We start from the raw sequence: 144,179 nt of genomic DNA, 5'->3' as shown, positions 1-144,179 counted from the left end.
GATCACTTTGAACCTCAAGGACATGCCGCTATTAACAGCCCCACATCAGAAATGCATTGCCAAACCTAAAGAGCATTTCTTCCCCCTCTCTGCTCTCCTTCTCGTCTTGTTCCTCTTAAGACGGGGCAACTGCTCAAGTGGGCATTTCCCAGCCTTTACCGTGTAGACAGAAGCACTTGAGGTCAATGCAAACTGAAGAGATGTCTCGTTCACTGGCTATTTTGTTAAATAATTAATCTCAGGGGAAAAGTGAGCTGAATGCTCTCCTATCAAAGCATTGCACTGGGAATGAATTCATATGTTTGATCTCGCCAGTGTCATGATATTCAATTAAAAAGACCTTGTTCATTTTCCAGGTGTTGGAAACAACAGGTCAAGCAACCGTCATGCAACCTGCAGCCTTGTTATTCTTTTCCACTGTCCAACCAGAGAGTGTAGTAAGCCTGACGTAGCAGAGAAGCACCACCCTATTATTGGAATGAGTATGTGCTCCTCTTTGTTGAGGCCTTGAATCAAATTCTGCAGTCACAGAGACATTGTAAAGAGTGATAAAGAATCTTGGTGATTTCCCTGCCATGGAAATTGCTTTTTGCCAAGAAGAGAGAGAGAGAGACAGAGAAACAAAGGAGGTTAATCAGAGACAAGCATCAGAAACATCGCAGAGAACAATGTGGGAACATGACTTGGCTCAGACAGTTTTGTATTTTGTGCAGGCCTGTGTTTCTGAAAGGCCTGAAAAGGCTAAATGGCTTAACCCTGTGCATGCAGGCTCTTGATATGGTAAGCCAGGAACAGAAGCTCTGTGTGTGTAGGGGGGGCGTTTGGAGCTGGGTAGGTGGTCATTTTTGGCCAAATGGTCATTTTTGGTGGTCAAAAGATAACAGGCCTTTCATGAGCTAGTACATCTGAGTGTGGACGATGTACATCATTGTGTCTCGTTTGAATGTTTGTTTCAGTGGTCTTTAAATCCTCTTCTCGCCTTGTTAACTGTCGCCTTAAACTCATTAGCGTGCCGTAACAAGAGAATCACTGAAACCATTGAATGTGCAGCCATCCACCAAGATCTCTCCCTGGCCAGAGCAGCTGTTTGCTCTACCCAGCACCCCTCTCCTGCTTATCTCAGGCGGCAATGAGAAGGAGGTGGAAAAAACAGCAAGGAGGGTACAATCAGTCATAGTCATGACATTGAGCGTTTGACTCTCTCCTCCATAAATAGACACCGCAGCTGACTCATTGTTCTCAGCTCTGGCCCATAATGCATCGTGTTCATTACCCAGAGTTACTGTGTAGGACCTGCTGTAGAAAAGAAAAAAAAAGGTTTTAAAAAAAGAAATTAAGCTATTTCTTCAAACTGATTTCCTGTCATGACATGAGTAATAAGAAAACTCTCTATCACTTAATAAACGAAGCCCCACGAAGCTCCATATTTTTTCTCCCTGAAATGTATTTGGGCTGTTTATTTTATGTGAGCAACATGGGAAAACTGCCGTATATTTGGCCCATAATTTGGGAGAGCTGGCAATCTGCCAAGCAGCAGGGAAATAAATACCATAAAGGTTTTTCTTTTTTTTTGTCCTGGACTGTGGCAGCATGTGTGCGTTCCAAATGGGAACCCATTCCTCTTGTTTATGCAGTGTTTGGCAGGCCTTTGATGATCTCATTAGTATTTACTAAGCGTGTGACAGTTCTGCTGGTCATCTGTGCCATTTTAAAACACATATGGCAGGAGAAAACAAAGCGTGAACTTGCAAGGTGGTGTCAAACTGTAATTGATCCGCAGCTTCTGGCTTGTTTCAACACACTCATACAAATGCACACAAATCCAAGCACACAAACACAGGTATCTGCCAAGGCACTGTTGTTTGCATAGTTGTGATTGCCCCGCACATTGTCCATGTATTCTACTTCTGTGGCAAGGGAAGGCACTGTAGGAAACCCACATTTTGTCTTTATTTTGTCTTTGCCATCTGGCTGGTTTCTGGTCTTCTAAGCTGTTTTTATCCGTAAGCATTTACTGTCCTTTTCACATCAATGCAAGATTGATAGGAGGATTATTCTGGTCTGATCACCAGCATTTAGACAAACAGGAAGAGGGTATTGATTTGATTTAAATTACATTTCCCCTCCCTAACTGCTGTTTGTGGTGACTTTCTCTCTCTCTCTCTGAGCGGTGTCAGCTGACAACAGTGGCTTTTTTTGGGTCTGGTTGAAAAGATTTGTATTGACGCTGGTCGCCTCTGGTGAAACAGGACAAATACAGGAAGGTGGAGGCGTGTGTTTATCCATTCCTCCATTTGGCTGAGGCCAGTATTGACTTTGCCCAGTTTCGATCTGCAGTGTTTGGTGCTAGTGCAGCTTCCCATGTTTGGCAAGAACACGAGATCTTCTCAATACACACACACACACACACATACAGTACATCTCTCTCTCTCTCTCTCACTCTATCTCTCTATCTCTCTATCTCTCAATAACACACATACACACATACACGGATACACACACACACATAGACACACACACACACAGGCAAGTGTTATTGAAGTGGTGAGGGCTGGCAGAAGGGTGCCAACTCTGAGAAATACCCACCCCCCCCACACACACACAAAAAGTATAAACAATACACAAGCCATCATCGTTTCATCGCTCTTCATGTACCGCCGGTGTACCACATCAATGCCATGCCAATGTAATGACAGCAACAAGTCTACTATGTAACCATACTATGCAAAAAGAAACCACTTTCCACAATGATGGAGTCCCCCTCCCTCCTCCTCCTCCTCCTTCTCCTCCTCTTCCTCCCCCCCCTCCCCCCCCCTATGACTGTTATCTCCCAGGGTACCCCGATTACGGGTTCTATTCCTCGCCCAGCGACCAGAGGGGCCCCGCGTTCTCCTTCGCGGACTACGGCTCCCTGGGGCCCCACCCCCCTCAGCTGCTGCACAGTGAGCATGCCACGTCCGCCTGCCACTCCCCCCTGCAGCAGACGCAGCCCCAGCCGCAGCAACAGCAGCAGCACCTGCACAGCCCGGATCAGTTTAAGAGCCCAGGTGTGTACCCCCAAACCCCCCCCTCCTCCTCCCCGCCCCCCACCCCCCTCACTCATCGCCTGCACAGCACTGCAACCCAGCATTCCGTAACACATCGTCTCATCTCGCCTCCTCCTTCCAATGAGTGATCCATTGATTGATTGACACAGATTTTACTCTTTTTCCATCACGAGAGTGGGGGAGGGGAGGCGCCTAGGGGATCTGACGGGGATAAATGTGTGAAAAAAGAGACAAGGAGGATGTGTTAAATTAATGATAATGGTGGTGAAGATGATGATGAGGCGATGAAGACAAAGTGTGCTATGAGAGCAGGAGTGCGATGAATAATGTCTCTTGTTGGCACTTTGTTTGCATACTGGATGCTCTGCATGCTGCACGTCTTTTTATTTACAAATGCAACATCGTGTGTTACTTTGATTTTTTTTGCTCTTTTGTCATTCTCATTATTTTTTCCATTGATTGATTGTTGTTTACATACTGCCATGCATGTGTATTTGTCATGCTATATGCACTGAGCATGGAGTTAAAACTGTGTGTGACACCATCAGAAGACATCAACTCAAAGCACACCCCATTTAAACTCCTGCGGTATGCAGACATGTCAGTAGCAGTTACTTACTCACATGAAGAGTTCATCACAGCAGAGTAGGTCCTCATATTACTTATTTCTATGAAGGGGAACTTGGTCTCATCAGACCTGACCAAATCTATAGTACTAAGTGTCAAAGTGTAACCCTAAAATGTGTATGTAATGGCTTTATTTTTATTGACATAACTGAACTGTGATGAAACACATCAGTGCTGGTTTCACTATTGATGATATTGACAATTTATATAGTAATCTGCATTTTATTAGTTGAAAATGGCTCAACACACCATCTATTGATCCTTTCAAAGCCAATGCTGACGTAGAGTCAACTGTTTGGCAGGAATTAAAAAAAAAACTTCTTGTGTAGTCTTAAAGACCAGCACATGTCGTGCAGTAGGCTAATTGTGGTAAGTTGTTAAATGTTTGAATATGAATAATCGCATGCAAAAAAGAAGCATTTATCATCAGTATTCAAGTGCACAGCCATGCCATCTATAGTAAGACAAGGTTTGCGAGGTCATGCGTTAACCTAGCTATTAACTATCCCAGCTATCTCTAGCTTAGGAAACCATTTCCTTAGCTAGTTAGCTCACATAGCAACCATTGCAACCAGGAAACACACATTTGCTGCATATCCTGAAGTGAATTTTGGCAGCAGCTGGATTGCGTGTATACCGCAAGCATACTTCATTTGGTAGGACAAAAGCAATGAAAAAAAATCTGGATTGGCTTCAGTAATTTAACATGTTAAATATGGGGACAATGGCCATGATGTACGTAACTAACATTTTACACAGGTTAGCAGCCTAATTGGTATACAACCAGTCTGCACAGTATCAAGAACAAGTATGAAACACTCCTTGTTTTATTTAGTAGCAGTAACCTGACATAATATTTGTCGCAAGCAATTTTATTTTTATAGCTAGCTAACAAAGAGGCATTATTTTAATTGAAATATTCAAACAATTCATATGGATGCAAATCTCATTCATGTTTTCTGTTACATTTGATATTGTTTGTCTTATAAATTGGCATAATTTAATAGTCTAGGAGGAACTGGCTTGCTATTACCTCTGAGCTGGTCTAAATTGACTTTATAAGATACACAAGATATTAAGCATGACATCCATTCAGTGTGTCAAGCTGCTTATGTAAACCCTTTTCTCGAGTCCCCAGTCGGGTACTTGCACAGTATTCTACTACTTATGGGCTCCAAATATGTGAATGACAGCTAATTTAATTTTACAATCATTTTTTTCCAATACATGTTGAAGGACTGACAACAAAAGCTAATGAATAATAGGGCCTGAAATGTGTTGGTTGGATTGAACTGATGCTGTGTGCCGCTGAAGCTGCTCACCTATTGAGGCGCTCTCTTGATGCTGTTTAGGCTCAGTACTCCCAGCACCTGACAATGCATTTGGATAAGAACTGTTGACAAAAGAAAGCCTTGCCTGATGTCCTTTTCTCAACCCCAAAGGCTTTTGCTGGTCTGCAGATTTTGCCAATTACCAAGACTATAGTTTGCTGTGAAAACAAGAATGAGCCAGTCAGTAATAGCTTCCCCCTGCAATAATCGAGGGAAAGGGCCCTGATTAGAATACTAAAGAACACCTAGGGAAAAGGGAAAGATTTGGAACAGGACTATGACAAACACTTAACAGCCCAGTGTAGTACACTAAATCACATTCAACATGTCAAATGTATAGTTTATGGTAGTGCTTATAATCATATAGAGCATCCTTTTTTACTTGGTCCAGGCCTGGTAATAGACATTGTTGGGTGTAGTGCTGTTGTTTCACCTCAACCTATTTTTGGTGAGTTGGCATGTTGGGATTAGGAAATCATTTACCACTTCATCACCTGTGATTGGATGTTATCTTTCCATGCCGGCACAGATGAGTTTGTAGTACATTTATTCATAATGCTTTTTTTGGATCAAGGCTTTTAACTCCTGATTTTTGCTCCTCCAAATTGGTTTCCACTTCCTATGGGTTTCTTCCATTTCAATAAAATTTCAATTACATTTTATTTATATAGCACCAATAACAATTGAAATTATCTCAAGGTGTTTTACAGAGCCCAGAGCCTGAGACCTCAGGATTAAGGCGAAAGTGGCAGGGAAAAACTCCCCTTTTACCTGGAAGAAACCTTGAGCAGAACCCAACTCATAAGGGCAGACGCATCTGCTTGGCGATTCATTTATACATAAGGATAAACATATTAGCATACATGTGACAAATATACATGATACACACAAGATTACATGATACATACAAGATGGTATATACGTGATACATACAAGATACAAATGGAGAAAAGCAGCATTCAAAGAAGTGGTTGAAGAACAGCTTAGTGTGTAGACAAAGTGTTTATAATGCCAGTATGCAAATATAATAATCATACAACATATTTAGGGTCATACTCATAGGGTTCCTATTAATAGAATGAATTGATGATTGTGATCATATTAGCATATAAATGGTTTATTAAACTGGCAATCCGAATGCATGTGTGATGCATTGTAGGAAATGTGTAGTAGAACTTTGGACATGATTGTTACCTAGGAATGGGTAGCAGAAGCAGAGGATGGCAACACCTGCAGTGAAGAGTCTAAAGGGACCGTGGAAGAGAGAAGGCTCAATGAGAGAATGGAATTAGGTACTCTAATAGATTTAGTAGTTTGATTTACATAAACTTAAACGTAATCATAATAGTGGAGAACAACGGTCAAGGCAATCAGCATTGGAGGCAACACTGCTATAGGGAGAGAGAAGAGAGACAAGTTAGTACACAAATTAAAAAAGACATGTTCCACTTCTTTTTCTCTGGCTTCTTTCCATACCTTGGACTTTTCATTTCTCGTTTGAATCTCTGTCTCCTGAGTCTTCAAGTCCTGTACATTAATAGACCTCCCTCCCAATGAATATCCAAGTGGACTAAAAGCTTCCGGCCACGGAGGGGTTTGATTTAATATTCCCTGTTAATGGAGACTGTCACAGAGAGCTGGATAGAGAGAAAAATGAGCCTGGCCACCGTACTGGGGCCCTGGAGTTTTTTCAAAGATAAGTTATTTCGTTGAACTGGAGCACCGTAGACTTGTCTAATTTGTGTTTTTTGAAATGTAAATGTTGCTGATGCCTCTCTGTTTGCTAGGTTGAGTTGTATACATACAGTTTTAACGATAAGCGATAAAAGCCTACATCCATTATCTTAACGTTTTTCTCTCTCTCTCTCTTTCTTTCTATTACTCTGCCCTCACATTTGTAACGACCATCATTAATGGTTTGGGATTTTCTGACGGATGTACTATGCCTTCCAAAATTAGCTAGTATTGCCCTCTCCATCTCAGGTCTCAGAATTTTTTCTCTTGCCCACTGTGCCTCTTTATCGCTCTTCTCTTTGAATCTTTTTTAATGTAATCTAATCTTATCTAATTAAATCTCTTTCCCTTCACATACACCGTCTTCTGAAGTCATCCATACATTCGCCAGACTATATAGATCCTCTACAACAGAAGCTGTGAGCCCAAAGCCCTCTTAGTTCTGGCATGCTCCCCTACATCTGTCTCATACCCAATATCTCTCGAGGTCACTTCCTGTTCCCCTAACCAAAAGCAAGAAGCTGCTTAGGTCACTTCCTTATCTGTACCTACGTTTATATATTTCCGCTGGACGAATAAGCTTTCTTTTAATGCTGTGGAAAAGGGACTCTGTGATGGCCTGGTACCCAGGGCACCTGTAGTAATTTTCTTACCGTTGCCAGGTGCCAGTGTGCTGAGATGCCCACGATACCGGCGGGGCCAGTAATCACTCTTGTATATTTAAAGAAGCAGAGGGAGAGTGTGGGGAGAGAGGGAGAGACCTCTCGCCAAAGTGACAGGTGTTGATTAGATAGGGGGTGTTGTGCCAGAATTCCCCGGTGCCATCCCAAAGAAGTACTCACGAAGTGGCAAGTCATATTTTTGATGACAGCTGGAAAAAATACCCCACAGTAGGTGTGAGAAGAGGAGGGGAGGAGTGAGAGAGAGAGAGGAGAGTTAGAGGACATGATTATGATTGAGACCTGTAATACACTTTTTGTCAGTTCATTTTACCAATCCAAAGAATCCCCCAAAGAGGAGTCCCTGTAGTGATCTTTCTCTGTAACACCCCCTCGTTTCATACCCTAGCAGCACAGTTCTAGCTCTGCTCTGCTCTGTCGATTGTTAGTTGTGCATGGCCATTTGTAGGCACAGATTAATAATAAAAACAAGTACCTGTGTGGTTTTGAAGTAGACAGCTGGTCAGCTCGATATGTCATTTCCATGTATTGATCTACACACAGGCTCTAAGCATGGAACCAGTTCATTTCTCAATTGGTCTTTGATCGTAACTTTATGAAACAATTTCAAAATATTCCATCTTTAATTGACTTGAGCCTGGTAGACACATACATACCTCCTTAGTCAGTCCCCCAGGAAATCGTGATTTAGTTTTTTTTATATATATTTTTTTTTTGCGTTCAAAATAACAAATTTGTTTGTCATTTCATGCAACAAGAGCAATCATTTTAGATGTGTTCTATGCTATGTTCTCATAGTTCTACGGTCATTTCATCCATGTTACTGAAATAAGCTTAAATAAAATGTCATGCTTTGAACTGTATTCCCAGTTCTGTAGTCCTGATTCAGAACATTAATCATTAGTAATCCTGTTCTATTGTTTAAAGAAACCTGAACAGAAAACATGATTATTCAAAATGTGTTTACTATTCCTTACTTCACCGATATTCTTCTCACGCTAATTAACCTTCAATAGGCCTATACGTGAAATTTAGAAACAGGATTTTATTTTAATGTGATCTCCGTGCAAGACGATCAGTTGAACGCAACAGTATGGCAAATTTTACGTTCAAACACTCAATCTCACAGCTGTTTGCCAGGCAGAATAACATGCTGTCTAATACCAAGCTAACTTAACCACGGTCGTGGATCCCTAACACACTGAACAACTAAAACTAAGCAGTGGCAGGAGTTGACAGACTGTGCAGAACCTCATACCACCATCAGGAGGCGAGAAGAAGCGGAAATACGTTGAAATTTAACAGTTTTTTTGCAGTTGTATGCAGTATAACTAAAATACATGCAGTGTCATGGAAACAAATGCATTAAATAGCTAATTTTGCGTTCAATTTGCAAATCACAGAATTGCGAAAAACTGAAGGGGATGCCCTGCTTTATTGGTTTGATTTGTGTCAATCTTTGATAATTATTTTATTCATTTATTTACAATTACAATTTCATTTTTTTTCCAGTGTACTAGATAGTGTACCTGTTTTATTTCTTTGTTTTGTGCATGCAAGCTCGTCGCTCAGCACGTGTGATCTCTGCACAGCACCAGTGCTAAATAGCTGCCCTGCTTCCCCTGGCAGGAGGTAACCCAGCACGGCCTGGAGGCTTCCCCGGTGCCAGCAGCCCAGGGCCTGTGGCTGACCTGTACGGCCCCACCAGCCAGGACTCTGGCGTGGGGAACTACATAAATGCTGCTAGCCCCCAGCCTGCCTCTGGCTTTGGCCACAGCCTTGCCGTAAGTATCTCCATACGCCCTGATCCAACCCATGCCCCCGCCCATCCATGCCCCTCTACCCCTAGGTCACCTTAAGCTCAGCCAACACAGGTCACCCCAGTCCAGTCCATCCTCACTCTCCATTAATCTCCACTGTTCCAGCTCTCACCCTCTGGCACTCGCTCTTACACACTTGCTCTCTATTTTACCCTCCCATAAAATGGTGTGATATCCAGCAGCGACAGCCATCTACATTGTAGCCATTTCAACCCAGTCCAATCTACATATCCATCCAGGTGGATCCATGCATCCGCCTCCCTCTCTTTATGTCCTCTTTTCAACTTGATTTCTCACATTTCGCTGGTGCCTATCCATCTGAAGAAAGCTAGTATCAAAACCATGCCTTAATATTAACCCCACCATGACAATTCATTATGGCTTTGAAACACACCCAGTGTAGTCAGAGGCTTGCACTCAGTATGAGGGCATTTTCTCCTTAGCGATGTAGCAGATATTTCCCATTTGCACATTGGGTGTGATTAATGAGCTTTTAGACTTTAAGTTCATTCATTGTAAGTGAGAATCTCTATAATGACTTACAAATGTTGACCAGATTCTGCTGGGGATAACCAGTAAGTAACACTGCTTTAATTAAGAACATAACAGAAGTCTCAAGCCCTCCCAGAGATATTTCAGGATGCCTGGAATTCTGGGTATGAAATTGAATAGAGCTCATTTCTCTCCAAGCCCTCGTATCTAATTATCGCAGCCCTAGACTGCATTCAGAGCGGCTTTCAGAGCAGAGAATGGCCTCAGAATGTGTGTGAAATGTAAGAGATCGCACAAGACCACAAGCGAGCAGGTGCTTGCTCTCCATATAGAGGCAGAGCCGTCGGGCAGTATTTCTCTCCGCGAACATTTCATCATCTTCCAGTTCTCACATTCCTTTTTTTGTCATCAGCCTCAGTATAAGAAACTGTGAACATACAACACCTGTCATCAACACAATAATGTGTCAGAATGCTGTGTTCAAGTGCCAACAAGATATATTAAAGAAAATACTTTTTCCCTAAAAAAAAGAAAAAAAAGTATTTTGCATCCACAGTTGCCTCGTAGTCTCTTTCACTATGTTGTTGTTCCGTAGTTGTTTCAGCCCCCAAACATCCGCCCCACACATACACGCTCACAGACACAGACACACACACACACACACACACACAAACCAGTAAGACAGTGAAACAAGTCCCTGGAAGGAAGGAGAGCCATCATGAGTGTGTGTTCTCCTGCCCTTTCCACACTGGCAGGCGTTCATTACTCTGAATGCCTTTTGTTTTACCCTGCCTGTAGTTGGAGGGAGGGAGCGCAGGGGTGAGGGGGTAGTCAGGCAGGAGCAGACTGTTACCTACGGGGGGCTGATGAGCAGGCGCGGGCAAAATCACTGCCTATTGTGAGAATTACCCCTATTCCCGTTTCTCCTCTGGTCTGCTGTGCGAAAAGGGAGAAAAAAAGGAATAAAGAAACTACTTACAGGCACAAGTGAGGGGAAAAAAAACATTGAGACGCGTTGAGAGAGAGGGTCAAAAAAATGGAGAAGGGCATTTTTATGCCCTCTGTTTGTTATGTCTTTGATCTGTCTGGCATTTGTCCATTGAACGGGCGGTGAATGCTCAGAAGGGACTGAAAGATAACTGTGAATTGTGCAGCTCTCCCCTAAACGGGACCGCACATTTCTCATTAGTAGATTCTCCAAAGGTAAAGCATGCTTTCACATTCAGAATCATCTTATTTTATTAGTATTTTATTATTATGTGCCATTATTATATATAAGATAATTTGTACCCCTTGTAGACACAACGGTTTCTTACAGTTAATGGAGGTGTTATTTCAGAGACAAACAGCAATGCGTCTCAGTATTTGCTGAAAGCTTGAGCCACTGAACAGATTTTGACACATTTTGTGATTTCAGAAGTTCACAGTCAAATTTTAAGAACTGCCCCTTCTATCTGTTTGTTTTGTTTGCCTTTGTGGGCATCCATTTTCCTCCTGACATCAATGCATCATTGCCTGAAACTGTTTTGCTGCATGATTCTGTTTTTGATTTTTATTAATGAAATATAATGTTAGCATGAATGCGATTCACTGCGGGAAGCATCAGATATGCTGAAAAGTTGTTGCCTTTGATGTGTTGGTTCGCCACCTTTCCTTGGAGCACAATCTGTGTATATTATCAACAATTTGTAGCCTCTTTACAGAGAGCAACATCAATTTGCTAAAAGTTGAACTAAATATAGAAAAGTGGTATGCAGTCTTTTGTCCTCAGTGAAATCCCTTTCCTGACAAAAGATCTCCTTCCAATATAAAAATGTCATTATCACTGAATTCCCTCCATTGTGATGGGGAGGTATTATCCAATCTATTCAAGCATAAAGGTGTGAAATATCCGGTGTAATGGGACGCATTTTGTTAACTGCAGTCGTGGGTAGCACAAGAGACTCCATGTAATTCTGTCTCTCAAAATGCGTCCACTGTATTTGTTCCCTGGAAGAGAGAAGGGAACACAGTTCCTCACCTCCAAAACGACTCTAATTCCAAAGGTTATCACACTTTCATTTCCATTCATGCTGACAGCACATTGTATGAATAAAGTATACTTACCTGCAGTAGATTCTTTCTTTTTTCTTTCTTTGAAATAAATGCATACTGACTCAGGAACTAACTGTACACTTTTAGGGTCCCTTGATTGCGACAGCTTTTACAAATGGATACCATTGAAACCCTAACAGGTGGTTGGTTGCCATCTCTATCGAGGTAGCTATAATATGCCATTTAAATCATTCATTTAATACTTAAATGTTTATTATTATTATTATTTGTTGATTCCTGATTTATGACATAGTAGCTGTCTTCCATTCGCCTGCCCAGCCTTTTCTCCCTTGCTTTTATTGCTTTTGAAATAGTACATGTCTAGTTGTCCATCCTCCCACAACTGTTGAAGAAAAATGACAAAAAAGATTGTCTTTTACAGGGTGTCATTGGCAAACACAAAAGACAAGATAGTATTTTGGACTTGAGACACAAATGCATTGTCTCTAGCTCGGGTGAAACCCTTTAAAAGAGAAACACACGTCTTTCTTGTCATTTTTCATTTTGTAAATAAGAATTATGGTGAATGCTCCTCATTAATACCCTATCTGACCTCGCCCTATGCCAGATGTGACTGCATCTGCATTCTCCCATCTGTTTTTGTCATGTTTATTAAATGTGACTTGGTTCACTCAAACTGTTCCGTTGCTTTCTGTTTGTAATCTAGTGATGAGGGAAACTGCACAAAGTCTATACTGAATAAGTTGACAGGATATTTTCTGTTAACTTCTACATTGTCAAGTCTCTATTGGGTTTGTCAGCTGTTGACACTTTGAAAGGCTTTTGTGAAAGCGTGAAGAGTTTTGATTGGGGTCATGAGAGATAGAGTTTCCAGAATGGATTTTTTTTCCACATGTTGAAATATCCATGCTTGTCCGGAGGTTTTCATTTTTGCTGCTTGCTATTTTCTACCATTATTACTATTTCACGGTGAAGCGGGGGTCAGAGTAATAAATTATCTTACCCCATTAATCTGAGCCTGTGTGAATCCCACAAGGCTATTTTGCTAAATACTCAAGAGGACTTGGTCAAATCTCTTTCTTCTAATCCCACACAATTTTTTTTCTCTAATACACAATTTTATACTCTCTTAATTTTGTATTTATCTTCTATACCTCCTTCTCTACCTCTCTCTACTTTTCATATTTGATCTGTTTGTATTTACTGCCCTCTCTCTGTCCTGACACTGTTTCAGCACCACAGTCGTACGCAGATTCTCCTGAATGCATGAGTGAAAGGATGCTATGTTTAACATAGAGCACTAGACTCTATTGTGTGTGTTTGTGCTCTGGGTCTGTAGCCTAGCATGAGTGAAAGGATGCTATGTTTAACACAGAGCCCTAGACTCTACTCCTCTTCAGCTCCGGCCCTTTGCAGTCAGGGACGTGAATACAATGAGGTCAAGGATCCCACTCAGATTCCTCTCTCCCTCTCTCTCTTTCTCTCTCTCTGTCTCTCTCTCTCTCTCTCTCTCCTTTACTCTCTCTCTCCTTCTCTCTCTTTCCCATGCCTGACTAGTGGTTTTGGCATTGAGTCTCCTGTGCTTTGACGTCTGATGTGATAAAGCCCTTTCCTGGCTTATTTACCTTGGGTTGGCCTGGAGTAGCCTCCTGGCAGAGTTTGTAGTGGGAGCAATGTGGTTGATCCATTTCCTGTGGAATGACCATGACATTACCATATTCATTTGAGCTCAAATAAAAAAAATGAATATAGACTGACTAATAAAATGGGTCAGGTAATACAATCCAAATCCACAGTTTGACAGACAGTAGTGTTTGCTGCGTTGCTGTGTTAGTTGGTTGTGCTAGTACCCAGCGGTGGAATGCCGCTACACATTTTCCAAACGCATTTGTTCATCAGAGAAAGCAACAGTATGGTGCAGTTTCGGTCAACCAGTCCAATCCTTTCATTATCTTGGCACAGTAAATACACTTCATATGGAATGGACTGTTTTTATGTACTTACTCATTTATTTTATTGTGTCAGTTGTTGCCCGTGCATGCTGTGAATGACTAACATACAAAAAACAACATTTTCTCTGTAGACCAGTAGAACAGTGCAATATGGTAGTGATGAATGTACTGCATGCATTGTGCTTAGCCCACTGATTCATATGTATAAAATACATTATGGCCATTAATCCCTCTCTGTTGGGTGGATAAATTATGGATTTCTTTGCAGGCAGCAATTGGCATAGCACTGTGTTGATTTGACAGGCCACAGCTAATTTCAATGACAAACACTCGATTTTGGCTGATGCCGTGACACCAAATCAAAGGCTACATTTAGCAGACCCAGAGAAGGAGCGGCACACGTCTATACAAATGTGTCAGTGAGAGCTCGGGCACAATGCTGTTGTGTTACCATGGCAAAACGCACACCTGGGTTAGCATGACCTGCTTTCAAATCCTAGGCTGAATCCCCGTCTGGAGTGCCACATGGACGTGGTTAGAGTAGCCGGTCCATTGGTTCCCATTGGTTCCCATTGGTCTCCATTGGTCTCCATTGGTCTCCATTGGTCTCCATTGGTCTCCATTGGTCTCCATTGGTTTCCATTGGTCTCCATTGGGCTCCATTGGGCTCCATTGGTCCCGTTGCTCTAGGCAAACTCAGTCAAGGGCAGAAAAGTGTGTCTCTAGCCCATGTGTGCAGGGGGAGGGGGAGCGATGTTGCCATGGCTACTGATGGATCTGTGTGTTTGATTCCAGCAGAGTTTGTCAGGAGGCCCGGGGAAGACAGGGCGGAGTTTCTAGTGGGTTCTGTGTACAGGTAATGCAGTGAGAGAAAAAGAAAAAAAAACACAAAAAAAGACAACCACCGCAACATCAAGCACTACATTGTGATACACGACGACGCAGGAAAAGACTGTGGAGATGGCACCACCTGAAGAACAAAAGAAACACACACAAATATATGAGTGAGAAAATTGTTTAGTCATCTCAAGAATGACAAATAATGGTGATGATAGAAAATCTGCTGTACTATATCTAAACCTGGCATTGGAGTCCTTTGTTATCCTTCTTTATATCCCTATCTTAACAACAGTACTTTAAGATTATGGCATTTTTCCTCTTTCTGTGTTTTCCTTTCTGATTAGTTGAGTTGATTTCCTTATTGTCTCCTATGATATAGTCTTTTAAATATTCAATGTCAAATTTAATCTCAATATGTTAGGATTTATTTTCAACATTTCTATGTAATCCGGCTCATTTCTTCGTTTCTTTTTTCGTTTGAGGTTCGAGTTGGTGCAATGGATGTTTATTTTCACTGTTAGTATCAATCCTCAACTGTCAAATCTTCAGGTGTCATTTTGCACATGCAAGAGCTGATTGACATAGAAAGGGTTGAAAGAGGAGGAAAATGTTTTTAATCCAACCTTAAGAAAGTGAGTGTGTAACTAACTAATAAATCTTAGTAGCTATGTTTTTGTTCCTTGTAATGTTTCGTTAACCATAATTACCTATTTTGGGCAATAAGAGGACTATAATATTTTCACAGTCCTTTTTTTATAAGTGTCTCTTTTTGTTGTCAGGACAAAAAAGAAAGGCTTTTTTGCTTTTAATACTTTGTGAATTCAGATTTAAAAAAAGAAATATGTAATATGTAAATATTATTCCAGTCAGTACATTTAACCATTTGAGAAAGAAAGATATTTTTGTGATGGTGTGTCTGTCCTGAAGGCTGTTACTGTGCGAGAGCTCGAAGATTAAGTTAAAAGCAAAGACTTTAAAAGCTCTAAGCAGTACAAGAAAAAAAAGAAACATTTGTAGCACAAATGCCGTTACTACCCCACCGAGGACAAGTTCCTATCAAGAAAAAAGTACTGTTGGCTTGCTCTGTAAATATATTTGGCATTATAACTGTGTTAGTGTCATACCAGCATATTGACTAGATAGTGACTTCAAATGTACACATCTTAAATAGAACTGTAATGAAACGTTGAGAAAGGGTTGTTCCACAACACCTTCCTGAGAATCAGACCTGGTTAATTGTCTTTCACGGTTGATTAATAATAATTTTTGAAAAATCAGCAAAGAAGAAATTATGAGGAAATCCAAAGCACACATTTTACTCTTAACAGTTTCAAAGAAGAGGAGGAAAAAAAATTCAAATATATATATGTGGTTTTAGACATTTCATTATAATTACACAGATTGGTGTTTTTACTTTTTAATTTCCCCTTTGATCTAGTTTGTTTTTAGTTTGATGTGTTCCCCTAGAAGTCTAAATGTCTTTTTTATTCAATGTAACACAAGGCAATATTTCAATAGTTTGAGGTTTGAGAGAAATGGCTTCTGAGTTATTTTGAATGAATACGGAAAAACCAACGTTTTATACCATTACCTCAGTCATGTGAGTTTTATTTTAGAAGAGATGTCAAAGTAATTTATTTTAGGCATAAAGAAAAGAAACATTTGAAAATAATGAATGGATTGTTTTGAGATGAAATCATTGCACTGTGACTTGTAGGAAACAATTTACCATTTTCTATTTGCACATGAAAAGTGACGGCTATTTAAAATGGTCTCCACCCGGGGATTTATATGAAGGTTTGAGGCAGAGGGACGTTAATGTCACTTGTTTTGCATCATTTACAAGCTAGCCCCTACAGTGAGCCCCAATAGGCCTAGGCCGGAGGAGACAGTAGTACTGTTGTAAAATCACTGTCCAGTGGGTTGTAATTAGTAAGTTATTACAAGCCATTGTTTAATGTCACAAACCAATCCATATATATTACAAAAGTTTTGAATGCAGCCTGCAGAAACACTGAAATAATTCTAACCCTAGCTGCTAAACACACGTCTCCTCTACATGTAGGGACTGGATTTGCTCGAGCAAAGAGAAATGGCATTAAAAGATATGCTTTAAGATGAAAAAAAAAAAAAAAGAGTTGAGTGATATTTAAAGGTATGAATCAATTGATGTATATGCTGATGTTTATCTTCTCTGAAAGTATGTTTTATCTTGTTTTATGTTATTTTATGTCTTTGATTTCTGATACAACATTTCACTGAACAACCAGGTGAAGTAGAATGCTGGATTCTTTTTAGACACCATGGAGAAAATTGATAGAGTAACAATGGTAGACACTTCACAAAGCGGTCTGTGCTTATGGTTCACTCTTTAAAAATGTATTTAAAAATGAAAATGATGATATAATCCCTTAAATCATTTTATTTGAATGATACTGAATTTGGGATTTTTTTTAAATCAATTTGTTGTGGTTGTTAATGATACTACTACTAATAATTATGATACAGATAATTATATAATTATGTGCTGTACTCTTTTATCATTTACTCTCTGTCTCCATTCCCTGTCACCACATACACTCTTATGTTGGTCATTGTATCTCAGTAGTGTATTTAAAAAACTAAAAAAAAATGTGACAGTGATGTCTATGATGCCAGTGTAGTGGTCAAAACCCCTTTGTTATTCTCACCTTTCCCCCTCCTTTTCCCCATCCCTTTCTCTCGCATTCATATTTTGTCTCTGCTCTCTCTCTCTCTCTAACGTTTGTCTCCCACTCTCCTAGTGAGTAGACGTAGATGTTATGTAATTAAGACTTAAGATGTAGTTGTAGTAGATTAGATTTAGGACCAGTGAGGATAGAACTTCCTCTTACTGATTATTAGTTCAACAACAGAAAATCAAATGCTAATGGTTATTTTCATAGCATTATTCATTTTTTTGTGTTTATCATTTTTTGTTCTGTCTTTTTCGCTAATCTCACATGGTTTCAACTAACCAAAGCTCTCACGGATTGAAAATCTACAAAATAAGAAATTGCTGTACGAAACGAATTGTAAACAAGACATCAATTGGATTCCCGCCCTTGAATGTTTTTAGAGGGGTGTGCCATACTACCTTAAATGCTAATGCTAGATATGCAAAACTGTTTTATTTTTTATCATTTTTTTTAAGTGGGACACAAGCTATAATTATGAAGTGGAGGATTTTATTACATGAGCAAGAAAGAAAAAAAACATATTTTTCTAGAAAGTTTTAACAGAATAATGATAATAATGATCGCATAATAACTATAAATATCAATGAAAACTCTACTGGGTTTTGATGTTTCTACTCTTAAATTTTTTTTCCCAATTGCCCATGGCGCTACTATTTTCAATACTGGTTTTATTTTCTTCTTTTTTAACAAGTCTGCCTAGACAGATCGGTAGTTTAGTTTCCACTCATCTGAAACATTATTTTTGTACTCCAACAACATGGAAACCAGCTCTTTGTCTTAATCAATGAACTAGCCCATATCCATTTAAATTTAGATGCTTTCAGGTGAGTTGCCATCTCATGATGATTTAGATGTCATACAGGGTTAGACATTTCTGTAGGTGCACACTCCTACACATACTGGCATTCAGTTCCATAGAGGAACCTATACATATATGAGCATGTAGGCAGGCACATTGATTGTGTGAACACTTTGGCTGACTCGTGCCCAGCTTTTCATCCCTCACTCAGAGCTGGGCATATGTAACTTTATGCCTCAGGTGCTGTGGGGTAAACACTTGACTACCACTCCTCTGTAGTTGAGGAAGCCAGATGCAGTGTGTCTTTTTTTGTTGAAAGAAGAGTGGTTGTCCTGAGTGAGTGAATTATTATTATTATTATTATTATTTAGGTGTTTTTTACCCTCATGGGTCTCTACTACTAACCGTTTTGCTGAATTCAGTTAAGCAATGGATGCTAACTGGCTTTACTGTATCCTCTAAACTGTTATAGATAGCGTTGCAGTTAGCAAGATATTTGTTAGAGTTACCAGTTGCACCTTTTGCCATTTACTGTACTGTACTGTATTAAAATAAGATATATAAAGTGAATGTCTTGCTCTAGTCTTTGATTAAAAGAAAGGCTGGTGGCCATTTTAAATAGTCTACACCCTCCCATTAGTTTCATTCTCTTGTTTTGTTTCTGATTTGATCTCGTAGCTTGGACTTTAAGGTAGCATGGCTCTGTTGCTGTACTTTTGTTTCTCATTGACAGCAGTTTACAGCTGATGAATGTTACACATCTTGCTAGACTAGTTAATTCATTGGAGAAAAAAAAAACTGTTGGTTTAAAAAAATATCTGAAAAAGAAAAAAAAATTGACCTGGAAGGTGTTGTGGGTGGGATTTGGAGTGTACTACCGTATCCATTTAAACTTGAATCTTGAGGCAAGTGCTAAGCAATGGTCAACCACTCACCCCGTCATCTTTACAATGCAACTCTACACGCACACACACTGTAATTACACGTGTATATATTTGTATACAAATACAGGATATATATGTATAGTGTATATATATATATCTTTGTTAAAATGTTTAAACTGCCTCATAGACTATGACTCTTCGTTATTGTTTTTCAAGCTTAAAGTGAAGTCCCTGTCACCTACTTCAAACATAGTAGTCAACACTGTTTGCTGTCAGTAGCTGTTCACAACCTTTGCTGCAGAGTTGCTGTGGAGTCAGTTGTAGGAGAGTTGTGTTTGTAACCAGGATATTATTGGAATATCTGTGTCGTATGAACTATAAAGTTGTAGTTTAGACGCTGTACGCATTACACGACGTGAATGTTGGTCACCACCTGATGCTGACTCTTGAGGGTGGTCTTACCATGTTGGGGGTCTCAGCACGGTGGAACAGGCCAAGACTTGTTATTATGAGGGGTTTGAGTGGGGACTATAATATTTCCCAGCCCCATGTCTCCTTAAGTGATGAATTGTTTCCATACGTTCAACTGTCGGTTGTTTCACTTCACTTACTGCCTTGCCCATTCCTTAACACTTGCCCATTTTTTAATGTTAATGGACTTTCTAAAACAGCGAGAAACTGACTGAATGGACAGGCGTCTGAGAGCATCTTTCAGGTCTTCTTGTATGGCTTGCTCAAGCCCTGTTGTAAAATAAAAACTCAAAAAATGGATGGGGCTCTCTCACATCTCAGATGTGGAAAGTATACTTTTATATTTGTATTTTCAAATAATAATAATAATAATGATAATAAAAATGTTTGTGAAAGGTTTCCATCCTCTACTGTGGTCCAGAAATCAATGTGTTTGTCTGGAAAAAATAATAAAAAAAATAAATAAATACTGTTTTCAACCATTTCACTCATGGTTTTAATTTTTCACTTCAATACCTGTTTTAATCTGGTGTGTGATTAATACTCCTTTGAATATACCTTGGAAAAGACTGTATGCCAGAAGATGCACAACATTAAAATGCACAAAGCTGATTATATAGCTGAAGACTTGTGTAAGTTTTTTTTGTGTTTTCCAAAATACTGAGTTGAAGAGCATGTCTTTTCAGCCAGTGATACTTCATCTGTTGAACATTGCCACTGACACTGAGGTAAATAGATAATATTTTAAGATCCATTCCATAAGTCACATTTTATATACTTGAATATTTTAATTAATGTTATCGTAACATGGTTTGGTTCTTTCCAACCGTTTAGTTCAGGCATAAATGGACTGGATTAGCTTGGCGTTGTTAGGCTAATTTTCAGAAGCTCAATTTTCACTGTGGGGTCATGGCATAAGCTGATCAAAACACTTGTAATGTAATTTAAGTGCCACCATCAAAATGATTGAGCAATTATGAACAATTGCTCTGTATATGGTTGTCTTGTTTGCTTGATCATTAAAATAATGAATGTAGGTACTTAGGTGAACAGGTACATCACAATACTGTACTTCAGTGCTTCAGCATTACTCTTGAACATCGCACGTTTGAATCGTCTACTTACCATCACACTCTGTTGAATGTTTTAGGGCTATATCTCACCTTCTCACTTCATGACTGCACACTTAATATTTCTTGGTATGAAAAAGACTAGAAGGAGTTGTGTAGAGCAGTGAGGCTCAACTGACCTGGCCTTGGGACCCAAAGTTTCCCATGACAGTTAAGATGTGACTCAAATGTCATACAATTCAAACTATAAAATAAACAAACAAATATAAACATAAACATTGGGCCTTTTTTAATCACTGTATTCGTAGCCGATAAGTCTGACATCACATAGATTTTAAATAGGTTTTTTTTAACCACACTGTCAAGTTATCTGGGGACTATTTGCTTCACCTCATATTCTTCATCAAACTAGCTCATTATACAAACATTTATGTTGATTTATTTTTCTTAACATTTCATTTTATTAACTATCCCACCAGTGGCATACCCGCCAGTAAGTCGAAGCCGATATCCTGGCACAACCCCACTCCGACTGTTCACCTTTAGTAATCACTCCACATTTGATAAAGTCAATTAGGCCCCGTGCCTACAGCCGAACCACCTCCGTGGAGATGTCCTTTACAAACCCCACCATCACTTGTCATATTGCTTTAATCATTTTGTCCCTGAGTACTATGCGTTCAATAACATGAGCTGCACATCATAATTCAGAGTGTTGGCGCCAGTGCACTTTCTCTCATAGACCACTTTTCAGAATTGGCTTCCTTTATGAATATATTTGAAGCTCCTAAGGGTGTTGATCAGCACATAGGACACCAGTTAGAAACACTTTTACACCTTTGGTTTAAAAATAGACGTCCCAACAACACTCATTTTCATACCTAGCCAATTCCTATCAAACAAAGGCCCAAACTGTCTGATGTACAAATGAAATGTAATTTATGTGTTTAAAAAGCTAAAAATGCTCTGTCCTCAAAGTAATACTATGAAGAAGCAATGGCAACAACATTGATTCCAGAACACAAAGAAAATGGCTGAGGTTTGACACAGCATTCATGTGTGTGTCTGACTATTACATTTATATTAACTCATTTTGCAGAAGCGACAACAATCACGTTCCAGTAAAATAGGAGACCTTGTTGTTAGCACTAAATACTAAATCTACTCAATATGAGTCTTTTACTGTGACATAACATTCACAAACATATAGTGATACATGTCCTGTTTGCATGGGAACATAAGATTTTCTTTGCCATAGATTTGTAAGAATAGAGAGGAAGAGTGCCCTTGTAAAAGGAGTTTGTTCTCAACTCATGTCCAACTGATAACCTTGATGGGCTTGTCAAAACAGCGCCAGTCCTGCTTGGACTTGTTTTTTGCTTTGTGTCTCTGGCTTCCTACTCTTACTTGGATGCTGCAGTCTGCATTTTACAAATGTTAACTACGGGCAGGGGACCCTCAGAAGATATGTGAGAGCACAGCTGAGTCTGTGATACGAGCCACTGCTCTTCTCCAGGAGCAGACTTCTGTCTGATCAGCGCTCAGCTCTACACAGTGCTGCCGTCGGAACTTTGTCAACCCAAAACTCTCACAGCTGGCACTGTTGTAAAGAATAGATTTTTCACTCTAGGTTCATATTAGTTTAGTGTTTGTCTTTGGAAAAAGGGATTTGGCCGTCTGTATTTAGCATCATTTTCCCAACAAAGACCATTCGAAATGAATGTTAATTTTGCTCACTATCACAAGTTTGATTTGAATGCTCATCAGTATCTCATGTTTCAAAGTAGACCTGAGGCCCAATGCTCGTCCGCTGATGACTGATACACCTGGCTCAGAGAAACGCCTGCAGCTGTTCCCCTTTCCAGAGTGACGAGCTTTTTTTCTTTCCCCAGATGAAAAATGCAGCACGAGGTGGCTGGCAAGAAATTAATGTCATATTTAATTTGAGACGCTGTTCCATTTTCAAATTTGAAATTGCACTGGAGGATTTCAGGTGTGACAGCTATTACAAATGTGAGGAAATCCATCACCTCCCTGCTCTCCTTTCTCCTTCACTCTGCTCTCCTTCTCCTCCTCCTCTTTACCCATCTCTCTCGCTCTCTCTCTCTCCCCCCTTCATGCTCGCTGTCTTTCTCCCCAATTCTGTCTTTCATTCATTGATTCCAACCCCTCATCCCCTTCTCTCTCTCTCCCTCTGCATTTTCTCTTCACTTCTTCATCAGTATACATTCTCTCTCTTTCTTTCTCTCTATCTTTTTGTCTCTGTCTTTCTCTCTGTCATCGTTGCTCTTGTCTGGAAGCCAGAGGAGCTTTCCCCCTGGTTGTCAGCATCACAGCTCCTGTCCTCCCACACCTGCTGGGCCAGAGAACTCGGGGAGAGACGGCACACTGCCTGACGTGACTCATCCTGGATGCTGTCAGGAATGGAAGAATTCTCACTCCACAAGACAGAGCGAGAGAGACAGAGAGAGAGAGAGAGAGAGAGCGCGAGAGAGAAGACAGAGCTAGAGAGACAGAGAGAGAGCGCGAGAGAGAGAGCGCGAGAGAGAGAGCGAGGCAGGAGTCAGAACATCACTCCTGCAGACGGAGGCCCTACTGGCCTCTTGTACGGCTTCAGCTACTGATTCTGTTCCACAGATTCAGTCTGAATACTAACAGCTCCCAGACAGAATCGAAAGAATTGTCACCCATGCTTACTGAGGGCTTCATTTACCTCTAATACTGCTATTAGGGAATGAAATGGCCCGTATCACATTGAAAGACTGATGAGTGATGCATATTTACTCTTTAGATTTGAAGGGGCCCAAATAGCAACTCATTTATTTTAACTCTGATGTTATGGTGTTGATGTATGCTGCGATCTTGAAGTGCTCTTTGAAAGTGTTTAAGTAGTTAATCTATTGGTGAAGCATTCTCCCTCTTACATTTGACATTTGACTGAGGGGTGACTTAAGGTGAATGAGCTCACCTACAGTTTTGTACTACCTCAGCAACTCATTCATTCATCAATGTTTATGTTTGAATCCGTACTAGTTCATCCCACAATGAAGTTATTTCACTAAAGTCCTTAACCATTACTACTGTTTCTGCTTACCAGGGGCCTCATGATTAAAGGCCGATCTAGAATGCTACAGTTGCCTATACATATGCTAGAATGCTAAAGTTGCCATACACATGCTAGAATGCTAAAGTTGCCATACACATGCTAGAATGCCATTCAGGAAGGGTTACCCTGAAGTTTTATTCCCTCATTTCCATTGACCTCTAACATGCATTCAACATTGGACATGGATGCTTGTAGCCACTTGTAACCACAGTTTACTTTGTGTCTGTTTCTCTCTCCCTCTTGATGTGTTCTGATTCCTGAGTGGTTGTCTGGCGTCTGCAGACTGCAGACAAGAAGTAATCAGTGCCTTCTCATAGAACATCCGCTAACCTTGTTATTAATGTCATCGTTTTACAAATCATGTCTTGCTGAGAGGGCTGCTTAACTGAAAACCAATACACAAACACACACACACACACACACACACACACACACACAAACACACACACACACACACACTTTAGAGCACAAGTCTGATTGCATCTGGAGACCCCAGTGTCACAGCGCTAAGCAACAGAAGCATCATCGCCGTGTCAGCTGACTACAGAGGACCAATTAAATTGTTTGAAAAATGACTACAGGTGTCGAAAGCCGTCTCCAGAGGACTCATTTGGAGAGCCGCAGTTCTCTGGCGTGTGCTTGAAGAGTGAGTCGCCATACCCTTTAAAACAGACTACATTTTTTTCTGTTTCTCTCGGCCTTCATGGTGAAATATCTCTGTGTGCCCACGTTTATCTTCTATCTTTTCACTCATTTTTCATCCCTCTCTCTATCAAAGTCATATTACATTCAAGCAACCCCCTACCTACTCTCAAAAATACACTTCGGCTATCGCCATTACAGTTTTTTCCTATCATTTTCGGCCATGGTCACTTTTTCCTATCACTTAACACAGTGGGCTTTAGAGACACACACCTCTGCATATCTGTTAACCTTTGGTGCAAAATGCACTACAACAACCACACCACAACCAATGCTGCCATAACTTAACACGTGTTTCCTCTCAGAACACAATGACCTAAAAAACACTAACATCTTGAAGCATTGCCAATTGCATATAAAAAATGTTGCTGTGTCCTCCAGTTTGGCATAGATTTCCTGTAGTGTTGCATTGAAAAAAGAGAAAAAACACACACAAACACTTCTTTGGACTACAGTAATAAAGTTTGTAATATGACAGTAAACAAATCATTCTAAAATGCTGAAATATGTCAATCCAAGCCAAGAATCTGCTGACAGTGTTCATATGTCGGTTTCCCTCTCACAATAGATGTCACAATTGACAAATGTTGTAAATGTACTTTACTGTTATTGCAAATACAGTAAATTAGTGTTTTATCAGAAACCTAAAATACAGTTTTTTCCTATCGTTTTCGGTCACGTACCCATACCATGGTCACTTTTCCCTATCACTTAACACAGTGGGCTTTAGAGACACACACCTCTGCATATCTGTTAACCTTTGGTGCAAAATGCACTACAACAACCACACCACAACCAATGCTGCCATAACTTAACACGTGTTTCCTCTCAGAACACAATGACCTAAAAAACACTAACATCTTGAAGCATTGCCAATTGCATATAAAATGTTGCTGTGTCCTCCAGTTTGGCATATATTTCCTGTGTTGCGTTGAAAAAAAGAGAAAAAACACAGACAAGCACTTCTTTGGACTACAGTAATACAGTTTGTAATATTACAGTATGACAATCCAAGCCAAGTATCTGCTGACAGTGTTCATATGTCGGTTTACCTCCCACAAAAGATGTCACAGTTGAGTGTGGTAAATGTACTGCAATTGTAAATACAGTAAATAAGAGAAACTTTTTGTACAGATCATTGTATATAGTGTTGCTTTTATGTAAAAAAAAGTAATTCCATGCCAATTCACCAAGAACTATGGTGCACAGGGACGGGGGGGGGGATCGAAATAATTACTGTAAAATAAAATAAATAAACTATAAACTAAATAATTTTTCTTATTCAAACATATAACTTCATTTGTCTGTCCAAATGCAGCATCTTTCCATCTACAGTGATCTAAATTACTGATAAGTTAGGTTTTGAACAGAAAGTTAACTGTTTTGAACAGAGTATCTAAACATTGGTAAAATATGCTGTAGTTCCACACCGTTTTGCCGGGAGTGAACATTGACTGGGGCAGGTATCCATGAAATTTGGAAGAAGGCGTCATTGCCAGCATTTGTATCTAAGCATAGGGGCAAGTAACCACAGTTTGGTTCACCTGGTCTACTGGTATGCTCACTGTGTGAAGTGTTTAGGGAATGTGAACATGGTTTTTTGGGGGGGGAAATTACGTAATACTGTATTTGATCAAGAAACAAATCACAAACACAACAGATTTTCGTCAACATCGTAACATATGGTTTCTCTTGCCATTCATCGTGGATAAAATCTTTGTGCATGCCTTATCCAGGCCTGGATGTCTTCAGGGGCTATGTCCATACACCCAGCAGCAATTGCCTCTAAAAGTGACATCTGGTTCTGTGGGCGTTGGTCATAGACTTTCCATCTCCATACAGAAAAAAAATCTCAGTGGGGTTGAGGAAAGGAGAGTACAGCGGCAGGAATAGGGACACCATCCTAGGATGCGCTGCAAACCACCATGTGACTTGGCGGGAGTTGTGAAAGGCCAGAATATCCCATACAATCACTAAAGTTGCTAAATTCTGCCTGTCTAGCTGTATTTCAAAAAAGGAAATCCATGCCAATTCACCAAGAACTATGGTGCACAGGAAAACAAAAATAATAATAATTAAAATAAAATAAATAAACTATCTGCTAAAATAAGAATAATGTTTCTTATTCAAACATATACAGTAACTTCATTTGCCAGTCCAAATGCAGCATCTTTCCATCTACAGGGATTAACGTAATAACTGATAAGTTAGGTTTTGAACTGAAAGTTAACTGATTTGAACAGAGTATCTAAACATTGGTAAAATATGCTGTAGTTGCACAGCGTTTTGCCGGGAGTGAACATTGACTGGGGCAGGTATCCATGAATTTTGGAAGAAGGTGTCATTGCCAGCATTTGTATCTAAGCATAGGGGCAAGTATCCACAGTTTGGTTCACATGGTCTACTGGTATGCTCAATGTGTTAAGTGTTTTGGGAATGTGAACATGGTTTAGGTAAATTGACTAAAACGATAGGAAAAAACTGTAACATGGCATTGTCGGTACAGTTAAATTACTTGAATACGTTAGTTGTTTGAGCTCTCAGTAGGTTTGGGCAACTAATGTTTTGTTCCTTGAAGCTTGCATTTGTAAAGTGAATACAAAAATATAGATTAGGAACTACACTCTCTCCATCCTTCTCCACTGAAGGAATGGCAGCACCCATTGGCAAGCTCATAATAGATCTCAAAACATACTAACCTGCTTCTTTACCAGTTACACAAACATAGCCATCAACGCAAGCACGTAATGCCCACACTTTGCCCCAACACGCAGCACTCAAGCCAGCCCTGACCAAAATAAGGACATGCTTCAGCAGTCCTGCTGGTGTTTACTCGGAGATGTAACAACATGGCCGCTCTGATGTGAGGCCTCTTTGAGTTGTCATGGCTGATGAGCATTTGACTTCTTAGCTGAGAGGCATCCTAATCATTTCCTCTCCTCAACTCTCCAATCATATCGTCATTAGTGCCAGACTCTACCTGCCATTAACAGCACTCTCTAATCAGAGCCCCAATCAGCCAGAAGCATCCATAGCTCTGAAGTGTTCCACACAGGAGTGGATCAGGATCATTCCTAAATTGCAGATGTTCTTTTTTTTTTTTAAGTGCTGAGCCCAGTGCACTTATCTCCTCAACTAAATCAGTGGTGAGAGTTATGGAGTTAAACAGAGTATCTCCAGAACTGTTTCAGCCTAGAGACAAAAGGAGCATTCAAATGAAGCATTCAACTTTAAATGCTAAGGTTGTTCGTTGGACATGTAAGTTATTGAACATTGAGGTTTAATGTTCAGTATACCAAGTATCAACTGGATAACTAGGGTTTCTGTGGAAATTATATTGATGGGCTACTGACTTATCCTTGAAATTGCCTGGATTGATAATTAGGTGGGAATCAAGCCACACCACATCTAGTCCTGCAAGGGTTATAATGGCTTTTAGGCACTAAATGCCCTGATTTGATTGCACCATAAATGTAAAAAGGTCTCTAATTTGAAAGCATATGAAATTTTCACCTAAGCACATTATTCTGAGATTTATTATTCCATTTGTGTCAGTCATTTTGGTCTCCCAGCCATGATTTGGAGAGGTCTGGAGGTCATTTTTCTCACCGGCAAAAGGCCTTCCTTGACAGACCAGTACATGAATATGAATATTGCAAGAGATTTGGGATATTTTTAGCCCAACTGAAACTGAACCAATGGCATTGCAAGGGGGACGGGTTTGCTCAAAGGTGATTTCTTAATTTGTGTGGTTTCATTACGTGCATAAAAAAAAGCAATCTCTCTCCTGTGACTGTGTCAAATTGACTCTGTACGGCAAAATGCACTCATCTGCATAGCTGTCACAGCCCCTCACAAGATCTGGCACCCAATAACTTCACAATGCACAGAATTACCGGTGTCAATTTTCGATGTGACACAGCAATTTACATTGCACACACTGCAGGGACAAGCGCATATTTCCAGAGCTTTGCGTGGTTAATGGGTGGAACGCTATTTGCATTATAATTTGGGGCGAATGTGAAGTGTAATCAAGCTACATTGACTCTTGTGGAAGTGCGGTGACATGGTAGGCGCTGAATTGGAAACATGGTGAGCACTGCATGCCACCCAGGCTATAATGTTAATACTAGTGTTGGCTTGTTTGTGTTGTTTTTTTTAGCCTTGTTCGTTGGCTTGTTGACCAGTATGTACTGGAAAACCCAAAGTTTGCCGCTTCGACATGCTCGGAAATGCCGATGCATAATGGTGAAGTGATCTGATGAGTTAAGATGTCAGTTAAATGTACAGTCCTCCATTATAGTCCTGTGCACTTTTTGTCTTATTCACTACATTTCTGCTTGTTCGGCTAGCTATCCATTCTGTGCGCGCGCTCAAAGAAATGGGGGGAGGGGGGAGTGAAAAAAGAAAGTGGCTCGTCTATGGAGTTTCCCTTGTCTGGGTATTCCCCGCCCCCTTCACTGCATTTCATTTGCTCAGTTGGTCTGGCGAACTACTCAATGGCGGTCCACTTCAGTCACGTAATTGGACACTCCTTTAACCAATCAGACCAACGATACAGATGACATACTTTGCAGTTTCTGTTCTGTTTTCAAAGAAAACTTGCCTTTGAAATCATCCAAGACAGGCACGAGAGCAGTATCAAAGTTTTGCTGTGCTTCCGAGGCCTCCATGTCGAATGTTTTCAAACTCTGTTTGCCGTCGATTTTGTTACGTAGTCGTGGTTAGTTCAAATCCGCCAATGGCGCGCCAGGTCATAGCCAGGTAGCCAATAGCCAGTTTGTGATTGGCTCCATGGATCCTTACAATTCCCCACAAAACTGGCATATACACTTTGCCAGACTGACTCTGGAAGCAAACTCAAATTGGCCAGAAGAAGAGGGGCGGGACTTCCCAGACAAGAGTTTCCCCCCTGTCTTTATTCAAAAGCATGGTCTTTCAATTGATTTATTCATTTCATATTAAAATGTTGCAATGTTGCAAATAACATGTCCTCTCTCTCTCTCCCTCTCTCTCTCTCTCTCTCTGTCTCACTCAAATAACCCCCGCTCGTGTGCAAATTTGCTCTTCTGCTCAAAACAGTCTGCACTCAGATATACAGTTGCTTGCACAAATGTCATGTGCTTCCCTGTGAGTGCAGGCTTTCTCTGAGCGCTCATGAAACTTCATCTTTAAGATTTCTCCTTTTTCTCCCGGATTGTTGTGAAATGACCCTATAAAAATTCACCATTCAATAGAATGCCAGGTATGAGAGTGACCAATGAAATTGTCACCCCTTTTCACCAACATGGAACAGGTTCTGTTCTGGTTTGCGCACCATTCTGAGCATTTCGACCAAAACATAAATTGGTTCAGAACCTGAAAAGTTGGTTTGCAGCTGGTACCTATAGAAAGTATTTTTTTCCAGTGTGAACCGTGACGATGCGACATGCAGGTAATCAATGCGCTCCAGCATCTTGCTACTAGTGTTTACTTCAGTTGTGCATTGTGCAATGCCCTTCATTGATGATGCACTTGATTACTCTGGTTCTGCCCAAAACTGGTTTGTTAGATGGCACCAAGGTAACAAGAATCCTGGACAGAACCAGGTCCCTGTTGGTCGAAAAATGCTAACCGTGTGCCTTACAGGCGGTTACTCATAGATAGCATACAATCATTGAAACTGTTGAATCAACGTTCCGCTGTCAACTTCAATTTCATTGAAGTAACATCAGACTTTAATGTTGATTTATCATCATTTTTGCACCCTTGATTCATTTTGAAAATCATAACTAAACATTAATAGGGCACTATGGTATCTCAGCTGATCTTAAACTACAGCAATAGACAATTAATATTGTGAAAATAAAGGTAAATGTAAAGGTCAGGTATTAAGGTCCTAAGAAATCATAACAAGAGCCACGACAAATGTCATTAAACATTATCATAATCTATATAGTAGCCTATTTTACATTATATAACAGCCTGAATAAAATACAGTGGACTAATGGAGAAAGCTAGTCTAATAATGTTGTATAAGAATTTCTATGCTGAACAGATTATCAAAGCAAACACATTTTAAGCCTCAGTCCACAACCAAAAAGAATGATATTCATCTTTACACCCCACCCCCCTTGCAAATGTGCTCTTTTGTGATGTGTAATATGGAATCATAAATTTCAAACTTCCACATAAGCACATCCGCATCCAGGCTTACCTCTTGTTCTGACCGTGTCTCTCTGCTTTACTGTGTTCTCTATAGACACAGTAACCACACTTCATGGCATCCTCTCGAGCAGGCTTCGATTGACATCAGCTATACACAACTCCACGGCTCTCCCTTGATAAAAATAGGAGTTAAAAATACTGTAGTCCAGAGGAGCTGTCCGCTGTCAGCCAGCTCTAGTGTGCAGTAATTGATGTGACATACTGTTGGGTACTTTATTGAAGGCTCTTAAGGCCGTACACTCCCTCCACCCACCACTGATGACTTATTAAAAATAGGTTAAGAGCCCATCACTGCTAAAATAAGCATTACTGAATCACCTTCAGGCTGTTGTAATTGCCAGATGCAAGTTGGCACGGCTAATGCTCTGTACAACATTTGAATCACCTTAATGCTGTCACCCTCATGAACTGCACTGAACTCTGACAATATTTCTGTTGCAATCATGGGGTACTCTGATCTTGTTGAAGTTAATGTGTTTGCTTGTTTGCTTTGTAGATATTTAGTATAAGCATTGTTACATCCCTATCTAGGCTAGCTTTTCCCCGGAGCACCACAGTAATAAGAGCATGATGAACTGATAGAAGAACAATCATGTGGAATTCTTTTTCATGAGTATTCATTCATCATCAGTCCTGATCTTGTCTGTCTGTCTTTGCTCTCAGGCCTGCCGATAACCAGGGGGATTCGCCCATGGCTTCATACAAGCTACTACTGTACAGGCTTACGTTAGCTACCTAGCTGGGAAGCCACCACAATAAGCTATATGTAATTTTTTGTGCTGGCTGAATATAAAGAACAACTAGCTAATTGAAGTAAGATGTAAGACACTTATGTAAGAACTAAGACACTCATAATCAAACTGTTTGCACTCTGCCATGTCTGTAGTCAGATTAATGGTTTGGCACTGCTTTCAATAGAGAACCAGCTGGCGCAAAGTCTGGACTTTAAGGACTTAAAACATGACTTTGCTACCAAAAAGCGGATGGCGCCATAAGGGCATAAATTCACGGGGATCTGATGTTGAACAGGTGGAGCTGGTTGGCTATGATGTGTTACCTTTTACATTTGCTTACTTTGCCTGCATGTCATTGTCAGCGTATTGTGTTTGACATAATGCTGATTTTGACATTTTGACATTTGCTAACTAAGTTTGGAAATGATTATTATGTTATGAGTTAATAGGCTAGGCTACTAATGTGAAGTGATTTAATACAAGCCTGTATTTTGAACGTTTTTGAATGAGAGTCAAGTTGACGTAACAATAAAGCATAGCGTTGAAGCCTGCTGTCAAACGTAGTTTTACTTTAATTGGTGTGGGGGCGGGGGGCCATTTAAATAATGTTGTCCCTGGGCCCAGACATCATGCAAGACAGCCCTGCTACAGTGTGTTTGAGCAATTAAAGCCAAGTCTCAAATCTCAGAGAGAAGGGGGAAAATGATCTGTCTTATGACAGCCCTCACGCATGCTACATCATCCATTCACTTTCGTACCATACTTATTGCTCATGTCATATCTTTATTAGCTGGTGGTTATCACTTGAACGCGAACCGTTGGAAACACACTTGATGTATTTTATTGCTTTATGACTTTAAGGGAATGACTGAAGCATCATCAATCTGCCAGTGGCACATTTAATTGGCATAGAGAGTGCATGATGTGTTTGGAACATCATCAAAATAAAGGACAATTAGGAATTCTCTTTACATGCAGAAGAACAGGTCCTATAGTATCGCTGTTAATTAGCAGTTTGTAAATATTAGTTTTTTTCATAGATTTGTTGCACACATCAAACTAGATTTTCTCTCCATAACAAAATGAACATAACCAAATCTATTCATCATTTTTAAAGCATTTGGAAAACGTATGATAATCTGTTAATTCATTAAGTACATTTGTGAAATCTTGAAATGAAAAAAAAAAACTACATGTTCATGTTTGTAAATCAGTCAATCGTAGCTCTCCTTGCCCACCACAACTGGACCAGAGATTGAAGTGTGGAAATGGGGAGGAATGCTGAGCTTGTTTCTTTTAAGCTCCATTGCAGGGTCAAGTGGTCAAAGAAAGACATATTAAAAGACTTGACATGAAAGTTAATTGAGTTTCTCAATGGTACTTGGTCTGTAAACAGAAGGTGTGTGCTAACAGAGGAGAAACACAAGGGTAGTGTGTTTGTGGGTGTGTGTTTGTGGGTGTGTGTGTGTGTGTTAGTGTGTGTGTGTGTGTGTGTGTGTGTGTGTGTGTGTGTGTGTGTGTGTGTGTGTGTGTGTGTGTGTGTGTGTGTTAGTGTGTGTGTGTGTGTGTGTGTGGATGAAGGTTAAGACAAGCCTGCCAGAGGAGATTGGCATCTCGATGGACACAAAGAAATAGTGTTTATCCAGGGTGCATCCAGTCTCCCTTCAATGTAGCTCATTATGCTGGCTGGCTATCTGCCCCAGACGTCAGGAACACAATTAAAACACAATCTCAAAGGGGTGAGCAAACTGCTCATTGGTTTTCTGCAGCCAACAGCAGAGAACCGAAAAGTCTTCAGGAGAGCCAACCATTTCCGATCTGTTTGGACAACCGCTTATTTGACATCCTTGACCCAAGTCCTTGGCTTGAGTCTTTGTTTTTTGTCAAACATGTGCCAGCAGCGCTAGAACCGCATGCATTGTGTCCTGTTATTTTGATGAATGTCATTACTGTACTATTAACCTTGCAAAGGCAGCCCCCTCCCCTCCCACTCACCCCCTACATCCAGACAAATGACAGCATAGATATCTTTCCCAGATAAAATGGCCTCTGATGGGGTTTTCTGCCCATGTCTCGGGCCTGAGGTATCAAAATAAATTAACTTTCAGATATTTCCTCCTCTTCGATCCCAGCCATGATATGCTTGCTTGTAGCTCTTGAGACCGTTGCTCTCCCTCTCCCTCTCCCCCTCTCCTCTTTTCCCCAACCTCCCAGTGACCAAATGTAATCTTTCGCATTTCATTTGCACATGTATTATTATTTATGTGGAGGGTTGAGATTTACTGTGGGCGATGGACACAGATTGGATTTTTTTGGTCAGGGGGAGCTTGAGGTTGAGGTTAGGGAATGATGTGTGTTTGCGTACGTGGTGGTTGGGTGGAGGTGGAGGTTGATGGTTGGATGACATGGGATGGGATGGGGAGGAGGGTGGGCTCAGGTAATTATCCTAGAGATGAATGGGGATGGAGATTGGTCTCAGGCTCTGGCAAGCTGCAAGGGCTTTATTATTAAATATGGAGCTGCGTGATCAAATCTGCTGGCCCTGCGGCTATTGACCGCCGCAGGGGGAGAGATAAAGTTAAGGAGGACAGGGAGACGACAGGCTGATGGATGTATTATTTGTGTATGTGGCCCATCGATGCAGCTCTACCGCTGGCAGTTTCGTGTCCTCATTAAAGTTTGATAATCTGGCATACACGCTCTCACTCACACGTGCACACAAACACACACTCACGGGTAAATATCTGCACACATATCTAAGCAGATGAAATGGTCTGTTGGTTTTTCATGAACGGTGTGAGAAATGCAAGATTTGCAAGAGAATTGAAAGATAAAAAACTTTAGATTTTTTGTTCAGCAGTGAGATCTCAACATCCATTTGTCAAACTCACTTATTGATGATAAGGCTGAAGGAATCAATAGTAGCACTAGACAGAAGATTGTAAAAACATATATAAAATATTGAATTCATTCATCTCAATCATCTAAAGCTATGAATGACAGGAATCAGCTATAACTTAACTACACTAACTAAAACATACCTTATGTTTGGTTGCTATTTCAAAGTACTCACATTTTAAGATGTATTTTCCAGTTATTGGACTTTTATAAATCCCATGTTAAGTTTCCTGTTCAAGGAGAACAAGAAACACATCTTTTTACATGCATTTATAACTTAAGGCCAGTGTTTCATTTTAAGACTGGCATTTTGCATCAGTCGTCATGGCAATAGTTCCGAACAATCAGTAAAGAGAGGCTCAGGTTCCTGTAAAGTGCCTATAGATAATAATTCAATGCAAATCAATTCCATTTTATTTATATAGCGCCAAAAAAATACAATTGCTTCAAGGCGCTTTGCAGAGCCCAGTCCCGGAACCCCATTAGAGCAAGCACAATGACGACAGGGGCAAAAGAAATCTCCTTAAGCAGAACCGCGGCACATAAGGGGGGACCCATCTGCTCGAGGTTGGATAATAACTGATCCAAATGTTCTGTCCTCTCTGTTCAGTCCACTCTCCTCAAACCATGGTTTTGCAGGGCAGAAAAAGTTGTGCTGAAATTCAGATCTTGTTAATGTATCATCAAATGTGATCTTGATGCTCAGCTGCATCTGAGCATTGACACTGACCCATGATTTATGATAGAAGACATTTGAAAGACACTCAAGAATACTCAATGAAGGGAAATCCTCAGATTCATTTTAATGGTACGTGGTCCATGTGAAGTTTGCTAGGTAGCTATTCTCAGTACTATTCTATAGTAACATTACCTTGCTTGATGTGTTGTGGTTTGATGCAGTAGCTTGCTTGTTTGGTTGTTATCAGAGGTATTAGCTTGTTGCATGTGTTCATACATGTGTAGTTCAGAGATGTGTACCTGTGACTCAACTGGTTGGTTATTCTGAGAAAGTTGGAGAATATGCACATCTGGAGAAACAGCCTTAACTCTACATTTGTTTAAGTGGTAAAAATTCATAATATCCAAATGTCCTCTAAAACCATTTCAGAGGAAGATGCTTGGTGAAGGTTTTGTGGTCACTATCTGTGCCATGAGACTTTAAAATTCAGAGCTGAGTTTGTCCATCACCTCCCAGAGACCCGAGGCTTTCTTATTTATCAACCTCCCAGTGGCTGTGGGGATGTGACGGGACAGATGTCATTCATCATTTCCATGGAAACTAGCTTTCCGCCGGACAGCCGCCGCAATCTGCAGCCCATCAGACCTCTGCCGCTCCCTGTTTTTGTCCCTCACAGGCTGCCATCGCTGCCCAGATAAGATTGTCACAGACAACCTCAACTCTGCCTGTCAAGTTGGGAAGAAAAGGAGGGTAAATGGGGAGTGGAGAGGTTTTCTTTTATATTTGCTTTTTCATTATTATTATTATTGTGGTTTCTTTCTTCTGCTGTCAGCCTTTGACCTGGATTTCAAAAAGAGGCTGTTTGAAGCACCGTGTGTCAGGGCTGGAATATTATCGGGTGGAGGCAGTGACAGCTCCGTTCAGAGATCAGGTGGCTTTATCTAGTTGTAAACAGATTTAAAGCCGAAGGGAAAGGGTAAGATGTAAAACTCTGAGGTACAGAGCACTATGACATACCAAGTTAACAGTGACTGTGAACGTGCCATCTGTTTGGATAGAAAGGTCACCAGTGAAGCAGTAGAAAGTCACTGGCTGGGAGAAAAAACATTGGATTCAAAGACATTCATTCCATGCTGTGTGTTATAATTTATTATTGGTCATATTTTTATGGTGTTTAAACATTAAACAAAACAATCATTGCACACTGCTTCATATTTGGACCTATTGAGATGTAGACTGATGTCACATATTACATTCCAACAGAGGACAGGAGAAGAAGTTTAAATAGCTTCCATATTTAGCAACCTATTCCGTCCTCTGTTTTTTCAAGAGCTGATATCAAATGGAGAAAAAGTACATTCCCCAGGAAACAAAGTGTGCCTGACTGCCATCATCAGCGGATCTCCTCGTCGTCCTTGAGGGATTGATCAGATGCGGGGGCTATGTATGTATGGAGAGAGAGAAAGAGAGGGACAGAGAAAGCGAGGGAGAGCGAGAAGAGAGAGAGAGGAGAATGGAAAGCTAGATAGATAGTTGGATAGATTGGAGATGAGCAGGCATTATTTATTTAAAGGGATAATTAATAAGAGGCCTGCTCCATCACCGTCTCATCCACTTCTGATGCTTTTCATTTTTAATGTTATTCATGGGAAGGAGAGAAAGAAGAGGGGAACATTTGAAATTCTCCCTTTCCTTATTACTGCGGCAAAGAAAGTGTCACATTACTTTGCCAGATGATTACTTGCCGGGTGCCCTCAAAACTGTACATGAATACTGTATCGACAAACAGGCCAGATGAAGGAGGGGTGACCTGCCAATGCCAACCCTTTAACCAGCAGATGAGCCGCTGGGTCAAATGAAGATGATTCCTTTAAGAGCTTTTTTTTTTTTTTTTAAGGTGAATAATTTGCAAGGGTATAAGACTGTCATGACTGAGACATGAAAATATTTGGGGGAAAACTAAGACAACGAACGCAAAAATCTGTGCGGCAGCCCTGGTGGTGTGTTAGAAAAGAAATTGTGTTTTCTGAGGTTTAGCCTCAATCTCATTGTCAGTCAGGCAAGACAGGTGGTATTAAAGATTCTCATTACATGGCTCTCCAAAATGTCTCCTCTCAATCCCCAGCAGATGGACAGCACGCTGGATCAGAGCTGACAAACATTAATATGAAATGAGCACCACTGACGGGCTCGTCTTCTGCTGCTGGCGCGAGCCGTGCAGACGGGACTGGTTACCGTGAGAGCCAAGTGATTGACAGCTACTCACAAGTGACAAAATGTGGAAGCACCCTTAAGTCACATGGCAAGTTCTTTTGCTCACATCCTTGGTGGGATGAGCAGTGAGATCCCAAAATTCCAGTCCAAAACGATTCACTGCCTTTTAAAGCCAGCTGTGGATACTCAAGAGTATTACTCGACACAATGATATGTAGGGTTATTTCTGATAGTATGTGGTAGTGAGGGTCATTTTTTTCTTTGCTTTTGACAGTTCATGGCAACAAGAAGACCAGGTACAGTGCTGTTTTTTCACTCGGATGCACAGACTAAATTATGGTTTTGCACTGATATTTAGACAGCCACAGAGAAAATGTACATCAACTAAATGAACCACTGAATTGCTATATTCTGAGTTAAGGATGGTTCATGTGCATTCTTTGAATGTGTCTACCTATGTCATTAGGTACGGCTCTGTAGCACACCCTAGCTGGTCCTCTCAAACACTGCCGTTCAATTCAGAGACCGTTGATATATGCAGCACCATTAACAATGAATGTGCTCAAGGTTCTTTACAGAAACCCAAACCCCCGATATTGGTATGGGGGAAAAAATGTCTTTTAAGCAGCAGGACGCCTTGAATAAAACCCAGTCCGCCTGAGTAAGCCTAGCCCAGACTGTGTCCTCTGCTGCTTTTCAAAAGATGATTCACCATCGGAGTACACACTGTATGCGAGAACTCCTCAGAGCAGCCCTTGCACATACTCCTTTTCTGCCTCTTAGCCCTGCCACATTTACCCTTCAGCATGTGGTAATTAGCCTGATGTAAGTTTAGCTTTAAACAGTCCCTTTGTGTTGGGAACTTCACAACCTTCATTCATTCCACACAGTTTGTGGAGTTTATGACAGTTATGTGCCCTGCGGTGGGGTCCAAATAACAGACTGCCTCCTTTATCTCCTTCACATGAACTAGACTGGGAGCGGGACACCAGGCCCTTTTGATTTATTTTTAGCCTGGCTGGTGGCAGCAGGTGCTCTCCTCCTTGGGCTTATGGCATCAATATAAATGGGAGATAATTACTTTTGTGACAATGTGCCAATTAAATTAGACTCGGCAAAACAACATAATGGCGATTTGTTATGCTCTGGTGAGCAATAACACACCAATCATAATTAACCACCCGACGCACGTAGAGGAAAAGGCTCGTGACGTGAAACTGGGAGGGGGGGAAAGAACGAGGGGAAAAAAATAGAGAGATAAGATTTCATTCTCTTTCCTCGACTTTCCATCAGCTGAGTAGATTTAATGCTTGATACTGGTGTCATGCAGCTTTGCTGAAGATTTGACTGAGGGAGGGAGGGAGGGAAGACTGATGAGTCTGCAGGGAGAGAGATGGAGCTGAAATGTGATGGATTATGAAGCAGAGTATGTCAGGGCCGTATCATTCATATTGACTAGTTTCTGGATTATTGTAATGTCTATTGGCAGATTTGATTGAGACACAACTAAGAGTAATTGTTTGTGTTAATGCCTTTCTTTGAAAGTAATGAAAATAAAAATTCTTTGTATATGCCTTTTCCTGCCATGTACCACCATAAATCACAACATTCTCCACAAAGTACTACATTGAGCCATATAACATTTAATGACAACAAGTGAACTGGGATTGATTAAGGATACATTTAGTTGAAGAAGTCAAATACGTAATACTCCTCTCCTATCTCTGATAGTTTGTCTAAGTCGCAGGGCTTTTCTAGATGCATGGCTTAATTTTCTGCGAGTGCATATGCCTCGCTCTAAAACCAATTCCTTCTATTCCGAATGATACATTGCTTCTATGCAGCGATGGGAAAGAACAGTGGAAGAAACAGAATGCCAAATGACAGGCAGAACAAAAGCTCCAGCAGTACATTGTTAAGAATGTCAACACTGAGGCTGGCGGCAACCTGCTTTCCTCTCCGGCGGCAGGGAAACCTCTCCAGCCCTGTGCTGCTTCTCATTCATTCATCTGAGCTGCCCATGAAAAAGAATGTCATCCTCTTCCCCCTTTCTCTTTATCACTTGCTGCCATTCACTCTCACTCTATCCTAACTCTGCTTTGTTGCTCCTCCCTCTCTTTCAACCTATTGACAGCCTTCCTCTCCGTGCCGTGTGGGCTTGAGGGTGTTTTCATGCATGCTAAGTTATTGTTCTGATTCCAAACAGAAGAATCATTTATTACTGTTAGTGCGGATAGTATATGTTTTGTCCATGCTTGTGTCTTAGAGCAAATAGAACCCTGCATCACACAAAAGACACACTTAATAGGTGTGTGTTTGTGTGTGTGTGTGTGTGTGTGTGTGTGTGTGTGTGTGTGTGTGTGTGTGTGTGTGTGTGTGTGTGTGTGTGAGAGAGAGAGAGAGAAAGAGACCCAGGGCCCCCTGCAGGTTATTATTAGTCATTAAGAGGCAGCTCTTTGTCCCAGCTGCGGCCCCCTATTCACCACTGCAGGCCCCCGTGTGGTCTCTGGCCCACTCATACTGCAAAAAGTCCCCTCTCATTTAATATCAATATTTTACATTTGAAAAACCCTCCTTGGTGGGAAGGTTTCTAAACGCTCAAGGGCCCCGCAAATTACACCCCATAATACTCCGGCTGGGTCCAAGGAGCTCTCCAACCCTGCTCTCCTTTCAGGCTTAATTGTGAGTCTTTGATTAGATTGGGGGGAAAAAAGAGAAAAGAAAAAAAAAGCAAGCTTAAGCAAAAGCCTGTTATGTGCAATTTACGCTTCTTAAAGAGCCATTTTCATAGGGATTAATTATCAGGGGCCAATTATTTGGAATTGTATCATGCGCAAAGGTTAGCTGTAGGTGACGCGGGAAGAGGAAACAGACTGGAGGGCGCTGGCGCCGTGAGCCGTGCTGCAGCATGCTAATGCCACTAGAGAATGAAGTCACCCAGCGAGCAAATTACGCTGACCTGGATGACATGCGATTGGTGGTGATGAGAGACACACACACACACACACACACACACACACACACACACACACACACACACATGCCAAGAAGAAAAACCTCACCCTTTTCCAGGAGGAGAATGTCTTCAGCCTCAGATTCAGCACAGGGTTCAATGGCTTCCCAGGATAAATCTTCAAAAATGCACAAACACATGTGGGCACATACATCTTGAGTGTGTCATACCCCTCCACATCCACGCTCACAAACACACACACACACACACACACACACACACGTGCACTCTATTCCACACACTACAATCCTCTCATACGCACATATTTAAACACTTGCAGTATTCACAGGAGGGCTGGGTTCTCTAATGTGTCTCTTAAAGAGAGTAAAAGATCAGGGTGTAAGATCACTGTGAGGAGCAGATGGCCTGGGGCAATAGGATTCTGCTGTGGGGGGCATGAATTAAACACACCCATGTCAGGAGATCGCTGATGATAACTCATGGTACGGGAAAGCCACAGGCACTGTTAAAAGACCAGCATTATGCAGAGTTTCACATGTGGTTGCCCTTCAAGGGGAAAGTGGGAAAGTATTCATTTGTGAGTGCCACAAGAAAGTATTTGTGACTGCCACTAGTTAGTGTTACTGCCTGGAGGGTTGACTTAGCCATATTATATAGCAGTTCCGTAACAGTTATCTTTTGCCAAGCATCTTTTTTCACATTTTGCCAAGCAAGGAATTGTTGTGCATACTGTAATTCAGCCATAATAAAATTAACCAGGAGTGGTCTTGGTCAGATGGTGCGTATTCAAAAATGTGTGCTTTGATCATAATGGTCAAACACAGCCCCCATTCCCATAAAAACCTTACTCATCGACGTATAAGGAACATACACACACGGCGACCTTGGCTGTTCAAAGCAAAAAGAAATGAATAAATAAGTAAAAATAACAACAATGAGCAGGTTCCCGATCGATACCCTTTGACCACTTCTGTCTCATAAGTGGCGTTCCCTCAAAGTGACTGTGAATGTGGGGGGAGGGAAACAAACAGTGAAAAGGTCTTCAAACCCCAGCTGGCTCAACCTGCCATTGATTAGGACCAAGGCCCTGCATGTTCACGCCTCTGCAGAAGCAGGTCCCAGAGTGCCCTCAGTACAGCCAATGAGGTGATGGCCAAGGCCACAAGAGCTCGCATACCTCCGAGGGCAACAGTTACAAGAATGCTGTATGGATTATCTGAACATCTCACCACTTTAACACCATTAGTTTCATGTACATCACTAAGTATTAAGATGATTTAAAGAATCATTGCACTTATATAACTGCGAGTGTATCGGAGCATTCAGTATGGTGATTCATGTGTGTCTTTGAATTTGTCTCACGGCTTAAAATTAGTTACACAAATCAATAAGGGTTCTGCACTGAACCTGAAGTTTAAACAAAGCATCCTATTCCTTGCTTCAATCAAGGTTGTTTAGTTGAAAAGAAGCGGAACTGGCACTATATATCTCTGTTGTGACAGAAAGCACTGTCAAATTAACACTAATTGAAAATGTTACTGAATGAAGCATAATGATATTATTTCAGTGGAAACAGTGGAGTAGTATTGCACTGTTGACTAGAACAACAGCCCTCCAAACACAGCATTGTGACTTTAAGTGCAGTCAGTGATTGCAGAATGGCGGATGTATTGGCACAGAGCTCAATCTATCATGCGCAATTAGAGGCGAGTGGTAGAGATGAGGGCAAATTTGATTGATACAGGAGAGAAATGGAGGACAGGGTGCTTCCTCACAAGTTGGCAGCAGTGCATCTCATCTGCTGGGCTGTTCCAGTCAGTGCACACCTCCTCCTTAGCAAGAAATCAGACGTGGCAGTCCATCCATTCCCTCGCCTTTCTTGCTGCTGGTTTGTTTTGGTTGTGTGTTGTTCACACTGAAATGACACTGGTCCTCAAATGTTGTGGTCTCCCACAGACCACACCGTCCATATTGGAAGAATCTTCACATTGTATAAATAAACAAAAAATCAATAAAAAACATTCCGAATAGTGTCTGAAATAACAAATATATATATAAATAAAACCGAAGTGGTCAGATCTGCGTGAAACTTCTCAGTCTTTCTATTTTTTCCCTCCTCTGCTGCGCTCCTCGGGCCCTGGATGCATAATGTATCCGCTGGCATTTGCCATGGCTTCAGAAGAGAGGATGAGGGGGACGGAACCCTGCCAATCATCTGGAGCACAGCGTGGCAATTGTTCTCTTTCAGTTGTCATGGGGACTCAGTTATGTATTTGTATCCCCCTGTTATTTATTGCTGATAGGAGGCTGTGGTGGTGGGGAGGGGGCAGTCTGTGCAGAGTCTGTGCCCCCCCCCCCCCCCCCCAACACACACACACACACACAAATATATTCACATAGCACCCTTTACTCTGAGAGCGACCGTCATGGTCGCCTAGCTTTTACTACTTTCATGCCTCTTATTCCCTAATTCCTGTCGCACCTGGGCCTCCTCTGCAACAGAGGCCAACAAGAGCACCTCTAGCTTTTCTATCTGTCTCTCTCTGTTTCTCTCACACGCAATCTCGCTCCTGCCTTTCTGTTTTTCTCTCTGCACATTCAGAATACACAGAAAAGAGAATCAGACTTGTTTATCATTTTATTTAAATGGCATTGCAAGAATAACGTCTTTATGAGTCAAGAAAGTTATTTCTCCATAAATATTCAAATACATTGTACATGTATCATTTAGTCTTTCTGTCACTCTTAAATAAAAAGTACTGAATCTCACTCTTCAATGTATACTCTTTTGGTATTAAGTAAGACACTATGAATGACTCAAGGCAGTATCAACTACAACTATACCTAGATGCTGCCAACATCAATCTGTCCATAACCTGTGCAGACACTTTATCCTGACTAACTTACTTATCCCATGGCTAAATGTCACCATAGCAATTATTATGGCGTTACAGTGCCATCTAGTGGAGAAGCTGTGGTATCTTTATGAATGTTGTCCTGTCAAACCGGGCCTTCAATTGACAATAACAATTTCAAGCCAATTAGTATCTCATTTGATGTAGGTGTTCCGAACGGCCATGGGAGACCATGGAAGCAAAGATATCAAGAACAGTTAGAATTTAGTCAAATGTGACTATGCAACCACGATATAACATTCAACCTTTGTTTGTATGAATGATTCATGACCAGAGGTATGCCTATTCTTAACAAATGATATGATAATTAACTCTTGCATGAAACTTTAGCTGATATGAGAATTTCCATGACTTTAATGAGGCTCAGAGAACAAATGCTGCATGCTATACAGGAGAAAACCGCAGCATGAATAGATGACTACCTTGATACATTATAAATGTATGTCAGATTTAAACACACACTCACAATGCCTGTGGCTTTTTTCATTTAACAAACGACTGGATGTCCATCACCGTGACTGACAAGCTGTGTCTTATTGTGTACGATGAGGCAAACTGATTAAGATGCGAGCAGCTACTGTGCCGTACAGAGATGAGATATCTTTATGACAGACTAGCCAGCAAAGAGGAACAAATACAGACCATGTAATGGTGGGAACTGCCAGTTCCATACTTTCATTCATAACAATACCCTGACTTGATGGATGGATTCTGAGAGAAAGAGGGAGAAAGAGATAGACGCTTTGGCAATACTATATTATGTTATGGTTGCGTTGATAAAGCTTCTTTGAGTTGAATTGAATTGAACTGGATTTAGAGGAAGCGAGAAAGAGAGAGAATGAGAGATTACTGGAGCCTAATTTAATTTTTTTATTAGGTGGCATCAACATTGGTGGCAAAAATGAGAACAGACTGTGAATCCTGGAATCTCTGCTACTAAAAAACCTGAAAAGCATAACACAGCCACATACGTACAGAAATGTCATGCTTTGTCACACTTTTAACCCTTAACTATGTTCATTCATACAAAGGAATGTAAGCTGCAAATAATGTATACGGTAATTTTACCTTACGGCCTTAGCTCTTAGAACCTTTATGTCATTTTATATTTGGTAAAAGCGTGAACATACTTGTACAGTACAGCACAAGATTGGTTATTTTGTCAATAGATCAAGACACAAATAGACTAGAATAGAGGTGTTATGATAAAATTACATTAAGATTGATACTTATGATTCATTTGAGTTTGCTGTTAAGATTGAAGTGAGCTCCTTATGCTAATGGGGGTTGTTAGATTATCTAACAATACCACAGGGGGGGAAATCCTCCATTTTCCGCATTTAATAAGACAACTTAAGCCTTGAAAGTGAAACTGATGGAAACGGTTGGTCGAAGACACCTTTACAGCAGATATTTACCATAAATCTCTGCTTACATGAGTCAAGGAAAGAATGGCAGTTGGATCGATTCAGTTTCTGTCCATACTCAATTGGAATCATTTATAATCCAGATATCCCTGGCAGAAGTCTGGCTGGGGAGGGGAAAAGTTAATTACCTGCCTGAGAAGACACTCTGAAAGGAAATACTGAGAAATTGCAGCACTGCTGCCAAGAAGGCGAAAGGCAATGATGTGTGGCTGGCACCAATGGTAGGCATTTTCAGGGCACTTCCAGCTGAACCAAGTCCCACTAATACCACTCCAGTTCAGCATCAATTGCTGGGTAGAACACCAAAGTCGTAAACAGAATGCATTGCATTATATTGTAATGAATGGTGCAAGCAGCAGGCTTCTTTGGTGTTTCTTGAAGACTCAAGGAAACACATCAGACTGCAGGGAAGGCAGAAGGTCTTATACGTGGACATAACACAGCAGGTACTAGTAGACAGAGACACTTATACACAAGGAAACTACACAGGGGCAGTTGGACACGGACTTCAAAACAATAACAGAAATTTCACAGCAAAGGAACAAGACTAACTTAAACAAATCGTCCAGCCAACCCAGGGACTGATAGGGAGAACCACTGCTAAATTCCGTCTGACCAGCTGCACCCGATACACAAAATCAGACAGTATAGCTGGCACAGTTTATAGCCCGACCCCCTGGCTCGTTAAGTTTGGAGAGACACTCTTCTTGCACTCGGGCCAGTAAACCCATACCTCTTCTCCAGGCACAAAGGTCTGTCCTCAGCAGCGGGTATCGCATGTTGCAGTAGTAATCCAGCCCACGCTCACACTCTCCTCCGGCTGAGGAGGACCGAACACTAAGTCCACTGGGATTTGGAGTTCTCGCCCAAACATCAGGGCTGTGGGGTGCAGTCTGTAGACTCCTGGGCTGCTGTTTGTTACGCCCATAGGACCAGGGGCAGTTAGTTACGCCCATAGGACCAGGGGCAGATTGTTATGCCTATAGGACCAGGGGCAGATGCAGGTCCCAGTCACATTGCCGGTGGCTAGTCAGAGTGGCAAGCTGGGTTGCCAGGGTGAGGTTTAACTGTTCTAAAAGTTCATGACTCTGGAGGTGCAATGGGTGGAGTTCCTTGGGCACATCAAAACAGCACACCAAGGGCTCAGCAGAGGCGGCAGCACTGATGGCCCAGGACCTCCACAGCCACACACTCCAAATGTCTGGTAATGCCACCAACAGGCCCGGTTCTGAAGGGGTAGCAACGGGAGCAATTGCACCCGGGCCCGTGTGGAGGGGGGCCCGTTCTCTTTGATCCTTTCTGATATAGCGAGTGTGTCTCTAACAGCACAAGTTGACCCTGTGGCCTGTGCAACGCAATCTCCCTATTGGCTGTTAACGATTTATTTTTAAAAAATGTATCAAAACACATGTATCACGCCCCCCTCCCCCCGTGGGAAAGCGCAGGCTGGTTAGTTAGACTTAGTAGGCTAAAATGTCGGGACACAAATCCGGTTCGCTAAAGAGAAAGGAAAGTAAACGGAGGAGCGAAGGTACAAAAAAGGAGGCAGAAAATGCGAAGAGAATTTATACATCTTGGCTGAGTAGTAGGCCTAGTAGACAAACGGCAGAGGATACGGGCCCTAATGTTAGCGCATCCACTAGCTCCGCTGTGGCTGCATGCTTTCAGTTCAGTTGTGTTGATGTTGTTTAATTGATCGGATTTAGACTAGGTTTTTTTTTTTTTTTTTTGCGGGGGGGGGGGGGGTCGGGGGGCCTGGCTGTGCGATGTTGCACCCAGGCCCAGAATAGCGCCGGACCGGGCCTGGCCACCACAGTCTTTATCTCTGGCTTTGAAGATGTTTGTGAACTGTTCCAGGAGCTCTTCGCAGCTGGCGTCAGTGGCTCACCTACAGCACTGCAGATACCCACTTAGCCAGCAGATCCAGGCCAATGATACACAGATCTTGGATGCTGGTCAGCCAGAATAGATGATGAACTGCTTGACTGGCGACAGTTACCTGCAGTGTGTTCTTCCCTTTCATCTTTCATTTACCCGCTCCCTCGTAGTAACAGTAGTTATTTGGAGCTTGGTGGCACAGCCTGTTGGATTAAACTCTTAACTTCCTGGCTGCATCCTGGAGCAACATAGAGTCCATTAGCTCATTAGTTCCCCAACTCCGTAGCACCCCTCAAACTGCCCTGCTGTCTTCCTAGGGCTACGTTTCAGAAGCCAAGGAGCTGCTTCTTTTGCCTGATGAGACGCTTCTTCTTCCTCGTCCGGCGAGGCACTTCTGCAATCGCAATGGTGGTTCCCGGGTGGCCCTCAGTCGAAGCAGTGGCTGTGTCTCCAGGGTCCTTGAGCGGCAGCATCCTCCATTGGCTGCGGGCTCGCTGGCATGCACGGCCCCCAGTGGGCATGGCTGTAGCGGGCTCGCCAGGTCCTTTCAAGGCACTCCTCACTTGTCGTAAAGGCTGGGGAATGCTGGCTCCATCCACTGCTTCTCCTTGTTGGCTTTGTGTCCGCGGCACCACTAGAATTGCCTCAAGTCTGCCCAGGTCTGCCTGTGCCACCTAAATCTAAAACTGGCAACCCCAACAAGGGGCATCGGGACAGGCCCGAGCTGGAAGGGGGCACCTGAGAACAGCTTATTACGGAATTGCTGTTGCTGTGGACTAACGTAATCACCATGCAGTATGTATTTTTTGTTTATCACAAAAATATTCAGCCAACCAAATTGACAAATGGGCATTTTGATCAGTTTGGTGAGGCACACAAATGATAGAGCTGACATCTCAGATGTTGCTGATCTCACAGTAAACATCTACTCAAAATATAAAGACGGAGGGATTGTCCCATAACATGCATTTCATGATAACACTAATATCCATACATCGAATGATCTTAAAGTTTTATATCAGTAGCGTAAAATATCCCTTTAGCTCAAATGTATTTTTTTTTTTTACAACAAAAAGGGAAAATTCACAGTAGTTTTTGCCTAATCCTGCTGACAAACAAACAGACAGAAAATCGACCCAAAATGAAAGTATAAACTCCTGGGCAGTGTTAATGAAGGCTGTTAGTATTGAAAGGGCGTCTCGTATGACATTTTACAAGTTAAAAATCTTCATTGTTTTCATAGCGTGGCCTTCACCATAAAACACATCTCTCCAAGGCACAGTGGGCCTTCGCTGGAGATACTCTATTGTGGATCCTCTCAGCTAACAATGCTGCCATCCTCTGCTACTGCTGCTGCTGCTGGTTTGACGGCATTCTGCTACCCAGACTGGAACACACACACACACACACACCTATTTACACACTCTTGTGAGAACACAAAGAACTTAAAAAAAGTATCCTTTCTGTTTTCTGCAACTGGCGGCCGGCTCATCTTTCAGAGCTCCAAGTTTAGTGATATCAAATAATTTAATTTAAAGCCTGATCGATGAAGCACACTACTGACCTTGTAAATACATTTTTATTAGTTGGGTCTACCCCTTTTTATGCATATAACATAGCATTCACAGCATAAAGCTGGCAGGACTGGCCACTATGGTCATCCAGTCCTTTCACCATACATTTCTTGCATTCATCGCAGTAACTTATCGGCAATCATGTGTAAATTCAGAAAAGTAGCCAAGGTCATTTATAAATAATTACAGACAAAGCCGTATGAATTGGCAGTTGATAAAACAAAAGCACTTCGATAACTCATGCTCTGTGGTCATGTACAGCACAGGAAGGAGTTGAATGTGCAGGTCTGTATTTAGGACGGTTTGTGATCTATGGTCTGTATTTCTGTCTCTGTCTGCTCCCTCTGTGTTACTGTAGTTTCATCCGCTGCCGAATTGGTTTGCTGTTTCTCGGCCAACATGTCGGTCAGTTTCATGCCCAGTACAGGGTTTCTGTGTTCTGCTGCCACCTGCAGGACATAAGATATTGTACACTTAAGTCCAGATCATATTTACTTCTCTGCTATGATATATTTTATGCATATTAACTGAAAAAAATGTGTGATACAAGAACAAGAGAGAGGTATATTATCTTAAATTACTAATTAAACACTCACACAACAAAATTCAGTTTAGTTAAAAAAAAATTGCAAGGTTTCAGGGAATCCTTCTGAATATACAATTTGACATAATAGTAGGTTTGGCTTACATCACACTTTACGACATGAAGAACATGGCACTGTCACCTACTTTGGTTGGTCAACTGTGTTGGTCAAATGTGTTTGCTGACATCTAGAAGGGCATCACTACTAAAAATACAGTACATCTTTGATTTGCACAGAAATATAACAGACAACAGTATAACTCACTGTGGGACTACCCTTTCTCCTGAGCAAAAGGCCTTCGACGAGAAGTGCCTTACTGGTCTCCTCAAAGAGGGCGTCTTCTTCAAAGTCTCCAGTGCTTTGCAGCTCATTGTACTTCTCCACAAACCTACCCACACAATTAGAAGTGAGCTGTGTTCAGTGCATGCAAAAATTCAAAATGCAAAGGCTCACCTTGGCTTGTATAGGGATTACTATCAGTAGGCCTGACATTCAAAAACATTCACTCACAAAAATCAGCATGGGAAACAATGAAAAATGTACAGTCATAATGAACGCTAGTCAGGAATTTAATGTAACCGGGTCTGCTTTTTGAATGCAGTGCCATGGAATAGAATGGAATAAACGCGTATAGAAAATAAGGTGATGCACTTCATTCGTATTTAAGAACAAAACGTCCTTCGTCGATACCTAATATTGAGACATGGCTGTTATACCTTTGACATGTTGACACGAAGTTGGACCTGGATAGGTCGAACGTTCTGGGACCAGTCCCGTATGTGTTATAGAATTTCCTGCAAGTAAAGTTATAATCTGAATGTATACAGAGACTTTGTACAGAACTGGACTAGCAAGGCAGACAGATCATTGTACATGTCGCCCATCCAGTATCTGAACTCTAATGGAAAGCTTGATACAAATACACTGCTGAAAAATAAACATCGATACTCACGCTCGGATTACATCCTCTCTGTAGAATATTTCTGGCACTTTATCCTCAGTCTTTGGGAGTGTCTTGGAAAATGGTTTCACGTACAGCGGGTTTCTCTTAGGTGGGTATGCAGCGTACACATCGTACCAAATAGGTTTGTCTTTCTCTTTGATCACGCCAGCACGCATTAAATCTCTCACTCTAAACAAAAAAACAAGATATTCGTTAGGATGAGTCAGTTCAAAAATGAACTAGCTTAATGTATATTATTATATATATATTAGCTAATGTCAAACTGCGTCTACATGTAAGAAACGTCTATGCAAAACAACCTCCTCCAGACCACAAAACACAACAAAGCTGGGTAATTTAACGTTAGCTAAGGTTAAATACTGCAAAGGCAACTATAGCTAACGTTACAACACGAATAACCTTGGACGAACCAGCGATCACCCTCTAACCTACCGTGTAAACACGGTGCCGAACTTTTCAAGTCGACTCCCTGCCATGATACAATTGTTTCGTATATTTCTGCAATTGCCACACTGCACACATGAGAATTATATGAAACTCTTTCAAGATGAACTAGCGTACAACTCTATTTACAAGTCTCACTGCCGCGTGCATGTGCTGCACGACATCCGAACTGATGACGTCGTACGGTTACTCTCCTCAGACAAACAGAACGGTTTAAATTTCTCAAAATACTGACTAGCCTACTAACGATAATAAAAGTTGTTGTTTTTTACATGGCAATTGGCCTTGGCAGTTGTTTGCTGCATTGATCATAAAAGCCCTTAATATTATGGTATGTATCGTTGCGTGGTAAGTTCCTATTTTGTTCAGCTTAAACAGCAATACACTTTTCAAATGATTCAATTTAATTAACTATTCAAGTTTCATAACACATGAATGATAACACTGTGTATCTTTTCCTGATCATAACATCAATATGAAATTTAAATAATTAAAACCACTTTATAAAGGTGAGCTTCTCGAATTACATTTTACACTCATTCTTGACTTGACTATGGGTTTGGAAGGTCCATTATAGGACTCCAGAAGATACTTCACTGCATGCACATTTCTTTAGTCAAAGCTTGTAAAGACTGATATTTTCTGATATTCAGAACAGTATTTTAAAGCTATAACACAAAATAGGTTATTTAGTAAAGAATTGAGCCCATTGGGAAAAAGGTGCATAGTGCTTTTAATGAAAAGTCTGCAGGAGTATTTAATGTAAAAACCATTTTGAGTCTATATCTTAATAAGGAACAAAAAGTACAGATTCTTCAGACATGTATTTTGGCACATCTTAACATTTTTAAAGTAGGAGAAAATACCTAGTGGTGTTGAGGAATAATGGACAAATGAATTCAATACCATTTTACAGAGACAGTATTATGTGTATATTGTGAAAAGCATAGTCCCACACCTCAATCAAACCTACAGCAGGAGAGCATCCTAGGAAGGAGGCTAGAACCCTAGTTCCATTATACATGTACCAATTCAAGTGTGTGCAATAAGTCTGCGGAATAAATGCTCATATGAAGTGTGGAAGTGTGCATAAGAAACTGATACATGTCTCGCTTTGAGAGAATTCCTCCTTTCGGAAAATTCTGTTTATCCCTTAGGGGAATAACTAGGGTGTGAGCCACCAGTCCACTTTTATTTCTCTTAGGAAATAAAAGCGTAATATCTCAAATTAGAAGTAGCGATTATTGCAATAAAAGCAAATTTAATGAAGCTGAATGATGTGGTGAGAACAAACTTAAAAATAAGAAAACAAATAAGAAAAATTGAATAATTGCTTGTCCTTGCTGTACATGTTAAAAATAGCAATTTGTTATCAGTATTTTGAAACAGAGTGATGCCCACTCATGGAATGCCTCTTGTCCAATCAGAAATTAATAAATTGTTCCACCGGTCATACCTGTTGTATGCTGTTGTATAATGTGGTTTAAGGTATTCAAATACAAATTTTTATCAAGTAATCGTATTAAAAATGCTGTTCAAAGATTGAAAATATATATTAATATCACATAGGTAGGATACAGGCACACATTAGTATACATTTTCATAAAAAAAAAAAAAAGTATTAAAGTAATGATATAGGTTATATTTATGATATTCAAAGAAGGAATATATTCCCCATTGATTTTCCCAACAGAAGGTCCTCTCACAAATCAACTTTTGCCTGCCGCATTAACCTTTGCTTCATTACGGCAGTGTCTGGCAGTGATTACAGAGATGTTTGCCCACATAGGGCTTGTAACAACAGCATAGTGATTACAGAGATCTTTGCACACATAGGGGTGGTAACAACAGCATAGTGAGTGTTGAATGGGTATAGGGATAAATGTATGGAATGATAGTTATAGCAATAACGATGTGTAGGTGGACACATTGATGTGTAGGGAAGTTATGTGTGGGCTGGTTGTAGAAGTTGTTATGGGTAGGGTAGGATGGTGATAATGGAAATTAAAAAGTCCTAGGAACTGTTGTGTTTATGATGTGGTTAACAAGGCAGATGGTGCATTTGGAGAATGTGATAAGTGGTCTGTGTGTTTGTTGGTTTTGGTTTACATTTTTAAGTATGGCAATAACCACTTATCAATTTCAGGTTCGGTGACACTGCTGGAAAGATGGTGACAATGGAAAGTCAATAGAGTAATTAAAAAGTCCTAGGAACTGTTGTGTGTTATGAAAATGTGAGGTGTTTATGATGTGGTTAACAAGGCAGATGGTGCATTTGGAGAATGTGATAAGTGGTTTGTTTGTTTGTGTGTCTTGGCTCAAATTGTATGTATGTATGCAATGGCAATAACCACACAATTTCAGGTTCAGTGACATTGCTGCTTGGATCAAGATGAGACACCAAGTTCACGTCATTTGCATGTTTTGTCCCCAAAGATGTCCTCATGGTACCGCTTCTCACTCTGCGGATAGACAAAGAACAACTAAAAAACAACTTCACCAAACCTTATCTATCTTTGATACATTTAAAGCTGTCTTTGAAACATCAGTTCATTTTTAGGTAAGATGTACATCTCCTAAGTATCCACAATTTTACAGTATTTCATTCGGATGCTTATTTATTCCAAATAAAATAAAAGTTCATTGTTAAATGTTATCAAATATAAACGGCAGGAGAAAGCTGTTCACCTTGAGTCGGGACAGGTATTGTGAAGCCTGTGGAGCACTGATGCCCAGCCTGTGAGCTAGGATGCCCTCTATGGTTCGAGCAACATCCCCTGCCATGCTCAGGCTCCCACAGACATACAGGTGCCCTGCTCGCTGGTGAAGAACTTGTACCACCTCCTCAGCCAAAGTATCCCTCAGGACATCCTGGACATACATCTAGATGGAACAGATCATAGTTTCAAACATATGCATCTTCAGTGGCTAGAGAGGGTTTAAGGTCGTGTCATGTGCTGAAACAACAAGTTCATAGGTTTGGCACCCAGAGCTCATATTTTTGCTTGACATGCCCACACCATACAACTTTGAAATGGCTAGTAGCGCTCACACCACAACTACATGGCATCTAGTTTTCTGTGACAGGATGATGTAACATTGAATAAACTGATGTTAATACACGGGTGCAGTCAATACAAAGCTTTGTTTTATAAAATTACTTAAAATACTGCAATGAGGTTTATATAGGGTGAGATTTATAGTCGGGGAAATACGGCAATGGGGACTTTCCACTAAATATTTCAATCTCATCAACCTCAACCAGGGAGAGCTCACCTTGGCCTGACTAGGCTGGCGTGAGTAAGCAGTGCTGATGGTTCCAAACACTCCCCAGCGTTTCATCTCAAGCACCTCCTCTTTGTACAGGTGGTCTGAGTCTGCACTGCGGCAGCCAAACACCAACGTCATAGGCACACCTGCCGAGCCTGGGAAGAACACAGACCACATTGAAAATTCCACTTCAAAATTCCACAATCTTATGGGGACATGCCACTTCATATCTCATCATTGGCATTGAACTTTTCTCCGTACCTGACTTTGACAGAATGCAAAGTCGCTGCTGCCAGAAGCTTCGGTATGGGGATATGCCACTCCCTACTCCAACCAAGATGACTGGTACACTATTTTCTGCAAGGTGGAAGCCTTCGGATCTACAAACAAGAGATGATGATTTATTACAGAACATGAATCCACCCAGCTGCAACACTGCATTCAGACTACAAGTGTAAGCTTGCAAAACAAGTACATTAATTTGACGAATTACATTGTTACATTGACGTGTTAATATATGAGGTTCAGTTGTTTGGTCACAAGCGCCTTCATTCCATACCTGTTAAGGAAGCAAGGAACCAAGTCTCCCTCCTTGATTGTGTTTAGCCAGGTGCTACAAACTCCATGATGAAGTGGACCATGTCCATCTTTGAAGAACAAGAAATATGGTTAAAAGCCTTAAAGATGCAAGAAGTTGAATACAATAAAATACGTTGATAATAAGTAGATATGTTTCAAACTAAATGACAGAATTAAGTGAAAGCCTTTGCATATAGTTGCAGTCAATGAGAAACAAGCTATAGGACATAAACAAATGTATACCTCGTTCATTGCCTGGAGCAATGTCTCCAAAAAGTCTTCAATGCAAGATTATGATACTAGGAAAATGTTGTTGATTATATCTGTTTAAGGACAGTTCCAAATGGGCTAGACTTTTGATGTCCATATGATAGATCACAAAGGCAAAATTGCAATGGCAATGGGAACTGTGTCAAAAAAATTCTGGAATTGATCCTACCCTGAGCTGATGGGGTGTGGTGGATTACTTTCTTTTAAAAATAAAACAGCAGCAACATAGTTGAAAGCTGCCAGTGTGTTTTTGTGGGTAAATGTGAAAGCATTTCTCAAACCCAGTGGTGTAAGATGTTGTGCCAAGATACCTTGGGTTTGGTAGTTCACCACTGCCACTGTGAGGTGGACCTCATTAGGGCTGAGGTCAGGGGAGGAGCTGACGGAGTAGATGCGTGGCTTCAGCAGAGGTAGCTGACTTAAGAGGAATGTTGCTGTGAGCTCCACAGATGGGAACTGTTGGAGCACCTCTAGAAGAGAGGGCCTGAAGAAGGTTGTCCATTGCACATACTCCTGGTTGTCCTGTAATGTACCATACAAGCACATTTTGGGAGGCTAGGCTGACACTGACATGTTAATGATTAAACTTGCACTACAACAAGGGAATAGCAAAACAAGGACCAGCTACAACAATATCACCTTTCATGGCAAATATGCAGCTCTGGGTATTTTAAGTCTTTAAGCGTTACCGTCGCTAGCATTAGCAGGCGCCGCCTATGGTCCTCTTGGGTGGCGATCTGGGAGAGTTTATAGAGGAGGCGCTGGGAGGGAGGGCTAGAGATGTCCAGCAGGTAAGTGAGGGCCTGTGCCAGAGAGCATGCTGGGATACGCCTGTCTGTCTGCCAGCATGTGGTCCCTTCAGAAGTATACAACAGGGAAACGGTCACAAGTTATTTTCCATTTGCCATTGTGAAAAATTATTTAATAGGAAGGTAACTCTAAAGTTATTCAACCCCCAGACAACACAGTTGTAAGCTTAAACAGTTTCAGCACTACACGATATCAATGGCTGGATTTGACCATTGGAATAGAAAATCTTGAATGAAAACACTTGGAATTTGCAAGAAAATATACTAGGTCGAAGTAGAAATGTAATTGCTGGAATGGGTAGATTAAATCCCGATTCACATTTGGTATAATGCGACCGAGGTTCATGGAAAAGGGTTAATTCACATCTCATTTATGGTGATTTTATGAGTTTCTAATAAAGTTGCCCTCAGCTCTTCACAACTCCTCAGTTGATTAAGAGATTGACAATTTTTTATTTGCATAACAAAGTGAATAAAAGTTAGAGACTTGCATTTTCTTTTGTCGAATTTTCATGACTGCGCTTAAAATATGCAAATGAGTTTGATGGGACCAAGCTATCTTGATTAGGGCAGTCAAGAGAGGAGCAACCAACCTGAGCCAGAGGTGCAAAGAAACTCCAGTTGCAAGCTCTGGTTGATAGGGGGGGCATCGAGGAGCTGCTTCAGAATACCGGCCACAAGTTCTGCTGGGTTTCCTGGGAAAACTCCCACATGATCACCTGGGGCAAATTGCAAGGGGTCTGATCCACTGTCTTGCTCGAGTTCCACCAGAATTGTACAGTGACTGAAAATAAAATAAATAACATGGGTTTATTAGAAAGGGAACATTTTTCAAATAAATAAGGGCTTGTCAGGACATGAGGTTTAAAGGGTACATTTAGAAGCCATTCATAATTAATGGATTTGACAACACACTTGAATATGAAGTCATTTGAGGTTTCCAAGGACTTAGATTAATGAATGATAACAGTTACGTGAGTATGAGATCACATAAGCTACTAAAATCATGTGCCCACCTGGACCAAGCGCTTTGTAAGTGTACCTTCCTCTTCAGTTTCATGGGGATGACAGCTTTAGAGTGAGTCTCTGACAATGCTGTGGTAGAAATGACAAAAGAGGTAGTGACACACATACAATACCATGCTCATTACTGAGAAGAGAAAGCAAAATACAGTAGCCTAACCACTGATCTGATATATTAACTAGAAGCAGGCATGTACACACAAAATAAAGTTAGGAACCAAATTAGATAAAAAGTTACGTAAATGTGTCTGGGTGATGATTACCTCTAATTCGGTCCAGTCCGCAGTTGTCATTCTGCACTCTGTGTGTACGGGGATCCCAGATGTCAGGTGGTCGCTCAACGACAGGGAGCTTTCCCTGGATTCTGAACTCCTTGCAAGCGTCCTAAAACCATTTTTAAACAGATACAAACAACAGCCATGGGGTATTGTAACGGTGTTCTGATAGGCTATCCCTACAGTAGGCTCATACATTACTGGGCTAAGACAAACACAGTAAACAGGGCGGGGTACAAGCACAACGTTTATTTTCACACAAACACAACCCTCATATTTCACCACGATCAGGACCGCATCTGTAAGACACAAACATAAAACATACCGTGACTAGAGATCATTCATTCCACATGTTGTAATCCTTTTACAAATCTAATCAAAAGATGAGTAGGCTACTTACCGTGCGGTGGCATGTTGACTTCCAGGTGCAGGACCGAGGAAAGTCCCAATTGAAAGTCGGAAAGGACCTTTGAACTTTGTAGTCAGGTAGCTTAATGCACAATGTAGGTTTGATCGTGTCAAGCGTGATAAAACCATGAAATTTGGCACACAATTAATTGATAGCCTACCCCACTAAATTATATCAGAAGGGGATGCCCAAGTGCAACAGCTAATTTTTCAGTTTTAAGGAGATGTTTAGTTTTGAGCAAAATCAAATTCAAAACAGTTATTTTGTCTAGAAATGCTTACCGAATAAGTAATAATGCAGTTATTTATGCATTCCTTTGTTTTCTTGTTTGATTTTGCACTCGTTTAGACAAATGCCCCTTTCAGAAGCAAAATTTAACAAACAGCCAGACTTGTGCCCGTGCACGCTCAATTCGAGATAGCGGCAAATATCTAATTCTGCCATATGTGTGAAACAGTTATTTTTACCACCATTTAAAACATTTCTATATTTAAAATGTATAAGTAGACAACTGTAATATTTAATCAAAGATTTGCATCAACATCATTAAAATAGGATCAGGTGCATTAGTAGGCTAGACTAGGCCTGCAGTAGCCTACCGCAGAAAAGTGATAAATGGGCGCAGATTGAACGTGTCTTTTCGTACATCAAAACTGATCATATGAGGAATGTGCTGTTATAAATTGCTGTACGATTTGCTCTCTGGACAATCACATTTACACAATGGCGTGCATTTCAACTTTTTCACATTTGCAACGTGAGCAGCGCGGTTTGCATGTGCACTTAATTAGCTCTCTGCAAACAGTAGGCCTATATTCATCCAAACCTAACGCTATTGCCGTGAAGCAATGTTATTTTGCAGGCTGGAACGAAAATTGAGGGTGTCAGCTAATTACGTGCCAAATTTCATGATTTTATCACTTTTATCAAGATCGAGATAAGTTCCGGTATTCAATAAGAGGAGTAGCGCACGATGCGAGTCGCCTCACCTGGTGAATGAGACGCGCATTGCATGCGATCTGAGGCGTAGCGCACGAAGCGAGTCGCTCGAGGCGCATAGCCTATTCTATAAGGGCTCAGATACACATACGCGTCTTTTTTCAGGCAGAAACGCTTCAGTAACGCCTTGGCAAAGTGCGGCGGCCAAAACAGAAGCGGTGCGCTTCCCTGCCTTGCGCTGGAAAGTTGAGAATAGTTCAACTTTTAAGCGCACCTAAAAAATGCTTCAATGACGCAACGCGTGGTGGAGAAGGGGCGGGCGCACGCTTTAAACGCGCCGTACCATAGGAATCGATGCATTTGCTCGCGTCCCGTTTTTACAAAAACGCGTATGTGTATCTGAGCCCTAATAAACGTGGTTGAGACGGCGCACATAGCCTACTATAAACGTGGTTGAGACTCTTATTAAACCTCTTACTCATTCTCGTGGTTGAAAGTCGGTAACAAGTCACGATAAACGTTGTTGAGACACTTATTAAAGATCTTACTCATTCTCGTGGTTGAAAGTCGGCTGAGGTGTTCTAGAGTATTCATTTATTAATTTTAATAAAACACTTTTTTACTACATTCCTTTTACTGCCATTGTATTACTGCTGAGTTGTTCTAGTGTATTCATATCTATATCTTCTTATTTAAAATTGTTGTCCCTATTCATTGTATTCATATCATACCTCTCATTGTATATCATATCATGCCTCTTACCTCATATTCATTGTACTTATATCTTATCATGCCTCTTACCTCATATTCATTGTATATATCATATCATGCCTCTTACCTCATATTCATTGCACTTATATCTTATCATGCCTCACCTCATATTCGTTGTATATATCATATCATGCCTCTTACCTCATATTCATTGTATGTATATCATATCATGCCTCTTACCTCATAATCATTGTACTTATATCTTATTATGCCTCTTACCTCATTCATAACTTCTATTGCTACCTTCACATGTACTCCTGCATCAGCACTTTGCATATACCTATATCATATCTGCACGAATGACCAACTATTGCTGCCAATGTTACTACTGCTCATACCCCATATACTGTATGTTGTACTGTCATATCATACTGTATATAGCCCATCTGTTTATTTTTATATTACCACTATAGAATATAGAATAGCCTACTCTGCACTCTTCTGCTATCTGTAGTTCTGGTTAGAATCCGTTGCCTCAATACTTGCAATGACAATAAAGTTGCCATTTGCGTCTTGTTATCATTGTCAACTTGTGGGAGTTGTATTGTTAAACGGTGAGTACTTTGGTAGATTAAAGTGTAAACTTTGAATACAAATGCTATAGTACAACTTCTATGCATTATCTGTAAGGTTGTGAGTGTGCAGTGGTAATGTAAGTTTGATTCGTTTTCGTTTTTTTCGTGGAAATAAATGACATTGCTTGACCGTGTAGCTATTTGTTTTGTTTCTTTAAAGAAATAAATGACATTGCTTGACCGTTTAGCTATTTGTTTTGTCTCTGTGATAATGAGTAGGCTACGAGCTTTAATAAGAGTCAATGCAATGCGCGCAATGCGCCTCGAGCGACTCGCTTCGTGCGCTACGCCTCAGATCGCATGCAATGCGCGTCTTAAGGCAGCTGCATGCTACAGCGTTGGGGGTTAACGGTTGCGCAAAATTTACTCGGTGCAGTTCATGCTCCCAAAGGTTGAGCCTGCCATTTGCCTGGCAGATAGATAGCTGTTTCCCTAACAGAAAGTCTGAAGCTTGAAGTTCTTTTCAAACCTTTGCTTGGGTAGCACTGTTAAACTGAGCAGACATGCAGACTACATTTGAGTAATCTCATCTCGTAACATTCGTTTTCTAAAAACAATCACATAGTATTGCATGTTTTACTGTGGTAGAAAATACGTTAGCTTAATGCTAACGTATATGGAAAATCCTATAGACACCGCGCTAGGTATTAGCATCAAGTAATTCACGTTAATGTTTTTGTATTGAGCCTGACATTTGCTCTGCAGATAGATAACAGGTTCCCTAACAGAAAGTCTGAAGCTTGAAGTTCTTTTCAAACCTTTACTTGGGAAGCACTGTAAAACTGAGTAGACATGCAGAATATTTTAGTAACCTCATCTCGTATCATTCGTTGATAGAATGCAGGTTGCGAGGCTCGCGTAAGGGCTTACGTAAAAAATGACGCAAGTCTAGAAAAAGGGGCCGACGCACGCAAGACGTAAGAAGTCGCGCAAGGGTCGCGCAAGGGGCTTGCGCGGCCTCTTGCGCTTGCGCTTACGCTTACGTAAGGAAGCATGAATCAGCCTTTATTCACCAGGTGAGGCGACTCGCATCGTGCGCTACTCCTCTTATTGAATACTAGTTCTTACCTGCACGATCGCGTCGTTAAGTCACCATTGGGAGCACAGAACGTCAGACGTGAACATGCAAATAAGTTGGTGTGATGAAAGGGGTGTTGTAGTGTCTGATCGGTTGTGATTATTTAGGGTGTAAAGTAAATATAGCCTTTGATATGATTGTCTTTGTGTAAAGCCGTGGGTATTGATATAAGGGAAAGTAGGGATAGTTAGAATATGTATAGTGGTATTGATAATTGATTTTGGGATGTGTGTAGTAATGGTTCAGGCTGGGTGAATAAAGTACCGGCGCAGAGAGATGGGTGTGCCAACACAGCTCCAGACAGGCTACATAGATCAAATGCCAGATTTGAGAGCGTGACGAGTAGTTAAGTTGACTATTGATTATTAAAAGTTACCCTGTCATTTAGAAGCTTAATTAATTATTACAAATTACTGTTTGGTAATTTTGTTCTTTCCTTTTTTCTCCATTCTGACGTGTTTGCCTGCTGCATTAAAACCTTTCCCATTTTTCTCCTTTGCCGAAAAGTCAGTCCGGATTCAGTTATATTTAAATGTTTCTCACTCACCCTCTCTTTCTCTCTTTCTTTCTCTCTCTCTTTCTTGGCTTAATTTTGCATGACAAAAATTACCATCATTCTTTAGCTGAGGTCTTTTGGTCTTTCAGGATTTTAGAACAAATAAAGCTTGGGTCACTTATTTAAAATTGACCTAATTTGGCTTTGGATGCATTGATATGTGTGTTTCTATGCATGGAATTATTATCAAAGAACTATGAATGCAACGTATTTGTCAAATTTGTGGTCATTAACTAGTCCCCAGACTTCACTTCCAAATAACGCAATTGGTTCCACAAAGACTTAAATAACTTGAGCCATTCTAATTGGAATGGCAAATCTGAGATTTGAATGGCATACATAGCCTTCATGGTGTACTTTTTAAATCATTCACACCCATGTTATGTCAAAACAGCTGGTGAATCTTCATGTGAAACCATGCTCCCTCCCTTGATGGGAATCATTGTAAATAAAACATTACCCTTATTCTTCTACCATTGCTCACTACATTCCTGTGGTAGCACTTACCATCACAGAACCCACCCTACTTGTTACTTGTCTCAGATGATTTATATCTCTGGGTGAACACATTAAATAATTTCTTCATTGTTCAACTAACCTGAAAAGCGACTTGTGCCCAGGTGGTGAACGATTCTTCTTGCCCATTCAGTTCATCTCCCTCCCCAACTGGAAGCAAACACCTGGCCCCTAGCTGTGACAGCCTGGCATCCAAAGCATGCGCGTAGGCACAGAACTGTGGGTACATCCTGGAACCAAGGCCAAACACACAGTACCTGTGCGAAAGTCAGAAATTACAGTCCTGTTTACTCAATGTTGTTGAACTGATTAGATTGACATAATGCTTTGTCAACATGTGTGATCATTTTTGAATGTTTGATTCAATAAAAATACCTGAATTTGTTTCTGAGGGATTCTAAGCTGAAGAGTCCCTTTTTGAAACTCTGTGGAGGAGAGTCATACCATGCAGTCAACTATAATATTCAATATGGTAATGTCTTGAGTACTTTCAGAGTAATCAGAGAGTCTCTCTTTACCTCTCCATTCCCTGGGCAGTCTCCATTCCCAAAAGTGCTGGTCACCACAATTAGCAGGCATTCCTTTTCAAGGTCACTGAGGACATAATCTTCCATGCAAAGTAACTGGAAAGAATTGGGAAGATAGTTTTAGCAGAGCAGCCTTGTACGGTAAATCAGAATCAGGTTTTATTGGCCAAGTAAGTTTGCACAAACAAGGAATTTGACTTGGTAAAGTGGCTCTCAGTGTGCATAAATATACATTACAAAACAATACAAAACAAAATAAACAGTGCAACGGTCTAAGACGTTTAAGAAAGGTTATACAAGGTGAAATGGCTACATACAGTAGCAGTGAATTGTTACATAATAGTGCAAAGAAGAAGTGGAGAGTGCAAGAAGTGCAGGTATAAATATATATGCTATATGGGTTAGCTGTTCAGTAGTGAGACGGCGAGGGGGAAGAAACTGTTTTTGTGTCTGGAGGTTTTGGCGAGTTGCATATATAAGTGCAGTTATATGTTGTAGAATTACTACTTGAAATGCTACTTCCTACCCTGGAGTTGAAAGCACAGTTGAGCATGGAGTTTAGCTTCCTGGCCAGAGTGAGTGAGTTTCCTGTTTCTGTGGCATAAAGCACAGTGCAGCGCACACGCAGGGCCATAGCGCCATGCATCAGACGCACAGTGAAGAGCACCGCCCTGCAGGGGAGTAACATCATGGCACACTTGTTATCACTGTTTTTCATAAATAACTAAACATGTTCCAATCATTGCCAACATTGTATCTCAACTGGAGATCAAACAAAACAAAGAAACAAACAAACAAATAAATAAGGTCAGAACCTGGCAACAGCACAGAAATGAATTTCTCTCTTCTTGCGTTTTTTCTTCTCATCTCTCCAGACATGAGTTTCCCAGGCCTCGGGCTTGAACAACAGTAAGAAAAACACGTGAGTACAGTGTCTTCCATGCTGTCTTACACAAGACTGGAAATCAAGGAACAACCAGACATCACTATAAAGACATCAATAGAATGCTTCACCTCTCAATCTGATCCACAATACTTCCCTACCTGGTAGAAGTAGAAGGGAGACAGGAGGTAGTTGGACATTTCCTGGTGGAACACAGGTGTGAGAGAGCCTGACATGGGTGGGACCAACCAGATCCAGTCAGCTGGGCAACCTCCACGGAGACGGACCTCGGTCTGCATGTGCTTCATGAATGATTCGGCAGCTGAGTGGTGATCTATGATGGTCACTTTATTTTTCTATGAAAACAGAGAAGCCGACTCATAAACATGAATGATCCCCAGAGAGCTTTTAAACTGCATTAATGTAATGCAAGGGAATCTAACGACAAAGTGTAACGAAAAGTACTATACATTACAAGGGAAGTGACCAAACCTGGAAACTGTGAAGAACAGCTACGTTGACAACTACAAGAGCCTGGTCTTTCCAAAGAGTGGACAGCGTCTGTGTCTCCAAGCCCATCTTACGACCAACTTGCTGCAATGCAAAAGGAGATAAAGGAAGCCACACTCAAAGTGAAAGAATATACATTCACAGAATACTTTAGAAATTCAATAAATGCTCACAAAGATGCACATGTTATCTACTTCATTCATTTCTGCCATAAATCCGTACCTCCAGAATATTGTACCGCTGGGTGTCACAGAAATTCCTGACCCCAATCTCTGTGCCCATGTACCAGCCATTGAAGGGGCAAGCTGGGAACTCAAGTCCTCCAATCTCTAGCATCATGTTGGACACTGCAGGCAGGGCATACCACTTGAGCTGCATGTCCTTGAACCATTCAAACCTATGGAAGAGAAGGCCACATGAGGTCAGTTTCACTGTGTTGTTTCTGTGACATTCAGAATGAGATTTAATCAAAACTATCTAGTGTGGGGGGCACTGTGGCGCAACCAGTAGGCCCAACCACATTCGGGCTTGATGCTCATGGAGGACACAGGCCCGATTCCGGCCTGGTGTCATTTCTCCTGTACACTCCCCACCTCTTCTCCCTCTCATTTCCTTTCCCACTCTTCACTTCAACTATCGATTAAAAGCCCCAAAAAAAATCTTAAAAAAAAAAAAAACAATCTAATGTTAGGATTGGTAGGATTGAGCATGTGTAAACTTTGGGAGGATTCTGTGTTTTTCTGTATGTGACAGGAACATGAAAGCTGAATGTTAGGAGTGTATTTCAGATACATGAAATTCAAAAGGTCAATACAGGTCAAGAAAGGATTATAATTTGTAATTCAAAGCAGCACTTTATGAAAACTGTAATATTTTAGCAATTACTTCTGAAGGACAGGACAACCATTTTCCAGGGCCAAGCTCAAAACATTTCAAATGTACATTACTTTACAGTTATGTTCAGGTTACGATACTGCTTTACAGAATTATGGTTTAATGTTTTGTACATTTTTCAAGTAATAAAATAAAACTAAACATTGTATTAACATTTGATGAAGCTCATGTTTGACATCTGTTTGTTGTAGGAGTTGTTAATTTCAGTAAAACATTCATGCATACATACCTCTTTTTCAAAGGGTGTTTTTTTCTCCCCTTCTCTACACACATTCACACACACACACACACCATCTCTCTGGTATTCAACACGTGATTTCAGCAGAAGACTTGAAAGCTTGATTTTTTTTTTATTCTCAAGGGCCTAATTAGCAAAAGTACCGAGGCTGCTGCTCCTTCACTAAGTATACACTGGGTAAGGGAACCTATTTTATTTTGGTTTAATTTGAAAGAATACAAATAGCAGTCAAACTTGATTGAACCAAAATACTTGTTCCTCTTAACTCGGACCTTAGTGGACTGAAGAGCCGGCTGATATTAAGAGGTTTTTCTTATTCTGTTCTAAGCTCTGTGGAGACCGAGAAATTTTCTGGGTTTGACCAGCTGTGGTGGCAACAGACATTCAATTTTATTTAGAAATGAAGTGGAATGGAAATGATCTTGAGTCTTGTTGTTGGTATTTTTTTGAAAGTAAACACATGACTGCATACGTAAACACAAGTGTTAAGTTATACAGTGTTGCAATATAAAATCTATGTGACACATATAAAAAAGATATGTTACACAAAAGGAAATAAACGCTGAATTAACAGGGAGCAAAACAATGGCAGTGGGACCTACTGTGGGTGCTCCATAGGAATTTCCAAAATCAACTCTGGCGGAAGCTCAAAGATCTCTGGGTCCTCTCCGTTGGCCTGCAGGACCAGTGGTAGCACATCAAAATTGCCATATTTTGGAGTCCACCCAAGTCGAATACAAATCTGTAAAGATCATCCACTTGCTTACTTATTAACCATACAAACATTAATTACTGAAAAAAAACAGCAATTTTTATAGCATGGCGTAAAAAAAATCTGTTTAGAACACGCTGACATTGGCACAACTAAATCCACACATATCTCCTAAATCCTGTATTTCTGTGCAGATTTTCACCTCTGTGAAGTCCATACTGGCAGGGTCTCCTTGTATGGTTCCGTCTGGCATCTGATACCCGGCATATTTTATAAGTTGGCTATTCCAAACACGAAAGTCATGCTTGCCATCAGTTCTCTGCGGGAACATTGTGATTGTAGACCTACAAAGGGAGCATGCACTATGTTGAGAAACTGTATGTTTCAAATAATCTGCAGAGAGGTCTTTCAATGTTATTTAACGTTTTCATTTTTACATTCTATTTCATTTCTACATTCTAAGACAAATCACAAAGTTAAATTCAACCAAAACTCTGTGGAGATGGAACAGCACCTTATTGCAAGGGGATGCAATCTGTCACTTAATTTAGTTATTCGTTTCAACAAGTGCATAGTGCATAGTTTCAGCATTAGGCCCCACCCTTTTTTATTTTCATAACATGCTTAGTGTCCTTATTTATGGGCAACAGTGTTTAAATGTACAAACCTATGGAATTGTTCAGGGGCAGGCCTCGGTAAACATCACTTCACAAACCTCTGATTTAATAACCTCTGATCATTCAAAATTAAATTAAATAAGCTTTGACATTAAAAACAAACTTTTTAAATGTCAGTATTTTGATCATGCAAGATTTAAAAAATGTAAAATTACAACATATATATTAGGTATGAAATAACTGCGGGTGACGTACCTCAGGTTGCCTCCATTAGTGGCAAACTGGAGATGCTCACAAAGGTAATGAAACATTTCCTTACTGCTACCACACTTTCGGGCATCAAACACCTGTTAAACCACAATCACTATAATTTGTTTCACATGAGACACAAACACATTAAATATTAAGATGTACTGTACAGATGCATAATAGTTAATTAATCAATTAGTTATATAACAAACTGATATCTCCATTGAGTGTGTTTGGTCATATACAATATGGGGGTGCATCCCACCTGTAAATTGGACCACTGAATCCTGCCAATACACCTGGGTGCATTTCTCCACGCCTGTTTAGCCCCAAAAGCCAGTTCTTCTGAGGTCAACTGGTAAGTCCCAGTAGTGTCAATTTCTGAACTAACCTCCTCAACTCGAGCCAGGTGATGTTCTGTTCTGGAGCTGTGTACGATCATTGATTTTTTTTGTTGTTGTTAAACTCTTTTAAAGGAAGAAAAACACTGGACATATTTAAGATAGACAAAAAACTTTTGTTTGTGTGTGTGTGTGTGTGTGTGCGTGTGCGTGTGCGTGTGCGTGTGCGTGTGCGTGTGCGTGCGTGTGTGTGTGTGTGTGTGTGTGTGTGCGCGCGCACATGTGTGTGTGTGTGTTAGAATTGACACAAAACAGAATCTCACATTTTAAATGAGTTATAAAACTTGTTGATGAAGTCAACAGCCTGAATCAGAAGATCACTGGCGTCTGAGGCACCGTCAGGAGGAGAGCGCCCAAGAGCTTTTGGAGTCATGATGGAGCCATTGCACACTTCTGAGATGCATGAGAGGTTCTGACACAGATATAAAATAATATACCCCTTATTAAACAAAATATTATGTATATAAAATATATGATATTGACGAGATACTGTAAATTATAAAGTTGGGCAACACAGTTTACCTTAACAGCCTTGTGATGCTGAGTGTCTTGAAATGCTGAGCCATCTCTGTAATTACACAGTCGCACTGTGGAAGTACACTTGCCTACAACCGTTGGCTCCCGGGTCTGTAAGCACAACATACAAGGCAAGACAAGTTACAAATATGACACAAAAATCCCTAGAAGACAGAAGCCACCAACTAGATTGTCTTACCTTGATGTCTGGGTTTTTGTTTTCCTGTGACAAACCCATCCTTCCCAATTGCGATTTACAATTCCATTAAACAAACAAAAAACACGAGTGCCTGTAAATCAGTAGTTATTAGCAAAGCGACTCGTGTAAAGAAGTAATTTTGACAAATAGAAAGGATACAATATTTAATCCAAGATTATGAAGTTGCATTCCAGGAGGCAGCTAAGTAAAATACAGCTGTTTCTTTGTAGAATAAAGTTTTCTTTGCTGTTCGACGAACCGAATAAAGCGTGCTGTCGTAAAGTCTTACCTTGTCGTGGGCGCAAGACGCAAAAGTGATAGGCTCTATTGACAGGCAGGTATTTATAGGAGGATGGAGAGAGATTTCTGGATACAGGTTAGAAACAGGTTTCTGAAGGTAAACACTAATTGCACTGATGTGAGCCGACAGAGGGAAAACCGTGAGGCATACCCACTGCCCACACACACACACACACATAGAAGACATCACATCCAAGCATAATGATACATTTGCCAGGGTCTTTGTCAACAGGTAGTTATTTTTCGTACGTGATACGAGAATTGTTGAAAATCCTGTTGGGAGTCTTAGAGATAAAACGTGAGGTTGGAAAGGTTTATCCGAAACCAGTCGACATGCTCAGGCGTCCGGTTGCTGACTTAAATATTTAAATTGTTTGCATCATCAAAACTTGAAAATCATATAGGCTACAGCCGGAAAAAATTAAGAGACCACTTCGAAATTCTCAGCTTTTCTGGTTTTACTATTTATTGGTATGTGTTTGAGTAAAATTAACATTTTATTTCATTCTAGAAACTACTGACAACATTTCTACCAAATTTCAAATACAAATATTGTAATTTAGAGCATTTTTTGCAGAAAAATGACAATTGGTCAAAATATAAAAAAATATGCAGTGTTTCCAGATCTTGAATAATGCAAAGAAAACAAGCTCATATTCATTTTTAAACAACACAATACTAATGTTTTAACTTAGGAAGATTTCAGAAATCAATATTTGGTTGAATAACCTTGATTAACAATCACAGCTTTAATGTGTCTTGGCATGCTCTCCACCAGTCTTTCACATTGCCATTGGGTGACTTTATACTACTCCTAGCGCAAAAATGTAAGCAGCTCGGCTTTGTTTGATGGTTTATGACCTTTCATCTTCCTCTTGATCACATTCCACTGCTTTTAAATGGGATTCAGGTCTGGAGAGTGGGCTAGCCATGACAGGGTCCTGATGTGGTGGTCCTTTATCAACACCTTCACTGACCTGGCTGTGTGGCATGGAGCATTGTCTGCTGGAAAAAAGACTCCTCAGAGTTGGGGAACATTGTCAAAGCAAAAGGAAGCAAGGTTTCTTCCAGGAGAACTTTGTACCTTGCTTGATTCATGCGTCTTTCACAAAGACAAATCTGCCCGATTCCAGCCTTGCTGAAGCACCCCCAGACAATCACCGATCCTCCACCAAGTTTCACAGTAGGTGCAAAACTCTGTGGCTTGTAGGCCTCTCCAGGTCTCCGTCTAACCATCAGATGACCATGTGTTGGGCAAAGCTGAAAATTGGACTCATCAGAGATGAAGAACTTAGAAGATGACCTCCAGTCCTCTTTGGTTCAATTCTTATGGTCTTTTACAAACCTCAGCCAGGCAAAGTACAACGTTGTCCTGGAAGAAAAACTTGATTCCTTTTGCTCTGACAATGTTCCCCAACTCTGAGGAGTGTTTTTACAGCAGGGCAATGCTCCATGCCACCCAGCCAGGCCAGTAAAGGTATGGATGAAGGACCACCAGATCAGGACCCTGTCATGGCCATCCCAATTCCCAGACCTGAATCCCATAAAAAAAACCTCTGAAATGTGATCAAGAGGAAGATGGATGGTCACAAGCCATGAAAAGAAGCCGAGCTGCTTGAATTTTTGCGCCAGGAGTAGCATAAAGTAAACCAACGGCAATGTGAAAGACTGGTGGAGAGCATGCCAAAACACATGAAAGCTGTGATTGTAAATCAAGGTTATTCCACCAAATATTGATTTCTGAACTCTTCCTAAGTTAAAGCATTAGTATTGTGTAGTTTAAAAATGAATACGAACTTGTTTTCTTTGAATTATTCGAAATCTTAAAACACTGCATCTTTTTTGCTATTTTGACCAATTGTCATTTCTCTGCAAATAAATGCTCTAAATGACAATATTTTTATTTGAAATCTTGTAGAAATGTTGTCAGTAGTTTATAGAATAAAACTAAAATGTTAATTTTACTTTAACTCATACCAATAAATAGTAAAACCAGAGAAACTGATAATTCTGTAGTGGTCTCTTAATTTTTTCCGCGGCTGTATATTTGTTGAAATTATCCAGTATGTTCTTTAATCAAGTAGCCTATTGCTGAAGTGTATTGATACACTCACATAATGGTCTGGAGTTTAACATCCATTTACCGATTTAACAAAGTTTGAGTTAATTACATGATTTTATGATTAAAAAACAACTACTCACATTTTTAACAAATGTAACATATTTGATCAAGTACATCATTCCGCAAACAAATGACTAACCATACAAATGTGACAACTTCAGCATACATAAAAAGCCAAATTTCAAATTCCTATTCTGACTGACATACAAAGATGGCATGGGTTGCGAATGTCCCTTAAGGGGTTAATTCAATTAAACAGTGCTTCCTCCAGTTTCACTTATTTATTTATTTAATTTTATGATCCCTATAAACACCCCTACACAATTATTACAAATGTATCTGGAGCAGTAAATGGAAGTCTGTCAACTTTGCAGCGATGCAAAGAACATTTAGCTCTACTGAATTTCTAGTTTTTATGAGACATTAAGAGAGCTTCATACACGAAAGACTCCTTGAAGATACAGAGATGAAGCTATCTTAAACCCCCATAGGCCAGAAGATTTACTCTTCACTGAACTTTACTGGTCAGATGATGCATCTCATGCTGAGTTACATCATATTAAACTGTTTGAATACCAGATAGCGAAATATCATCATGTCATGTCATTATGTCATGTCATCTGTTATAATTTGCTAATGCCAAAACACATATTCCAGTGGGTTATTTTTTTCAACCAAATATCTTAGCAGGCTAGCTGCTTTATTTGCTGCAGCAAGAAGACCTTGGTAGTTGGAAGTTACTAGGCTATGTAGATATTGAGCAAAATTTAGCGGTGTGATTACAATTTTATATAAACCGCTGGCTGGCTTTGTTTATGGCTCGGCCCGAGCCACTATTTGATTCCCATCATTAAAGGCAGGACTGTGTAGAAACATGCCAGTTTATTGGGTGCAAACACTGAACGGACAAGTAGATGACTGTGGGGAGCAGTTCACTGAATTTGGGTAAAGACTTCTGAATGGGAAGTTGTTTCAAGAAGTCTACAGACTAGACACAAGAGGATACTTGTTGCAGTACTGAAAAAAGATTGTACCATTTTGACCATTATTTGGTCTAAAAGAAAACCAACGATATGCTTTGTCATGTTCATGTTTAAGTAGGGAAATTACAAATCCCCTATTCCTCCCCTTTGCCTGCTGAGAGAGTGGTCTTTCTAACCCTACACAGCCAGCCAATTATATCCTAGATCACTTTTGCTTATATTATAGTGAAAGGCAGTGAATGTGTTACATAAAGTGCTGGAATGTATTTAAGTAGAGGACTGCTATTAAGTAGAGGACTTTTACTTTGAAAGGGTAAATAAAGATTGTAACGGAAGTAAGCGGAAGTTAGTCCTTACGTTTGCTGTGGTAGCAAGGGTATCAGGGAGAAACAGACAACTTTATAAACTAGCAATGCCCCCACTTCCAGGTGCCGAATTGGTCCACACGCCGGTCCAACTATATCGTTACCTTTTGCGATGCTGTAAACTCTTGCCGTCAACATCCATGCAACAACACTACCGGCATGCAGCAAGACAAGTGAGCGTGGTTTTCGCAAATGTGTGCAGTTAATGTTAAATTCAATACTTAAGATGAGCCGCACCTGATAAAAACAGGCAAAATCATCACTATTTTCTGTGTTAGGAAAGTTGTCAACTCGCTATTTTTCAACATCCCTGCCAATGTTATTTATGAAAGAATTTGACATAGGCTGTAACTGTAACGGGAAAAGGGCTTTACATTTTGAAAATTGCAGGAAATAAATTAAACGGACTTGCCAAGTTGGAGAAGAGTATGGAATGACATGGCATTTGGTGTGTGTTTCAGAGCTTCAATAGCCATGCTGATGAAGACGACAGAGAGCGGATACAATTTATCATCAAAAGAGCCATTACAGATGCTGACTGGATTCTGGAGAAGGTGGGCTGTTCAATGCAAATGTAAACGAGATGCGATAATAGTATTGATAACAAGAAAGAATAAATGTAAAGACTAAATTTGGGCAAAGTTGGTACTGGCTCCCTTGTAATGTCTTGAATTGAGCTGGAGTAGGGTAAACGACCATAAAAAAAACAGAAACAGAATTATTAACCGCATTATGATGACATAATTGGTGTTTCCAGCTGACATTCAGTACCTTATTGCACATAAAATAACAGTGAACAACAGTAAGAGGGATGTTTTTGCTCACTTAACCTAAGAGTGTGTCTCTGCATGAACCGCTCATCAGTGGCTTACAAGCTCGTTTTGACTTTTATTTCAGTACACCAAAAAGAAGTGACCCTGGATATCTATTGACAAACAGATGGATTCAGGACAAGTGCTTGTGACATGGTGATTTGTACATAAATGGCTCACACCAGCTGATTGAGGGTGATGTCTGTATCACTGCACAGCTTCTCTTGGCTGTGCCTTTCTCTACGAGATAAATCCAAGATATGTATATATATTTTGTAGAAATATGTCAATTTAGCCATTGAGACAGGATTGTATTTATTTGTATGTATTTTTGTGATGTATTTAGTGTTCACAGATATCACTGTAATCTGACATCAATCATTGGAAATAAACCCGGGTCATAAATAATGATGAAAAGAAAAAAAAGTCACCTGAAAACAAATGCCATTGTGTTTGTATTCTTGTGTTATGAATGCACTGTTTCTAAGTACAAATATAATATTTTACCAGCACCAAAGCAACCCCAGACCATCACATTTACTCACGAGCATTCTTTCTGTTCTCTCTGTGATCAAAACACCCAAACATAGATTTACAAAACCATTGTGACATGTCGCACGTGCTACAAAAAATAAACGGTTTGTGCTATGAACAACTTTACCACAGTAGCACCTGTGCAATAGTTTTGCATGTGTGTGTGTGACAGCATTGCTTATTTGTGTGTGTGAGACAGTGTTGCATGTGTGTGTGTGTGAGACAGCGTCGTTTGTGTGTGTGAGACATTGCCGCATGTGTGTGTGTGAGACAGCGTTGCTTGTGTGTGTGAGACAGCTTCGCTTGTGTGTATGAGACAACATCACTTATGTGTGTAATTATTTGTGTACTTGGTTATGAATGCACATGTTTCTAAGCATTCCTCATTATATCCTCAGGAATTTTATGCTCAGGTTAGGGAGGGGACTTTTGGTGAAAGAGTTATTGATGTTATGTTTAATATGTTGATATCGAAACTTGGCATTGGATACGAGTTGACTTATGCCAGCTGAAGGAACGTCCTTATCAACAGCCTCTCTTGGCTTTGCCTTTTGTGAACGCCCATCTGTCAAAAAGACACGCGAGGGGGTTTCAGCAATGCAGGATGTTTATTAAGAACACCCAGTGTTTCTGGCACCTTCCCCTCTGTACTGCTTCTCACTTACACTTCAAAGACGTTCTCGCCCTGCTACCAACTGGTGTTTGAAAGAGTTTGATTTATTAACTTGTCCCTCTAGTATGCATGGTTCAGCTCATTACGTGACATCATAACCAGACCAAACTGGGTCGAGCGATCCCAGACGTTTTTTTCAGTGGAGTGCGTACAAAACTGATGGCACCCAGGCTACCTAGTGGGACCCCAAGGGCAGCTTGGGGTACCACACTTTCTACAGGAGTTAAAGCCAATATGTTTTTTTTTTATGTTGACTTAGCCATTGCCACATTATTGTATTTATTATTGTGCGAGATTTGTGTATTGTTGTCTTAAGTAGGTTTACACTGTATGAACAGATATTAGTTATCAGACTTTGGAATAAACAAGGGTCAGAACTACTGGGAGGGGACTTTCTGGAGTTTATTTCAGCGTGGAGACTCCCTCTAAGCATGTGACTCAGCAAATTGCCTACCTGACTGTACCATGTGTTGGCATTTATACCATTCAGTCAAATAGAGTACAGGGAAGGGGGGTGAGACTACACCCTACAGGTAATGGCAGGTAGGGGAGACAGTGGGGTGAGGGGTGATAGCAGGCTATCTGGGGGGGCAAGGGGATCAGATGCTAACGGTTCAGGTCTCAGTGAGACAGACAGTATACATCCAGGGGTATGACTAACAGATACATAATAATGCTACACTTAGTTCATGTCTCTTACAACAGTAGAATAGCAATATTTAGTTCCATCACTACCTACCTGAAGTTAGACAGGATAAGGTGGGGGCACGGCATGAGTGGTCCTCATGTTTTTAGACAAAATATGTTTAATGAGCCAACACCCAAACACAACTTGCCGCATGTTGTTTTGTAAGTTTGGTGTCTGTTTACTTTCTTTGTACATAACATGTTGGGAGTGGAATTTCGAGCGCATCGGTATGTAGCACGGATGTGCTTGTGCAAAGTTTGTACCAAATGTACCAATTGCTGGAACAGTAGTGTTGCTGACGTACCTGCAGTCCTGACACAATAATTAATTATTGTATTGCCATATACAACATACAGCATATATCACATGCATATATAATCTTCAGTAATTGCAGTGCTTTTGATATAGGATACTGATAATACATAACTAACTATTAGGTGATGAAATAATTATAATTTGTATTATTATTATTCATAGAACTAGGAAGTATCATACAAGCAAATAAACAAAATGTTGATCTGACAGAGGTGACATCTATGATGGAGTTGACACGTGTCTGATCGTGGTGACAAAAGTCTGGATTTGGAGTAATTTTAATTGTTTGAAGATTTTAATTAGTTAGCAAAATCATTCAAACTAAAATAATTGTAAAGAAAATCTGTCATCTGATGGTGTTGACAAATGAGGCATTATTTTCACAAAACTAATGGAGTTGATGTCGTAGTTATTTTTTTTTTTCTGTTGATGTTAGCTGCTAACAGAACCTACTTCATTGGAATAAAGTTACCTTAAAAATGTCAAATGACTTCCTCAGAAACCTGAAGACGTTATTGAGATATCATGGTTGTGACAGAGGAGATTATAACATTAAGATTTAAAATATTAAAAAAACTATCGAATTTATCATCTCAGATGTATTGTGAGCCATTCATCTGTTTGACACTGATGTATTCTGAAGAGGTGAAATGTGGCAAGAGGCTGTTGTATCACAATGTCACTAATCATGTGTAGTGTCCAAGTGTTTGTCCCCGTACAGATCCTCTGCATGAACAACCGTCCCGCGAGCCTGTGGGATAAACATTCAAGTGATGTCAACTTGGTAAAATCAGCTCCATCCATTTACCCGTTACAGTCTGCCATTTTCCCACGCTTTGGTCTGCCCTTGGTTTTGGTCTATTTAATTGTCATAAATGTTTCCATCCCAAGTGTTTGGTTTCAATTTATTCAGCAGAACCCCTGCTTTCATCATATGCCATTAATCCTTCTCCTTGTGCCAACATCAATGACTACCCATATACATCAGTTATTTTGTTCTTTATTTGGGTTTTTATGATTATTTTTTGTTATTTTGTCTTTTATTCCTTCCACTTGTATTCATTTATTATATTTGTATTTTCATTTGAGCATTGCATCCTGTTGTTTTTTAAATGATTTATATAAATACCACAGATACAGAATGCAGTATTTTTCAGCCTGCAAGACTTACAAATGGCTTATAGGTGAGGCTGTTCAGGAATCAGGCGTCATGCCAGACTTGAGAGAGAGGGAGGTTTCCCGCTGCCAAAGATGGGGGAACACGCCAGCTTAGACCACTGCACCTCCCTCAACACCTCCCTGGAGTTTCTGTGTTTCCTGGGCCTTTTGGAACGTGCCTGCACCCTGGGAACTGTTTCTGATGATCCAGCACTTCTTGTAATTGTGGAGACTTCACGTTCAGTGTGTAGCGCAGTACACCAAGTGGGCATGGAAGTACCCCTTGGTTGAGAAGATCAAATTAATGAACTGGTCAATGCTGTAAGGGTCTAAAGTTCCGCAGCCATAAGGATGGCCACGCACAGATGGTGATGGTTCCTATGATTGTGATGGCTTGAAAGTTTTAAGATGTTTAAGAAACTTTAAAAAGGGGAATGATGGAACCAAAGTGTTTTCCAAGTTTCATTGCAAAGTCTTGCATGGAATAGCCTGAACCGATTTCAGCTGCACAAACCTCATTGCAAAAAGGGTTTTCTAATGATGTTTTAATGCCTTTTTGAATGTGATAATTAGGTACTATCTCACAAAATGCTCCACTGAAACACAAGAGTAATGGTTGTAGTAAATTGGCCTTTAAGGCCTACTTAGATATTTCACAAAAAATATTTTGTTTCCAGCTTAAATTCATTTAGTGTGAATTTCATGTCCTTTTAGTTGAAAAGTGTTTTAAGTGTTTCTCAGTGTCCAAAGTGTTTAATGGTAGTAGTGTATGAACACCACTGTTGGAATGCTACAATGAAAGTCCTAGCTAGGAGTATTTTTGATCCATCTGGTGAAGTCCACCTGTGAAGATGCCAAGCTTTGCCTTTGCTTCTGTTGTGGCATGACATTGACACATACTTCCCATGATTTATGTGTTTGTTGTCATGAAAGGTGAACTAGTAAGGGTGGAGATAACCGGTTTTTTGTTTTGATTTCACGGCTATAAAATGTTCAAAGGATTTTCAGTATGGTATGAATTGCCAGCCTATTCGCCAGCAGGGATGATTTAATGAGCTAGCTGGAAGTCACACCCAAGGTAGCTGATTAATGATGATGCAGATTCTGAACACTTTTTCAGTTCTGGGCTTCCGTCCTTCTGTTGATTTGACTCAGCACATGACAGCTGGTGTCATGTATCCAGAGGTGCCATTAGCCCCCAATCTCATCCTCTTTTAGATTTCTTCTTTTCCCCCAGTCATTTCTTCTCATTTCATTATTCAACTAATTGTTGATGGATAATGACTAATGGTTACTAAAAACAATATTGCATCACATTGCTGTCTCTTGCTTTTGCAGCTATCCATAAAAACATGAACATGTTACCAAATATCAACACGACCAGACATTCAGATGAAATCCTAAGAGGTTCCTGAAAGCAGGACTGGAAGTCCCCCATCTCAGCTACCATAGCATTCTATTCCAGTTTAATAGCTTTTATCAAAGGTGAGGTGCTGAGTGTCTCCAGCCCCGCAGGGTGAGTCACACACCTCCAGCTGGTGCGTCACAATCCCCTTGTTTCATGGTGTGGCGAAAGGCTTGGCCCACTGGCGCCAGTGAATGACCTCTTTGTGAGGGCGAGGCGGTGAGAGAAAAAGGGCGATGGTGTGGAGGAGACATGACGCGCTGCACTGTGCCGCTGGGCACCAGCCTCTTAGCATTAGCGTTCCAGAGGGCTGACTGGGCACTGCTCTCAATCAGCAGTGGCTTATTTCCCCCTCGATCCAACCGCTGATTTCACTCAGGCCTCTCAGATCAGGAATGGTCAGAGCGAACCCTAAACAGAAATAGGCCAGGACACTCAGATATGACATTTTATTGTCACTGACAACCTTTTGACTGCTGGCCCGTACTGTGTGGGGCTATTTTTAGTTGGCTAAATGGCAGAAAATCAAAGAGGGCAACAGAACATCCTACTCATGGAGGTAACTTGTGATTCGGGAAGGGCATGGCTCTCCCCCATATGTCCCTCTCTTAATGGATGGCTTAGTGATTGAGGTAACCATTAAAACACATCAGAGGTCACGACAGTGGTCCAGGTAGTCTTACTTTGGAACTGATGTACTGTGAATCCAGTGTTTTTCTGCCCTCTCCTGATGCAAGTGTGTAATTAATTACTTAAATACATCCCTAATCCATACCATACACAGGCCAGTCTTCATCACTGGGATGAACAAGAATCTTTTGAATATTACTTTGTACTGGAAATATCAGATGCTTCGATCTAATCTTACCCGCCTTAATATGAGCTCTCAATTGGAATGGAAAGGGAAGGAGCCTGAGAAGACAAATACAGTGGGGAAAATAAGTATTTGAACCCCTGCCGATTTCGCAAGTTTGGCCACTTGCAAATGAATGTGTGATCTAGAATTGTAATGGTAGGTGTACTTAAACAGTGAGAAACAGAATATCAACAAAAAATCCAGAAAACTGCATTTTATAACATTAAGGACTTTATTTGCATTTGATGCAGAAAATAAGTATTTGAACCCCTAGCTAAACATGACTTAGTTCTTGGTGGAATAACCCTTGTTGGCAAGCACAGATATCAGACGTTTCTTGTAGTTGGTCACCAGGTTTACACACATCTCAGGAGGGATTTTGGTCCACTCCTCTTTGCAGATCCTCTCCAAATCCTTAAGGTTGTGTTTTCAATGGGAGGGAATGAGGGAATGAGGTTCAAGTCCAATATTCCACGTTACATGGGGCATCATAGTCTCCTTGATGCGGTGGAGTCGTCCTGTACCATTGGCAGAGAAACAGCCCCAAAGCATGTTTCCACCTCCATGCTTGACGGTGGGTATGGTGTTCTTAGGGTCATATTCAGCATTCCTCCCCCTTTCAAACACGGCAAGTCGAGTTGATGCCAAAGAGCTTTATTTTGGTCTCATCTGACCACATGCTGTCTCCCAATCCTCCTAAGAATCATTCAAGTGTGCATTGGCAAACTTCAGATGGCCCTGTACATGTGCTTCCTTGAGCAGGGGGACCTTGCGAGTGTAGCAGTACTTAAAAATGACGGCGTAGTGTGTTGCCAATGGTTTTCTTGGTGACTGTGGTCCCAGCTGCCTTGAGATCATTCACAAGCTCCCCCTGTGTCGTTCTGGGTTTATTCTGCACCTTTCGGATGAACACTGATACCGCACGAGGGGATATCTTGCATAGAGCCCTAGACCTGGAGCGGTTGACAGTTGTCTGGTGTTGCTTCCATTAACGAATAACCGCACCAATAGTTGTCTGCTTCTCACCAAGCTGCTTGCCAATGGTTTTGTAGCCCATTCCAGCCTTGTGCAGGTCTACAATCTTATCTCTGTCGCCTTGGACAACTCTTTGGTCTTGCCCATGGTGGTGAGGTTGAAGGTGTGAAGTATGATTCTTTGGACAGGTTTCTTTTATAAACGTCACCAGTTGAGATCAGGTGTACCTTATTAGACCTAATGAGGACCAATCTGTGTGCTTCTTGGGCACATAACTGGTCATTGTGAGCCAGCATTCTTGCTGTTTGGTTGGGGGTTCAAATACTTATTTTCTGCATCAAATGCAAATAAAGTCATAAATCTTACAAAATGCATTTTTCTGTTTGTTGATATTCTGTTTCTCACTGTTAAAATACACCTACCATTTCAATTTGAAATCACACATTTCTTTGCAAGTGGCCAAACTCGGTAAAATCGGCAGGGGTTCAAATACTTATTTTCCCCACTGTACATGCATCCAAAATACAATGCCTCAAGTCTAATAACAGATTTGGCAGTTATTTTATCTAAAAGATACTAGACAGATAACACATATTAGGGGGTTTCAACATTATTTCCTAAACATTCTACATTGTGGTTTTAACTGTCCCATGGTGTAACCTTACCGTTTGCTCTCTTCTGAAACCTCAAATTGCATGACCCCTCCCAAAGCAAAACATCTACATTTAAAGTCTGGATGTTGGAATACCACAATGACATGCCTGTCTGAAACCTCTGAAGCTAAACAGATACTGTTGTATACATGCCCACGCTAAAAATAGGACTAGAATCCTGATGCATAGACACATCCTAAACTCTCCCCAGATAAGATATTGGTGTCAATGTCTTCCCGGGTTGTGGGCAAATGGCTGGATTCACAGGCATTTCATGGAGGACTTGTGGCAGTCTCAACGACTCGGTCAGTCCTATTTCATCTGGGTCAGTAGTAATTTGGTTGCGATTATTCGATTATTAAATGTCATATAGCCTATTAGCAACAGGACCTATAATCCAGGCCTACTTGCTCACTTGATATAGTTGCTTATGCAGGCTTCTTACTACATGAGGACCTTAAATTATTGAAATATACATATTCAGGAAAATAATATTAGCCTTTGTGTTGTGTAAGCTAAGATGTACAGTACCGTTCAAAAGTTTGGGGTCACTTAGAAATGTCCTTATTTTTAAGAAAAGCACAGTTTTTTTCAAAGAAGATGACATTAAATTAATCAGAAATACACTCTATACATTGTTAATGTGGTAAATGACTATTCTAGGTGGAAATATCAGGTTTTTAATTAAATACCTACATAGGTGTATAGAGGGCCATTTCCAGCAACTATCACTCCGGTGTTCTAATGGTACTTTGTGTTTGCTAATCGCCTTAGAAGACTCATGGATGACTAGAAAACCCTTGTGCAATTATGTTAGCACAGCTGAAAACTGTTTTGCGGGTTAGAGAAGCTATAAAACTGGCCTTCATTTGAGCTAGTTGAGTATCTGAAGCATCACATTTGTGGGTTCAGTTATACTCTCAAAATGTCCAGAAAAAGTTAACTTTCATGTGAAACTCGCCAGTCTTGTTCATAGAAATGAAGGCTATTCCATGTGAGAAATTGCGAAGAAACTGAACTTTTCCTACAACAGTGTGTGCTACTCTCTTCAGAGAACAGCAGAAACGGGCTCTAACCAGAGTAGAAAGAGAAGTGGGAGGCCCCGGTGCACAACTCAGCAATAAGACAAGTTTATTAGAGTGTCTAGTTTAAGAAAAAGACGCCTCACAGGTCCTCAACTGGCAGCTTTTTAAAATGGTACCCGCAAAACGCCAGTGTCACCTTCTACAGTGAAGAGGCGACTCTGGGATGCTGGCCTTATAGTCAGAGTGGCAAAGAAAAAGCTATATCTGAGACTGGCCAATAAAAAGAAAAGATTGATATGGGCAAAAGAACACAGACATTGGACAGAGGAAGATTGGAAAAAAGTGTTCTGGACGAATTAAAAGTTTGAGGTGTTTGGATCATATGAAGAACATTTGTGAGACACAGAACAGGTGAAAAGATGCTGGAAGAGTGCCTGACGCCATCTGTCAAGCATGGTGGAGGTAATGTGATGGTCTGGGGCTGCTTTGGTGCTGGTAAAGTGGGAGATTTGTACAAGGTAAAAGGGATTTTAAATAAGGAAGGCTATCACACCATTGTGCAACGCCATGCCATACCGTGGACAGCGCTTGATTGGAGCCAATTTCCTCCTACAACAGGACAATGATCCAAAGCGCATCTCCAAATTATGAAACTATATAGGGAAGAAGCAGGCAGCTCGTATGCTGTCTGTAATGGAGTGGCCAGAGCAGTCACCAGATCTCCACCCCATTGAGCTGTTGTGGGAGCAGCTTGGCCGTATGGTACGCAAGAAGTGTCCATCAAGCCAATCCAACTTGTGGGAGGTGCTTCAGGAAGCGTGGGGTGAAATTTTTAGATTACCTCAACAAATTAACAGCTAGAATTCCAAAGGTCTCCAATGCTGTAATTGCTGCAAATTGAGCCTTTTTTGACAAAAGCAAAGTTTTAAGAACAAAATTAATATTTCAAATAAAAATCAGTATTTCCAACCTTGTCAATGTCTTGACTATATTTTCTAGTTATTTTGCAACTCATTTGATAAATACAAGTGTGAGTTTTCATGTAAAACATGAATTTGTCTGGGTGACCCCAAACTTTTGAACGGTACTGTATGTGTGGTATTTATACAAAGTTGAGTGTATCAATGTATTTCCGTGGCTGCTTACATACTAGGTATTTTTTGAGAACTGTGTGCATAATGAACGCTAACAAATTGTGCTTTGCATGCAAGTCGGAGAAACCGCTATCAGTCATTCACTCCGTGATGCCTTAGAGAACCCTGACTCCTGATCATGTGTGGCAAGAGAGAACCCATACATATGGTGTGACGAGTTCTGAGAGAATCATGAGGACCGTTTCATTATGAGGGCCATCTTAACATTATGGTACTTGTTGAGTTTAGGTTAAGCTGTCTAAGGGGACATTCATAGCAACTTTCTGGAAATATGCAACGCTGTGACGGATCATATGACTGAACACAATGGGATTGATTCTGTTGAGATGTATTGTGAAGAACTGAAGAAAATCTGAATTAAACAAACTAAATGATTACCCTTTTGAAACACTACTATCTGTAGCGCCATATTTAGCCACTAGATGGCGATCTGCCTGCCTATGCTGAGAGATGGGGGAGACAAATTAAGCAACATTTCATTCGAAATAAAAAAGACATGAAGACAATGGAGAGGGTACAACAGTGTTGTTTTGTCATTTTTTTTTTTTTAAATGTCAACATTTAATGAGCTTGACCACGGTACTTCAAATCTACATTTTTGTTGAGAGAGACCAAACATTGTTTTATTTTTTAACCCAACGGCAGATTGAAATTCATCTGATGGGTCTCCCAGTCCCTCGGTTTGACCACCATAAGCTTTCAGGCAACTAACAGCTCTCCTTAATATATATCGTAAAATGTATTGAAATACCATTACCTCTGAATATAAACTTCAAATGTCTTATAAAAATGCCTGATGGAAGTAGTACCTATTTACCCTTTGATGTCTCTCACACCGCACACTACCATTGTATCTTTTGTTTTCATTTGCATGTTATCATTTTTACATATCCCCCTGAAAATACAAGCATTACCATGTATTTGTACTTCATTTGAACAAAAACCTCAATTACTGAAGGTTGACACGTCAAATAGGATTTCTGTGATCTAACAGTCAGAGAATACTTGGCCAAGAATAAGTATGTAATTTTCCAAATAGGAATACAAGGGGCCTCCTCCTCTTCATGTAATCTGAATTTTGATGATGACTTTCATTCCATAGTGGGAGTTTTTTTTTTTTACTTGTAGGACTATAAAAACTGGAAGGGACATTCAAGTTTTAAATCTCCACAGTAAAATCAAAAATGTGGAGGTAAACAACCAAGTAATTGAGCTCAAGAGGTAGAGACCAACATTGTGAATCCATTATATACATATACACAAATAGTTCAGTGTTTTGTTGTCTAAAGGAGAAAATAATAATAATAATTAATAATAACAATAATAATAATAATAATAAAAGAGGGCTTCTACTTCGATACTCATATCCACAGCTCTGAAGTACACACAATACACAATTAACATAATTGGCTATGTGTTTTTGCTTGAGTTAATCAGAAATCATTTGGATTATCTCTGAACACTTTCTTACTGCAGGGGGAGTTAAGAAAAGAGAAAACGAAAACAAAATTATATACAATTATATGTGAGTCTCAGAAGAAAAAAAAAGAAGAGGAACACAAAAAAATGTACAGCCCTAAGATGTGCGGGCCTCCCTGTCTATACAGCAGTAATGTTGGAGTCTTCCTCAGTTTTGTTAGGTACTGCAAGTTTTTTTTAATCCACTGTAGAATCGCTGCTGTTTCATCCTAGTAGCTACTCATGTATTTACATAACATATTCAGTGGGTCATGAGCGCATGCCATTGAAACATTAAAAAGAAATAATAATTAAAAAATCATCTAAAAATATATTAAATAGTTTTCTCTTTTTTTCTGCTTCTAGGTGGGTATGGATAGGTAAGAGTGTGGCTATACAGCGTTCGAGTAATGGCGGGTGAGAAAGTTCCTCTGGTTTTATCCTGGGAAAGAAAAGCCTCCATTAGCGCCCCTCTCTCTCCTGACTGGACGTCAGTGCCTTCTCTGGGGCTGGCAGAGACAACACAGGCCGACTGAAAGCTAGGGGGCAGCTTTTACACCACATCTGTCCTCTCTCCTGCTCCCACTCTATGGTGGTCTTTTACACCACATCTGTCCTCTCTCCTGCTCCCACTCTATGGTGGTCTTTTACACCACATCTGTCCTCTCTCCTGCTCCCACTCTATGGTGGTCTTTTACACCACATCTGTCCTCTCTCCTGCTCCCACTCTATGGTGGTCTTTTACACCACATCTGTCCTCTCTCCTGCTCCCACTCTATGGTGGTCCACTTCAGCAGATGAACAAACTAATGAGCACGCACGCACGCACTCTCACACACACCACACACACACACACACACACACACACACACACACACACACACACACACACACACACACACACACACACACACACACACACACACACACACACACACACACACACACACACACACACACACACACACACACACACACACACACACACACACACACACACACACACACACCTTCCTTTGGGGACCTTCAGCCATGTTTTATGCCATGGAATAAATTAAATATCTTCAAGGAATGGTCTAACAACACCTATGAGCCTCAGTGTCACGTCAGTCATTTCCTAATGTCTGCTGATTTGCCCCTACTGTTCAACTCGACACTTGAACTTTTTTCTTTCTTTCTTTCTACCTATGTGCCTGTTTGCCCGTGGTCACTTCGTCCTCATTACAGCAGACAGATGCACCACATGACCTCACGGGCTGCCAACTGCACAGAGGGAAGAGGCCGAGCTGCATCACCTATCTCCTCCTCAACAGAGACTGCACACTCCTCTTGTGCGCTCACCTAACTCTTCCTCAACAGAGACTGCACCCTCCTCTTGTGCGCTCACCTATCTCTTCCTCAACAGAGACTGCACCCTCCTCTTGTGCGCTCACCTAACTCTTCCTCAACAGAGACTGCACCCTCCTCTTGTGCGCTCACCTAACTCTTCCTCAACAGAGACTGCACCCTCCTCATGTGCGCTCACCTAACTCTTCCTCAACAGAGACTGCACCCTCCTCTTGTGCGCTCACCTATCTCTTCCTCAACAAGCACCAGGTCATCTCCTCTGTTCTCAAAGCTAAGGGCCTGGCATGACCAAATCTACTACGGTCAGGTCTATACCATATGCTGGAGACTGTCTCGGTCAAACCTTTAAATATCAGATGAGCCATGAACAAAACTAGGAGACGTAAGAGACTACCACCACCCCCCCCCCCCCCCCCCCCCCCCCCAGTCTGTGAAAACACTTCTCTCTCTCGCTCTCAGTTTTGTCCACAAAACTTGATCCACGTGGGACCTCTGCTGAGCCCACCTCTTTTCAACTGCCTGCTTCCAAGCTTCTCTGGAAGGCCACAGGCTCATTGCTCTGCAGTCGGTGCTGTTAGAAGGAAACACAGACTCAACACGGACCTAAGAGTTCATCAAATACGCTGACGGGAGGAAAACAAACCAAAAATCAGGAAGTACTGCCTGTTTCTACAAAAGTAGGAATGGACAAAGAAGGAGACTGAAGGAGATAGAAAGTGAAAGGCAAACACCTAACCTAAAAACACCTAAACACCTAAACTGCTTACACAGTATGAGAGAGTATAAATAAAAACAAATATCACATTCAGGTCATCCTTTCAGTCAAGACAGGGGACAGTGAGAGGGCATAAGAGAATGTCCGCTGCAGAACAGAACAAACAGCCTTCCGCCCTCTTGGAGACAAATGAAGAAAGGATGATCTACACTACGCATGTGAAAGCTCTTCCATCACTTCTTCTTCCTTCCTCTAAGATCTTCGACAGCCACATGTTGCCCCAGGCCCAAGTAACACTTAACATTCTTGTCCACGGTGGGCCAGGGGGCTCAATAAACACACAAACATGTGAACACACACACACATACAAACCTTAGTGCATGTGTATGTGTGTGTGTGTGAGTATTCACAAACGTTATGCTCACCTTAAATACACATGAGCCCTACCCCTCCGTCCCCCATAATATCTAACAAAAGCACACTTTAAATCAGCAGTGGTTGGTACATTAACAAAAAAGAAAACAAACAAAACCAGAAAAAAAATCCATCTTCAGTTAGTATTACAGTTCACAATGTGATCAGAAAACATCTTTTCTTTGCTAGTCCTAGACTCCAGTGAAATGCTACGTAGGTTTCTCGGAGATGCCTGGTCCTCTTCAGTAGTTCGGAGTAGGGGGGGGGGGGGGGGGGTCGTGATTGGGGTGGCGGTGAGGTTCATGTGGAGGACACTGGGGCGGGGCTGTGGCCACCTGGGGGCTGAAGCTTCCCAGCATTGAGTGGGCTTCACTCCCACACCAGAGGAGACGGGGGCATCTCAGACGGCTGAGCCACCGTGGAGCTGCAGAGAGAGGCACAGAGGATGGATGGAGGGGTGAATGAAGAGAGAGGGGTGAATGAAGAGAGAGGGTGTGGTGAAGAGAATGGGTTTGGCAGAGGTAGAGAGAGTGAGTGGAAAAGAGAGAGACAGAGGGTGGGGTCGAAGTAGAGAGAGATTGGAGAAAGATAGATGATTCATGAGTTGTTGAATTGTACTCATTTTAGTATTGAAATTGTGCATGCAATTCTCACCGTCTCACACACACACACACACACACACACACACACACACACACACACGTAACAGCCCATTTTCCTTTGAGTCAATGTAAGTATAAATATCTTCCACGCGCCATGCCCAGCGATGTGGGCAGTTACTCCAGCAGGTGGCACAAGAGGCGGGTGCTGCTGAGGGGACTTGGTGCTTTGGCAGCTGGCAGTGAGCTCAGCTCAGCTTTGAAGAGAGAGAGCGTCTTACCTGATGAAGCTTTTGAAAGCGGCAGACTGGGGGTTGATGCAGAGTGGCACGCGGTTTCCCTTCTGCTGCTCCAGTATGAACTGGTGGATGATCTCTGCGAAAGAGAGAGGGAGAGAAGGGGAAAGAGAGGGAGAGAGAGAGAGAGAGAGAGAGAGAGAGAGAGAGAGAGAGAGAGAGAGAGAAAGAGAGAGAGAGAGAAAAAAAACATTGAGGATTTGGAGATGAGGGGATGATGTGGAAGTGGAACAATGCTAAACCACTTTCAGTCAGCCTTGTTGCCTCAAGCCATCTTTGTACTTTTTCTCTGTGTGAATGAAAAAATGCAGACTTTGGTAGAGGGCTGAAGACTGACTGTGCAAGTAAAGCAATGCATACAAGCCCTTAGTCTCACATTCACATTGTCTATTTATATTTCAGGCATACACTGGAAGTATATGCAGGTTTTGGCCATGTATTCCTGATTTTGCAAAGCATCTCTCATTTTCAACTTATCAATAATGGTTAAAAATCAAGGAGACACATAAAATCACATTTCCACACTAACCGTAACTAAATTCAGTATAGTGGAAAGGAGATGAATAAATTGACAAAAGCTCTGTAAGAACTTGAATTTATGATGACATGAATTACCTTAATGAACATTGAGTAGGAAAACAAATTAAAGTATTTAAATTAAAGATTGTCTTTAAGGGAAACCAATATAATAAGACATAGTTGGCGATTGGGCAGCTCTGACCAAGAGAGTCTTAAACAAACAAACAAAAAAGAAACAGAAAAAAATCAATTAACAAACTATGCAAAGCAATCTCAGCTGCCATGCCTCACTGTGTTGTGTTATACAATGCAACAGGGTGCTATGCTGCCCCAGGCTCTGCGTGAATAGTCCAGGAAACAACCCCAAGTGGCTCTTCTCAGGGTGGCCTTACTTTAAGAAGCTTTGACGTGCAATGCAGTTGACTACCTCCAATCTGCCTAATCCCTTGAGTGCACACCGGGCAAGGAGCGAGGGGAAAAGAGAACGGGGGGAGGGAGGTTCGAGATGAAGAGAAGGAAAAAGTGAAAGCAAGAGAGGAGGCCGATCAAAAAATGACTGATAGAGAGAGAATAACTGACAACAATCGCGAAAGGTGGGGAGTTCGAGTGAGCCCACGTGAGGGAGTGAGAGAGTATACGCGAGCGTTAGAGAGAAGGAGGGAAATGAGAAAGGAGCAGGTTTATTTCGAGCGCTCCTCTGCGGTAAGCCTGCTTTTAGCCGACAGGCTCCCTAATGCCTGCTGACAGGGCAGGCCACCAGTGATGGAGGGGGGTGGTGTGGGGTGGTGATGGTGGGGCCCTGTGCATGTGTGTGGGAGTCTGTGTGGACGGGGTGGGGGTGGGGGTTGGTTGGAAAAGCACGGAGCAGGAATTACAAAAACATCCCTGATGAGGGAAAACTACATAAGTGGATGAAAGAGATCTGATTAAGAGCAGTGGGGGTTGTGCGCCTGAGCGGCCTGATGGCCACACGCTGCTGTGTCCCTCCCATCATCACCATCACCATCGTCGCTGAGTGGCCGCCGCCGCTGCTGCTGCCACCGCAGACATGGGGCCCACGGTGGGTCATGGCCACACATCAGGGCTTCACAGCCTGCTTGCTATGTCCTTAGTTCTTAAGAGGGTGATGGTAAGGGTCTTTCAATGAGCACACATCAATGCGAAAAAAGGCGGGAATAAATGTATTCACGTAGAAAACCAACAGGCCTATTACACAGGAGCCCAAACAGGGCTGTGAGTACAAGCCTCTGCATTGCTACGGAGTTACCACAGAGTTACTGCCTGAATGACTACCTGACTTCACGGCTGTCCTGGCCTTGCCTCTTTCAGTTTAGGTGACCCGGTCAACGGAAACTTACCTTTCACCTGCCTGACTGACGTCAGGTTCTTCTCAAAGCCGTCGTCAAACTTGGGGTTGGTGACGGGCTCGAAGTCGCTGGTGTAGACGCGGCCCGTGGAGGTGGTGTAGCAGCACTTGCACATGCAGGTGTGGTAGCGCAGGCGGCCCTCGTCCAGGTACGGGTGAGCCAGCGCATCCTTGGCGGAAATCCGCTTTGACTGGCGGAGACGAGGGGGAGAGCGAGTTGTGAAAGGTTAATGGAGTGTCACTGTCAGTGAAACGGCTGAAATACTTCAAGGGAAAGACACCACAGCAGGGACCTTCCTTGGTGAAGATCCACTTTTATTTTGGTAATGGACCATCTCCATGGAAGATGTGCTAGTTACACAATTATGCTTTTGAGGCTGATTTAAACAGTTTGTGTTTATACGGACATCATAGTCACAACCTCTTCATAGTCCCAATCTATAACCTGAAGGGTGGAATGACCCTACACAAATAAATATATCTCTGTAGCCAAGGGCGTCAGTTTGTTTTAAGAAGTGGTGGGGTTAATAACCATAAGCTTGAGTGTGGTCTGAAAACGTGGGTACCCTTATGTAAGCTATTCATCCATTCAACGTTGCATTACAATATGCTCTACAGTGTATTGTCAGGTGTTGAAAATCCCATTCGAACAATAAAAGTTGAAAACCACAGATTGTGTTTTGGCTTGTTTTGCAAAACGGCGTTGGAAACACCAGGGTATTGCCTCGGGATATGTAATACTAATACACATAGGACAAAGAACAGTGTTGGCAATTTGACATCAACAAAGTTTACCAGACAAATGCCAGACTGTAAAGGGGGTACGAAATGAAACGAGGTACTGAGCATCAGCCAGCAGCGTAACAATGACTTGACGGTACCGAGTGCAAACTATGTTAATAGGCCCCCTTACCGCCGTAATGTCAGGTGAAAACGATGATAATGCAATTTAGCGTGACGCAGGCGAATGTACTTATGATGTACAATACACATTAAGGGTTGCTACAATATGTTGTCATGAAAACACCAATGAACACAGTATTTCATCGATCAAACTGATTTTGGAGAAACAGTACAATGAGCAGATAGACAACACATGGGAAAACATTAATACAACTTCTTCAGGGGGTTATCAAACATTATTGTGAATTACGAACATTTACATGGATTTATGGGAACAGCCGCTCGACAGCGCCTCGTCTGCTGCAACAAACAAACTTCCTCCTACAATATCACGTAGGCCTATGCGCAAAGTAACTTATTCTTTTAACGACATTGAAGCGAAAAAATACATTTGAAGTAGCATTAGGCGTATTATAAAACGTAACATGCATGACGTTTAGAATGGAATTCTACGGTAAACAATAGCAGAGCCGTGCACACCTCATCAAATGCTGATGTAACCAAGTGGTTATCCACAATCTGAGCTTTTGCTATCTGTTGCACTCATGATTGCTGAGAGATCGCTGCTTGAAAAGCAGGACGTGAACTATAGGAGTTGACAGTATATCAGACAGTATACCAGACAGTAAACGCTATGTGATTAGCCTACCCTGGTGGGCCTCAATGGCGTTGGGCTGGGGGTCAGAGACGTAGCATTCTCCTGAACACTCTTCGCCACAAATCCAAATGAAGATCATTTTGGCAGTTTTGCCAACCTTTCATCCTGCTCGTTGCGATCATGTCGCTTCCTGCAGCCACTTTTGTGTTTGAAGGGCATGGGGTAGCCTACTTATCGCTTACTCAACACACAATGCAACACAACAGAGGGTGGGAAACTGTGGCGTTCGTCACCGAGACGAATAACAGGGCTCACTAGTCACTGTGTTTTAACAATGAATATCTCTTTATTCAGCACATGGGTAGCATCTCTTAGGTGCAATCAAAACGGTGACGGCGCGTACATGTGCGTATGGTTTATATACTGAACGTAAACAATATCACGCATGACATCACGTGACAGAAACAATCACAACATGTGTGGGTGGGCTATAGAATCTTTGACAACAAAATAACCCAGACATCCTTGCGATTTTTCGATGGCAAAATTACTTAATAAAAACGAGACTTGTTTCATTCAGCAAAAGGCAAATGAGGCTAAATTAATTATTTGCTGTTGTCAAGACTGACTATTGTTAAAATGGTTAATGGGCAAGTGATAGTTCATAATTATCAATAACTGTCACCGTAATTGAGAAATGTTTGCCAATTGATCGGACTGGATCATACGAATGATTTAGACTCGACGATTTCGGTTGAGAATGTGGGATTTTTTCGGTCACAATTGGTTTGCACATTTTTAAAAGTTGTGGGGACAAAATTCAAATTATGAATAGTGGTGTCCCCCCCGTACATACGCCTATGTCTGTAGCCCAAACATGCTGTATCAAAGTCTAGTGTTCTCTGTCTTGGGCTGATTGTCTCACAGTCTTTTGAATTGACATCACCCCCACACTGATTCCAGCTGGCAAACTGAAAGCAAGAGTGTTGACAGCAAGTGAAGTGAGACCAGCACTACACCAGTGTATGTCTACATTGAGTCAGGCGCAAACCTGTAGAACGAGGTTCCTTCCCAATTAAAGTCATACCTTACATATGACTTTTATATCCACTACCATGTTTAATCAGTTCTTCTTCCAAAAGGTGGAGGTTCCTTTCAGAGTAAAAGTTGTCAGATTATATGAAATCATTCAGAGAAGGATCTCATCTATTTGCCCTGGCATACCCTCTGAAAACAGCAGTGTTTTGTAATGTAATGCCAATTCTATTGGCGCAGAAACGGAGGTGGTGGTATTGATGAACTGGTGGTTTGGGTACTCACCGGATCAAACACGAGCATCCTGCAGAGAAGGTGAACGGCTTCATGTGTGGCCTGACTGGACAGTGTGTAGAGGACCGGAAGAGATGGCTGCAGGAGGCAGAGAGAGGCAGAGAGAGAGAGAGAGAGAGAGAGAGAGAGAGAGAGAGAGATTTTCAGTAGAGGTTAAGGAGCTATTTGCCCACTGTAGTGCACATTTTCTTAAGGCAGGCCTATCTCCTATCTGAAAAGACATTATGATCCCTCTATATTGTGCATACCAATGATGCAATCATTGCCTCAAAATCTGTTTCTCTCCCATCAATACTTAATTGATTTCCAATGACTAAACTACTGCTTAAAAGTGAAGCCTTGGCTTTAGACAGAGAAAACCCACAAATTCAAGCTTAGACACACAGAAAATCTGGTGAACACATACTGGCCGACCGTCAGCAATGATGCCACAATTATTTTCACTAGCTGCAACTGCATGTGTGACACATTCAATTTGGCTTCCTTTCCATCTCCAGTTCTACCACTCGCTCAGAACCTTAATTCAGGTTTAGGTTCCTTTCTTTCAGTAAATAAGTAATCATCCCTCTTGACACACATTTCACTCAAACAACACAGACAATTGACACATATAGTACAAGTATTCAGGGTTCCAAACCAAACTACTAAATAATTAGAGTAAGTAAATAAATACATGTTGGTTCTATATCATATGTGCAATGTTGATACAGCTTGTTAATCTGAGTAATGGCTGTTCGAACAAAGCTATTTTTATGCCGCTTTGTTCTGCACTTTGAGACTATAAACCTTCGTCCAAAGGGAAGAGGCTGATTTTCAGTGTGCAAAGGGTGGGAGTCGTCATTTAAATCGAGCCAGTTAGCCGCTTTAACTGTCTGGTGACCAGGGACACTCGGTTAACCTGTGACTCCCCAAACAACCTCCTAGACCATTTAACAATTTCATTCAGAGTATCTGCTTTTCAAGGACAGGTTTCCAAACCATGACACCAAATGAAATAAAAATAAAAAATGAATATCGATTAAATAAAAGCACAGTAGAATGAGGTCATCATGGTTTTGTCAGTGTGGAAATAGCACACTTTCCTCAAACTGAACACATGCTGGTGCTCCTTTCTGCACATGAGTTCATGTGTGTGTGTGAGTGTGTGTGTGTGTGTGTCATGTCTTTTCAATTATCAATCAATTATTATTATTATTATCATGTCTTTAGTGTTAGATGCGTTTAGTTGAACATAGAACTACCCACACCACACCACGGCAATTCAAACTTTATCACTGAAAAAAAAAAAAAACGTGAAGTGGTGGTCAGGTTAACGCCATACTGCATACTCAGTTTCTCCAACTCTATTCTTACAATAAACAAGGTACAGTACCAGCTTATGTCATTATGTGCTATGTTATTATGTGACGGTTTACGTCATCATGAGGCTTTCAGAGGCATATAACTGTCACACAATCTATAACACACTGTACAATCTATAATATTACATTTACCAGATGTAATGCACTACACAACCTCACACAAATGTTTATGCTCCAAAGCAGTCCAGTACTAAAGACACATGGATACACATCCCAAATATAATGGTGCATTCCATTTACGTGGGAAGTCTGAGGTTGAAACCGGGAATGACGTCACACTCAAGTTGACCGTGTACCAGTACAAGTCGGAAAACCAAAACAAACTCTAGCCAGGTAAGCTATTGTGAGCCACTGATATCAATACCAGTGGATAACAAGACATTACCATATTTTGCACATACAAACACTTTAGCAAAATGCATATAGATAGAAGTTGGACCGTTCATTGTGTATGACTGATTTATAAGACTACCCCGTTCAAATGGACGCACCATAAGTACAGTGTGCTGGTACTGGTGTTGGCACTTAGGGAAGGGGATGAAATCAGAGTAATTTCAAGGAAGCAATCGCTGGGTGACATCTCGTTCAAACAGACTGATCTTTCTAAAATGATAGCTGCTGCTTATCTTAGAAGATGTGGGACAAGCAGAACAATGAGCCTGAGTTATTTTTACACACTGTAATTATCTCTTCTGTCCCCCAACACCACCTCCCCCACCTACTACCTCTGACTGATCCATCCCTCTCTCTCTCTCTCTCTCTCTCTCTCTCTCTCTTTCCCAGCAGAGCAGCAAAGTTGATTGAAAAAGCCCACCGGTAATCGTTTGTTTCCCCCCGATTATCCCCCCCCCCTCCTGTTTTCTGTGCCTAACTGATATGTGCAAGAGTATTCTTGTGTGTGTGTGTGTGTGTCTGTGTCTGTGTCTGTGTCTGTGTGCGCGCGCGTGCGTGCGTGTGTGTGCGTGTGCGTGTGTGTGTGTGTGTGTGTGTGTGTGTGTGTGTGTGTGTGTGTGTGTGTGTGTTGGTGAAGGGGCTGGTTGGCTGCTGATGGCTGACTGGCAGATTGTATGGAAAGGTAGTAGGCAGACAACTGCTTCACTCTTCTTCATGGGAAGCTCTTTCTTTTCAGAAACATCAGTAAGGAGATGGTGAGGTGAGTGGAGAGGGGTATGGAGGAGGATAGCGAGTGAGAGAGAGAGGGAGAGAAAGGGAGAGAGACAGAACGAAAGACTAAGTGAGCGAGACGAGTATTTTTCTCTCCTTGGGTCTCAGTGGAATTTTGTGAATGCACAATAATGATTGAGTTTTTCCTCAATGGAGAGTGAAAGAATGAGTAGGGGTGTCTTTTTTGTGACTGCCTGTCTGTGAGTGTCTGCTTTGTAAGGGTTCTTTCATTGTGTGTGTCTACTTGTGTGCTTGCGCTGGATGTATCTGTGTGTTTTTTTTAGCCTGTCTGTGAGAGTGTGTGCTTGCGTGGGAGTGTGGCAGTGAGCACAGTAGCATTAGAGTGCATTAGCCCTGGATTAGCAGGGGATGGTGTGCCAAACAGATGAAGGAGGGGGTTGGGGGGATGGGGAAAAAAAAGAGAGAGCGACAGAGAGAGAGAGGGAGGGAGAGAGAGAGAGTGAGAAAGAAGCTGTGTCTGAGAGAGTGAGAGAAAGAGAGAAAGAGACTTTCTCTATCCTACGATGCCCATGTCTGAGGTACATAGACCCAGGACCAAACAAATGGAATGATCACTAAGCTAAACACATTGGTGCCCCATCCTCACCACACCAAAATAATAGGGTAGTAAATTCCCTTCATACTGACTGCGCCCCCATGTTGTCTTGAGAGACAGGACATCAGTGATTGTGTGAAGTGCTCTTAGACTTTTCACATCAGAGGCCACCTACAGCCCCACAGTAAAGACCACTCCTGATTGGCCACGTCATTACATCACACATGACTGGTGACACACATGACTTTAACCAATCACGATTGTCCACTGAATTTTCATTACAATTACGATCAGCTGCCTAATTTGAAGCTTAAAACCAAGACGCCATAATTCTGATTAGTGCTTTTAACATTCACCATGGCTGAAGGGCCGACCTGTTGAAGGTGTCTGCCACAGCCTAAATGATCTGTCAGAAAAAGCCTAGCGGCTTCTGCGGTTTAAACAAATGTAACTGTGAACAGAGGCCGCCCCACTCCCCCGACACTAGAGACAGACAGTGCTGATAACTAGCAGAACCAGGAAGAAAGGAGGTTTGCACTCTAGAACGAGGTCAGTGATTTCACAACACGCCACTAACCTCAGCCAAGGCTTCGTTCACACTGTTCTGTTCTCAAAACAGGGGACAGGGCAGGGCAGCCCTGGGGCCGTCAACAAGACCTGCTGTTGGAAGTTCTTGACCTTTTTTATTTTGTTTAAGTGAACATTAATTCCATTTATATTCTTTCATATCTTTTAGATTTCATTATTTTCAACCCCATGACCTCTTATCTTGATTGACTGGCAAAAATGAACCATCAGTGTGCAGGTGGGGAACATCAAGTGGGCCGTGTGATCATCTGAATAAATTATTATTTTCCATTAAAGAAATACACCTGATGGAAAGAGAGAGAGAGAGAGAGAGAGAGAGAGAGAGAGAGAGGTAAAACATGGAGGGAAGCTCCCAAATTTGAGCAGAGCCAGTGTTCCAGTAAACGTTTGATTAGTCGACAGTGTGTTCCTGGCGTGCAGGCGGAGGCAGTGATTGGTCAACAGTGTGTTCCTGGCGTGCAGGCGGAGGCAGTGATTGGTCAACAGTGTGTTCCTGGCGTGCAGGCGGAGGCAGTGATTGGTCAACAGTGTGTTCCTGGCGTGCAGGCGGAGGTAGTGATTGGTCAACAGTGTGTTCCTGGCGTGCAGGCGGAGGTAGTGATTGGTCAACAGTGTGTTCCTGGCGTGCAGTGGGAGGCAGTGATTGGTCAACAGTGTTTTCCTGGCGTGCAGGCGGAGGCAGTGATTGGTCAACAGTGTTTTCCTGGCGTGCAGGCGGAGGCAGTGATTGGTCAACAGTGTGTTTCTGGGCTGCAAGCGGAGGCAGTGATTGGTCAACAGTGTGTTCCTGGCGTGCAGGCGGAGGCAGTGATTGGTCAACAGTGTGTTCCTGGCGTGCAGGCGGCGCCAGGCCGAACCATGTGACCTGCCGTTCCTGGCAGAGGCCAACCCAGAAACCCACCAAGTCCCCTCAGTGAGCCCGGCATGCGTGGAAACAGGTGCAGCTGCAGACCACTGGGGTTCTCCACAGCCCTGCAGCCCATCAACCCTCCTCTGTCTATGGCAGGCCGGCGAGGACAGGCCTGGGGCCTTCCCAAGGCCTCATACCATAACAAAAACCAGAGGCTGGAAAACCATACAACTAATTTGGGAAAACAGCTTGATGCACTAGCACAGGGTGAAGCAGTAAACCAAGCAAAAATCCAGTAAACCCATGTTTATTTGCTATTAGTAGGCAAATGAATCATGACCAGTTAATCATGTACAAAATTGATAACTAAACACTACAATATTCAAGAGAATGACAAATGACAATCTAAATTTTATGACAGAGAGGGGTTGACATTTAGAAGGGCAGATGAAAATTGGAAGAGTGAACGTTGACAAAGACAAAAAAAGGCACTGACGCAGGTGTCTGAAAGGAAGAGAGAAGAAAAAGAGGGTGTCAAACTGAGATGTGTGTGTGTGTGTGTGTCCTAGCCAGAGAGAGAGAGATCACAGGGAGGGGAGGAGGAGTGCACCGGAAGCCAATCACAGAAAGAGAGAGAGAGAGAGAGAGAGAAAGTGAGAGAGAGAGAGAGAAGAGAGAGAGAGAGAGAGAGAGAGAGAGAGAGAGAGAGAGAGAAGCCTGAGCCATCTCTCACACTAGTCTAACTCAATGAGGAAGTAGCATTTGCCACATCAGCCCACTTCCTGATTCAGTCAAAGCTTCAGCCCTTGTGAGTCAAGTTTCAAAAAGAGAGAAGATCAAAGCTGTGAAAGGCCTTTGGCGTCATCTTCATCTCCCTCATCTTCATCAGTATCAACATCAAGCATTCATTAAAACCGGCTCATCTCATGGAGTCATAAATGAGCATGAGGCATGAGCCTTCTCCTGTCGCTCCCTTTATGACGCTAAGGTTATTGAAAGATAAGAGTTATTCTATTTACTTAAACTTAGCTTAGCATTAATGAAAAAAGTCTTATCTAAAAAAAAACATTTTAATTTAGTAAATTATACAAAAAATGAAAAACACTAAGAATAAATCAGACATTTTTTTACATTTTTAATAAAACATATGTTCTAGGAAATCCGCATAACAGTTAACGCAGCAGTTATGAAAATGCTCCCATTTGCATTTGGCTTAGCCAAACGCTGCAAGAAGCCTGCAGACTCTCTCTCTCTCTCTCTCTTTCTCGCTCTCTCTCTCTCTCTCTCATTGCCTGCTGTCTCCACCCCACCCCCCACACACGTGGTGTTGTACAGATAAAGTTATCAATCATTAATGCTGACCCCACAGAAGAGTCACCAAGAGATGCATGACATGAGGGGGTTGAAACCTGATCTGACCCCACCATGGCCAGCTACACATTCACACACGCTACAGGGGAGCACCATATGAGAACCAACCAAGAGTGCTGGGAACTCGGAACATTTTGTCCTTTTTTTTAAAGTCTCTCACAATTGAATGCATTCAAATAGGCTTCAATAGAATGACAAAGTATTTTGTGAGGATGAACATCACCTACACTATTCTGCAACCTTAGTGTGAATGTGCACCTATATGTCAGCTAATATGTGTCTGATATTCTTGACAAGAAGCAGTGTTAGTAGTGCGTTTCCACATATGATAAGGGTCTAGGTCAGGTTGCACAGAGCTTGAGCAACTAGCAGTTTCTGCTGAAACGCACTTTTCTAGCAGTCAGCAGGACTAGATTGTTGGAATGATAAAATGAGAGACTTGGTTCCCAAATAGCCTACTCCTCCTTGCTGTTTTGGGTCTGTGCCCCTCTCTTACACTGTAAAGCTGGTTTCTGTGTTTTTAACCGTAATGTGGATGTCATCTGACAGAGGTCTTTGTGGCTTGATCATGAATGCCATGAAAGAAAACGGGTCATCACATAGAGCAACCCCTCAAACGGCACATTTGATAAGGTAAACATGTGGAGAACGTCAAAAATTGAGCTTTAGCGATCCTTTGCATTTAGCAAAGTATGAAAACATCCATTTAGCCATATTTCCTGAGATTCCAAGGTTTCAGTTTTACTCCTACACACAATAAGACCCTGAATGTTTCACAGAATACCTGCTATATTAGGTGTAACAAAAATGTATTTTTTCAAAATGTCTCCTTCTCCCTCTCACTGACCTTCCCCTCTGTTCCGTTTCAGGAGGACATCTACTGCAGAGGAGATGAAATGCACTCACCCTCCATCACTGATGCTAAGAGCCTTGCAAAATTAATAAGAGTAATGAGCTCTCATGTGGAGGAAGCAGTCGATCTTTTAAAGTCAGAGCTCTTTTTAGATTCTCTCTATACTCCCTTCCCCCCTCCTCTCTCCCCCTGTCAAACACACAGTCCTGCTTTTCACTCCCTTCTCCTGCTTCTTCCTCTCTCCTCAGCCCTGCAGTGTCTAGAGAGGCAACAGCCATCTCTGCCCCCTGCCCTTTAATCTGACATCTGCACGCTTGTGTGAAAAGAGCAGAGAAAAAAATGAATATAAGAAAGGCAAATACAGGGGCCTCTGAAGAGCCTGACACTCTTCCATGGCCCTGTCTCTTGTGATTCTGCTCCATGCGGAACATGAGCCTTATGGTGGCCCCTCTTTCTTTTTTGAAGCGGTGGTAAGAGGGGGTGAGAGGGAAGTCTAAAGCCCCGTCTTGGCTCCTGCTCCTTGGAGCCTCTCAAGCAGCTCCAGGAGGCCTTTCTGCTGGACCCAAACCCCCTCACGTGCAGCACCTCTCCACACGCGTGTCCACTTACACCACCACCCACCGCTTCAGAAGTCTCAAACCAAATCATCGTCGGTGTCTCAACACTCAGTACCATCAAAATGAAGATTGTTTAGGGGACATATGGTGGCCTTGTTATATATTTATAATTGCTCATGCTACTGTTTATTTAGCATGCAAACTGAATCTCCATGTACAGCCAACTCAAACTGCCAAAACATAAGACCCCGTCCATGCATTTCTCACATATCTCGCCGTTCTCGCCCACAGTTCTGGCCCAGTTAGCAATGCACAAATGACCTGGAGCCTTAGAATTTTTAGTTTCAACCTACCAACATTTCTTGTGAGCATCACAAATTTCAACCCTACCTTTAAACAAGGAAGCTCACCACCCTATATTTTTTCTGGAGGCTAAATAGATTCAGAACTGTGATCCGAGTCAGCTTTCACAATATGGAGTGCTGGAGGCTTGTGAGACCAAAAGCCTTACCCCACTACAATCTCTAAACATCCCACTCGGTAACCTGCATGCCAGTCAATGGTCATGATTAAAACAGCGGGCTTCTGATGGCTAGCCTGGTGGAAACAAAACACACGAAGGAGAGCCAGGGGGAGGTAGGGACAGAGAGAGAGAGAGAAAGAGAGAGAGGCACTGACTAAAACTGATAAAGAACAATGGAAGAAAGAGAGAAAGTGTCGAGTGACAAGGTCAGCCAAATGCCAACTTGGAAGAGAGGGGTGTGTGGGGGAGACACTTGCTCGGGAGCAGGTGGACAGGAAGTGTGTGTCTGTGTGTGGCGTCTACAAAGCATCTTCCGTAGATGAATGTGAGAGTGAATGGGTGGGGGTTGGGGTGAGTGGTTGCTAGGCAAGTGGCCAGTGAGAGAGCTGTGCATTGTACGAAGTCGATGAGAAGAAGACGGTGAGAGAGAGCGCCCGCCCGCCCGCCCGCACACACACACCTACACACACCTACATACACACACACACACACACACACACACACACACACACACACACACACACACACACACACACACACACACACACACACACCTACACACACACACCTACACACACACACACACACACACACACCTTGCATTGCACTTGGTATTTTGCCTTTTGGGCATTTGCAGAGACAGTGAGCCAACACCCTCATGCCAATCAGGCCCATACACACACAGAAATCCTCTCAGACATACACTACCGTTCAAGGTTTGGCATCACCCAGCAAATAAATGGTACCTTTTCAGGGAAAAACTCTTATTTCCATCCATCAAATAAGGTACAATATAAATCAAAAATATTGTCAACATAATCATTTCTGCTTGAAATAATATCCTTCATTTCCAGCCATACTTCGAATTACAGCTTGACAGTTTCCTGACTAACTAAATAAGCCATGCATTACTTTTGGCTTATGTCAAGTACAGGGTCTGGCATTGCGAGTTATTGGAACATGTTGTAGTTCTAGCCTTCCTTGTTAAAGATTAATTTTACTCTGTACAAATGACATACTCTACCCGCACCAAATCACCGCCCAGACAAACATATTTGCTCTCCCGTGCTCGACTGATGCCGCCAAGCACTCCTCCGGCATCTATTCATCTGTTCTGAGTCTCACAAAGTCTCTTCTCAAACACCTCAACTTAGACTTGTCTGTATGTAACAGATGTTCAATAATCTCCCAATCAGTCTGCATTTCCTTTGGCCCATTCTAGTCTTTTCTTTTCATTATAATGAATTCAAATATGGCTTTTTCTTTGAAAGTACGCCTAGAAGGCCAATATTCCAGAGTCTCTCCACTGCAGCTGCTGAGACGGGTATTTCATGGGTGCCATTAGTGAAACTGCAAGCTGAAGACCTGTGAGGCATCTGGTTCTCATACTAGAGATTCTGATGCTCTTTATTCACCTACAGTTATGCACCGGGGCCTCCCGCTTCTCTTTGTATCCTGATTGAAGACAGTGTGCTGGAAGGGATGTGGTGCACACCTTTGGCAGATACCTTCAGTTTCTTGCCAAATTCCTTAATTCCTTAGAACATTATTGACTGATGAATTTCTAAAGAATGCTCTTTGTTTTTTACTATTTTTAGATCATAACATACATGCATGTCGGCAGAGAGAGTGTACAGGCGAATTTGTCCTGAATCATCAAAAATCATCGCGTTTGTGGCGTTTGTGTGTGTATGTGAGTATTTGTGTATTTGTGTGTGTGTGTATGTGTGTGTGTGTGTGTGTGTGTTTGTATGTACAAGAGATGGTTAATCATGTGATTTGGCCTCAGCACAACCAAAGCTCATTACATGAGAATGAACACGAGAGAAGAGAAAAACAAGACCATCAAGACTAATTACAACAATCGCAATCCAAAATGATTACAACCCAACCTGTGCACTTGGCAAACTAAACAACAGGGGAAAAAAGGCTCTCGGCAACCTCTCAGTAAATCAATGAGGTTTGGTTAATGAAGACACACGGGCAGAGAACATGGGGCACCGGGGAGCTCCTGGGGCTCAGGAGGAGGCTCTTCTCTGAGCCAGGCTCCTTGCTGGGGTAGAGGAGGAGGATGAGGATGAGGAGGAGGAGGAGGAGGAGAGGGAGGAGGAGGATGAGGAGGCTCTTCTCTGAGCCAGGCTCCTTGCTGGGGCAGAGGAGGTGGAGTTGGAGGTGGAGGTGGAGGAGGAATATGGTGGTGGTGGTGGTGGGGGGGGGGGGGTTGGGGGGGTTGGACAGCTGTTTTTTTTTCTCCTCTATCTTGACAGAGGCTCGAGACGGAGAGACCATAAATAAGCAGACTCAGGCTGATCGATAGCTACTGCCAATCATTATCCCGATGGGGGTCAGTGATGCAGGACAAACTAGAGAAGCATTTCCGCAAGAAAATGGGAAGTGTAATTGCTCAACATTAGCAGAGGATCGCTAACCATTGCCCAGCAAACAACAGGCTATACAGCCCTATCACATGAGCATACAGCACACAGATTATACAGCCCTAACACATGAGCATACAGCACACAGCAAGCTTTATGATGGTCATAACCAGTCTTCATTTATTGTGTGCAATAAGCTACATAATTTACCCAGATCAAGGCAAAAATTCTCATAATCTGTCAATTTATTGAATTCAGTCAAAAGTGTTAAAAGTCGAAAGTGTTACTCTCTATCCATACTCTGTGCTTTAAAGCAACACTATGCAACAATTTGCCACTTTTTGAGGTATGTCTTTATAAGCAGCTAATTTTGATATAATCTCCAAATTAATTTAGTTACTATATGTTCATGTGACAGACAGATAAAAACACCTGTTGTTTCTACTAACCATCTGGGAATGCGCACAATGTAGTTCCGTTGGGAATGCGCACATAGTAGTTCCTTGTTTAGGGATGGAACACCCTCCGGAAATGTAAGAAGAGCTTTCAAAATATGACGTTGCCAACTACATCACCAAAATACACCATTTAGTATGTTAGCAAGCTTTTATCACTGCCAACTGGGCATGCCTTTTGACTAGTGAATTCACTGGTTTTAGACCAAAAATCCTTGCTTTAAGTGAAAAGAGTGTCAATGATACTTAAGATTACTTCCTTTGAAATCCTCAAGGTCAATGTCGCCGAGTCTAACGAAGAGGACCAATTACAAGACTATTTTCTTCTAGGTCCTCTTTAGTAGTACTAAGACAAGGAATATTAACATGAATTATATCTGTCTTTGAGGAAGCTGACAACAGTCAACATAGGGAGAGAAAAAGTCTTAACATTTTTAAATTGTTAATCAAACAAGAATTAAAGCAGAAGATATGATTTGATATGAGTTCTCTGTGTGTCAGAGGGATGTAGCACTCCACAGACACAAACCACTAAATGTATGACTGCTCTCTATTCCACTAAAACACTGCAGCTTGGCTTGAAAGCTGTGCACATCTTCATGCTCTAAAGGAGCGCCAATCCAAAGGCAGGCAGACTAAACAACCCACCAATCAAAACAGAGATGCTTCAGTATCCACCTAATACACTCACCATCAACCATTTTAGACAGGACTGGGGGGCTGCAGTGAGTAAAAGTGTGGTACCTGTTTGTGGGGTCCCCGCAGGATGTGAGCTCTGGCCCCCTCACACGCAGTCCTCATGGCCTCCAGAGACGGGGTCCCCAGCAGGTCTGTGATCAGGTCCAGCTGGATGAGCACAGGCACACGGTTAACAGCATGCACACAAAACTCAGCATGATAAAATCATCTAAGATGCTATGCACTCTCTCTATCTCTCACACACACACACACACACACACACACACACACACACACACACACACACACACACACACACACACACACACAAACTCCCGAGTATATCTGTGGCACTGTATGTGTGAATACATTTGAAACTCTTCATTTCTGCAAGCCTCACACACGGAGGGAAGATATTGCTGTTACACAGTATGTTTTCCATTTTCTGTTACTGTATCTCTAATGTGTGAATACCATTAAGATCCTGAGCACACATGCTGTAAAAGTTCACAACATCTCCATACTGTAAGCCACTTACGATAAAACCATCTGCCAAGTAAATAGATGTAAACAATCCTTATTTTTCTGGTTATTGGAAAACTTTATGTTGGTAAGAGGATTTTTAACTTCACCTTGAATGAACCCTCATAGCACTGCTTGTATCCTGAAACTCAATCTCACCCTCACTGACAAACACAGAGCAGTCCTGGTACCCACATGCATCTTAAAAAGCCCATTAGTATCTAAGCCCACACAGCACTAAAATATTATCACAACGTGACAGAATCCTGTGGGGGCTTTTCCAAGAGAAAGCCGCCGCAGATAATTTTAAATTCTGCCTACTACTATCCATCTTGAGCCTTAAAGGGATTGGACTGATTTTGCGGTGACTGAGTGCATTCTAAAGCCTTGAGCAACAGCAGTCAGCCACAGAGCTTCCAGGGCTTCTCAGGGTTGGGTCACAACAACATATCTGCACAGGTGTCCCCCAAGGGGAGATGGTATATGTGTGCTTATCTAAGCCCCTAACTATCGCACAAGCACTTGCATGCTTTCATGAGAAGGCCAGAGGATGCGAGATCACAGGTGGAGACCTCGGAACTACTTTGTTCTAGATCACCACCACAAGCTTGACTATCATCTTTACCTCACTGACGTTTGTTTTCCCACAGGATTATGCTTAAACAATTTTTAAATCAAAAGAAAATGAACCGCCTGCTTCAAATGAATTGAGAGCGGAACCTTCCGTAAATAACTGTCTCTGTGTGAGAGGAGCTCTAATAATAACTGCAGGGCCTATATTCTGTAATGGGCACCCAGCTGAGTGACACTCAATGACAAAAACAACTGGAACACCTGCTACATTACCGTAACAATGCATACACCAACTTAAACCCTATACATACATATTAACAATATGAAATAAGATATTATTACAAACTATAAATAAGTAATAACTAATAAAGGTGTCTGATGTCACCTGAGTAGAGTTAACCATAGTAACTCTGGTCTGGGTGGTACTGAGGTAGAGAGAAGTATAGCTGTACCCTTTAAAAGCATTAGTAAATGGGTCCAGCGGTAGAGAGAAGTGTGGCTGTACCCTTTAAAAGCATTAGTAACTGGGTCCAGTGGTAGAGATAAGTGTGGCTGTACCCTTTAAAAGCATTAGTAACTGGGTCCAGTGGTAGAGAGAAGTGTGGCTGTACCCTTTAAAAGCATTAGTAAATGGGTCTAGTGGGTGAGAGAAGTGTGGCTGTACCCTTTAAAAGCATTAGTAACTGGGTCCAGTGGTAGAGAGAAGTATGGCTGTAACCTTTAAAAGCATTAGTAACTGGGTCCAGTGGTAGAGAGAAGTATGGCTGTAACCTTTAAAAGCATTAGTAACTGGGTCCAGTGGTAGAGAGAAGTATGGCTGTAACCTTTAAAAGCATTAGTAACTGGGTCCAGTGGGAGAGAGAAGTGTGGCTCTATCCTTTAAAAGCATTAGTAACTGGGTCCAGTGGTAGAGAGAAGTGTGGCTGTACCCTTTAAAAGCATTAGTAACTGGGTCCAGTGGTAGAGAGAAGTGTGGCTGTACCCTTTAAAAGCATTAGTAACTGGGTCCAGTGGGAGAGAGAAGTATGGCTCTACCCTTTAAAAGCATTAGTAACTGGGTCCAGTGGTAGAGAGAAGTATGGCTCTACCCTTTAAAAGCATTAGTAACTGGGTCCAGTGGTAGAGAGAAGTGTGGCTCTACCCTTTAAAAGCATTAGTAACTGGGTCCAGTGGTAGAGAGAAGTGTGGCTCTATCCTTTAAAAGCATTAGTAACTGGGTCCAGTGGGAGAGAGAAGTGTGGCTCTACCCTTTAAAAGCATTAGTAACTGGGTCCAGTGGGAGAGAGAAGTGTGGCTCTATCCTTTAAAAGCATTAGTAACTGGGTCCAGTGGTAGAGAGAAGTGTGGCTGTACCCTTTAAAAGCATTAGTAACTGGGTCCAGTGGTAGAGAGAAGTGTGGCTCTATCCTTTAAAAGCATTAGTAACTGGGTCCAGTGGGAGAGAGAAGTGTGGCTCTACCCTTTAAAAGCATTAGTAACTGGGTCCAGTGGGAGAGAGAAGTGTGGCTCTATCCTTTAAAAGCATTAGTAACTGGGTCCAGTGGGAGAGAGAAGTGTGGCTCTACCCTTTAAAAGCATTAGTAACTGGGTCCAGTGGGAGAGAGAAGTGTGGCTCTATCCTTTAAAAGCATTAGTAACTGGGTCCAGTGGTAGAGAGAAGTGTGGCTCTATCCTTTAAAAGCATTAGTAACTGGGTCCAGTGGTAGAGAGAAGTATGGCTCTACCCTTTAAAAGCATTAGTAACTGGGTCCAGTGGGAGAGAGAAGTGTGGCTGTACCCTTTAAAAGCATTAGTAACTGGGTCCAGTGGGAGAGAGAAGTGTGGCTCTATCCTTTAAAAGCATTAGTAACTGGGTCCAGTGGGAGAGAGAAGTGTGGCTCTATCCTTTAAAAGCATTAGTAACTGGGTCCAGTGGTAGAGAGAAGTGTGGCTGTACCCTTTAAAAGCATTAGTAACTGGGTCCAGCGGTAGAGAGAAGTATAGCTGTACCCTTTAAAAGCATTAGTAACTGGGTCCAGTGGGAGAGAGAAGTGTGGCTGTACCCTTTAAAAGCATTAGTAACTGGGTCCAGTGGGAGAGAGAGCCCTGTGATGCAGCCCCTGTGTTTCTTCAGTGCAGTCATCCGTGCAGGCTTTGCCTAACTGTTTTTCATTAGCACCAGTGTGTGAGGCACTTTAAAATGTGACACCGTAAGGCTACAAAATGTGCCCCATTCCACTTATGTAGCCTTCTAATATTAGTTACATCAAATAGCACTGACCAAGGGCAGGTGGAAATGGGACTATATGAGCAGGAAATGTCACAGAGGTCATCTCTTGCAAAGGCATGTCTCGCCAGTGAGGGTCTTTCATTACTGAATTTTGTCAGAGTGTCACATTTAAAAAGTCATTTTGCACCCCGGTAATAAATTAGCAATGAAAGGATGCTTGCCTTGATTCACTTAAAGAGAAATGTCCTATTTTTCTTAGATCCTTTGGGGTCCAAACCTTTACTAAGGACAATTAACTCCAGTATTGAGTTGGAATGCTTTAACCGGCAACTGCAAAACAGCTATGCTGTGGAATCCCATTGGGCAAGCATCTGCATCAAAGTAAACCCCTCGTTTCCACCACTGACAGGCTCATAAATGTTACTGAGTGTCTGACAAAATGGAAAGGAAACCTTCAGAGAACCAATACCTGTACCAATAACTGTAGAGAAACTGTAGAAAATTAAATTTTACAGAAACACCAACTGAAATGTAAACTACAGAAACCTGTACCATTGTATAGCCGTTTTGCGGTTGCTGGTTGTAGCGTTCTCACTCAATACTGGACCGATTTGGATCATTACTAGTCATACTGCTATCGTTATTACTGAATGGCAACTGAAACACTTGTCTGTCATGTCTGCCTTGAGGGATCCAGTACCTGCTGGATGGGACTCTGTGCCTGGAAGAGGATTCGTCGCCCGAGCAGCTCGGCGAAGATGCATCCGACGGACCAGATGTCGATGGCATTGGAGTAGTGGCGACTGCCCATGAGGATCTCCGGGGCCCGGTAGTACTGGGTCACCACCTCCTGAGTCATGTGACGGGACTCGTCTAGCTCCTCCACTCGTGCCAGGCCAAAGTCGCAGATCTACCAAGAGTGAAAGGTGAAATGTTAAGGTTAGAACAACTCAATGTCAAATGCAGTTGATGATTCCATGCAAACGATGCACCCTATAGAGCCTTGCATGTCCATTACGGTTTATACAGGCTACATTTATGTACTGAAACACCGTAGTGATGAGTGATTCGAATTGATTAGGATGGCACCTGAGGACCTCATACACACAACTGAATGTCAAGGAGAACATGCAACACAGCTGGAGTCTCTGTTTACATGTGGGCAATGTCAAGGTTTTCTTCCACACAGCGTTCTTTAGTGTTGGCTATAAAAATGAATTATTGAAAGCACACCAGACGACAAGAGGAATATGTGAATATTTTTCTTATAACATCCTAAAAAGCACTGCTCCAAATAGACTCAGGGACAATACGGCCCATCAGTGTGATGTCCTGCCACAGGGGAGGGGAAATAAAAACACACCCAGTGCATCACTAATGACACTCCTCCAATGGAAACAAGGCTCCATTTATTACCGTTAAGACCTCCTAAGTCACACTCTCAGCAGACACGCTCAAACTCCAGCAGCCCAGGGCTAAAGCTTCCATGACTGGGGGCTGAGGAGCAGAGCTGTTCCCCTCCACCCCACCCTTTTCCCCCTCCTTGTCCCACCTTGCTAAATATAAATTCTGGACAGACAGAATGACAGGAAGCAGAGGAGTGGGAGATCTAGAGGGGAGGGTTGGGGTAAATTAGCATAATGCTGCGTTGTGACAGGCTTCATGTTACTCAAGAGTGATTTCGGACACCGGCTCTAAACTGGCCCTCAGCGTTACGACATGCAGGCAGGGGGTGTCTCCGAGGAAGGGTGGCGCCCGATGGCAGAGATGGGAATGGGAAACAATGACAAATGAAACGCTGTCCAAAGTGGGACAAATGAAAGTCTCCTTGAAGCCACTCAGTTCCAACCTCTCCAATCTATGCAACTGAATGTGCACACATGCATGTCCACACACACACACACACACACACACACACACACACACACACACACACACATTGTAACACACAGAAAATACCCTGAGCAACACAAGATATCCATACCGAAGTAGACTAAGATGTTAGTGTAGTACATGCTGTAGTACAGTACAGGTGCATAAACCAGAAATGTATTGAGCAACACAAGGACACACATACACAAATACACACTAAAAAGCAGCCTGTGGATGGATCAGAGAAAGCAGCCCGGTTAGGTCAAACAGCCAGAAATAAAATTTGAATGAAGCTCTCAGACTTGCACCATATTCACTTGATGAAGCACAATTCTGTCCCAGCAGCATATCAGATTATATCATTCTGTCTCAATCTCTTTACCCTTGTCTCTTACTTGTGCTAATCTCTTTCGGGCTCAATTTTTGTCTGGCTGGAGAGCGAATTCCCCTAGGTCATGATGCACATGTGAACTCTAAACCACATTATGGTATATTGGTGAGCTACATTATTAACTTGAAGTCAGTATGCTCTTCCAGAATGTCAAATATTTGAACCAAGCTACATTGGCAGCTTGACAATTCTTCTATATGCAATTGACATAATTCTTTATAATTTCATACCAAATGTTTCATTACCTTTCCTTCTCCTACTAGCCCTAATCATGGGTATTGACACACCACAATAATGGAATAAGGCAGCACCAGTAATGATTGTGCAGTGTGTTAATGGGGGTCTATAAAACCATATCCTCCCAGGAGGATTAGAGGGAAAGCTTCAGGCTTAAGTTGCTTGTGTCAAGAAGCACACATTTTTAATCGGGGTCTGTTGACGTACCTTAAGGACACAGTTGCTGTTGACCAGAAGGTTCCCAGGCTTAATGTCTCGATGAAGAATGCCAGCTGAGTGCAGGTACTTCAGCCCTGGAGGACACAAGGAACAGACTCAGTCTGAAGGCCAGGCTCCCACCTCTTCACGAACACAAACCCCTCTCCCAGCACTTACTCTTTTCTAATTAATATGATTAATGAACCACCATTGGCATGTAATTATAGGGGGAGGTACATTGTTATTCTGTGTAAACTAATTTTTCAAAACTGAAAGGGTCTCTCTGTATATTGCGCAGTCTAAGAAAATAACTATGTACACTTTTTTGTATTGAGAAATACACGATAATGCAGAAATGAAATTGTTATGTCTCCTTAAATTGAGTTGACACGGAGAGGAAAGTCAAGAAGAAACTGGTTTAAAGGCCTTAGAGAATCGAATGCAGACCGGTGTTTCTCAGCATCTAAATGGAGTGAGTTACTCAAACGTGAACGCACTGCCTGTCAAGAGCCCTGGGGCTCCACATCTGAATAACCATGACTAGCTCAGCAAGATCAAACAACTGCTGCTGTTGGTGCGGTTGTGTTTTATGTGTTAATGTGTCAATGTTAGCAGATTAAAGAATAACACTTTGTTGTACTTCTAATTTATTTTTCTAACACTGTGTGTGTGCGTGTGTGCATGTGTATATGTGTATACACACAAGTGTATGTATCTGCTTACATGCATCCATTAGCATGCTATCTTAGCAACCTTAGATACATGTGCATGTGGCTCCATGTCTTAAGGCGGGTGAGCGCATGTGTGTGTGTGTGTGTTAGTGTTAGCTTGTGAAAGGAATGTGTGTGCAATAAAAAGTTATGTGTCTGTGTGTCTGTGTGTCTGTGTGTCTGTGTGTCTGTGTGTCTGTGTGTCTGTGTGTCTGTGTGTCTGTGTGTCTGTGTGTCTGTGTGTCTGTGTGTGGCAACCTGGCCAACTCACCTCTCAGTATCTGGTAAAGAAAGACTTTGACGTGGTCAGAGCTGAGGGGCTGAGGGGACACGATGATCTTGTGAAGGTCGCTCTGCATCAGCTCTGTCACCACGTAGCTGCACGAGGGGCCTCAGTCAAGGGAAACCAAACAAACACATGCGAGAGGCTCCACAAGCATCACAGCACAGAACACAGAGGGAGGGAGGGAGAGAGAGAGAGAGAGAGACTGAATACAGAAGATGGAGAGAAAGATAAAAAAAGAAAAAGAAAGAAAGATCCCGCATTGCAACATCTACATTTAAGGACAATATGCCTATGCTTGTTAGTGTGCACTAAATATGAAGTGTACAGTGTAACTGTAACTGACAAATGACAGGAGAGCCCCAAAACTAGTGTGAAATCCAAACTCCTATAGCCCTAAAACATTATCATTTCTCAGAAAACCTCTTTTGCTGACTCGCTCACAGGCAATTCAGCCCTTCTCCAAGCTAATTTTTCACTTCACTGCAGTCAATGATTGAGCAGCCTTATTATTCCATTACCAGATTGATTGGATACGGCTATTGACTGTAAATGATTACAAATGGATCCACTGCCAAACCTTTGGCCACATAACCCATAGTTACATTCAGGTGGAAGGGTGCGAGTCAAATGTGTGTCAGTAATAGCTGCTGAACACCACACACTCAGTCACCTATCTAATATAATTAGGCCCCGGGCCCCCGGCACGTGATCGGCATGCCTGATTGCTTCAGCTGTATGAAAAGCACATCTCCCTGGAGTCACTGTTCTCTGGTGACAAGAGAGGTAGCACTGGTAGGGATAGACTTGAAAAACACATACACTGTGCTCACGCGCACATGAGCACCCCCACAGACACACACTCACACACACAAACACATGCACATGAGCACCCACACAGACACACACTCACACACACAAACACATGCACATGAGCACCCACACACAGACACACACACACGAGCAAGCAAACACACACACGTCACACATACACACACTCACTCACACACGCACATGAGCACACACACACAAAAACACATGCACATGAGCACCCACACAGACACACACACAGACACACACACACACACACACACACACAAACACATGCACATTCGCACACACAAACAAACACACACATTCGCACACAAACGAACATGAGCACATACAGACTCACACACAGGACCTGACAGATTGGACAAGCCAGCAGAGGAGGGGCACGGTGAAGAAGTGTCGTCCTCAGTACTAGTATGTTCCCATGATATCGGTGAGTGCTAATAAACAATGAACCATACACATGAGCAAGAACTCCCCAGAGATGCCACTTTCTCTGGGGACCAACCATTCAAATATCACAGCATTCACAGCGAAAGAACTTATAACTATTAACGAATCCATCTGGGTTTTGGCCCTTACCAACCTAACCTTTAGTGTACCAAAAGCTACATATATATTATATTTATAGCTAAGTATATTTTGCATAACTGGACAAGTGGTGTCCTCTGTTGTCAATCTTCACTTGAGCAAGACAATTATCTTTCCTTCCTCATGTTTCTGCCAGTCTCCAGTCTCATTAGCACAGTGGATGGATGGGGATTGCTAGCCAAAGGTACATTTTGAGCCTCGGCCCTTGAAAATCACATATCCAGTCCCCTGAATAAACACTGACATACACACTGTCTATTGTTCCTATAAGAGGCATAGCTCTAAGCCATTTCATTGCTCGGTTTACCCCTTCATGGCCGACTTTGTGTCACAACTGAATTGGAAAGGGACCATCAAGTTAGATAACCATTTGCCATGCATCCTGAAATGTTTCAAAATGTGACGCAGTTATTACAACGCGCTGCAGTCTGCCAGCTGCCCTGAACTACCTGACAGAAAATATAATTTCAACAATGAACTAAACAAGGGAATCCACTTGTTTTTGACCTCGGAGTGACCAGGATTAAGTTGAGTGTGGTATGTACGTACATACTAATATATAATATCTGCTGAATGAACTAAATAATAATTTAAAAGATTTTCACTGCTGTACGTCTTAAATCCTTTAATCTTAATGTATTGTTCCATAGACCTGTCATTAGTAAACTCATATCGCAATAGGTATTAGTATAATTATTAGTAAACTCAATCAGGTATTCAACAGCAAAAGGCATTAGTATAAGTATGAGTAAACTCAAATAACAAACTAATCTACCCTAAGACTTCTGTAGTACTCCATCCTTTAGAAATGTAAAATATTACAAGGTCTAGCATGGCACTTCTGCCAAACACACAAAGAGAAAGGTCTGACAGAGAGCACTTTCATGCACAAGCACAATAGAATCCAGACAGAGTGGTTGAATGCAATTCAATTGTTCATGGACAAACAGTCTATTTAGACAACTCAGGGCCAGTGCTCATAACCCTTCCCATTCACAGGCCAACTTAAAAGGAAGCCACCTCTGACAGACGATGGAGAAAAGCACCAGCCCCTCAGAAAGAAACACTGAGTTATCAGGGTCACTTTTGAAGGGTACATGCTGCTAGGTCAGCCCCTGGAGGCAAACCCCTTCATTGTACATCCATCCATGGTCTTTAGAATCTCCCACATTTGGTCTATTTATCCGTTTTGCTAGGACAGGATCTGGTCACCCTAGCTACAGTATGGCTAAGTAAGTCAATCCAAGGAGTCAATGCTAACAATGAAGGGAGGAGATGGGAGAGTGAGTGAGTGTGTGGGAATAACAACATTAATGAAGTGCGCTTAGTATTTGCTAAACACTGAACATAAGAAAGACAACATTGCACTAGTGGCTTAGAGATTGGTAACTTCACTGTACCCGGTCTAAATTGTTAAACTCAAAACGGTTAAACTCATTATGTAAAATACTGTAAAAATATCTGGACAGTATCTGGTAAACACACAAGAAAGTGTCAGAACAAATTAAACTTGCATGACTGGTAAAAAGCCTTGTTAGGGGATCCATAGCCTGTGCTCTCCATGCCTGAAAAGAACCCAGTGTGGTCAGTGGTGCCGTACGGCTCTCTGAGCGCAGGCCTCTCCACCTCCACACGCATAGTTTTCCACGAGGGGGCTGTGGCTGACCCAAGAGGGGGCTGTGGCTGACCCAAGAGGGGGCTGTGGCTGACCCAAGAGGAGCCACCAGAATGTCAACGCTTTTCATCTCTTCCAGACAGTGGCATAACTGCCAGAGAAAGCGAGGTAAATGAAGCTTGCCGCGGAGCCTGATTATAAACGCCCACCTCTACATGAGGTCCTTCATGAGGCACAACTACACACAGCACATTCATCTTCCTGCTCTGACAGCACAGTGACGCGCACAGGAGGCCCACACCCGCCCTCGCTCACTCCAAGTGCGTGCATGCGTGCGTGTGTGTGTGTGCTTGTGTGTGTGTGTGTGTGTGTGTGTGTGTGTGTGCCACAGATGAACCTTCAGTTCCTTTTGCTGTGTGTAAAGACTAACATGTTTAAAAACTAAAACAAATACAGGGTGGGGATGTTCACCACCGAGATTTAGCCACTTTTCAGGCTAAACTACCCATTTACCCTCTGACCATTTTCTAACTCTTTATTTATTACCTCCTGACAACATAACATACATGTTATACATACAACGGAAATGGTTTCTTGTGTTGGCCTGCATTTCTATGAAAAAAAAAAAAAAAAGGTTCTACTCAAGCTTACGACCATCCTTGGAGTAATACACTTAAAGTGTAAGTTCACCCCGAGCAGTGAGCCTAACTCTACCCACTGAATAGTTCAGAAAAATGCCAAAGAGAGGGCAAGGGGCTGATAGTTTGCTAGAGAGTCTGTGCATATTACAACGTAGAGATGTACCAAACGGTCCTCTCTACGTCAACAATGGCCTTAGATGAGCATGTTGAGCCATTTTCAACCTACAAAATGCAGATTTTTATAAAAAATAAAATTGTGTCAATATTAAAACTGCATTAGCATTGACGTGTCTCATGACAGTATAGTCATATAATTTAATTTAAAAAAACAAAAACAGTACAGTACCTCTTTAATAACTCTTTAAAGATACATTGGTTGTCAGTGCTGCAGCTGGCTGAACTGTTTTGGCAGGCAGGCAGGCGGTTTAAACAGGCAACGTGACAATAAAGAGCTAAATATAGCCAGTGATTACATCAGTGTGTTTGCAGTGCTTTCGTGAGGTCACTGTTCACCTTATTGCAGAGTTGTTGATATACCGGAGGACTGGAGTGTGTTTGGGGTTGAGACTATCTGTGGCCCTATGGCCGGTTCACACAACACAATTTCAGACCGATTTTGCCCCGATTTCTTTGTCGCCGACAAATTTGCAGGATCGGGCCCGATTTTGAAAAGTTTGTGACGAGGCGAGGTCTTGTAGTGTGACATGCTTGCGACCTACGATTTTTTCGTCTGCCAAGTTCGAAAACCCCACGACCAAAAGTCTGGCATGTCGTAATTTTGGGGGGAATAGCAATGACGTATCCATTGTTGAAATAGCGCGAGGGAATCATAGGCTAAATAGGGAATGTATTTCACGTATGTGTAGGACCTATTTAGAATGGCTGACCTTACATAAAACGGCAGTGAAAGAGACTGGAGGCAAACAGTACTTCTGCCTCAATGAGTGGGGCATGTAAGAGCATATCAGCATGCTAACGTTATACTTATTAGCAGCGAATTAGCAGCGAGGCTAGCTAGCTAATATGTGTTTTAATGGGTTTTTGGTCTAAGCGTTAGCAGCAAACTCTGCAACATTTTGAGTTATTGTGAATACGCTAACGTTTGATTTAGCGGTATCAGACTGTTTTTTTCCGTGTTACAACTGAACAAGGTTGGGAGTTATTGTGAATACGCTCATTAACGTTTTAACAATGTTGAGAGTTATTGTGAACACGTTTAATAAAATTTGACTGACTGAAAACAGGGGATGAAAAACGTAGGGCCTCTGCCTAAGTGATACAAAGATTCATGATCTTGTAGTGTGGCCAGTCTTCCGACCAAGACGAAGCCCGAAGTAGTGGCTCTGTGATCGCATAGTGTGACATGTTATATCGTGAAGGAATATCCGACAATCGTGTAGTGTGAACCGGCAACTAGGGGGTATATGAAGGCAGAGGGAATAGCAGGATTGACATGGGTCAATGAGGTGGAGAAGAACTCCCAGGGTGCACTGCAAGAGCTACCTATGTGGAGCCCATACGCGGAGAGACAGGTTTGGAAACACACATTCCAACAGGGAGGGACAGAGAATGTGAAAGAATGTAGAAAAATCCTTCTATAATAAAATCACTCTGATTAAATCGGTGTATAGTCATTTTACACACCTCCAGACAGATCAGTGACAGTCTGACTAAAAGCCAGGCTAAACACTCGTGTGATTGTACAGGCCTTCTCTGTTCAAAAGCTCAGGACTCTGTGCTCTGTGTGAAGTCTTTTTTTGCGAGCATGTTTATGTCACGGTAGCCAGGCGGGCGCACAACACACCGTACCCGCTGGCTACTGCTACATTTACAAAAATAAGCAACCAACAACAAACAAACAGACATTCCTTAGAAGTCAAACTAATCCCAGTCCCGGGTCTGCTCCCACACTGACGCCAGACACCCCACAGCAACATCCAGGTCAGCCAATCCAGAGAGACCTCTCGCCTTGGTTACTGCCCCAGCAGTGCACCGCTGGTCATCAGACAGAGACATCAAGCCACACGAGCAACGGCTCCCCTCCTCCCCACCTTCACACCCCTGGGCCGCAGCCTGGCTCACACACACACACACGCACACACACACACACACACACACACACACACACAGTACACCTGTGACGGGGCTACTTCATTCAGGCTGTTATTTGCCAGAGAAAAAAAAAAAAGAATGTAAAGGAGAAAGAACACATCAATAGCACTTTCCACCAATGCTCCCTGGGCTTAAGAGCACCATCAGCCATGCCATCAAATGAAAGCACATATTTTATTAGCCGATCCGCTGAGGAGAAGAGAGGAAGGGCATCGTAGCTCTGTGGAATGAAAGAGGGAGGGAGGGAGGGAGGGGGCGGCTGCTCTTTTCTTCTCTTCCACTCGTCTGGCTCACATGATGGCAGCCAGCTCTCACTGCTGCTGCTGCTGCTGCTGCTGCTGCTTCAGGCGGGGCTCACAGACACTGCTTTCTTGGGCGCAGCGCATGGTCTCCCCTCTCCCTCTGTCTGTCTGTCTCTAATATTTCTCCCCATCCTCCTCTTTTAAGCACATCTCTCTCTCTCCATCTCTCTCCCTCTCTCTCTTGCTGTCTAAACATCATTCTCTGTTTTATCTCAATCCTGTCATTTCTGTCTACTCTTCTGTTTCACTCTCTTCCTCTGCCTCCCTAGATCTCTCTCTTACTCTCTCTCTCTCTCACTCTCTCTCTCTCTCACTCTCTCTCCCTCTTGTTCTCTCCCTCTCTCTCCGCTGTTCCCAGAACTGACACACTTCCTGTGATACCTTTTAGTCCAGAAAGCATCATCATCGTCTCCCCACTCGCTGGACTAACCCGTCCCCTGCTGCTACAGTTACCATGAGATTTCCATTGCACATCAAAGCCTCCTCCACAGTCTGACAGTTCAATATGGCAGCATTCCCGCTATGCGCTCATAAAGCGGGAGAAATGTACACACACTGAGACCCTCTATATACAGTGTGTTGTTCTCCTTTGTTGATGCGGTCCTTAAAAATCAAATGGCTTTTGTGTTAATGCTCCGAGATGAAATGGTTTTTGAATTGCTTTCATGTGCATCCAAAAAGCAAGCGAGCGAGCAAGCAGGCAAGCAAAAACAACGTACAGTTACAAGCCAGCACAGCAGGCTCACCAAATAACTAAAAATAAAGAAGTTCAAATAAATCCCCAGGTTTGTTCAGACAAAGGGCTTCTTGTTCTGCCTTTTAGAACTAAAATTCACCATTTTTCAGAACTGTGGCTGACCAAGTTTGAAGAAAAAGAAAAGCCCTCTCGGGTATTTTCAAGATCTTAAAAAATACTGAACCGAGAGACTGTAGCTCATATGGAATGTCCCTGAGGCATTGGGAAATGGGGGGCCATGTAATTTGAATGATTAAATTATATGCCAGATTATGGAGCACCAGGATGACTTTAAGCTGGTTCCCTGCTATTTCGGCCAATTTAGTAAATATGAGCGAACTGGGAGTGTATTAACATAAACAGACGGCATCAGGATTTTTTTCTGGTGATGCTCAAACAATTAAAATTCACAAACCCATGTACTATAAAAGGATTTTTGTTCAAACCACCATTTACATAATGAGTCACAAACCTGTTCCTCTGCTCCTGATGTGGGATGGAGGAATGGTACATAGGGCACAGCACAGCACAGCACCTCACCCTCAACCCTCCATGTACTCAGTGCAATCCACTGTGTGTGTGTGTGTGTGTGTGTGTTTGTTTACACATCTACCAGCATGACATCTCCCAAAACAAATGTTTTCCAACCTCTGATCCATTGGTCATATTACTTCTTACACCCATGGTGCCAGACAGAAGCCTCCGGTGTTTCTGTCTCCACAGCAGACAATTCTTCTCCTTAATGAAGTGTCCTTTGGAACCCCATTTTAAGTATCTGCGTTAACCGCCACATTGTGGACACAAAAGTAACAATCTGATTTGATGCACTACTTAGTTGACTACAACTAAACACCAGTATGTGTGTATGAGTATGTGACATACTTTAGTGCAGTAGGGGCTGTCTATGTTAACTGCTGTTTTCAACTTTGAGCTTTTTCAGCTAACAATACTTTTTTTGAAGTTAACGGCCGCATTGTGACACAAAAGCAACAATCTGGTTTGATGGACTACTACTTATCACCAGTGTGTGTATGTGACCCACACCAGTATGTGTAAGTGAGTATGTGAGCACGTGAGTATGTGCCACACCACAGTGCAGCGGGGGCTGGAGAGTGCCAGAGCTCTCGTTCATGTCATTCACTGGGCGGCTACCGCTGGCCATCTCAGGCCTGAATCAGCTAAATTCAAAATCACATCTCCATGCACAGCTCCCACCACAGAACTGCCACCGCTCCCAGACTAATGTGAATGGCTGGGGTCAGCCAGCAACCCACAGCACGGCCTCTCTAGCGCACCACCCTAGCACCACGTGGTACGAGCCCAGTCGAGATTCCCCTTGGTCAGTGAATCAGAAGAGAGAGCGAGAGAGAGAGAGAGAGAGAGCGGTGGGGGGGAGAGAGAGAGAGAGAGACAGAGAGAGAGAGAGGAGAGACAGAGAGAGAGAGAGAGAGGAGAGATAGCGAGAGAGAGAGAGCGAGCGAGAGTAGGGAGGGACAAAGAGTATGCCAGAGAGAAGAACTACCCACATGCTGGTCCTCACAGGGGACCCATGTCATTAGCAACGTATGAGCTTATGAGGCTCCATAACTGAAAAGACACACACTGTCAGTTAAGAAATCTAGTCTCCAATGCTGAGTTCACTCAACGAAAGAGGAGATAAAAGCAATGGTCTCCCAGAAGACAGAAGGCAAACTCTGATTTTCTGGTGAAAGAATCTGGCCTTCTGTGCAAGCAGCACTGAGCTCATCAAAAGACCCTTGTGGACTGTGGAAAGCAGCGTCTAGCCTCCTCAGCCTGCATGTGCTCACAGAAGAGCATCTCCCATCCCGACAGACCAGAAACATCCCGCTTGTTGAACGCATTTTTGAAGCTTGTTTTTTTTTTCCCCACTGAAATTTCGAACGCAACTGCGATCCTAATCTACAGGCAGCTTCTCTGTTTTTCATGCTTCAGCGCAGTCAGATCGCTGATGGCAGACAGACTCAACCCATTTACCAGCAGCACTACAGACACTGCTGGCATTCTGCTCCTCTCCACAACAGCACCACACACACACACACACACACACACACACACACACACACACACACACACACACACACACACACACACACACACACACACACACAAACACACACACACACACACAAACACACACACACACACACACACACACACTCAAAAACAGGTCAGATCTGAATCAGAGCTGAAACACATCTGACACACTCCGGCCCCATCCTCCCAGCTTGTTTCTGGAATGAGCAGACAGATTAAATTCCTGATAGCCATCACTGAACGGACCACTAACAGAATGCAGCTCAAAGGAAAGACAGGGAAAAAAGACAGGGAGGTAAATACATACCACGCTAAAGGTCACAGCTCTACCAAGACCATCTATTTTCTGTCCACAAATTAAGCTTGTCTATTTTGGGAATCACCTGCTCTTGTCAGTTTTAAAACAAACATGTTTGTTCTGTGCCTGTTTTGATGTTAAAGGGTAGTAACGTGACTATATTTCCGATATGTTGTTTGTCTCTACAAGAGTGATGGAAGAGTGCACGATCATTCTAGCATTGCCTGGTCAGTGGCTAAGCAGTACAGGATACATTTCCTCGAAGTAGTCGATATGAGGAGGCTGCAGAATGTCAAGAGCTGACAGGACCTGCAGAGAAAGAGAGAGAGAGAGAGAAGGGGTGGGGGGGAGGGTGGGAGAGAGAGATAATGTGAAAGTGGGGAGGGAGAGAAAGAGGACAAGGTCAGCACTGTCAGCACTGTGAGATAGTGGGTGATGACATCAGTCTTTAACATAAACATCCCAGTTTAGTGGAGGCATGGACCCCAGTGAGGTAATCTAGCTACTGAGAGCAAAGCAAGAGCAGAGGACAAAGGTGGTGTGGTACACATTCTCCTCACATTGTCATGCTTGAAGAAACAGAGCATCTTCAGCTCGCGGAAGACCCTCTTGCAGGAAACAAGGTTCTGGAAGACGTTGGGCATCTTTTTGAGGGCGACCCGTTTGCCATCTCTTGGATCTGTCACTGACCTGAAGAGAAAGAAAGAAAGAGAGAAAACTACACATTAGGAAACCACCCATCCAATCAAAGAACAATACAATCAGAAACGGACTACAGTGAATGTCGTGATTATGAGCAAATTTTCTTTCCTATTTTCTTTAGGAGTTTTCACCAATTAACCAACCACTAAGAAGAACAAAGACCTGTACTACCCAGCCCAAATAAGCAAAAGCCCTGACAAAAAAATAAATAAAAAAACACCAACAGCCCTTTACCCAGTGTGAGATGGCTAAGGGCTTAAGAGAACCCACTTTCCCAAATCCCCATTAACGGGGAACAGAAGGCCCTGGATACAGCGCTGCAGTCATCACTGTGTTCCCTGCAAGACGCGCTAATTGGAGCACAGAAGCGCCGAGTCCCCGATGCGCCACATCTCCAGCAGGATGGAACATGTCAACGCCAGGGCCCCAGACGCCCGACATGCACCGTGACGCCAACAGACACCCGCCATGCGCACCGTGACGCCAACAGTGAAGGATTATCCAGTCCCTCTGTCGTGCGTGTGTGTGCGATGTTACAGGAGTGATTACACAGAGGAGGAGCTGCGATGCCATTTCCACCTCCACTGGAAACCGTTCGGGACAAAAAAACACTCTCACACAGACACACAAACGACAGCCATCTTGAGAAATGCACTCGCACATGGCACTTCATCAGTAAAAGTGTTCATGGACAAAGCAGACAAACACATTTCCCCTGCTCACTGACCGTTAGATATATAAGGAATGGTAAAGAATAAAGGACCTGTGGACCACATGGGTCAGCCAGGGGTCTTCAGGACAACGATCAAGCAGAAATACCATAACATCAACCACATGTGAATGTATTCATGAACGCACAACTTGAGCATCCATCAACTCCAAGCACCTGCTCATGGACACACATGAAGCAAGTTCCCTCATCACTACCGAGACTCGGCGATCGCCCTCTGAGGTAAACCAGTGACCTAATTGAAGTGAGAGCTGGGGGTAGAAAGGCGGCCGAGGGAAGGTATATTATTTATTCATTTATTTATGTGTTTATTTTTGGATCAGAATGCAGGAGGTTACGCTGAGGTCTCTCCAGTCAGTCGAGTGGATAACACGGGCGTAACAGAGGGGTGCAGGGTGTACTGGAGAACTTTGTATTAAACATAAATGTCTTCCTTTAAGCACCAGTGCAGAGAAGGCAAACAGAGCCCAGCGTGGGTTTCTAAGTGCTAGAGGACAAAAACACAAACAAGATCAGGGCAACAGGCTGAATCTCTAAAGGAAATGTCTTCAGTTAGTCAGCATGGAGGGAAGATCTTCTCCAGCAGCCAAAGAGTCAGGACAAGAGCTGATGTTCTATTTATTTAATCTCTCAAGTCATCCAGCCATCTCCAGATGGATCATTAACAGACAGGGGCCTCTCATCTCTACAATGTGTACCCGAGAGAGAGAGAGAGAGAGAGAGAGAGAGAGAGAGAGAGAGAGAGAGAGAGAGAAGGAGGGAGAGAGAGAGTGACAAAGAGAATATGTCAGGTAGAACAGTGAGAGAGAGATGAAAGACATAAGCCTGTAAAATAATGAGATAGACAGGGAAGAAGGTGGCGTCAAGAAATATACAAAGGGAAGCCAGAGAGAGAGAGAGGGAGAGAGAGAGAGAGAGAGGGAGAGAGAGAGAGAGAGGGAGAGAGAGAGAGAGTGAAGGTGAGGTGAGGGAGGGAGATAGAGGGCGGTTTGGTCATGTGATCATGAGTAGGATTAGAAACTACGCATGAGGGAGGCAGGAAAGAAGGGAAAACAAGAGAGAGAAAGAGAGAGAGAGAGAACGACATTACATGACATTACACGATGATAAAGTGAGGCTAAAGTAAAACAGCTTTTAAAATTCTCATTTGATGAGAGAGGAGCTAATAGGAGTGTAAAGGGAAATGCAGTCTAGACTCAAAGCTTTGAGAAAGGAGATTAGCACTAGCCACCTCTCTACAGCGACATCGGCTTCAAAGCCACGTGAAAGACAGTCCCTGACCTCTGGTCATCCAATCACTCTTAAGAACACAGACACAGACACAGACACACACGTCTAAAAGATAAGGCAACAAAACTTCCCTCAAACTTTTCCTCCCCCCTCTCTTTCTCAGTTTCTGTCTCTGTCTCTCTCAAACCAGCCTAATCACCACACAGTTCCCTCCCATGTCTGAGATTTTAATCAACTCTATTTAGTTCTAGTGCAGAATTTGTTATGATGTGCACAGTATGTCTTTGCACTCTATATGCCTTGCCTTGGCTGTGAAAGACAACATCTTAACTGCAGTAAATCCGGACACCCAGAGAAATAGGAAAATGTTCTATTTAAAAAAGGTTACAAAACCGAATGTAGATGCTGCTGCACTTTCAAGCCCCTTCTCACTAAAGCATGATGTAAATATTGTTTTTCATTTCTGGAGATGTTCAGGGATGGAGGGGATAGAAGGATGAGAAGCTAGACAACATTCATCTCTGAAGGCAGTGTGCTCTACACTAATGTGGTCTACAGATCTAAGGACGGCAGCATGGTTACGACTTTGATGTTTTATATTAGCCAGCATGAACACACAACTCTCCAACATTACACCCCTGGAGAGCATGAGAGAGAGAGAGGGGGGAGGGAGAGACGGACTGTGTTTTATGAAAGACTCACACAGGGCAAAAAACAGACGGACATCCAAGAGGAACCCTTAACGAATAACACAGGAACTTCACTCTTTCACCTCGGCAAAATCATATAGGGCTGCTCACATTCTGCCGCTCTCAAAAAAATCGTATCGATTTTCTATGGATAACCATGTGTGGGCTCGGCTAGCACCGCTGGTCAATGGTGCGCCTGTCCACCGATTCGACATATAGGTTGGGAGCGGATGCAGCAGGGGAGTAAGCCCTAAACACAAAGCGTGCTGACATCCCTGTGCTGGCATCCCTGTACTCGCCCCTCGCCCCAGTAGCCCTGCTCTGGCCATGGCTGAGCTGCTGTCCTGATTCAAGATGCTGCCCTGTGATAATGTGGCGTGGGTTTTTCATTTTCACCCACTCCCAGCATGATCCACCATCCAAGTGGGAGACACAGAAAAAACCTGTCTGAAAATTAGAAACGATTCATTTTGTCCCTCATTAATATTTCAAACACTGGAATGTTTGAGAGAAAAAAAGAGTGCAAGGCAGATTGATCTAAAAAGGGACAAAGCCATGTTTGAAATGTCAATACCTTTATATTTTTAGATCACTTAAATGTTTTCTTGGGAGTCTCGCAAATTCACAGGAAACAGCATGTGATCCGTGTCTTTTAAAAATGTTCTTTCCATCTAGTAAGCACAAAGATATGCAATTTTAAAAAGCTCATTTAGGGAGAAAGAGAAGAGAGCAGGCTGTGAGGTAGGGCAGCATGATTCTCCCTCTCTAATATTCATTCATATAGTTTCTGAAATCTTCTCACATAGCCGATTCTGGATCGGACGAGGCCGTGATCTGGCACGGAGCCAGTGGATCTGTGTAAGGTCAGAGTCGGATCCGTTAAAGATTCTGCCTCGATCTGGGTTGCCATGCTGACGGGGCACGAGCGGCCAGAGCCAAGCCCTGTATTCCTGCGGCTCTCTCCCCTTCACTGCGACACAGCAGCTGTGACAGGCCCAGCACAAACACTGGCCTTGTGCGATTCTCAATGAACACAGGAACGCCTTTATTATCTGTAGCTCAACACGGGGTTGGCGAAGAACCAGAGGGAGAGAGAGAGAGAGAGAGAGAGAGAGAGAGAGCGAGAGAGGGAGGGAAAGAGAGGGGGAGGGAGAGAGGGAGGGAGATTGGCCTTCGGTGGTGAGCACAGCTTCTACACAACAGCAGCGCTATCACTCAAGGAGTGACTGGATGGAATACTGGAACTGGTGGTAAACATTCAACATTGGAGTAAAAAAAACAGATAAACAGTTACTTTCAAATATTGTTGCTTTCAAGTTCAACTAAATATGTCAGATTTGTGCCATTCGGAGACACTTACCATGACAGGGTTCATAGAGAGCTTTTTTTATTCGCAAAGAGTAATGCACTATGTCCCCATAGAACTGCAGGCTTGATATCATATAATATGAGCAACTCCACTGAATGAACAGGGCCTTGAAGAGCAAGGGCTTTCCCTGCCTGTGTTAATGTAGGACACGATAGGCAGTAGAATCATGGATGACTGCAGCAACATCAACTGGCTGGCATACTGATCAATACGTGGTTTATGTGTCTCTCTCTCCCTGTCTCCCTCTCTTGGAAGCTCATCAGTTAAAACAAATGACACACTTCATGTTACCAGATGACTCGCCCAGTAATATTCACCCAAGCTGTGTTTAAATATTTGCCATGGTATTGTTACGATGTATCCAGATTCAAAATGTCATCCTCAACATGTCATGCTGGTTCAACCCACTGATATCCTCACAATGCAGAGCCAACAGGAAGATGAACTGCAGTTCCATGGGAGTAATTCTACATGATCAACATGGAATTGTTTGGCCATGCATGGGAAGACTGAGTCAACAAGAATGAATTGATACTACACACAAATATTAAACATAGATATTTCACCTGAATAATGCTACTGTATTAAGTGATAAGGTTCCAAAGGCATTTTGCTGTACCATCCCAGTCAATGACATTTCACAACATCCAACTGCACATGGCCTGGATCAAGCCGAAAAAGAAGAGATTCACTCAACAAAAAAGTACAACTAAAAACTGAACGCTTTTGCGAGGACAACAATACCTGCAGAAAACCTAAAACAAAGAGGCCTTGTAACGCAACTGAGGTCGCTATCTGTGCGGCGTACCGCAGCCTTGGCTGCTTGCAAGGAGCTCAGGAAGTAAGGAGCTGCCAAAGAGAGGTGAAGGAAATACGGGCACAGACGGCACATAGCCATCAGACGGACTCATCGCACACACACAGACACAAGCATACACACACACACACACACACACACACACACACACACACACACACACACACACACACACACACACACACACACACACACACACACACAGACACAAGCATACACACACACACACAGACACAAGCATACACACACACACACACACACACACACAGACACAAGCATACACAAGCATACACACACACACACACACACACACACACACACACACACAGACACACACACACACACACACACACACAGACACAAGCACACACACACACGCCCAAAGGCAAGCATGTACAGATTACGCAACAATCACACCCCATCCCGCATGTCCATGTTTAGCTCGGGTGTCGCCATTAAACATGCACATCCAATCTGTGAACATGTGTTGCTTTCAAACTGATGGAGGAAGGTGAGAATCTTTGGGACGTCTGCCAGCGCAGTCCTGCTCTCTACTGTGTTCAAAGAGAGCGGCCATGGAGGAAAGAAATAAATGAACGAGGCCGTTCTTGAGACGGTTGGATTAAGTGTGCAAGGTGATTACATTTTCACTTCAGTATTCTTTTTCCGACTCATGCCAATTCATGCCAATTCAACGCCCACTGAAAATCTTTTGATAGCACTTTGCTCATCATTTTTAGCACTGCTGTGCTACGATTAAATTCATCCTAATCTTCATTAGGCATGAAACCACACACAGCTGGCTGGCCATACGACAATGCACACATTAATACCTCTCCATCCATCAAGATTTGCATGGGCTTAAAAGTGTAAGGTCAATAAATGAATACAGAAAAATGGTGTTAACCCTGGCATTTCAGACTGACCAGGAAGCTGTTTTTAAGAGCTGTGTAAACCTTTACATGAAGACAAACATCTTGACCTTCTTGGCTGAGATGAATGTGTATGTGCACTGGGACCTAAATGGCACTTTAGAGCACTTCATTGTGGTGGTTAGCCACCCCGTACACCACCAAGATAAATAAGGATAGTTTCCCTAGTAAATATATACCACACACAAAGTCATACAAACCCTTTAGAATATGGTAAATATTTGTATACATCACTGTTACAATAAGTAACTTTGTATGTTGTTATGTTTGGCATGTGGACCACTAAGCAGTATGTTCACCGGTCCTGCTGCCAGACAAAGTCTTCCTGCTATCTCTTCAAACTGAGCACCATGATGGAAATCCATTTTGTTATCCTTATCAACAGTCTCAGTGATTATCCAACTGGTACAAAACCAAGACGTTGTTGATGTTTCCAAAGAACTGCGATTCTGTTAGAATGGTTCCTGGTAAGATTACGAAATAAAGAATTTTAAGTAATATTCATATAATGTATCATACTAGTGCACAAGCATACTAGTGAACGTAATCTTCCTCTGGGATGTTATTTACTCTCACTAGATTATAGCCAAGCAAACAATGCAGGTGTTGAGATTACTTGTTTGGCCTGGATTAGTAAGCAAGATGCACAAAGTGGCCTTTAGGTCATAAAGGGTATATTTGGCTTCATGTTATCGCCTCTCTTGACTAATACTTGACTGAAATGAATGGAAAAAAAGACTTAAATCCTCCCAAGACGTTGCACTGGAATGGTCTGAAACTCTAAACTCTTCACATAGCCAAGCTGTCACTGCTAGGATAAATAATAACTCATATTGTGTATTTTCTGCTGCCAGAGACAAGCTGGTCAAATATCTATTTTATCACATATGGTAAGAGAGCATTTGCGTCATTTCTGTAATAGCCAAATCCATTTTAAAACCTGGAATTCCACTTGGCGCAGGTGGGGACGAGGCGATAGGTTGAATTTAGCAATGCCCGAATTAGCATACAGACTCCTACAAGTTGGCTAGGCATCTAGGAGAGCTCACACGCCTATAAAGGGGAACAGAATGAATGAGAATTAATGAGCTCAGACAGTCACATAGTCAGGCAGATAGACTGTTGTCCTGTGACAGAGAGAAGAGATATTTAGGAACAAAAAGGATTGAGAGTTCTGATCGACACTTAATGCTACGGTTGTTTGTACTTTCAAAGGAGCATGTAATTAAATGTCAGTCATTCAAATTATTCTGAGATTACTAGAAGAAAAACCTGATCAAAGTCAGTGACAGTGAGTTCAAAATGGCCAACTTTCTTCCTCTAAGCATAGCCTGTGCATTTTATTCAATGACCATAATCTCCACTGTGGCCAACCCTGAGGCTTGTGACAGTGACAGTATGTCTCAACTACACTGAGTGACGAGGACGCCATGAAATATTGTGACAGATTCTGATCTGAAAAAGCCAGAGGGGGGGGGGGGGGGGGGGGGGGGGGGGGAGGGACGTGCATGACAGGAAATTTGGTATGGTGGTTTGGTTTGGTGTGTGTGTGTGTGTGTAGGTGAGCAATAAAACAAGATGATTTAAAATCATTTCAAGGCGATGTGATCGATGAACTGCCTTACGTAACCATGGCAGAAATCATCAGAATGCGTCAACATGACACATTTCTCTGTAGCAGAGGACAGAGGAGGAGAGATCTGTTCTTTTACCAGAATTGGTAAGAGTACATTTCAGCCATTGGAAGCATTCCCATCATTCTCATCATCATCATTATCATCATCATCATTAGGAGACAGATGGGACAGTGTTGCTCAAGTCAGTGCATCTGTCTGGTGTTTCCTGGCACTCAAAAGGAAGGGGGGGGGGGGGGGGGGGGGGCAGAATGGATCTAGTGGCTTTGCTTCGACCAATCATTTCCTGGGCTTGCTGCAGATTTTGGTTGATGACCTAGTTATTCCCGAATTAAAAATTGTAACAGGAACATAGCATGCCCTGAGCAAAGACAGGAGATACCAAAGACGGGGAAAAAAGAGATTTGAAGAAATTGTTCTGGTGGAGGCGAGCGTAGCTCAAATGACTCACTTTCTCATATCTAATCTCACCAGGGAATCAGATTAAAGGGATACATTTGGTGACGGAGACAGTTATTAAAACGCTGTGGATGCCTGCAAGACTACAAAGTTGGCTAGATTATTTTTCAAATTCTAACCGACCTGTTTACCCAGACCTATTCTTTATAAGAAGTCATACCATTTTCCACTAAAACACAAAAATGGACAAATTGATCAAAACAATGGCTCTGAACGTTTGATTTAAGCCACAGCTTCATACAGTACCATTTTGCACTGGATGACACACCACAACTGCTAAACAACACAGGATGATGATGGGCCCAGATATAGTAAAACCCTTATCAAAGGGTACAAATTGACTGAAAAGGAAACATCAAGCAATACAAATCAAATTATATTAGGGCAAAAAGACTGTTAAACAGTGGACATAAAGAACTAATCAAAAAATCGAATCATCAAAATGTCAACTAGCATGCACACACACTATGCAAACATTCTGTGAAGTGAAAGTCATGGGACCGAGCCAAGATAATAATTTCTTATGGGACTTGGTCTAACCAAGAAAAGGGCCACTCCATCGAGCTATGCCTCTTGGATGGCTTCAATTATCCTGTAGCTTCAGAGGAGGCTCTTCTAAAGCAAGTTATAGACACACAGATGTCTAGAAGAGTGGGACGTGGGAAGGAGACGGAGAGAAGGAGAATGAACTGGGGAAGAGAGCGATATAGAGAGAGGCCTAGTTATTGGTCAAAAACAGGCAGAGATCATCTGTGTCTTGTGCGTCAGTCCGGCACCATGGTCACTACGCATAAGAGAGGGGGGAGACTGTGCACGAGGGTGCAGCAGATTTGTGTCTCAGATTTGTGTCTCCTTGATATCAGCACAACAAAAGGCACTCTCCCGTCCTTATAAGCGTTTGTCCAGGCAATAAGCAGCAGGGTACACAGAGGGAGGGGGAGGGAGGGAGAGAGAGAGAGAGAGAGAGAGAGAGAGAGAAAGAGAGAGAGAGAGAGAGAAAGAGCGAGTGATAGAAAAGTGACTGGGCAAAAGACATTGAGCGTCGTGGTCCAGCTCAGGTCCATACCGCATGGGAAAACCCACTAAAACTCTGCTCAGCGTTGGGCCTAACGCTGCTAATTGGTTGTCACTGCTCTTTCTAGTTTCACACACACACACACACACACACACACACACACACACACACAGGCAAAGCCATAACTGCCAGACACCACAAAAATATTCAAAATCTATAAATATATTGTGAAAAGGCATCAAAAGAAAAGGGAGCTGCATGCAGCCAAAGTGGACTCAAGACATAATCCCTCATTACAAAACACAGATCTCACTCAATACATGGAGAGGTGCTGAAAGAGAAGGGATTTCAGCTGTTTCCCTGAATCAATTGTTCTAGATTAAACATTGAGGGCCAGTAGAACTCCTAAAAAATCACATCACTGGCGTCATTATCAAGAAGTCACCAACCGAAGGCCACATTTGCTCCCTCCTCCTTAAAGCGGTCATTACTGGAACATCAGGGCAAGCAAATATACATCCCATCCAAATGTAATTGTGTAGACGCTGGAGAGTGATGTATTTTATCTCTTAACCCTCTCATTTGATCTTTGCCCGAGCCAAACTCACTGAAGACCACTAGAGGCTTGAAGAGAGGGAGCTGACAAGGAAAAAAGGGTTTGATTTTCGTTTTTATTTCATGGTGAGCTCCTCATTTAAAGCAATCACTGGCACGAGGAAGCTGTATGAGATTATGTAGGCTAGATAGGAACAGAGAGAGGGGGGGAGGGAGGGAGGGGGAGAGAGAACGACTGCATGACATGACTACATTCTGATTGCGTGATGACAGGGAGGAGAGAAAAGAAGAGATAATCAGGATATCTCCTGGTTGGGTGAAGGTTGATTCTACCCCCCTTTCATCAGACAGGTACATAGTACACACGCAAAAGCTTTTTTTGATTAAGGCTACGCTGCGTTTGAGATCAGACAGAAAAAGAAAGAATAAGATGCAAAACAGACTATTATTAGTAATTACAAAAAGGGAAAGTGGTCCTCCGGGGAAAGAGAGAGAAAGGAGAGATAAAGAGAAAGAAAAAAAGAAAGAAAGAGAGAGAGAAATAAAGAAAGAGAGAAAGGAAAAGGGAAAGAGAGACAGAGACAGAGACAGAGACAGAGAGAGCGAGAGAGAGAGAGAGAGAGAGAGAGAGAGAGAGAGAGGAAGAGAACATAAAGACTTGCACAGAGACAAACATGACCCCTCATATACACAGCGGCCTTCCCCACACGCATATGCACATGCTCCAACTGAGCGCTGTCAGAATGGATCAGTCTCGGCCAGTGGAGGCCTGAAGGGGATGATGGCCAATAATGGATTATCAGTGCAGCTCTTCTGGGTCCTACTGGCCACTGGCCACACCAACTGTGTGGAGAGGACGAGCTAGACCCTGGAAGCGCCCGCTAACCCTGCAGCTCTGGGTTCATGGCCAAGGTGTTTGTTAATGATAAGTGCAAGCTACCAACACACTTAAAAAAAAAACATTCTGTTTGATTTTCATAAGACACACACCTAAAGGATGAAACCCTGTTCTTGATCTATGGGGAATCCTCCCTCTCTGGTTCATTCTCCTCTCTCAGATTGTTTTGGCTTGACAGCCCAATTTGGACATTCTCCTTCAAAACACAAGCTTTTCCTTCACACCTTCTACAGCATACATTTGTGTTTGTGTCACTTGGAAAAAAGGGTTCAATGACCTACAGGTTCTAGCTGGTAACCGTTGCACGTGCTTATGTGTGTGTGTGAGTGTGTGAGTGTGTGTGTGTGTGTGTACACACATGCGTATGTGACAGGGAGAGCAGGGGTGGGGGCAGTTGGACTGAGGCATGCTGGCCAGAGAAGTAAAGCCAGTTGCCCCAGGGGCCAAAGCCAAGCATGTGCCATTACCCTGAGCACATTCCAAACCTTCCTCACCGCCCCCCCGCCCCCCAAGCACACACAATACGAACAAGCCAACCAACGCACTCACACCACCCCAAGGCAAAGCCCTCACACAAATAGGATCAGCAAAGGGTGCCATATGGTAGCCCTGACAACGTAGCTAATTTGTAGGAGAGGGATTTTCTGCGATGGGAAGGTAAGAGAAAGTGTGTGAGTATGTGTGTGCGTGAAGCAGAGAGGGTGGGTGGCAGAAAACATGTATATGGCAACAAAACATCATCTCAGCATGTTTGAAGAACTACACACCAGCGCAAACAACAAGGCAGCAGCAGCAGCAGCAGAGACGAGCCAACATGAGCTACAGCTGGTCAGGGCAAGAGGGAGAACTAGTCCTGAGCCTAGTGCCAAATCAGCAAAGAAAAAAACTGATCTGATGACTGGCAAAATAAAGAACAAAAGGTTTGGGATAGCCTCATGTTCACAACAGACATGATAACAGCTGAACCGGTTGAGTAGTGGTTATGTTCAGCTGTTCTTTGTTCATCTTCTTCGAGGGCTGGCCTTACCAGCCAGCTTTGCCGAATTTCATTTCAGGGCTCGACAGGGTTTCTTGTAGATACTGGAGAACATGCACGTTATCAGAATAGCTAGAAGCACCATAATGTCCAGCTCGTAATGTTACACGCGCATGCTATCAGCCAGGCCCAGTGGTACAGTAGACTGCAGATGGGTGGTTGGGGAAAGGTGCTCCTGGCTGATAAGAGCTTATGGGTCAGGTTCACGTGTGATGCAACAGGACCACTCCCTGACAATAAACTCACAGCATAGGAGTCAGACCATCAGAAAACCCCTTTTCTCTGAGGGTACAGAATACATTCCCCATGCGTGATATTACACTGTATGTGGATGAACCGGTATTAAAATTATTATGTTTTTAAAATGCTTAACGCAAGCCCACTCTCCGACTGAATTAGCCTTGCAGCCATGATAAAAAAAGTGTATAAAACTTGTAAAAAACGTACTCGAAAAGAATCTTCATTTTCCAATTGAAAGTTCTACAAAACTAAATAGTTCTTAGCTAAGATGTCGATATGAAACAAGACAGGAATTGCTGGGAGTCCTGAGGTACAGTAAAGGCAGTCTTGACCTTGCCACTATGGATGAGGGCCAAAAAGTAATCTGTTTTAGCCCATATTTACAAATCTGGCAATGCTAAATTCACACTCCAAACTACATTTGGTCACAAAATCACACGCAAAAAGTGACATGGAGAATGATTATATACCCTACAATGTGAGAGACAGGCTTTTTTATTATTCCAAAATAGATTTCCACGAGAAATTAGTTTTGCTGATGAGCAGTGAAAAAACAAGTTAGAAATATACAAGAATATGGGTGAGAGAACAGGCTTCCCCTAACCAGGCTCAGATCAACACACTGTGTATCACCGGTAGGAATGGTCATATATGCACACAGAAGAAGCACACAACAGGAACGGCAAGAGGCTTATTTTTACTTTTTACATTTGAAATACATTTGTGTACAAAACTACACCAGTGAAATATCTTTGTGGCTAGTTGTCCATCTGAAACATATAGGGCCTATTGTTTCTCTTCATTGAATGTGTGTTCTACAAACCCAATGCGTACGTTTCAGCACCAAGACTGCAGAGATTTATTGCCATGACAACATAAAAACAATAGCCTAAAATGCGTTGCAGATCGGGACCTTGATAAGTGTGAAGAACTACAATATGACTTAAACGGAGTGAGTAAATGAACACTAAGTGGCGGGTCTCCCCCAAGAGCTCTCCAATGGAGAGGCACAATTCACGAAACCACACACTAATGGTCCCTCTTGCTGGGGGAAATCATACTGCATTGTGTTAGGCAGGCACAGCTAGTAAGTTCCAATTCTGTTCTGAGATGGAGAGAGAAAGAAAGGAAGAAAACAAATATAGCTATAGTCTAAATAATGATGGTTTTAGCTTCGTATTGTGTACTGAGCCCCTTATTAGGGGACAAACAATGCTTCCGACAATGAAGTCTGGCGTCCAGGGACTGTTCAAGCTGGAGATATTACTGTAATGGCGGATGCCCGTGAGGCTGTTTCCCTATCAGCCACAGTAAGAGACTCCATCTAACCCGTGTTGATGGAGGAGGAGGAAAATGGCATGTTTTTCTTCTTCAGCTTACTCCTCTCTGATGATGAGAAAAGGGAGGAGGAAAAGAAGAGCAGGGGAAATGGGATGCTGCTGTTTATAAATGAGGAGTGGACAGTTCGGCTTGCTGAAGAAGCAAAAGGGACACTCACTCACTCACCCTCCCCCCCCCTCCCCCACCCCATGCAGTTCAGGCTTCCTGTTCAGTGCTGTCCTAATCAATGTCGTTTCCCACCACAACACACACACACACACACACACACACACACACACACACACACACACACACACACACACACACACACACACACACACACACACACACACACAAACATCCCCTCCCTCCATTTCCTGAGGATGTTCTTCTAATCAGCTCCGGCTTTGAAAATAACTCTTCACTCTCTAGACTTCTCTTCTTTCCCGTCTTCTTCGTCTTGTTTTCACCCGTCACTGCCGTCTTCCACCGCGTGAGCGTGCCTGTGTGTGGGTGAACTTTCATGGGCATTCCTGGCAGTGCTCGACCTCCAAACACACGTTCGAAGGAGTTGTGAGCTAAACACTGATTCACACCGGCCACTTGGGCCTCGAGCTCCATGACCGCTGGTGGGATTACGTGCACGGAATGCTTGGAATTGTGTGGTGCTTAGTCATTGGCCCACCATGAGCTCCTCTGCAGTTAGCGTGCTGAGGGAAGCTCTCTAGAGACCATGATAATGCTCAGCCTCTTCTTAATGGACCATCCCCAATGTTTACAGGGTGGTTGGACAAGGAGTATGTACCAACACTACAAAGTTCCCTACATAGAGTGTAGGTCTATGTTCCCTACATAGACTCCCTACGTAGAGTAGAGTGTGTGTGTATGTATGTCAAGGGAGGAGAGGTGTTAGGTGTTGCAACATTTTAACAAAGATGTTATAGACATAGCTTTACTGTCTTCATATGTTCCTGTTTTTTATGCATTTGTGTGTGCGTGAGAGAGAATGAGGATTTGACTATTACCAGCGCCCTGCACGACTAAGCATTTCAACACAGTTTGCGAAGGGTGTGGCACGAGACACAAGCAATTCATCCTCACTCACGCTCACTTTAAATAGAAGCTCAATGGTAGCCAGACATGAGGACAGACATATTCAAATACCCTTGCAAACAGCCATACCTGTTTATGGGTGTGGTAGCCCGCATGCAAAACCATCAGCCCAAGGGGCTCTAAAACAAGCATGGAGGCGGCTGGCAACAATGACGAAGGCAGAGTGAGACATTTTTCAAATTAGCAACAGGTCATCTGCCCCATTTATAAAGGGATTATTTGTATCAAACTAGACGTACTGCTAATGACTAAAGTTAGAGAATTAGAAAGAATTAAGTAAATTAGGGTATTTTCAGTTCCAAGAAAAGTGTGAAAAGAACAATAGTTTATGTGTGTGACCTGTCTAGTGAATATGACTATACCAGATATACTCTTGTGCTACATTTGAGTATTTTGTGAAATGTACATGTATACATAAGTAACAATATGAGCTTCATTGTATAACTGTACTAGACAACATTTTGTAAATGAAGCATGCTTATACAAAATGTAGGGTTATAAGTTAAAGGCAAGAACATGTTTGAAAAAAATACTAAAATGTTAAGTATTGACATTTAACATAATAATTTGTTCATATAAAGCTGCAAGCAGTGATCATTTGGGGTCCAAGCAGAATGTGTGATGTAGCCAAGTATCAAAATTTGAGCTATAGCGGTTCTTGAGGGACACAGTGAACAAAAAGAGCTAGGCAGAGAGGAAAAAAGAAAGAAAATAAAAGAACAGTGAGGCTAAGAGGATGATTGCCAGACTGATTGAGGAGAGACTTTGACATCTCTTTATTACATATCATTAACACAGAGCACTTTACATCAGTAATGACTGCACAGAAACAATGTCGGATCAAAACTGAACAAAATAGAAGGGACAGACCTAAAGTAAGACACTGGGAGAGGTCCAGGACTGCCGTCATCCCCAGCTGATGATTCTGCCTCAGCCCAGAACAATCAGACACCTTAAAATAACCTGACAAAGCCATGTGTCAAAGAGGTTAATAGGTATGCCTTCTCCCTCCCAACACCAAAAACAGCCTCCACCAATCAAACACACACACACAGACTTCAAAGGTAAGCCTTTCCTCTCCTCTTGGCCTGTACATCTGCCAAATGCAGGCCTCTTAAGAGCTGCTTTTGACTGCTGTGGCTGCTGAAAAAAGCCCAGACCCCGGCTCTGGGCCTTTTAATGCTGCAGGCACTAAAAGCTCCCAGCCATCAGTGCCAGTAGAATGGCCGTTAAAAATGAGACAAAGAGCGATCAGGGGAAGAAGAAAATCAAATACATAATAATGTATGAGGGGCCGAAACACAGAGGGCATGGATAAGCAGGAAGGAAACAGGAAGTAGGAGGAATCCAGGCAAGACCCAGGAGGAGTGTCAGGGTGCAAAGGCAGCAGCACCAGCGGCAGCATGCACAGAATGCAGCAGGGTCAACGACCTCTAGTTGGGTCTCACCACCAACAGCTGCATTCGTGGATATAGGTATTCTGCTGATAAGTCAAGGGTTTGGCAGACTGCGGTCAATATTCAAACTGATAACAGAACAGTGTTTATTTTTTTTACCAAATGTTTCTCAGAAGGTGTTACAAACCTGATCACACCAATCCCTGATTTATTACATTATGCAGTATATTTTTTCACGCTGCATACTTCTGAAATGTTCACCTGAAAGCAGATATAAACCTGTAATGATGTGTTTTTATCACTTTTTTAATCACTCACAGCAATAAAACTTACAATTTGAAGACCCCTGTGGACCACTCTACAACACATGTGACCTACTTGTGGTGACATTAAAAAAATGCCATGCTTTCGCTTTCAGTTCAGCTGACAGCCAATAATAAGGGTAGTTATGCATCATCAAAAGCACCATGTGAACAGGCATGACCGTGGGCCAGTTCGTATTTCACTGAGGGTGTTCTCACAGTAGAGCGTGTGGTCCGGACCCGAGTCCGTTTAGGATGCTTTCGCACTAAAACCAGGGTACGCTTAAGCCGTTAGACCAGTTTGTTCGTTAATGTGAAGTTCGTTTTCAACTTAGGTGCACACCATGGACCGTACCAGAGTCATCTGGGGTCTGGGCTACGGTTTACCTGAACTTTTGATGTGAAAGCCATCTAATCTAAAACCAGGAAGCAGACACTATTTATGACTGCTGATAGATCCAAATTCTCCGACAATAAATCAAGTTATTTATTAACATGCAATTTTCTAAGAAGCTTAATTTTTTAAATAGTGACTAGATGACAGCCACATGGCAATTCATGCTTGTGGGTAACTGGAGTGTAAGCTCTGTAAATGAATCTCGCTTTGGTGCCGGTCTCCGCAAAATAATTCAAATGTATCAAATTAACAAAAAGAAGAAAAAAATCTATTGAGCACAGCCCTCCATTTTCCTTCCCTTGCTCTGCGTGGTTGCCTCGAGACATTGATAAATAAAAGCTGCAGATTCCTTATGTGTTTTCATAAACGGACCATGGCTTACAACTAAATTATGTAATGTGAAAAGAAACCAGCAGAGGCAGGGGGAGAAGGGAATAATTATAACTGCGTTCGGACCAGAAACATACCAAGTATGAAAACAGCCTGAATTTTATTTAGTTTTTCATATTTTCTCAGTTCTTCTAAATCTGATGCTACACTATTCACCAAGTCTGCCTTAAACCAAAGTCCGTGCCCAGCTTCAAGGAAGCACGTCCCCCACACGGGTCAAACTGCTGTAGAAACCCTCACATCCAGAATTTAAAAACGACATTGACCTAATATCTTCCAGTGCGCTTTTCTTTCTATATTCAGTTACCCATCGCTGCACCCGAGACTTTTTTTTAATAAGACCTGACCGTATCCTCATTTATATGATAAGCTTCCCACAGACTTTCTTTCAATCAGCAAGCAATATCATGTGAAACTGCAACGCAATTCAGTGAAAAGGGTATGACATCTGTGGATGTGCCCCTCTATGCCCACCTCCCAGTATGTTTCCAATGTAAATGTAAGGGGATGCCTGCCCGACAGAAGCCACTTGATTCTAAAAAATATATACCATTAATAGCAATTTCAAAAACATTCATGACATCATATTCCCTGCTCTTTGTCTTTATTTGTGGATGGAAAATATTTCCCCGTGGAGGCCATACCCTTGAAAGGGTGAAGTAGTACTCTGCAATCATGACTCAGTAGGGATAAGGATGGTGGAGGACATGTTTAGAGAGGACAGTGTTGGAGGATTTTTAGAATGGCCCAGTGGTTAAACACACAATGGCAATTATGGGATTATGGACATTATGGAAAACCAGACACAAATTCTCATTCCCTCCAAGTTACCACTCCCCCACCCTGGGTCACCATGTGAAGCATGAGGCCAAGGTCATATGATGGGTAACAGGGCCTTACATCGGGTCACTGGGGGAAGAGTGCCTGCATGTGGGACCACGTAAACATTCCAGGCCATGATCAAAAGCCCCAGCACTGGAGACTTCTGTTATGAGTGGTGGGGTCGCCCTGAGGGTCCTTCTTGACAAATACATTTCCTCCAGAAGGGGAAAGTGAAAAAGATAACACAGACAGCTGGGCAAACAGCTTGGGCCATCTTAGGTGAGAAACACTCTTCTAAAGAAGTACAAAAACATGGTTTCAAACTGCTCTGGGTTAGCTGGTGGATGAAGAACATAAATTACAGTATTTTTTCCAAAAATCAGATGCTGTTTAATGTAGATCCTGGATGCCATCTTCATACAGCAAAGATGTTAATTATGTTCCCATGGGAACTATCCCCCGTCATGTCTTCAATATGTGGGTGGACTTAAAAACACAAAAATCAACCCCAAACCAAATCCTGACCATTTAACAATATAAATGACTTTAGCTTAAAAAATCCTGACAATGAACATCCTGACACTCACACAAACACAAACTCACACACTTCCTGCGGTTTATAAGCCACCTAAATAAAGGATGATTTATCCATCACTGTGTCTAAATATACACCATCCTCACGAATGAGGACACAACTTGTGCCTTAACAAGATGCCTAGCAAATAGGTTAGGGCCAGATACTTTGTCTCATTACTCAAAGAAAAACAAAACAATAACGAATAGATGGCAATGACAAACGATATTTTCAGCCTTGCACATTACACACGTATGTGCGTGTGTGTGTGTGTGTGTGTGTGTGTGTGTGTGTGTGTGTGTGTGTGTGTGTGTGTACATGTGTGGCTTATGGATCACACCACCAACCTGCATCAAGATGCTACACTGAATTTTTAGTGTTGGCCAATTTGCGTGTCCATACTGTAAAAGATGGTGAAATGGCGAAGAAAACCTTAAACTTGATCTGGGGCCGAACACGGATAAGCACATGGCATGCATTCTCTGCTGGGGTCTAAGCCAATTTAGTCCACATTTCACCACTGCTTGCATCAGCAAGCACTCACTGTATTCTAGTGCAGTCTGCCAAAAGCCAAGCTCCACAGAAAATGTCCCAACTAGATCTTAGTTCCTTGCTTCGCACTCTACAGTTATTTAGACCTGTTTACAGCAGCTGCAGCGCAATCACCCACCTCAGTCATTAGCCTGCTATAAACCATCTAATGTTAGGCTGAGGGTTGTGAAGAAAGAAGCACTTCCCTACACATTGCTCAATCTTGTGAAATCAGTCAGAGAAGGTCAGGGAGTCAACACGAGTCAACATGAACCACCACCCCCTAGCATAGACTCCAAGTCCCCAGAGAGCAACTTAAAACAGCCCCTCTGTCTCTTTTTCCCTCTTTTTACCACTACCATTTTTTTTCTCACCTATCTCTGTCTTTCCTCACCATGCTCCCTAGCTCGCACCATTTCTCTTCTCTTCTTGCTCTCTCCTTTCATCCCTCCTCCCCTCCCCTTATCTCTTCCAATCTGTCCCTTGTTTTCTCCATCTCTCTCCTCCACCGCCCCATGCACTCACTGTTCCGGGGTGCTCCTGTGCCATCTCTCTGCCTCCAGTGATGGGCTATAAATACCTAGTCAAGCAGCGGTGCAGATTAAAAGCAGACAATGAGCAACAGGAAGCGATTTTGAAGAAAGGTCAGGGTGAGATTACAGTGGCGACAGTGAGTGCTAGGGCCTGCACTGTGCTGACGCAGATATGAGGGGAAGAGCCAAGAGAAGGGCAGCCCCAGAGTCTTTGCTCCAAGCACGCACGCACAAACACACACACACACACACACACACACACACACACACACACACACACACCACACACACACACTTCTTGAAGACCAAGGAGGCCATACACATACTGTAATCCTACCAAATCTTTTGTAATACCCGTCATGCACTTATTACTGACCTATGTTTTCATGAGCATGCTTACTCTGTCATATCCTGTAATCTTTGTATTAGTCTCTTGACAAATAAAACTGTTCATATCATCTCCTACATCCCTTCAAACTTCCTTGCTGTGTGCTGATACCATACCGCAACAGCATGCAAAAACAAAACAACTAGGAACAGCCAGGATATGAATGCAGACAGCACTAACATCGGCCAAGTAGACCAGCTATTAAGCTGTCTACGCAAAACAGAGATAATGCCAAATAAACATGAGGGAACTAATTTGTACTTCCAATCTCTTGAGTCTCAGAAACCATGTCATCAAACCCTCCACTTCAAATGTGGCAGCCAGGGCTTTTCTATGAGCAATAGCTGCCGCCACAGGGCCAACTCGGGGAAGACGCATTTATTCTCAATTTGAACTTTAAAATATTTAAATAAAAACTACTAAAGATTTGTATTCATCACTTATCAAATGCCATATGACATAATGTCAATATTATAAATTAAGGCCCACTAAACCCAAAATAGAATCAACACTAGATACGCAGGCAATTCTCTGCAGAAAGTTGTGAATAACGGCTCAGCTACTGTTCTGAGTTATAGGTGATTAGATCCAGACGCCCACCAACAATAGGCCCCTCAATGGGAGGTCACAATGAACAAACAATACAATATCAGTAGTGCAAGAATCTTCTGTTGAGATCTCTCCTTCAAGAACAGAGAAACTGATTGAATCTGGGAGTCTTTAAAAGGGCTTATCAGGACTCACAAGGTGCTGCCAGATAAAGCAACTTGCCAAAAAAAGCCCCCCCCCCCACTGGCTACTACTCCAAAGCTATTTTTAAAAACGCAACAAAGAAAAACAGTATACGCTAAAGACAGGCTATATCCTCTTTCAATTTTATTTTCCAGAGGAATGTCAGACGTGCGCCGAGAAGTTTTGACAGCGCACATCCTAAACTTTGTGGACAGTTAAATTATTCTCAAGCAAATCAATTATATGTCGGGCCAACTTGACTCATCAAACGGGCAAGCCTACTTCAGTCCACAAGCAGAAAATATCTGTTCCCAGACAAACTCGAACCCAAAAAAGTACTTTGACAGGTAAGGGTAACTTACCAGACCACTCCAAACGCTCCGTATCCGATTGGCCTGTCTGGTTCTATGTCCAGCTGTTGTTGTAAATGATGCGAATGCTGATGGTGGTGGTGGTGGTGAGCTTTGACAGCCGCGGCCGCTTGAACCTGGGCTGGTGCAGCAGCCGCTGCCGGGCCCGGAGCTTGTCCAGGAGCTGGCGAGGGAAAGTACGGTTGCTGCTGGCTCGGGTTCAGCATCACCGCCGCCGCAGCAGCGGCCGCGGCTGCAGCAGCCGTAGAGGCGTGCTGTTGAACGGGATGGACGGCGGCGGCCGAGCCAGGATGCTGCAGATGATGTTGTCCGGGGTGGTGGTGGTGGTGGAGGTGAGGAGGTGGAAGGTGCGGTAGTTGGTGGTGATGGTGCGGGTGGTGTGCCGCCACTGCTGAGGCACCACCGTTGTACGCGGCCATCATCTTTGCGGCATTAGTTGCCGTTGTTCCGCAGAGAGCCATCCACTCAAAACAAAAACAAGGGGAGGAAAAGAACTGGAGCAAAATGGGTCCCTAGTGAGATCTCACGGTGAACAGACTTGATATGTGACTTGTCAAGCTAGAGGCAGTGGTTTTCAAACTGTCATTTGGCTGTCATATGTAACGATATAAAAACCAAAATCAAACCAAAAGTGTCTGACATGAGAAGGAAATAAATGTGTCAGTTGTCATAATTACCCCACTCTCACTGAGCCTCCAGGTTTATCATTCTACGAATCTGACCTAGTTCTGAAAACGGACCCTTACTATTGCGTGCAAAATGCTAACGACTAATGCAATATTAAGCTTCTTAAAGAATTTCTGTAGAAGAATCTGCTTGCTTTACAGAATAAACTGAACAGGCTAAAATGTTGATGCCACAAAAATAAATCCCGCTCCCCCCACAATAAATAAATGTTACACAGCCTTAAATCTCCCGCATGTTGGAAGTGACGAGCAACTCTCCTCACCCCAAATTCGATTTGATTTCCCCCTTTTTGGAAAGAAAAGGGAAATCGATGTGCATTTACATAGAACACAGTGCGTTCATCTTTTACATTTCCTCATGTTTGCCATATTGTCTGATCCAGCACCGACGCTGTTCCCACTGCCAGTGCTGCATTCAGTTTGCAGAAGTTAGCTGGGTCTAAATCAGGCCACGCTCGCTAGCTTGTCACTTGCTAGCTTACTTGTATTTGTCTTTTCACGCAGGCAAAAAGCCTATCGTCAAACAAATCTTTACCTATGTAACGTTGCCGTGTAACAAATTTTTAAGCAGCGTCGCGCGGAAATGTGACCATCGATATACGGCGTTTAGGATATTGACGTTCGTGCAGTGTTCACAAAATGTGGGTCGCTGTCTTCTTCTGAATGTCACTACTCCTGCACTCCCTTGATTCTTGAAATCCGAATCATTTTGATAAAATGAGCTCTCCTCTTCCTTGGAACGAGGAAAACAAAATTCTTCCACGGGCAGTCAACTTATTTTTTCCATCGATACCGACGTCGTGGATTGCCGCTTTGCTGCTTTGTCCCTGTTGGCAGCGCGCCCATGTACATCCAGAAAAAATGGAAATGGAAATAAAAATAAAATAAAAACATCCACTGTTCCTTAGCAGTGACAAAACAAGAGTGCCAGAGTCCTCTCCCTCCAGCCGGATGGCGCTGCCAGGACCTGGGGAAGCACACGCGCAACCGAAGCTTCTTGGGTACCCGTCGAATCCCTTTGTGATTGAAGGGTTCTCCACCAATCAGAGTGCTGAATCCGCGTTTTTGATGTGTCTAAGCCAATTACACGAGGCGAGACAGGAACTGAAAGGCTTACCAAAATAAACAGGAATTGATGTGCTTGAAACTGCCGCCATTATGGCTCCTCTCGCCCGTGGAAAGAAATAGAGAACAAGTACAGATATTGAGCCCAAATGGCGTGGTAGCGTTGCCACTTGCTCAAAAAGATTACGCGAGTAATGTGAACCAATCGTCTTACAACATGAAATAACTTCCTCAGTCCGAAATGATTGTCATGGAATACTTACTTACATGTATAATGATATGTAGGGGTTATGTTAAGGGCAAATGTGCAGGCTAATTTGTTGTCACGTTTTTTTAGGAAATGTGTTTTTGATAACGAACAAGCTAAAACCCACCGCCCTGATTAGCCCTCTATTACAATCTTTTTATTAAGTTAAAATAGCATTCATTTTCGTTTGGCATGCTTTTTTCTAAGTAGGCAAGCATACTTCATGTTTAAGTCCAAGTCATAGCCTATATCTACGTAGATAATTCGTGTTTTTATATTCCAGATATTCAAGAATAAACTATGGGAATTGATTTTTTTTAATGCGGCTCAATCTAAGATGTGTTTGACTTGTAGCTTGGAGCAGTGCGTTGGAAGTATGCCTATTACCAAAGTCTAAACAATCTACATGTGACCTCGGCCTATATTGTCAAATAATTTGCATCAAGAAAGAAATCAAGTGCGCGACTTGTTGTGACGAGGTATTTCCTGTCGTGCGTAATTCTGTAATGAACTACGTCAATTTTGCCATTAGCTGTGGGATGATAACATCTTTTCCTTGAATCAATGTAGACTTACGGCACAACTTCAAATTACTTTCAATGACTAACATTTGTTTAACCTTTCCCCCGTCACTTGGTTACATTTGTAGTTGTAACGCTTGAGTGAAATGCATCCTGCAACTTAACCCATTAATGACCAGCGGAATGTAGAGATTCCCTGTATTTGATGATACAGTGCATTTTTACTTCATGTAATTGAAGTAATCATAACTGACTCAAAATGGTAGAACGTTATTGGACAAACATTGCCTGAACACAAAGAGGCACAGGTGATGCTGTAACAACCTGCTGAATGCACACACTGTCTCTTAGTAATTGAACCTGAGAAGGCAGATATCACGTCTTCTTTCTGTCACGTTTCAAGGTGCAAGGTGGGTTGTTACAGAGACTTGCAACCTACATAGCTGCTGTATCTAATTATGTATTGGCACTATTTAGGACAGAAAGATTAGTCCCTTGGCTAGGAGTAAAAACACTGATGCCCTCCTTAACTTCTACAACCTAGATCTTATGGATGACTGAGACATGTCCCAAATTCACTCTTTCTGTGGTCATTTGGGAGGCAGGGCCTATATATTGTAGCATGTTGGGGTGTATGGAACTTCTGGGCGGCAAACTGTTGCATAACTCCTCAGCATGCATCGGATATTGTGTGGTGTCGGTTGTGCTGTAGTGGTCAGGTTTTGTATCTCTTGTGTATCCCATTTGTCTCTAGTCAAAGTGAGTGTGATTGTTTAAAATTCACCTGTGTGTTAGGCTGTTTAATTCCGCTGTTAATTTCTTATGTTTTATGTTTATGACAACCTCTGGTCCTGTTGTGCCACTAATCTATCTGTAATTATGGTTTAGCAGGTGTCATATTTAAAGGCTTCCAACCGAATCGAAAGCGACCCTGCCAAGATGTCACTTCAGAAGAACCCAAAGACACTACACTGGTGTCAGAAGTGCTGGAGGTGACGACACTGGAGAAGATTGAGGAGCTCTTCGGCGTTGACAGGACCTTGGCCAGATTTCAGCTGCGTTCCCAACCTGCCAGGAGCTGCCATGGACCTCAGGACCAGCCGCCAACTTCTCCGCGGGTCACCCAATTTAACATGTGGTCGGCAGATTAAACAGGGGTCCAGGTCCACCTGGCTCTGGACCATACGAACAGACTACAGCTGGACTTCAACATTGATGGCACCCTATGCAGAGTCTTGGTGGTCTACCATTTTGCTGGTCAACCCAAGAACCCTGCCTGGGACGGGTGGCCCAAGACCACGGAGTTGGAGATCCACCACGGTCCACATCACCACGGTCATTGGCGAGTGCTCCAAGATGTGGGTAAGAAAATCACTGCCGGTAAATGATGCCAGCCAAATCATTGACCATCCATTTTGGTTGTCTAACATACACCTTGTATCATTGGACAGGACCCATTGGCCAGGTTTGAGGCCGCTGTGGATGTGCCCGGAGCCGTGCTCTATCTGGGTGCTGAAGCTTTGGCACTCCACGCTGCCGCCATAGAGGGCCTCCACCCCACATCACTGCTGCCACAGCGCCATTACCAGCCAGAAGGGCCACCCCACCCCTGCTGCCTGCCAGAAGGACTCACCACCACCAGCCAGGGGATCCTCCACATTGCCACTGCTGGTAGCCGGAGGGTCCACACGTCATCACCTCCCTGACCCCTGGCACTAGAACCCTCTACTTCCAGTGGCCTAGCCTCTCCAACACCTCAGGGACTGAAGCTGTTTTCCTGCCTTCCATAAGCCTCCGCCGTAACCAAGGCTTGTGGTGGTGATGGGGGCGACCATGTCCTGATTGCCTTCCCAACGCCTCTGGGACCTTGTTAGTAGGGAGAGCTAACTACTACGGTGGGTTGTGTAGTGTATTGGGGTGGGCTAATGGAACTTCTGGGCGATGGACTGTGTGTTATGTGGTTTAACTGTGTCATCTTCTACATGGTCAATGTACAGTGCAGGTCCCAACACTTTCTTAACCACATAAGTGTGTTAATCACAATAACAGATACTTGACAAATACCTGAAGTGCTTAGTTTATAAATTAACTTTCAGTGTCACCGGTCAGGTAACACACCAGTGTTTGGTGATAAGTACTTAATGGGAGCATTGGTGAGTAATAAAGTTCAGAGAAATACTGCTGTTTACAATATGCATTCCCGGAGAGGTAAACAGTACATATCTGATTCTACTCTATTAGAGAAGCAATCAGTATATATAGAGAGTGGTGGAGTCAATCTGTTCCCACTACATCCTGACAAGTTTACCACATAGCAAACAGTAATGGCAAAAGTGGGTAGAGCAGCAGCATATAGAATAGAAACAGAATAGAAATCAAACACAGAGGTCTTTACTTTGTTGATCAGCCTTTGCATTTGTGCTTTTTATGTGGTTCTGTGGCCTGTGATTTGGTTGTAGGGGTCCTGCCTAGCTGGTTCCTGTTTGGGGAATTACATTCTCATTCAAGTGTACTCACTTAAGAGCTGCTCCATGTGACTGTGACAGAGAGAACTAAAAACAATAAAGGCGGTAGAGGAGAGAACAAGCTGAACAGACAAGGAGCCGCCTGTTTGTAAATGAACCCAAAAAGGAGTTGTGATGACAAGATTCATATCGTGAACGATAAATAGAGTCTCAATACACACCAACATGGATCACAGGATAAAGGTTATTATTACATTATGTGAGGCAGTGGATAGTGCTGCGGGCAGTGGATAGTGCTGCGGTTGGTGAATCCGA

General features: G+C 42.4%; 5 protein-coding genes across 12 annotated transcripts in view; 2 read left to right on the top strand and 3 right to left on the bottom strand.

Moving 5' to 3' along the window:
- Positions 1-18,717, top strand: part of msi2b (musashi RNA-binding protein 2b) — a 227,191-nt gene extending 208,474 nt beyond the window's left edge. For 3 of the 8 annotated variants that reach the window (XM_080844891.1, XM_080844889.1, XM_080844885.1), the window contains 3 exons: positions 2,835-3,047; positions 9,049-9,203; positions 14,534-18,717. In XM_080844891.1, coding sequence (XP_080701017.1) covers positions 2,835-3,047; positions 9,049-9,203; positions 14,534-14,578 — 413 coding nt within the window. In that variant the 3' untranslated portion in view covers positions 14,579-18,717. Of the gene's footprint in view, positions 1-2,834; positions 3,048-9,048; positions 9,204-11,912; positions 11,991-14,533 lie in introns of all 8 variants that reach the window. The other 5 variants (XM_080844890.1, XM_080844886.1, XM_080844887.1 and 2 more) reach the window with 4 other exon arrangements.
- Positions 18,718-47,823: 29,106 nt separating this feature from the next.
- mrps23 (mitochondrial ribosomal protein S23) lies at positions 47,824-49,975 on the bottom strand. Its single transcript, XM_080844383.1, has 5 exons — positions 49,808-49,975; positions 49,364-49,543; positions 49,128-49,205; positions 48,676-48,799; positions 47,824-48,276 (listed from the first exon to the last, which is right to left on the bottom strand). Exons 1-5 carry the CDS (start codon positions 49,849-49,851, stop codon positions 48,121-48,123), a joined length of 582 nt encoding a protein of 193 aa, XP_080700509.1. The 5' UTR covers positions 49,852-49,975; the 3' UTR covers positions 47,824-48,120.
- A 2,255-nt stretch (positions 49,976-52,230) lies between these two features.
- Positions 52,231-66,674, bottom strand: nos2b (nitric oxide synthase 2b, inducible; the record flags this gene model as incomplete). Its single annotated transcript, XM_080845039.1, has 25 exons — positions 52,231-52,281; positions 52,508-52,702; positions 53,096-53,244; positions 53,351-53,469; positions 53,649-53,736; positions 54,250-54,460; positions 54,628-54,794; positions 55,341-55,531; positions 55,764-55,842; positions 56,034-56,154; positions 60,972-61,146; positions 61,265-61,314; positions 61,408-61,512; positions 61,943-62,087; positions 62,232-62,314; positions 62,461-62,655; positions 62,792-62,893; positions 63,032-63,206; positions 64,544-64,683; positions 64,856-64,997; positions 65,526-65,617; positions 65,785-65,947; positions 66,184-66,332; positions 66,443-66,547; positions 66,636-66,674. The coding sequence occupies 25 exons, from the start codon at positions 66,672-66,674 to the stop codon at positions 52,231-52,233; spliced, it is 3,231 nt and encodes a 1,076-aa protein (XP_080701165.1).
- A 3,736-nt stretch (positions 66,675-70,410) lies between these two features.
- On the top strand, positions 70,411-71,861 carry lyrm9 (LYR motif containing 9). The gene is made up of 3 exons (XM_080844235.1): positions 70,411-70,578; positions 70,867-70,959; positions 71,303-71,861. The coding sequence occupies exons 1-3, from the start codon at positions 70,453-70,455 to the stop codon at positions 71,318-71,320; spliced, it is 237 nt and encodes a 78-aa protein (XP_080700361.1). The 5' UTR covers positions 70,411-70,452; the 3' UTR covers positions 71,321-71,861.
- A 12,026-nt stretch (positions 71,862-83,887) lies between these two features.
- nlk2 (nemo-like kinase, type 2) lies at positions 83,888-140,541 on the bottom strand. The gene is made up of 11 exons (XM_080845384.1): positions 138,872-140,541; positions 118,265-118,394; positions 117,958-118,013; positions 108,512-108,618; positions 107,540-107,625; positions 105,533-105,742; positions 101,595-101,696; positions 90,189-90,275; positions 87,360-87,558; positions 85,468-85,561; positions 83,888-85,011 (listed from the first exon to the last, which is right to left on the bottom strand). The coding sequence occupies exons 1-11, from the start codon at positions 139,339-139,341 to the stop codon at positions 84,957-84,959; spliced, it is 1,596 nt and encodes a 531-aa protein (XP_080701510.1). The 5' UTR covers positions 139,342-140,541; the 3' UTR covers positions 83,888-84,956.
- Between the last annotated feature and the right edge of the window lie 3,638 nt (positions 140,542-144,179).

The sequence above is a fragment of the Sprattus sprattus genome (genome assembly GCF_963457725.1).
Source record: "Sprattus sprattus genome assembly, chromosome: 9".
Lineage (NCBI taxonomy): Eukaryota > Metazoa > Chordata > Actinopteri > Clupeiformes > Clupeidae > Sprattus > Sprattus sprattus.
The sequence above is the reverse complement of the archived record's forward strand: the minus strand, read 5'-3'. Positions and strand labels throughout refer to the sequence as shown.

Bases quoted from the DNA above. Each gene is read 5' to 3' on its own strand.
- mrps23 (XM_080844383.1), bottom strand. From the start codon at position 49,851: ATGGCAGGGAGTCGACTTGAAAAGTTCGGCACCGTGTTTACACG. The intron at 48,800-49,127 runs GTATAACAGCCA...TTGTGTGGGTAG, and splicing joins TTCGTGTCAACATGTCAAAG to GTTTGTGGAGAAGTACAATG. The intron at 48,277-48,675 runs GTGAGTTATACT...TATGTCCTGCAG, and splicing joins GGAGAAAGGGTAGTCCCACA to GTGGCAGCAGAACACAGAAA.
- lyrm9 (XM_080844235.1), top strand. From the start codon at position 70,453: ATGCCCCCACTTCCAGGTGCCGAATTGGTCCACACGCCGGTCCAACTA. The intron at 70,579-70,866 runs GTGAGCGTGGTT...TGTGTGTTTCAG, and splicing joins ACCGGCATGCAGCAAGACAA to AGCTTCAATAGCCATGCTGA.
- nlk2 (XM_080845384.1), bottom strand. From the start codon at position 139,341: ATGGCTCTCTGCGGAACAACGGCAACTAATGCCGCAAAGATGATGGCC. The intron at 101,697-105,532 runs GTACTGGATCCC...GTGCTCATCCAG, and splicing joins CACAGAGTCCCATCCAGCAG to CTGGACCTGATCACAGACCT. The intron at 87,559-90,188 runs GTGAGTACCCAA...CGTCTCCGCCAG, and splicing joins GGATGCTCGTGTTTGATCCG to TCAAAGCGGATTTCCGCCAA.